The 141,751-nt window shown below is 45.4% G+C and overlaps 7 protein-coding genes across 10 annotated transcripts; 4 read left to right on the top strand and 3 right to left on the bottom strand.

Annotated features, from left to right (window-relative positions):
- The first annotated feature begins 27,657 nt into the window (after positions 1-27,657).
- Positions 27,658-44,046, top strand: arl11 (ADP-ribosylation factor-like 11). 2 transcript variants are annotated; one of them, XM_030750171.1, is made up of 5 exons: positions 27,658-27,812; positions 28,604-28,669; positions 28,764-28,879; positions 39,827-40,049; positions 43,747-44,046. In XM_030750171.1, exons 1-5 carry the CDS (start codon positions 27,780-27,782, stop codon positions 43,879-43,881), a joined length of 573 nt encoding a protein of 190 aa, XP_030606031.1. In that variant the 5' UTR covers positions 27,658-27,779; the 3' UTR covers positions 43,882-44,046. The 2 variants fall into 2 exon arrangements, with proteins under 2 accessions (XP_030606031.1, XP_030606038.1); XM_030750178.1 differs by having other exon boundaries at positions 27,659-27,812; positions 39,872-40,049; positions 43,747-44,020.
- Positions 44,047-49,643: 5,597 nt separating this feature from the next.
- ebpl (EBP like) lies at positions 49,644-56,742 on the bottom strand. The gene is made up of 4 exons (XM_030754225.1): positions 56,384-56,742; positions 50,467-50,536; positions 50,026-50,164; positions 49,644-49,952 (listed from the first exon to the last, which is right to left on the bottom strand). Exons 1-4 carry the CDS (start codon positions 56,558-56,560, stop codon positions 49,706-49,708), a joined length of 633 nt encoding a protein of 210 aa, XP_030610085.1. The 5' UTR covers positions 56,561-56,742; the 3' UTR covers positions 49,644-49,705.
- Positions 56,743-57,172: 430 nt separating this feature from the next.
- Positions 57,173-63,856, bottom strand: cavin2b (caveolae associated protein 2b). Its single transcript, XM_030749360.1, has 6 exons — positions 63,486-63,856; positions 62,633-62,773; positions 62,429-62,530; positions 61,139-61,396; positions 60,921-61,073; positions 57,173-59,368 (listed from the first exon to the last, which is right to left on the bottom strand). Exons 1-6 carry the CDS (start codon positions 63,720-63,722, stop codon positions 59,030-59,032), a joined length of 1,230 nt encoding a protein of 409 aa, XP_030605220.1. The 5' UTR covers positions 63,723-63,856; the 3' UTR covers positions 57,173-59,029.
- Positions 63,857-67,730: 3,874 nt separating this feature from the next.
- On the top strand, positions 67,731-82,974 carry vps16 (VPS16 core subunit of CORVET and HOPS complexes). The gene is made up of 24 exons (XM_030754813.1): positions 67,731-67,919; positions 68,522-68,610; positions 68,696-68,787; positions 75,013-75,141; positions 75,277-75,421; positions 75,531-75,646; positions 75,865-75,987; positions 76,070-76,125; positions 76,221-76,310; positions 76,472-76,643; positions 76,752-76,883; positions 76,976-77,103; positions 77,295-77,330; positions 77,400-77,508; positions 77,591-77,725; positions 77,844-77,952; positions 78,357-78,454; positions 78,527-78,631; positions 81,388-81,465; positions 81,563-81,649; positions 82,029-82,111; positions 82,190-82,286; positions 82,365-82,468; positions 82,540-82,974. Exons 1-24 carry the CDS (start codon positions 67,870-67,872, stop codon positions 82,679-82,681), a joined length of 2,505 nt encoding a protein of 834 aa, XP_030610673.1. The 5' UTR covers positions 67,731-67,869; the 3' UTR covers positions 82,682-82,974.
- A 143-nt stretch (positions 82,975-83,117) lies between these two features.
- rgn (regucalcin) lies at positions 83,118-91,342 on the top strand. 2 transcript variants are annotated; one of them, XM_030754825.1, is made up of 8 exons: positions 83,118-83,341; positions 88,123-88,294; positions 88,376-88,558; positions 88,635-88,729; positions 88,917-89,031; positions 89,116-89,247; positions 89,339-89,493; positions 91,099-91,342. In XM_030754825.1, exons 2-8 carry the CDS (start codon positions 88,132-88,134, stop codon positions 91,147-91,149), a joined length of 894 nt encoding a protein of 297 aa, XP_030610685.1. In that variant the 5' UTR covers positions 83,118-83,341; positions 88,123-88,131; the 3' UTR covers positions 91,150-91,342. The 2 variants fall into 2 exon arrangements, with proteins under 2 accessions (XP_030610685.1, XP_030610693.1); XM_030754833.1 differs by lacking the exon at positions 83,118-83,341 and adding an exon at positions 84,680-84,734.
- A 1,251-nt stretch (positions 91,343-92,593) lies between these two features.
- fmnl2b (formin-like 2b) lies at positions 92,594-119,403 on the bottom strand. Its single transcript, XM_030754800.1, has 28 exons — positions 118,847-119,403; positions 116,885-116,968; positions 116,334-116,414; positions 114,896-114,972; positions 114,730-114,813; positions 114,388-114,531; positions 114,184-114,310; positions 113,943-114,019; positions 112,304-112,397; positions 105,403-105,477; positions 105,167-105,277; positions 104,857-105,006; positions 104,637-104,738; positions 104,215-104,435; positions 104,018-104,121; positions 103,762-103,938; positions 97,665-97,685; positions 97,031-97,155; positions 96,748-96,950; positions 95,742-95,976; positions 95,596-95,664; positions 95,433-95,513; positions 94,781-94,910; positions 94,540-94,700; positions 94,231-94,332; positions 93,967-94,065; positions 92,834-92,957; positions 92,594-92,747 (listed from the first exon to the last, which is right to left on the bottom strand). The coding sequence occupies exons 1-28, from the start codon at positions 118,961-118,963 to the stop codon at positions 92,659-92,661; spliced, it is 3,264 nt and encodes a 1,087-aa protein (XP_030610660.1). The 5' UTR covers positions 118,964-119,403; the 3' UTR covers positions 92,594-92,658.
- A 2,447-nt stretch (positions 119,404-121,850) lies between these two features.
- On the top strand, positions 121,851-137,492 carry LOC115795683 (cyclin-dependent kinase 5 activator 1-like). 2 transcript variants are annotated; one of them, XM_030751713.1, is made up of 3 exons: positions 121,851-122,261; positions 132,071-132,208; positions 135,971-137,492. In XM_030751713.1, the coding sequence occupies exons 1-3, from the start codon at positions 121,863-121,865 to the stop codon at positions 136,433-136,435; spliced, it is 1,002 nt and encodes a 333-aa protein (XP_030607573.1). In that variant the 5' UTR covers positions 121,851-121,862; the 3' UTR covers positions 136,436-137,492. The 2 variants fall into 2 exon arrangements, with proteins under 2 accessions (XP_030607573.1, XP_030607563.1); XM_030751703.1 differs by lacking the exon at positions 132,071-132,208 and having other exon boundaries at positions 121,863-122,243.
- Positions 137,493-141,751: the final 4,259 nt, after the last annotated feature.

The following is a 141,751-nucleotide window of genomic DNA, read 5'->3' as shown; positions in this document are numbered from 1 at the left end:
GGCCGAGGCTCCCATCCGGAGTGACGACAGCCGGGGATTCTGCCTCTTTGCCCTGAAAGTGTGGGCTCTGGAAGGAATGTTGGAGCAGCTCGGGAGAGAGGGAAGAGCAGAGCTGGAGTGTGGGTTGCATGTCACTAGGCTGCTGTCCAAGCTGCCACACAGTCTCAGAGCACAGTTTAGGCCAGGGGTGCCCGATACATCGATCGCGATCTACTGGTTGATCACGATCTACTGGTCAATCACAAGAGGCATGCAGGTAGATCGCATGGCACCCCCAGTGGAGTTGGGGGGGAAATGCAGATTGCACGGCATTAAACGAAGTAGAAGATGATTGATGAACTGTCATCCATCCATTTCGTTACCACCCTACTAATGCGCATTTAACCATGCTAGCTTTGCGTGTAGCTTGCGAGCTGAAAAAGTGTGGGCATCCCTGGTTTAGGCGGTTCATCAATCCACTTCAAACACCTATCCCAACCTTGCCAGATTTTGCAGGGTGGCTCAAATATGAAGTCCGCATTCAAGATGATGATGTGTATTCTCGGGCTCCTCAGCAACCTCGAGAGCCATGGGTTGATCGAGAGAAAGTTGCCAGAGCCAAGCAGAGATCAGCAGTGGGAAGCACCACAGTCTTGCTGGGCTATGACCCTCCTGCCAAAGAGTCAGGACCTTTTAAGCAGACACAGCTTCACATGTCCAAACCAGGGAAGCCAAAGAAATTCTGCCCCTTCTGTGACAGTGTCCAGCATTATTTCAACCAGTGTTCCAATTTCAAGAAACTCAGTAAAGAACAGAAGGTGGCCTGGATTGAGAGAGGCAAGCGGTGCTGGAAGTGTGGAAGAGACCACCCGACAGAGCAATGTTACCTGAAGGCCAGATGCCAGCAGTGCAACCAGGTGCACTTGGAAGTACTCCATGGGGTCATTGCCATCCGCCAACCTAGAGAGCCCGGCAGTGGAATCCATTCAGCCCGTGACCTACTACCTGGACCCCACCAGGGGGAGTAGCTGTGTGCTACTGAAGATGGTCAGGGTGCGCCTTTACAAAAGCAAATGGAAGATGGAGATGTACGCTATCCTGGATGATGGGTCTGAGCATACAATCCTCCTGCACAGGGCCGCCCAAGAACTGGGACTTCAGGGACCCAGTGAGGAGTTGGCACTGCGAACTATCGGACAAGATGCTCAAACGGTGGTGGGGCGGTCAGTTTCATTCCTGATATCCTCCGCTGCTGACCCTCAGAAACGGTTCCGGATCCGGAGAGCGTTCACCGCTATCGAACTTGGACTCCTTTGCCTTACAAAGGACCTATCGCTACCTGCAAGGGCTCCCTCTCCATTCGTTCCGTCAAGCACAGCCGCTGTTGTTGATTGGATCAGACTACCCACACCTCCTGACTCCAGTGGAGCCCATGCACCTGGGTCCAAGAGGGGGACCAGCTGCACTCAAGACGCGACTAGGGTGGACACTTCAGGGCCCGGCCAAGGTCCTCTTTCACCAGGCCTCCACTCCTCAGTGCCTGATCACGAACACCCAGACTCCCTGCGCTGAAGTCATGTAACCAAACTTTGGCAGATGGATGTTCTCCTGTATCGAAGTGAGAATCCCGCTGCATTCCACCAAGGACTCAGTACTGGGTCATTTGTGAGCCACAGAGAAACGCCTCAGAAAGGAGCCCACCAGAGCAGAGGCATATCAGAAACTGGCAGATGCAGGCTACATTAGCAAGCAGACTGATGGAGCTGTACCAGTTGGTGTCCACACCTGGTATATACCGCACCATATGGTTTGCCACAATGGAAAAAACCGCATCGTCTTCAACTGCTCATTCAAACACAATGGTACCAGTCTAAATGAGCATCTCCTTCCCGGACCTACCTTGAGCTCTACACTCCTGGGGGTGCTACTCCGTTTTAGGGAGTACCCCATTGCACTGAGTAAAAGGATGTTCCATCAGGTTCGTCTTTTGACGTGGGACAAGCCCTATCTCCTATTCCTCTGGAGGGGCATGGATTGTGATCGACCCCCCGACATCTACGAATGGCAGGTTTTGCCCTTTGGGACAACATGCAGCCCCTGTTGTGCCACCTATGCTCTTCAGTGGCACGTTCTCAATCATAGCAGTCCAGGGGAAGACGTCCAATACACAGTGAAGAGTTGCTTCTACGTTGACAACCTCCTACAAAGCTTCGCATCACTGCCTGAAGCCCAGCAATTGGTCAACAAGATTCAGCAATTGCTCTTCACAGGTGGCTTTGAACTATGGCAGTGGGCTTCCAACTACCCAGAACTCATCAGCCATATGTCGCCAGAATCCATCGCCGAGAGCAGCGAACTGTGGCTATCCCCTGATGTGACTGGTGTACCTGAGCATACTCTGGGCCTGCAGTGGCATTGCCAGTCTGATGTCCTCAGCTATCAAACTCGCCACACTGATCATTCTGAGCCTACAATGCGCAGCATCTATCGCGTGCTAACCATGCAGTACGACCCGCTTGGACTGCTCATTCAGCGTCTCTGGAGGAAGCAGCGTCTCTGGAGGAAGAAGAGAGACTGGGATGACCCGAACCTGCCAGGTGAACTTCTACAGCTTATGCATGCATGGGAGAGTGAATTAATTCAGCTCCCAGAGATCTCCATGCCCGTGATGTTATGTGCATCCAGAAATAGACCTCACCAATTGCACACAGAGCATCCACATTTTCTGTGATGCTTCAGAGAAAGCATATGGTGCAGTGGCCTATCTCCGGACAAGCAATCCTACCGGCAAGATCTAGGTAGCCTTCCTAGCAGCACGATCTCGAGTTGCTCCCGTCCATCAACAGACAATTCCAAGATTGGAGCTTTTTTGTTGGATCTAGTGTCGCAGATATCCAGGAACTTACAAATGGTGGACGTGGCGATACATTAGCTACGGTGACAATCCCATGGATGACATCACTCGAGGACTGAAACTCTCACAGTTCAACCCGCATCACCGATGGAGCCAAGGACCTCCATTCTTATGGCAGCTTGAGCCATACTGGCCAGAGCCTCCAGATCACTTTCCTATTGATGACAAGGCAGAACTGCGTAAAGAGAGTTTCTGTGGACTCGTCATGGTACCCTCAGGCCCACAGTTACCTGATGCCAATGTTTCAGTGATTTCTGGAGCCTACTCGAAGCTTCAGCTCGAGCCATGCATAAGGCAGTAGATGACTTGACCCCCATGGCGGACGACTATAGGAAAGCAGAGGTAGCTCTTCTTCAGAAGGTGCAGGAAGACTGCTTCACCGAAGAGATTGCCCGCCTATCATTGCACAAATCAGTAGCTCCTAACAGCCAGCTACTAGAATTGGCACCCGAGTATGACCTAGATACACAACTGATCCGAGTAGGTGGGTGGCTCCGCAGATGCGAAACCCTTAGCCCAGACACCTTACAGCCTATCGTTCTCAACCCTCAGCATCCTATCACCAAGCTCACTATCCAGGACTACGACCATCAGCTCGCTCACCCTGGCCCAGAAAGGGTCTTTGCCGAACTCCATCATCGGTTCTGGATACTTAGAGGGAGGGAAGCAATCCGGAAGCATCAGCATAACTGCCCTGAATGCAGGAGGTGGTGCATTTATCCAGTTATTCCTAGAATGGCTGACCTTCCTCCTTCCAGTTTGAGACTTCATCATCCAGCTTTCTATTCCACTGGAGTGGACTGTTTCGGGCCATATCTCGTTAAAGTGGGGCAACGGACTGAGAAATGATGGGGGATCATCTTTAAATGCCTGATGATGCATGCAGTCTACCTAGATCTGCTCACCAGCATGGATATGGATTTATTGTTGATGGGACTGTGGCACTTCATTGCAAGGCGAGGGAAACCCCATGAGCTGATGTTGGCTCAAGGTACCAACTTCAAAGGCAGAAGCTCCGAACTGCAAGAAGCCTTCGACAGTCTCACCCCTGCTCTGAGAGCTCAGTTGGCCAGCCAGCAGATCCACTTCCGTGTCAATCCACCATATACTCTACACTTTGGTGGTTCATGGGAATAGGAGATCCGTTCCATCAAGTCTGCTCTCCATACCTCCTTGGGTTCACAGTCTGTCACTGAGGAAGTGCTTAGGACCCTACTCAGTGAGGTGGAAGGCATCATCAATTCCAAGCCCCTGGGTTACATCTCCTCCGACGTGGCTGATGCCGACCCAATTACCCCCAACATGTTGCTAATGGGGCGGCTTGATCCTGCCATGCCACCGGAAATCTACCCGGCAACAGAGCTCCTGAGCAGGCGCAGATGGAGGCAATGTCAAGCTTTAGCTGATCAATTTTGGATCCACTTTATCCAGAACTATCTGCCTTCTCTACAGACACGCAACAAATGGCATCAGGAAACAGATGAGCCGACTACTGGCACCATCGTACTGATTGTGGACCAACAACTTCCTCGTGCCCTGTGGCTGATGGGGAGAGTCACCAAGGTTATGCCGGGAGCGGATGGGAAAGTTCGAACTGCTCAGGTACAGGTGGGGGATAAGACATACACGTGACCAGTTGCCCATCTCATCAGGCTTCCAGCACTACCAGAAGACCCTACTGGCTGACCTTTACTGGTTCAACAGCACCTTTGCTACGCAAAGTTGGGGGCGGGTGTACAAAAGGCCATCCAGTCGGCCATTACCTTACATGCTGCAGAAAAAAGAGCGTCAGTACTACCCCCAACCAATGTCAAATCGACCCATCCCCCTGCACCAATCAGAAGACTCAGAATCTGGCTTCTCATCGGGCGGATGTGAGAGGAGCAGAAGTCAGTCAGTGCTGTATGCGGGGACGATCAGCAGATGTTTTATTTTCTGTTTGGACTTTCTTTTCCCCTTTTCATGCGGGGTTAGTGGTGTGCATCCATGAGACTGTAAGTGCTGTTTATTTACCCTGTTGGTTCCTTTATTGTTGATATTATTTCATATGCATTAGTTAGCCCCTGGCACACTGTTAAAAGAGTGACTTTACAGTACATTACTAGCAGCAGGGTTGCCAGCCAGTTACTGTAATTTTTACAGTAACCTTACTGTAATTTAATTACCATTTTACTGTAATTCTCTTACAGTTTTACTGTAATTTTTTTTTACAATTTTACTGTGTTTTTATTACAATGTTACTGTAATTCTATTAGTTTTACTCTAATTTTTTTTTACAATTTTACCGTAATTTCATTACAATTTTTCTATGATTTTATCACAATTTTACTGTAATTATATTACATGGTTACTGTTATTTCATTTTTTTTCCTGTGATAGAATTACAGTAAAAGTTATTTCATTTTGCAGTAGTTTAAGAGGCACCCTAAATTGTAATTTCAACAGTAATTGAACTCTGCATACTTTGGCTATTGCTAGTTGTTAAAAGTTAAAATGTCAACTTGCAAATTAATTTACCAAATTCTCAATAAATGTTAGCAATTTTTCTAATTTCAAGCAAATAAAAAACAATATATTTTAAAATTACTTTATTTCATTGTCAATTTAAAACCAACAAACTGAAACATAACAAAACATGACATGTTTTGCAAAGGCAACATTTGCTTTTTACATACAAGTCAAAAAGTATAGAAATCAAAGTGTAAAAATACACTGACATGAATTGACCAAAAACATTATGAACTGATACATTTTTAAATGCATAAACCCCATGGTAATATTACATGATATACAACATGTTAAATAACCTTTAACATAAAAGTTACAAAGGGTCAAAATTTCTTAAAAACTGCCTGTCAAACAAAGGCATAAGAATGTTTTACAAGTTTTTCATGTAAAACCTCCAGAGTCAAAACTCTAAATGTCTTTGTCCTTTTCCCCTTTTGAAGGAAGGAATCCAGCACTGTCAAATATTGAAGTTACTGGCGATGTACGTTAATGAGAGATGGTGTAACCCAGGACACATCACTGTGAAGGAGCAGCGCTGTACCAAAGACATTGAACTGTTAGCGGTTAGTGTTCGGCCATACCACCTGGCCCGGGAGTTTTCACATGTTATTGTGTTAATTGTTTACATCCCGCCGTCGGCCGACGCTACAGCAGCCTGTGAGGACATCCACACCACCGTCTCTCAGTTACAGACGGCACATCCGCAGTCCCTGATTATCATCTCTGGGGACTTCAACCATGCTTCACCTTCTTCCACTCTCCCTAACTTCACCCAATATGTTGACTGCCACACAAGGGACAATAAAACTCTAGACCTGCTGTTTGCCAACACAAAGGAGGCTTACAGCTCATCACCTCTACCCCCGCTTGGCCACTCAGACCACAACCTGGTCATTCTTCACCCCACCTACACCCCCATTGTGAAGAGGAAACCCCCCACCAAGAAGACAATAAGACTGTGGTCTGAGGACTGCAGTGAGGCCCTGAGAGACTGTTTTGAATGTACAGACTGGCAGGAACTCTGCAGGCCTCACGGTGAGGACATCGACGCCCTCACCCACTGCATCACAGACTACATGAACTTCTGTGTGGAGAACACTGTGCCAACCAAGAAGGTACGGTGCTTCTCCAACAATAAACCGTGGGTGACCCCAGAGCTGAAGGCCCTGCTGAACGAGAAGAAGAGGGCCTTCAGATCTGGAGACAAGGAGGAACTGAGGAGAGTGCAAAAGGATGTAAAATACAAGATCCGGAGAGGCAAAGAGAGCTTCAGGAGGAAGATGGAGGAACAGCTCCAACATAACAAAGTCCGAGAAGTCTGGAGAAACATGAAAAAAATCTCTGGCCACTTTGAGGACAATGGAGGAGCCACAGTGTCTGCTGACCGGGGGTGGGCTAACAACTTGAATCTGTTTTTCAATAGATTTGACTCTGGGTCGTTGACCACCTCCCCCACCCCTCAGCTCCCATCTGCCCCCTTCCCTATGCTGACCCCCCTCTCTCCTGGTGCAATGCCATCATTGCCTGCACTCTCCTCACCCTCACCCACAGCAGAGCCAGCCCCATCAACCACCCAAACCCAGCCTCACATCCACCTCACATCTGATCAGGTGAGAAGTCAGCTCAGGAAGACGAAGATCAGGAAGGCAGCGGGTCCAGATGGAATCAGCTCCAGGCTGCTCAGGGATTGTGCAGACCAGCTCTGTCAGGTGGTCCTGCACATCTTCAACCTGAGCCTGAATCTGGAGAGGGTTCCTGAACTGTGGAAGACTTCCTGCATAGTTCCAGTGCCAAAGATCGCACATCCCAGGGAGTCCAACCACTACAGACCTGTGGCCCTGACTTCTCACCTGATGAAGACCATGGAGAGGCTCATCCTGCACCACCTCCACCCACTGGTGAGCTCAGCGCTGGACCCCCTGCCAGCCTGGCATCGGGGTGGACGATGCCGTCATCTACCTGCTGCACAGATCCCTCTCTCACCTAGAGCAGGCAGGGAACACTGTGAGGGTCATGTTCTTTGACTTCTCCAGTGCTTTCAACACCATCCAGCCTGCACTGTTGAGAGGGAAGATGGCGGGAGCCGGAGTGGACAGGCAGCTGACGGCATGGATCATCGACTACCTCACCAACAGACCACAGTATGTGAGGTGCCATGACTGTGTGTCTGATGTAGTAGTCTGCAGCACGGGGGCGCCACAGGGCACTGTCCTCTCAACCTTCCTGTTCAGTCTGTACACCTCAGATTTCAGGTACAATTCAGACCACTGCCACCTACAGAAGTTCTCAGATGATACGGCCATCATCGGATGCGTATCAGATGGGAACGACCAGGAATACAGGGGGGTCATCAGTGGCTTTGTCGGCTGGTGTGAGAACAACGCACTCCAAATCAACGCCAGCAAGACGAAGGAGATGATCATAGACTTCAGGAGGAAGCCACCCCCTACAGCACTGGTGAACATCCAGGGAAAGGACATTGAGACAGTGGTCTCCTACAAGTACCTGGGTGTTCATCTCAATAACAAGCTGGACTGGAGTAGAAACACAGACGTCCTGTATAAGAAGGGCCAGAGTCGACTACACCTGCTGAGAAGACTGAGGTCCTTTGGTGTCTGCAGGACTCTGTTAAAGACTTTTTATGACTCAGTGGTAGCATCTGCCCTTTTCTGGAGCTTGAAAAAGGCGACTGGACTTCTTTTTGTTTCTTGAAGACGTTTCACCTCTCATCCGAAAGGCTTCTTCAGTTCTCAACCAAATGGTGGAGAGACCCAGGTATTTAAACCCCTGTGGGCGTAGTCCCCTGGAGGTGGTTATGACCCTCTATTGATCATGTGCTTGAACACATGTGCCCAGGTGTGAAGGGGGCGTGGGTCATATTTAATCAGTGGTTTCAGTTGAAACCAATTTAGGACTCCGCTCCATTGTTTCCTGTGGCCTATTGAGGTCACTGGAACAAAGGTGTGAATGGGGGTTGAGACGTCTGGGAAGGGAGCTCAGGACAGCACTGTAAGCGGGGGAAAGTTGGTGACGTAATCCACCTCCTCTGTTCAATGATGGTTGTTCACAGTGGACATAGATGGCTTCTTTCACTCCTCTTTCAAACCATCTGTTTTCCCTGTCCAAAATGTGGACATTGGCATCCTCAAAAGAGTGCCCTTTTTCCTTCAGATGCAGATGTACTGCTGAATCTTGTCCTGTCGAGGTGGCTCTTCTATGTTGTGCCATTCGTTTGTGAAGAGGCTGTTTGGTTTCACCAATGTAGAGGTCCGAGCACTCTTCACTGCACTGAACAGCATACACTACATCGCTGATCTTGTGTTTGGCGGGTTTGTCCTTGGGATGAACCAGTTTTTGTCTTAGGGTGTGACTTGGTTTGAAGTATACTGAGATGTCATGCTTGGAGAAAATTCTTCTGAGTTTCTCTGACAAGCCTGACACATATGGGATGACAATGTTGTTCCTCTTGTCCTTCCCATTCTCTGTAGTTTGTGTTTGGCCTTCATTCCTGTGCATCTTAGCTGATTTGATGAAGGCCCAGTTGGGGTAACCGCATGTTTTGAGGGCTTTCTTAATGTGTGTGTGTTCCTTATGCTTCCCTTCTGCCTTAGAGGGAATACTTTCCGCACGGTGTTGTAGGGTCCTGATCACCCCAAGTTTGTGTTCCAGAGGGTGGTGGGAGTCAAAGAGGAGATACTGGTCTGTGTGTGTGGGCTTCCGGTAAACTTCAATGTTGAGGCTTCCATCTTCCTCGATAAGCACCGCACAGTCCAGGAATGGTAACTTGTTATCTCTGGTGTCCTCCCTGGTAAAACGTATGTATTTATCCACTGAGTTAATGTGACGAGTGAAGGCTTCTACTTCTTGGGTTTTGATTTTGACCCAGGTGTCATCTCCACTGCCTCAGTTGTAGGTATGCAAGTGAAAAGTGAAACCACATCAAAGGACACCATGGTTTCATCTGGATCCAGTACAAGATTCTGGACCTTGTTAGTAAAATCTGTAGAGTTTTCAATGTGGTGGGGTGTGATGCCAACAAGCGGTGATAAGATGGTGGCGAGGTGTTTGGAAATGTTGTAGGTGACCGAGTTTATACTGCTGATATTGTGTGGCACCTAGCCACTGGTACAGATATGTAGATGACACCTGGGTCAAAATCAAAACCTTACAGTGCTGTCCTGAGCTCCCTTCCCAGACGTCTCAACCCCCATTCACACCTTTGTTCCAGTGACCTCAATAGGCCACAGGAAACAATGGAGCGGAGTCCTAAATTGGTTTCAACTGAAACCACTGATTAAATATGACCCACGCCCCCTTCACACCTGGGCACATGTGTTCAAGCACATGATCAATAGAGGGTCATAACCACCTCCAGGGGACTACGCCCACAGGGGTTTAAATACCTGGGTCTCTCCACCATTTGGTTGAGAACTGAAGAAGCCTTTCGGATGAGAGGTGAAACGTCTTCAAGAAACAAAAAGAAGTCCAGTCGCCTTTTTCAAGCTCCAGAGACTACTATGACCTGGATAACTGAGAATCTACACAGACATCTGCCCTTTTTTACGCAGTGGCGTGCTGGGGGGGTGGATGCACCGAAAGGGACAGGAGCAGGATCGACAAACTGGTGCGGAGGTCTAGCTCTGTGTTGGGATGTCCTCTGGAGTCTGTGATGGTGGTGGGTGAGAGGAGGATGTTAGCAAAGCTGACATCCATCATGGACAACCCCCATCACCCTCTGCATGAGACCGTGGGTGAGCTGAGCAGCTCCTTCAGTCAGAGACTGAAACATCCTCGCTGCAGGAAGGAGCGCTTTCGCAGGTCATTCATCCCAACAGTAGTTAGACTGTATAACACATCATAATGTCTTGAGTCACTTGGACACTTTACCTCCACTGCCATCACTTTATCCATACAGTCAGATACATTTTATTTATTACACTCACCCATATAATGCATACCGTGTATGCTGTGTACCTTACCGGCTACAAATGTATATAATATTTTGATATCTTTAAATAGTGTTTTGACGTGTGTGTATATGTGTGTATATGTAAATGTGGGTATTGACACTGATATATATATTTATGTATATAGTGCTTATGTATATGTGTATAGTTTTTTGCTATTTTATTTTATTCTATTGAATTTTAGTTTTTAGTTTAGTTATTTGTTCTTACTCATCCTTTTCATTTTTTCTCTGTATTGAGCTGCTGTAATGCACAAATTTCCCCGTCGTGGGATTATTAAAGTTTTATCTTATCTTATCTTATCTCTTACTTATTTTTGTACATTTAGGAACCCTAACAGTACATCTTTAACATTTGAGCTAGTTTAAAACTTAGTGAACAGCCAAACCAAACCATCATAAATGAGTGCTGAGTAGTGCTTAGTCCTGAACACCTCCTGAAATCATCAAAGGGTGGCTGGAAGATAAAGAAAGGGAAAATGTTTCATTTAACACATGAAATATACACATTTCACATTAAACTACATTTATGTCAGTTAAATACAGACAGGAAGAGGAGGACAGATTTGGTGGACAGACACTCTTTCTCTGACCTTCCCTCATTGTAGCTGTCCTCCTGTCTGTTAGAAATGGACAGGACAGATACAGAGGCAGAGAAAAAGACAGAAAGGGAGAGAGAGAGAAAGAGAGGGAGACACAGACACGTCCATGGACAGGAGGACAGATAGAGAAAAAAAGCAAAGAGCACATACAGAGAACAGTACATGTGTCATCTTACCATTTTAGAAGTTCCTCTGGTAATCCATGAACTTGCAGAGGAGAGTGGAGACATGTTTGTTCACTGCTGTCTTTTTCTTTTGCGCGAGTCATCCTGTCGTTTGTGAAGTTATTTTTCCTTTTGCAGCTTTTGTTCCCCTTTCAGGGTTGAGGCCTGCGAATCACCTAAAACAGATGGGAGACATATAGCTCAGTGTTCAAAACTACCCTTTTCTTTACTGTAAGTTACATATTGACCTTTTAAATTAGATGCTTGTGAACTACCAAATATGTTTAACAAAGGCATTACTGAATTATAGCTCACCTTTGAAAAAACTCCAGTGTGCATGCTGCCTCCTCTGGATACTCAAGGTTAAAAACGTAGAAGGTGGCAAAAAGTGCTGCAAGACCAGCCTGGAACGTAGGTTGAATACCCTCACAAACAATTTCACCCTCGATGCTTATCATCCACTGATGAAGGGTAATGTTGTCTCCTGAAAAAATAACAAAATTAACTGATATTAGTTTTCATTTTAATTTAAGATAAGATAAGATAAGATAGTGTTTATTTGTCACATGCACAGTTATACACAGTACAATGCACAGTGAAATGTATTTTGTACCTGCAACCATATATACACACACATATAAATAAGAAGAATAAAAATAAAAAAAAGTAATTCACACTATACACTATACTCTATATACTATACACTATACACACTTTTATAAATTATAATATTTACATTGTGCAATAATGGTCCAGTTAGGGCTCAGAGTTGAGCAGACGGATGGCTTGTGGGTAAAAACTCTTCTTCAACCTTTCAGTCTTAGCCCTCAGGCAGCGGTAACGCTGGCCTGATGGGAGCAGGGAGAAGAGAGAGTGTCCGGGGTGGCTGGGCTGTTTTAGGATCTTCATGGCCCTCAGCCTGCACTGCTTGGTGTAAATGTCCTGCAGGTTGGGGAGGGTGGTTCTGATGGTCCGTTCAGCTGAACGAACCACCCTTTTTAGGGCCATGAAGTCCTGCTTGGTGCAGTTTCCCATCCAGGTGGTGATGCTCCCACGCATGATGCTCTCGATGGTGCAGGTGTAAAAGTTCCTGAGCACCTTGAGTGGGAGCTTGAAGTCTCTCAGCCGCCTGAGGAGGTAGAGACGCTGTCTGACCTTCTTCACAGTGATGTTTATGTGATGAGTCCAGGACAGGTCCTGTGAGATGGTCACTCCCAGGTATTTGAAAGTGTCCACTCTTTCCACCTCAGCACCACTGATGACAAGTGGATGGTAGTCCCTCTGCTGCTTCCTGCTGAAGTCCACGATCAGTTCCTTTGTTTTGCTGACGTTGAGCAGGAGGTGGTTCTCCTGGCACCAGTTCTCCAGGCGGGAGACCTCTCTCCTGTAGGCTGTCTCCTCATTGTGAGAGATTAGTCCCACAACAGCAGTGTCGTCAGCAAACTTGATGATGACGTTGGACTCTGACGTGGCCTCGCAGTCATGGGTGTACAGTGAGTACAGCAGAGGGCTGAGCACACAGCCTTGGGGGGATCCAGTGTTGAGGGTGAGGGAGGATGAGGTGAGGTGACCCACTCGTACCACCTGTGGTCTGCTGGTCAGGAAGCTGTGAACCCACCTGGACAGGGATGGGCCCAGGCCCAGGTCCAGCAGCTTAGAGACCAGCCTGGAGGGAACTATGGTGTTGAATGCTGAGCTGTAATCTACAAACAGCACTCTCACATAGTTCCCCTTACCAGTGTCTATGTGTGAAAGGGTCTTGTGGAGGAGGAAGGATATGGCGTCATCTGTGGATCTGTCTGGCCGGTATGCAAACTGTAGTGGGTCGAGGGTGGTGGGCAGTGAGGAGGTGATGAATGTCTTGATGAGTCTCTCAAAACACTTCATCACCACAGAGGTGAGCGCTATGGGCCTGAAGTCATTGGGGCTGCTGGGGTGTGGTTTCTTTGGGACAGGGACTATGATGGACTTTTTAAAGCAGGTGGGAATCACACACAGTTTCAGTGAGAGGTTGAATATCAGTGTAAACACAGGTGCCAGCTGGTCAGCGCAGGTCTTAAGGACACGTCCACTAATACCGTCTGGTCCAGCCGCTTTCCTGGTGTTTACACGTCTAAACGCCCTCCTCACGTCGCGCTCCGTCACAGTGAGTGTCTCCGCCCCTCCGGCCGGGAGCGCAGCGGGCTGTCGGCTTCCCGACTCAAAGCGCGCAAAGAAGATGTTGAGTTCATCAGCCAGAGAAGCGTCGGCACTCACCGGGTGTGTATGTGGTGCTTTGTAGTCCGTGATGGTGCGTAGTCCCTGCCACAGTCCCCTGGGGTCAGACTGTTGTAGTTGCTGTTCCAGTCTGCGGCCGTATCGCTGTTTAGCCTCTTTCAGCGCTCTGCGGACGTTGTATGATGCAACCTTGTAGTCCTCCATGTTCCCAGAGGCGAGGCCGGAGTTGTAGGCAACGGTGCGGGACCTCAGGGCGTCGCGGACAGATTTATCCACCCACGGCTTCTGGTTGGGAAAAGTCCTGATGGTCCTCCTAAGTGAAGTGTCATCAACAACTTTCCCAATAAATCCCACAACAGTTTCCGTAAACTCCTCGATGTCTCCGCCCGCGCTGCTGCGAAACATGTCCCAGTCGGTTGAATCCAACGCACCCTGCAGAGCGGCCTCTGTTTGATCAGACCACCGTGTCACTTCTCTCACAGCAGGGGGTTCCTGCCTGAGCCGTTGTTTGTATTTTGGCATGAGAAGGACAGCGGTGTGGTCAGACTTCCCAAAAGGCGGAAGAGGCTTTGCTTTGTAGCCATCTTTGAATGGAGAATAGCAGTGGTCTAGGGTCCTCTCTCCTCTGGTGGGGCAGTCGATGTGTTGAATCAATTTCGGTATCACCTTTTTCAAGTTTGCACTGTTAAAGTCCCCGGCTACGATGAGAGCCGCATCACGCTGGTTAGCCTGATAGGTGGAAATAGCCTCATGTAGCTCTGATAGTGCAGTGTTTGTGTCCGCCTGAGGTGGAATATAGACGGCGCTGAAGATGACCGAAGTGAACTCGCGGGGCAGGTAGTGGGGGCGGCATTTCAGGGTTAGGAGCTCCAGGTTAGGTGAACATGATTGTTTCAGAGGGACAACATTCCTACTGTCACACCAGTTGTTATTAATCATTAGGCACACACCTCCTCCTCTTGATTTTCCAGACTCACTCGTTCTATCCGTGCGATGAACACTGAAGAACTCCGACGGCTGTACGGCGTGGTCCGGTATGAGGGGAGTCAGCCATGTCTCCGTGAGACAGATGATGTTGCAGTCCCTTATGTCCCTCTGAAACTGTATCCTGGCCCTGAGTTCGTCCAGCTTGTTATCCAGTGACTGGACATTAGCCAACAGGATGCTCGGCAGTGGCGTTTGGTGCGCTCTGCGCCTCAGCCTCTCTCTTACGCCGGCTCTTTTCCCTCGGGGACTTGTCCGTGACCTGGTCCGTCCTTTGTTTGAGCTGGCCCACTGGAAACGCAGTATCTCCTGAGGCCAAGTCGGGTCGGGAGAAAAAGGTGTCAGAATACAGCCAGAGTGCTGATATCAGAATACAGCCAGAGTGCTGTATTCTGATATTAAAAAGAGTCTGTCTGTCATACGTGATATGACACAGAGCAGGCGGAATTATAAAGTCCAAAATTAGAGCTAAACCTAATATATACAAACAAAGCGTAGGAGCAGGTACGAGGGCTGCTGACCTCACCGGCGCCATCTTGAATGTTCAGGTACAGAGACACATTTTTATAGACAGAGGGGAGGCAGATATATCCCTGTCTCAGTGACAGAGGGATGTATCTGCCTCCCCTCTGTCTATAGACCTAGGGATGCAGATACAGTGAGATGCAATATCCCACTGTATCTTCCACCCATTTGTCTATAGACAGGGGGATGGGAGATACAGTGAGACACCCTGAAGAGTACATTGTGCATATGTTGTACTTACTGAGGGCAATCAGTTGTGGACTTGGTGGCAGGTTGTGTGTTCCTTCAAGATCTGCAGCTGTAGCACACCTCTGTAACACATCAAAACATAAGATTACCTAAGAAAAAACGTACAACAGTTGGATTTTATTTTACATTCTTCCTCATTTGGTTGATGAAGGACCTCCAGCTGTTTCCCAGTAAAGGTTACAGGTAAAAGCGCTGCTGCTTTGGACACTAGAATAATGTCTCCTTTCTCTCCACCTGAGCTCAGGTCTAAGTAACGGCTCCGCCTTTTTATGCTTACTGCGCAGTGTGCAGACAGACTGCACGTAAAACAGCTGCTGTTGTGTTTTTGTTGAAAAACTGGGGGCTGCATGAGTTTAATGCTGTAATGCTTTTTATTCACAAGCATCCTCCAAATTACGTTTCTACTGCAGCTCTATTTTTAGTCGCTAATCAGGGTTTAAAGTATAAAAACCTTTTGACGGAGCCCCTCGGTACTGGGGGGGGGGGGTGTTCGGCACCAAACGATCGCTAGTGCTGATAGCAAACTGTGGTTATAGCACCCATCCTGGTGGCTACAGCTGAAGTAAAGGAAAAATTGCTGACATTCTCTACACAGCATGCAGGCGTGCACACTAGTGGTGTGCGATACTGCAAATTTTGGTATCGATCTGATATAAGTAAATATAGGGCCAGTATTGACGAAACCAATACAGATACTTTTGACTTATAAACGCTGCTTACGTAGGGGAAAGCAGTGTGTCATAATTTGACATAAATCATCATCACTTTGCCAAATCTGACCACATTTTAATGATCACTAAATAACTCTGATTTTTACTTTCCATAATAATTAGTTAACACAATAAAGATAAAATATTAAAACAATTAAATCATAGACTTAGTGTTTTACAGAGTTGATGAGTCCGCACAAAGGATTAGTTTCAATAAAATAATTTAAGATAGTTTAATGGGCTGAATATATATTTGACTGCCTGAATATTGTCTATAGGAAATCAGTCTGCTGAAGTAACCGCTGAGATGATAAGTTACTTTTTAACATGAAGTAATCCTGAAGAACCGACATGAGTGATGACTGAAACATCGGTTTCACCACTATATGAGCTACCTGGTTATTCTTAGCCTCTCTGAAAGGACTGTGACAGTGGGCTCTGTCTCCGGGTCTGGGTCTGTCTGAGGGATACCCTTCCTCCTGCTCCTCAGGAACCAAGCTTTTTCATTTTCGTGCTCTTTCATGTCTTTAAATAAGTCCATAGTGTTGCAACAGTAGAGAATTTCCTCCCAAAATGCATCACTGTTTACACTGTTTTCATTTCCAGCTGTAAAGTACATCTGCATGACGCTCCGCTTTCTCACTCACTGCAGCCGACATGACTGCTCAGTGCCACTGAGTCACATGACCGCAGACAACTAATCACAGCTGTGCAGAGACTTGGGAGAGGAGTGGACAGAGCAAAGACTCCCTGCATGAGAGGAGCTGTGTTTGCATAGACATATCTTGCTCTCGCATGAACAGGAGCAACACACTGAATTTACAGGAGACAAATAAACTAAATTATCGATCCTATCACGCTAATATTGTTCGATACCAATACCAGCTTTGTATCGATAATATCGATATTTTGGATCGATCCGCCCAGCACTAGTGCACACACACAGCACAGAGCAGTGGGGGCGTGGAAAAACTCGTCAGCAATGATCCACTCGTGTAAAGGGTCGTTTTTTCCAAATGATGGAAATCCGCCACAGCGACAGAGTACTTTAATGTCACTAATGTGGATGAAATGCTCCGCATGGAGACACCTGAGCTGCAGAGTTAAAAACATCGAAGCAACAAATTTCTGTCGAGGATTTTTAATAATCGAACTATTTGAGTTATTCGTTGCAGCCCTAAAATTTGTATTAAATTTTCAATTTGTGTATCAAAATACATGAAGGTTTTTATCTACCTTTCATGTTGGGACTTTTTGTTCGTTAAATTAGAAGCCTGAAATTTTCATTTGAGTTTCATTTTTCCTCTTACTTCTCCTCCGTTCATGCCGGCTGTCATTTCCATTCCTGTAGCCGCGAAATCAAGAGCAGCACGACCATAGTGAGAACAAATGTGCACATTGTGAATGAAACTGCCCCTGCTCTGTGGTAGATTGCAAATTGCGGTGAAATGATAAAGGTGCAAGTGGCAATAATAGCAGCCTCAGCAAGGCGCAGTGCCCAGCGATCAACTGCTAGCTAGAAGAAGCGAGAGTAGCTCACCACATAAAATTTTTTTTTGCCCACTAACAGACACAAAACTGCAATTAAAATGTTAAATCCTAAGAAAGTACTTACCCAGTGAAAATCCTTGTTGGTCGCGCTCTCTAGCCCGCGAACATTCGCCTCCAGACGGTAAATATCCCACAATGCAACTGTACATTTAAAATTTACAGTACAGCTATGCATCAAGCGGTCCAGTTAAATGCGATATTCTTTTCAGAGGCATTTCAGTTCACAGGTGGCTGTATTTTCAAAACACAGCCACCTTACTGTATTATCATGCTGTAGTTTTTACAGCAATTTGTTACAGTGCACACACCTTGTTTGTTGCATGTTGCTGTTATTATTCACTGTGAGCTAATGTAATGGCGATAATTCACTGGCTTGTGATTTCTAGGATATTTCGCCCACACGATTATTTTTACTCACTAAGATGGTGGCACTTGAACAATGCAATGCTCAGCGTCTCTCCAGTTTTTGTAAATTAGCAGTGTTTTGCCTCGTCATTACAGCACTGTTCATTCAGAACAGCACTGTTTTAGCATCCTACAGAAGAGAGGAGCTCTTTTTTGTTGCTGTGGTGTTGGCAGTCCAGGTCATGTTGCAACTGATGTTGACCTCAAGGTACTCAGTGCTCTGAATGCCCTCCACTCTTCTGTTGCTGGTGGTGATGAGACAATGGACAAGGCACCTCAGTCCTCTGCTATCCAGGATCAGCTCCTATGTCTGTGCTGTGTTGAGCATCAGGTTGTTCTCTTGGCTCCAGTTCACAAGCTTCCAGGATTCTGCTTCCCACGATGGTATCGTCTGCAAATTTTATGATGTTGAAGAGGAATTAGCTCAACACATCTAGGACCCAGCTGCACAGGTGTGTGTTATTCTAGGATTCCACTGGGGGATTCCCATGATGCACTGAGTATTTCTTTTCATTCACCTCTTTTCACTCTGTTTATACTCCACTCTGCATTTAATCATTAGTTATTATTAACCTCTGTCTCTCTTCCACAGCACGTCTTTTGTCCTGTCTCTCTCCCCTCAGCCCCAACAGGTCACAGCAGATGACCCCCCCTCCCCGAGTTTCCTTCCCACTGTCACCAAGTGCTGCTCATAGGGGGTCGTTTTGGCTGTTGGGTTTTCTCTGTATTATTGTACCATACCATACCATACCATCTTTATTTATAAAGCACTTTAAAACAACCACAGCTGACACAAAGTGCTGTACATTAAAACACAAATAAATAACAATTTAATAACTCTTTCAGGTTAAAAAAAAAAAAAACACTTTAAAACTAGATCCCGCTGGAGTTAAAAGCCAAGGAAAAAAGATGGGTTTTAAGACGAACTTTAAAAGTGGACAGTGAAGGGGCCGCTCTAACCTGCAAAGGCAAGTCATTCCATAACTTAGGACCAACAACAGAGAAAGCCCTGTCCCCTCTGAGCTTCCTTCTTGATCTTGGTACCTCCAAGAGCAGCTGGTCTGCTGACCTGAGAGACCGGCAAGGTATGTAGGGGTGAAGAAGCTCAGAGAGGTAAGGCGGGGCAAGATTGTGCAAAGATTTAAAAACAAACATAAGAATCTTAAAATGAATCCTAAAATGTACAGGCAACCAGTGAAGTGAGGCCAGGACAGAGGTCATGTGCTCTCTCTTTTGAGTTCCCATCAAAAGTCGTGCAGCAGCATTTTGAACCAGCTGCAGACGTGAGAGTAGCGACTGACTGACTCCAAAATAAAGTGAATTACAGTAATCCAGTCGAGATAAAATAAAAGCATGGATCACTGTTTCAAAATGCTGCCTAGATAGAAATGCTTTTACTGATGCCAATTGCTTCAAATGATAAAAACTGGACTTAACCACAGCTCTCATTTGGCTGTCCAATTTAAAATCACTGTCCACCTTAAAACCAAGATCAGTAATAATGGGTTTAAAATATACCTCCAAGGGTCCCAGGTCAACAGAGGAGGACTCACAGGAGCCACTGGGTCCAAACACCATTACCTCTGTTTTCTTTTCATTAAAATTTAAAAAGTTCAAGGCCAACCAAGCTTTAATATCACCTAGACATGCCAGGAGATGTTTTATGGAATGGATATCCTTCTTCTTCAAGGGCAAATAAATTTGACAATCGTCAGCATAACAATGAAATGAGATTCCATGTTTTCTGAGGATAGAACCCAGAGGCAGTAAATACAGTGAGAAAAGCAGTGGGCCCAGAATTGAGCCCTGTGGGACACCACATGGCAGAGAAGCAGCAGATGATTCAGCATCAAGAATGCTCACAGAAAAAGTTCTCTCTGCCAGGTAAGAACTGAACCATTTAAGAACCGTGCCACCAATACCTACTAAGTGGTGTAAACGAGATATTAAAATGTTGTGATCTACTGTATCAAAGGCAGCAGTTAGGTCAAGTAAAACCAGAACAACATGGTTCCCAGAATCACATGCAAGAAGGATGTCGTTAAAAACCCTTAATAAAGCAGATTCTGTGCTATGAAGGGTTTTAAAACCTGACTGAAAAACCTCCAGGGTGCTATTCTCATCTAAAAACTGTTTCAGCTGACAGTACACAATTTTTTCTAAAACCTTAGAAAGAAAAGGCAGCTTGGAAATAGGCCGATAATTAGCCAGCACAGCAGGATCAAGACCAGGTTTCTTAAGCAGTGGCTGGACTACTGCATGTTTAAAAATAGCAGGGACCACACCTGAGGACAGACTGCTATTTATAATGGTAAGAACAGGCTGCCCTATACTAGATAAAATTTCTTTAAAAAATCGTGGAGGGACAGGATCACGGGGGGAACCTGATGGCTTAATATGGCCGACCACATCCTCTAAAAGTGAGAGAGTCACAGACTCAAACTGAGTGAAAACAGCAGAGCAAGGGACTGAAACAGAGGGGTCAGAACCAGGAGCTGTGATAAGAGCCCTGGTACTAGCAACCTTTTCAATAAAAAAACGCAGAAAATTATTGCACGTATCAGGAGAAGCTTCCAAACAGGCATTCTGTGGAGCATTAAGCACAGAGTTAATAGTGTTAAACAAAAGACGTGGGTTATGGCTGTTGGAGGAAATAATTTTTGCAAAGTATTCCCTTTTTGCCTCTTTAACCGTGCTCTGGTAGTGACGCCAGCAGTCTTTTAAAATTTGAAGAGTCACCTGCAGTTTATCTTTTTTCCACCTTCTTTCAGCTCGGCGACATTCCCTCCTCACAGCACGAGTTCTGTCATTAAACCACGGCTCAGGTTTAGTCTTTGGCTGCCTGGTTTTTAATGGAGCCACCGAGTCCAGGATGGTTTGACAGGAAGAGTAGAACCAAGAAATAAGCTCTTCTGTATCAGAGGAGAGAAAGTCAAACGAACCACAGAGGTGAAAAAAAGCAGTAGAAAACTGAGCGGCAGTGGCCGGGTTAATAACCCGACAGCGCCGAACAGGAGCGCGAGTTTTAACTGCAGTATGTGTCAAACTAACAGTGAATAACACAGGCAGATGATCCGAGAATACAGAGTCACAGATTTCCAGGTTAGTCACAGGCAGACCGCAGGAAAGAACCAGGTCCAGTGTGTGTCCGTGCTCATGTGTAGGGCCGGGTACGGCCTGTACCAGGTTAAAAGAGTCAAGAAGGCTTAAAAAGTCCTTTACCAGTGGCTTATCAGGACAACACACATGTATATTAAAATCTCCAACAATAAGAACATATTCATAATTAGGTATAATCCCTGCTAGAAAATCAGAGAAGTCATTTATGAAGTTTTTGTTGTATTTGGGGGGCCAGTAAACCACAGCGCAGAAAACCGGGTTAATGTGCCTCATCTCAAACGAGGTAAACTCAAAGCTGGAGAATGACGACTGTAGAAAGCACTGCTTACATTTGTAGTCCTGTTTGTGAACAGTCGCTGTGCCTCCGCCTCTCCCTGAAGCCCGCGGTGAGTTAAAATAACAATCCTCTGGTAAAAGCTCAGACAGAGCACTGGACTCGCCAACACTCAGCCACGTCTCAGTCACAAACAGAAGATCCAGGTTACGGGAACTAAAAAAGTCCCGAAGAATAAAAGTTTTATTCGCCAGCGACCTGGCATTTACCAGGCCAATCCTGACAGGAACTGGAGCATGGGCTCCAACAAGTCGGGAAACCCGGCACAGCGGTCTCAGGTTTCGGAGACATTGTCGGCGCATGTTGAGCCGGAGAGGGCATGGGCGGCGGGGCCGAAGGGCTTCAAAGCCGACAATGGGCACCAAACAGGCATCAACGGGATCCAGGAAACGCCGAGGCACACGAGATCCTAGAAACGATCCATGCACCGATCGGGTAGAAGCAGAAGAGTGCGTCAGGTAAAATTTCAGCTTCACCAGCCGGCCGCTTCTTCTTCCGCGACGACGATGACGTCTCCGCCGGGAAGGCAGCGCAGGAACCCGCCACAGATGACTCGGAATCTCCGACAGAAACGGGGGCAAGGATTGCTGTCCACCAACACCAAATATCACCATGTCCTGGACCGAAGGTTGGAGGTCCAGTAGTGTTCGGCAATCATACACCAGCAGAGACTCAGTTCCATAAATGACATAGGTTAAAAACAATATAAACACAAACAAACATGAGAATGACAGACGAGCAGCCACACACACCGGCGCCATCTTACATTACAGTATCCCTGCCCTACATTGTAGGGCAGGGATACTCAACTTGATCTAGCCGAGGGCCACATTTGGAAAATGAGAAGTGGCCGAGGGCCAGCCATTAAACTACATTCATATAAAATGAGCAAACTTTAAAAAAGACTGATAGCTTGTGCTCATATTTTGATGCATTTTATTAGCTCCACTGCAATTCAGCAAGATATATTTTGAGCCATCTTGAACAGCATAGCTGGAACGTTTCCTATTATGCAGGCAAATATTGGACAAATTCAAAAATGAAAATGATTATTAACAGTTCTTAGGCATAGAATGAACATATTTCAGCTCTTTTGGTGTGAAAGCTGTTTATAAAATATATTAAACACATAACTGCACAGTGCAAGCCACCAAATGTTGGAATAGTTCAGAAATACAATTTAAAAAAAAAAAACTGCTTTACTATATTTCAGTTATTTTAAAGTTTGGAACAGACAGCACAGGTATGTAATCAGATGTTTATGTTTTAACCTCTTCATGCATCACATACTATTAGTTACTGACTACATGCTTAATGTGAGGTAACACATCTCATTTCCTTTGAGAGCTTACTGAAGTTTGGTTTCTGAGAGGTCAAGGCAATATGCAAGCACTGGTTGAGATGTGAGTCGGTGAGTCTATTGCGCTTTTTGTCCTTAATTAGATTCATCACTGAAAACCCCGACTCGCATATGTAAGTGGATCCGAACATTGTCAAAATGTATATAGCGAGTCTTTTAGAGTTCGGATACTGATGAACAGAGTGTGCCCAAAATTCACACAGTCTCTCCTCTCTGAACTTGGCTTTTAGGACATCATTAGCCTGCATCTGGACCAGTTCCAGCTGGAAAGCGCCCTCACTGATAGCAGGCACAGCGTTTTTTCCTCTGCTGGGCAGCTCCCGGTGACAGCAACAGCAAACGGGTTGCGCGCAAACAGTAGCAGTTGCTGTGGGATTTTGAAGTTGTGAAACCGCGATCTGAAGTTCTCTGACAGATTTTTTAACAGTGCTACCATTCGTGACAGCACAATCCCATTTGTAGGAACATCACGCAGGGTAGGGAAGTGAAGTTTTTTCCCCTCTATGTCCGTCACGAATACGCCCAAGGTTGTCTGAAAAGCGCTCACTTTTTCAAAGAGCTCTCCCACATTCGAATCCCCACCTTGGAGCTGCAGGTTAAGATGGTTCAAGTGATTAGTGATATCACACAGAAATGCAACCAGAGCCACAGATTCCTGATCTTGCATAAACTGAGAGAACTCATCTGCTTTCTTTGTTTTTTGACCGGAAAGAAATTCTGTGATTTCTTTGCGCAGTGCAAAGAAGCGCTGTAGGACTCGCCCCCTGCTCAGCCATCTGACATCATTGTGCTGTAGTAGGTCTGAATATTGAGCTTCTTGCTCCTGTAGTAGCATTTTGAAAAGCCGGTGCTGTAAACTTGAAGTTGAGCGAATGTGATTTACAATTTTGATCACTGTGTCCATCACTCCTTTCATTTCACCAGACAGTTTGGCACACAACACCGTCTGGTGAGTGATGCAGTGTAGTGAACTAACTGTGGGGTGGTCCGCTATGAGACGTGATGCTAAGCCCCTCTCTCGTCCTATCATAGATGGCCCACCGTCAGTTACAAGGAGGTTGATTTTATCCAGCTCCAGAGAATTCTTATCAAAGAAACTTTTCATAGAATTGTACATGGCCTCACCTGTTGCATTGCTCTTGATGGGCAAAAGGCACAGCAGCTCCTCTTTGAAAAGCTCCCCGTTAAAATATCTCACAAACACGGACAGCTGTGCAGTGTCTGCTGCATCTGTAGACTCGTCCATAGCTATTGACATGTAATCCACACACTTCAGTTCAGCAAGTAAAGTAGAAAAACTGTCCTCATACAAAGTTTCTAGTCTCCGTGCCGCCGTTGAATCCGAAAGCTGAACCTGCTTCACGCGGTTAACGATGTCATCTTTGTGTTTGTCACCGGCAAACAACTCCTCCACGATTCCCAAAGTGCACACTTTCACAAGCTCAGCGTCCACAAATGGCTTGCCCTTTTTAGCCAGCTCCCAGGTTACACGCAGTGAAGCAGCGGTGGCTTTTTCAGCAGCAGTAGTGGAAGTCGTCAAGATTGTTGATGTGGTAGCATAAGACAACTTTAAGGCCTCAGTCTTGTCTTTTCGTGCAATGCTACCAACCGGGAAAGCTGCACTGAAGCTAGCATGTTTTGACTCGTAATGCCGCTTAATGTTAGCAACTTTGCATACAGCAACTGTCTTTTGGCAAATTAAACACAACGGTTTTGCGTTGGCATGAGGTGGCAAAATGAATGCAAAATCATCTGTCCATTTGTTATTAAACTGTCTGTTTTCGATGTCAACTTTTCTCCGCTTACTAACCTCACTCATTTTTTGCCAAGATATTCATTTAAGGACACGTCTTTTCCTCGCAGATCAGCAGTGATTCTTGACCTGCGCAAACTGTTCACTACCTTAAAGGCCCAAATCATTAGGACCTAAAGGGCCGTGTACAAACTAATGATTCTGTCTTACAGACAGTTCACTTTGTGAACACAAGGGGGAATTATTCAGCATTTGTTACACAATAAAAGGGAAAATTATTTTAATTTTGAGCAATTACAAGAAATGGCCGCGGGCCGGTCACCAGCCAATCACGGGCCGGATTTGGCCCGCGGGCCGTGAGATGAGTATGACTGTTGTAGGGTCTTTACCTATGATACAAAGCACCTTGAGGATTAAATTAGATAAAACTTTGTTGTTTCACACATAGACACTGGTAAGGGGAACTATGTGAGAGTGTTGTTTGTAGATTACAGCTCAGCATTCAACACCATAGTTCCCTCCAGGCTGGTCTCTAAGCTGCTGGACCTGGGCCTGGGCCCATCCCTGTGCAGGTGGGTTCACAGCTTCCTGACTAGCAGACCACAGGTGGTACGAGTGGGTCACCTCACCTCATCCTCCCTCACCCTCAACACTGGATCCCCCCAAGGCTGTGTGCTCAGCCCTCTGCTGTACTCACTGTACACCCATGACTGCGAGGCCACGTCAGAGTCCAACGTCATCATCAAGTTTGCTGACGACACTGCTGTTGTGGGACTAATCTCCCACAATGAGGAGACAGCCTACAGGAGAGAGGTCTCCCGCCTGGAGAACTGGTGCCAGGAGAACCACCTCCTGCTCAACGTCAGCAAAACGAAGGAACTGATCGTGGACTTCAGCAGGAAGCAGCAGAGGGACTACCATCCACTTGTCATCAGTGGTGCTGAGGTGGAAAGAGTGGACACTTTCAAATACCTGGGAGTGACCATCTCACAGGACCTGTCCTGGACTCATCACATAAACATCACTGTGAAGAAGGCCAGACAGCGTCTCTACCTCCTCAGGCGGCTGAGAGACTTCAAGCTCCCACTCAAGGTGCTCAGGAACTTTTACACCTGCACCATCGAGAGCATCATGCGTGGGAGCATCACCACCTGGATGGGAAACTGCACCAAGCAGGACTTCATGGCCCTAAAAAGGGTGGTTCGTTCAGCTGAACGGACCATCAGAACCACCCTCCCCAACCTGCAGGACATTTACACCAAGCAGTGCAGGCTGAGGGCCATGAAGATCCTAAAACAGCCCAGCCACCCCGGACACTCTCTCTTCTCCCTGCTCCCATCAGGCCGGCGTTACCGCTGCCTGAGGGCTAAGACTGAAAGGTTGAAGAAGAGTTTTTACCCACAAGCCATCCGTCTGCTCAACTCTGAGCCCTAACTGGACCATTATTGCACAATGTAAATATTATAATTTAAAAAGTGTGTATAGTGTATAGTGTGAATTACTTTTTTTTAATTTTTATTCTTCTTATTTATATGTGTGTGTATATATGGTTGCAGGTACAAAATACATTTCACTGTGCATTGTACTGTGTATAACTGTGCATGTGACAAATAAACACTATCTTAATCTTAATCTTAATCTTAATCTTAATCCCTTTAGAAAGATTCAATCAATCAATCAATCAATCAATCAACTTTATTTATAAAGCACTTTAAAATCAAATGCAGTTGGCCAAAGTGCTGTACAAATCTAAGCACAAACAAACAAAACACAGACATAAGATAAGGAAAGGATTAATAAATAAATAAATAAAACCACAGCTAAGAAAATAAACAAAGAAAACCAACATCTCAAACTGAGTTAAAAACCAGTAAGAAAAAATTTGTTTTAAGACAGGACTTAAAAGCATAGAGTGAGTCAGCCTGCCTAATGTGCAAAGGAAGATTGTTCCACAGTTTTGGGGCAGCAACTGAAAAAGCGCGGTCACCTCTGGACTTCCTCTTTGTCTTTGGAACAGCCAGCAGTGTCAGATCAGCTGACCTGAGTGAACGTGAAGGAACGTACAGGTGGAGCAGATCTGACAGATATGACGGGGCGAGGCCATGAAGACATTTAAAAACAAATAAAAGGATTTTAAAATCAATCCTAAAATGAACTGGGAGCCAATGAAGTGAGGCCAAGATCGGAGAAATGTGCTCACGTTTTTTGACCCCAACTAAAAGCCGTGCAGCAGCATTTTGGACTATCTGGAGCCAGGCAAGCAGTGTCTGACTGAGCCCAACATAAAGTGCATTGCAGTAGTCTAAGTGAGTCGTAATAAAAGCATGGATTAAAATCTCAAAATGATGCCGTGAAAGAAATGGTTTCACTTTGGCCAGTTGTCTTAGCTGATAAAAGTTGGACTTGACTACTGACTTAATTTGGGCATCAAGTTTGTTGCTGTCTTAGTAAGATGTTGAGTTAAGGGACCCAGGTCAATAGTCATTTTTAAGTATCACTGGGCCCAAGCAGCAACATCTCTGTCTTTTTATCATTTAGGTGCAAAAAGTTAGTGGACAGCCATGCCTTGATTTATCCAATGCACTCGAGGAGATGGTTAGCAGAATATGCATTTTGCTGCTTGAGAGGCACATAAATTTGGCAGTCATCAGCATAAAGGTGGAATGCGATGTCATGCTTTCTGAGATTCTATCAAGTTCTTACTTTTTTACTCTAATTTGTTCACTCAAGGTGCTTTATATAACATGCCTCATTCACCCATTCCCACAAATTCATAGCAGAATTGAGGTTGCGCATCTTGCCCAAGGATCCTTTGACATGCAGACTGGAGCAACCAGTCGAACCACCAACCATTCGATTAGTAGATGACCTGCTCTACCTCCTGATCCACAGCCACTCCATGATCATGTGAGTACTGGAATGTGCCCAGAGACAATAAATTTAAGGTGGAATGAGGCTGGTTTTTGTGTTGAGCTGCAGAGCGAAGGTGATCACAAGTACAGGAAATCTGTTTTGTTACATTCACACAGTGCCTCAAGGTCAGAGGTGAAGTATAGTCAGCTGTGTTTAGCTCTAGCATTGGTGTTCTCTCCTTCACAGATGTTCTGATCTGATCTGAGGTATGTAAATGAGGATGTAAATCAGCTCTATTCTCCACTGTATCATCTGTACTCTCCTTTATGTGTCAGAAGATGGGCGTGTTTGGCTTCAAAATACAGGTGAGGTGTTTCTGTAACAAAAATGCAGTCAGACCTGTATTTCTGTGAACTGCCCTTGTGACCTGCCCTCAACAGGCCCTGATTGGCCAGCTCGAGGATGAGCCTGCACACGCCTGTGAAAGATGTTATCCAGGTGAGTTTCAGGCAACCACCCCTGAGGATAAGGCATTTTTTTAATCAAAGAAGAAGAAACAGATTACTTGACGGAAGAAGAAGAGTGATGGGTCAGGGACACTCCACCAGCTATCCTCAGGTGAGTCCTCCTCACCTTTAACCTTCACCTGAGCTGGTCCTTTTACCTCCACAGGAAGGTTATCATGGTACATCAGCTCACCTGTCTCCAGGTGATCTTCTCTCTTTCTTACCTGTGGATAGCTGACTGACCAGTGTCTCTCTGTGTGACCTGTTGTATTTGGGCTGAAGTTACTTCCTGTCTCCATTTCCCTCCATTGGAACGGGGTGCCTGGCCCTCATCAGTCTCACCTGTGTGCTGTCACCTGTTTCCCATCTGTGTATTTATGTACTCCAGCTTCTCTCTGTTTGAGTTCACAGAGGAAGTCACAGGACTGGTGTTTTATTTACTTGTGTCCTGACAGGTATGGATGGTAGATCATCAGAGATCATGGTTACCAGTGTGATAGTTATTAGGTGCGCCAGGTTCTGAGCATGCTCACATTTTCATGTGTTTAACTGAGGCTAGCCTGGTCAGCAGTGGTGATGATCAATCTGATAAGTAAACACAGACATCTTCATGACTGTAACACACCTGCTGACACATTTGTCTTTTTCAGTTCAGTGTAGCACCAAATTGCAGTGAATGGTTGTCTCAAGGTACTTCATATAACAGTCTCTGAATAACCCCTCCATTCTACTTCACAGGGCTGGACTTTTAATATTTCTTGCTTGTGTCCAGGTGTCATTACTGTTTGACTTTATCCATCTGACTATTATTTTCTCACTGCTACCAGGTCATTTCTAATTTTTTCACCTGTTTCTATGTTTTTTTTTTAATTTAAATTAATTTAATTTTTTATATATGTCCAGGTGATCCTCATGGGGCTGGACTCTGCTGGAAAGTCAACCATCCTGGCCAGGTTACTGACTGGACAGGTGAGCATCCCCTCCCCCTCGTAACCCCTTCAGGTGAGTGCTGAGTGTGGGACAGGTAGCGTCCAGGTGAGACTGAGTCTCTGTGACCTTCCAGGTAATGGAGACCTCTCCAACCATCGGCTTCAACGTGGGAATGCTGGACCTGGACAAGAAAACGTCTCTGACCTTGTGGGATGTTGGAGGGCAGAAACATATGAGACCCAAGTGGAGGTAAACACTCAATCAATGTCAGGGTTGGGGCTGCTCTTGTCTGTCTGCTCCAGATGTGGCTCTGCTCTTTTTCACTGGTTTCTGTAGCATGGATTTCCCCTCTCTCTTATTCTCTGTTAAAGTAACTCATGCTGAACGTCATGCGCTGATATTTATGTTGAGTTTTCCTCAGTGTTTCAAAATAAAAGCTACATTCAGAAATGTCTATCTTTTGAAATGTTCAGGAGTTTTTAATTTGAAAGGAATACAAGAAGGGCAGCATGGTGACGTGGTGGTTAGCACTGCTGCCTCACAGCTGGACTAACATCTAGAACAGGGCTCTTCAACTTCAGGCTTCGAGAGCCCCTATCCTGCAGGTTTTATATGTGTCCCTGATCCAACACACCTGAATCAAATGGCTGAATTACCGCCTCAGTATACACTCAAGTTCTCCAGAGTCCTGCTAATGACTTCTATATTTGACTCAGGTGTATTGAATTATCTTGCTCATCAATAAATGATGCAGTATAATGTAGTTGTAATGATCCATGATGGACGTTATTGCTAAATGTGTTTCACAGTTCTCTTTAAGTTAGGTTGTTTTGGGGTTGAACCAGAAGGAGATGTTGGGCGGTCGCTCTCGGGAAGGAGGGGTCTTTTTCTTGTGAGAGTTAGAGTTGGCTGTATCCGGTGAGAGCTGTTCTGTTGTGTTCGGCCTGAATAAACAGCGTTAGTAGCGAAACCTCTGCCTGGTGCTTGGGTGACATAACGGAACGTTACACTGGTGTCAGAAGCTTAAACTACGAACTACCACGCCTGGATCTATTGCCAGCGGCTCTGCTCACGGCTCAGGGACACAACTCCCGATTATGCGGAGGAACACGGTTAAGAAGGAGGAGCAGGAGATGGATATCCGACCTGCTCGCAGCGTGAGGGAAGCGGCGCTCCAGCTGGCTGCTGAGGCTGGGTTCTCCCCAGGTTTGTCTTGGCCGGAGGGCCGTTCGCGCCATGAACGCGTCTGACTGCACTGATGTACATATTAGTGGAATATAGTCTACATTCTTTTATCTTTTAATTAGTCTCTGCACTGTATATTTTGTAATTTTGTAATATTGTGCTATAGTTATAGCTCTAATATCTCTGTATATTTGCAATTTGTATACTTGTATATTGTCTTATAGTTTTTATACTTATTTGTTTTTTTTTCTGTAAGCACGAAGTACCGCAGCAATTTCCTAATGCTGTGAACCTGTTCACCCATATGGCAATAAAACCTTCTGATTCTGATTCTGATTCTGATTCTGATTCTGATCACCATTTCGGCGTGACGGAGCTGAGGTCATGTGATGTAAACAATGATGGCAGTGCCCATGCACAGCCAGCTACGGTAAACATAAAGACACCCAGGTTCAGCGATAAGACGCCGTGGGAAGTGTTTATTGTTCAGTTTGAACTATTAGCTGCTGCAGCTGGCTGGTCTGAGGAACATAAAGCACTGCAATTAGCTCTGTGCCTGTGTGAGGATGCAGCAGCATGCCTGCTGCTGCTGAGTGAAAGAGAGAGGGGAGACTATACTGCTCTAGTTGGGGCACTCCAGAGACGGTTTGGGCAGTATAACCAGCCTGTGCTACTGAGGTCAGAGTTTCACAACAGACGGAGACTGCCTGGAGAACCGCTGCGTATCCTGGCCCATGACACTGAGTGCCTCTGCAGGCGGACCTATGACAACATGCCCCTTGCAGTGCAGACAGAGCTCGCCCATGATCAGTTCCTACAGGCCCTCAGTCCCAAAGAGCTCCGTATTCAGACACAGCTTGCTCGTCCAACCACACTCAGTGCAGCTCTGGAGTTGGCGTTGGAGAGGGAGATGCTGACAGGAACTCCTGGAGGGGCTGAGGATTCACCAGTTGTCAGAGCAACATCTGCACCTGCTGAGCGTATGGAGAGGCAGGGGGGACCACACAGCATGACCCAGACGGCTGCTCTTCAGTCACCTTCTCCCCGTGCTGGCACACGCCGCTGACCACAAAGCTGCTGGGGATGTGGACAAGCTGGACATCTCATCAGGCAGTGCCCCAGGTTTGCAGCGGCGCAGGGAAATGGTCAGGGGCCCGTGTAGCTGGGAGTACACGGGCCGTCGTGACCAACACCCCCACACCACCCACATTGTCACCTGGCATGGTCATTACTGTAGGCTGGACCCAAGTTGGTGACTTTTGCCACATTCCGGTGATGGTTGATGGGGTATCCTGCACAGCACTCTTCGACACTGGGTCCAACGCAACACTGGTCCGACCTGACATCATTCCAGGTGGGACTGCCATGCAAACAACTGATGTGCAGCTTAAGACAGTGACTGGTGACCTGGCCCCCATAAAAGGGAGGGGAATGTTTCAGTTTAAGGTTGGAGACCTAACCATGCCTTTTGCTGCCTGGGTGGCTGACGTCCAGGATGCCTGCATCCTGGGGCTGGAATTTTTACGAGCCATTGATGGTGTGCTGGACCTCGGAAAAGGCTGTCTATTACTCCCAGGAGAAGAGAGGGTGCAGCTTAAACCCCCATCTTCAAACCCATCCCCTGCTGTAATAGCGGCTTGCACCTCGGAGTCCCCTGTATTACCACTAGTTGAACAGCGAACTGATGAAGAGGAGAGGCTGTCAGCAGTGAGGAACGTCTGGTCCAGGAACTGTGAGGGCCTGACTCAGCAGCAGCAAGGAAGTCTATGGCAGGTGCTCCTGGACTTTAAAGACATTTTTGCCCTCACAGAGTGTGATGTAGGCCTGACACACTTGGTGGAACACGTTATCGACACTGGGGATGCTCGTCCTGTTAAAGTGCGCCCTCGTCGTCTTCCTCTGGCTCATCAGGAGGTGGCTGACCAAGAACTGTGTGAGATGCTAAAGATGGGCATCATAGAGCCATTTGAAAGTCCCTGGGCATCTGCTGTGGTGATGGTGCCCAAGAAGAACAGTCCATGAATGCGCTTCTGCGTGGACTACAGGCCACTTAATAAAGTTACTAAAAAGGACTCTCATCCCCTTCCCAGAATCGACGAGTCTCTCGACCTGGTGGCAGGTTCTTCTTGGTTCTCCACCCTGGACCTGCAAAGTGGTTACTGGCAGGTGCCTCTGTCCCCAGATTCCAGACCAAAGACGGCCTTTTGCATGAACAGGGGACTGTGGCAGTTCAGAGTCCTGAGCTTTGGCCTGTGCAACGCCCCAGCCACCTTTGAGAGACTTATGGACGGTGTGCTGGCTGGTGTCCCAAGACAGCAGTGTCTGGTCTACCTGGACGACCTCCTGGTGCATGGGACCTCTTTTGAAACCACCTTGGATACCCTGAGATAGGTAATGGAGAGAGTAAGGGCCACAGGCCTTAAGCTGCACCTGGACAGGTGCCACTTCATGAAGAGGGAGGTGGAGTTCCTTGGTCACAATTTGGGTCGGGAGGGCATCAGCACTTTGGAGGAAAAAGTGCAGACCATTAAGGACTGTCCCACTCCCGCAGACCAGGTGCAACTAAAAAGCTTCCTGGGACTGGCGTCATATTACAGGAAGTTCGTGAAAGGCTTCTCCTCCATAGCTGCACCACTCTTTCACCTGCTGCAGAAGGATCACGACTTCAGCTGGACCCAAGACTGTCAGCAGGCATTCGACACCCTGCGCAGATCCCTGACGGAGTCTCCAATCCTTGCCCCACCTGACCCCGCCCTACCATTTGTCCTGGACACAGATGCAAGTAGTGTGGGACTGGGAGCCGTGCTTTCGCAGGTCGGACCTGAAGGTGAGAAGGTGGTGGCATACTTCAGCCAGGTCCTGAATAAGAGTGAGCGACGCTATTGTGTCACACGGCGGGAGCTCCTGGCTGTGGTGATGGCGGTGAGACACTTTAAGTACTACCTGTGTGGGGGTGCCTGGGTGGCTTAGTGGTGAAGCCGGTGACCACATACACACGCCGTGTTGCGGTGCGGGCGGCCCGGGTTCGAGTCCTGGCCCGGTGCCGATTTGCCCGCGTGTCTTCCTTTGTATCTTTCCCCCATTTCCTGTCTCTCTCCACTGTCACGAAAAGCCGCTGTGGCCAAAAATGGAAAAAAAAAAAAAAGTACTACCTGTGTGGCACACCTTTTATCATCAGGACTGATCACGCCACCCTCCAGTGGCTTATGTCTTTCAGAGAACCAGAGGGGCAGGTGGCTCATTGGCTGGAGGAGCTCCAGGCCTTTAATTTCACTGTGGAGCACAGAGCAGGGGCACACCACTCCAATGCGGATGCACTATCCCGCCGCCCATGTGCAGCGACAGGCTGCCGTTATTGTGAGAAGCGGGAGGAGAAGGAGAGGGACCTCACAGCAACAGCTAATCCCGCACAGCTCTCCTGCAGGGCACTCCTAGTGGTGGACACGGCAGAATGGAGGGCCCAGCAGGAGCAAGACACCACCTGCTACCAGTACTACAATGGCTTGAGAACGAGCAGCGACCTAACTGGGATGAGGTTACCTGGCTCTCTATCGCCACCAAAGGGCTGTGGGCCAAGTTCAATGCTCTAAGGTTGGACAAGGGAGTGCTGCAGTGCAGCTGGAAAGATCCTGCCACAGGTGAGGAAAGGTGGCAAGTTGTGGTGCCCAAGTCGCTAAGGCCAGCGGTGCTGGAAGCGTGCCATGGGAGTAGAGGTGCTGGCCACTTTGGCGTGTCAAAGACGCTTCGCCGCCTGCGCCAGGGTTACTACTGGGTGCGTAGAGATGTGGAGGGCTTCTGCCGAAGCTGTGACTCCTGTGCCACCCACAAAGGTCCGCTGGACCAGTCCCGTGCTCAACTTCAACAGCAACCAGCAGGAGCACTGATGGAGCGAGTGGCTGTGGACATCATGGGGCCATTTCCCCGGACTGATAGGGGAAACCGCTATGTGCTTGCTGCTATGGACTATTTTACCAAGTGGCCGGAAGCATACGCCATCCCAGACCAGGAGGCGGAGACAGTGGCTGACATGAGGCGTAGAGCGCACCAAACACCACTGCCGAGCATCCTGTTGGCTAATGTCCAGTCACTGGATAACAAGCTGGACGAACTCAGGGCCAGGATACAGTTTCAGAGGGACATAAGGGACTGCAACATCATCTGTCTCACGGAGACATGGCTGACCCCCCTCATACCGGACCACGCCGTACAGCCGTCGGAGTTCTTCAGTGTTCATCGCACGGATAGAACGAGTGAGTCTGGAAAATCAAGAGGAGGAGGTGTGTGCCTAATGATTAATAACAACTGGTGTGACAGTAGGAATGTTGTCCCTCTGAAACAATCATGTTCACCTAACCTGGAGCTCCTAACCCTGAAATGCCGTCCCCACTACCTGCCCCGCGAGTTCACTTCGGTCATCTTCAGCGCCGTCTATATTCCACCTCAGGCGGACACAAACACTGCACTATCCGAGCTACATGAGGCTATTTCCACCTATCAGGCTAACCAGCGTGATGTGGCTCTCATCGTAGCCGGGGACTTTAACAGTGCAAACTTGAAAAAGGTAATACCGGAGTTTATTCAACACATCGACTGCCCCACCAGAGGAGAGAGGACCCTAGACCACTGCTACTCTCCATTCAAAGATGGCTACAAAGCAACGCCTCTTCCGCCTTTTGGGAAGTCTGACCACACCGCTGTCCTTCTCATGCCAAAATACAAACAACGGCTCAGGCAGGAACCCCCTGCTGTGAGAGAAGTGACACGGTGGTCTGATCAAACAGAGGCCGCTCTGCAGGGTGCGTTGGATTCAACCGACTGGGACATGTTTCGCAGCAGTGCGGGCGGAGACATCGAGGAGTTTACGGAAACTGTTGTGGGATTTATTGGGAAAGTTGTTGATGACACTTCACTTAGGAGGACCATCAGGACTTTTCCCAACCAGAAGCCGTGGGTGGATAAATCTGTCCGCGACGCCCTGAGGTCCCGCACCGTTGCCTACAACTCCGGCCTCGCCTCTGGGAACATGGAGGACTACAAGGTTGCATCATACAACGTCCGCAGAGCGGTGAAAGAGGCAAAACATCACTACGGCCGCAGACTGGAACAGCAACTACAACAGTCTGACTCCAGGGGACTGTGGCAGGGACTACGCACCATCACGGACTACAAAGCACCACACACACACCCGGTGAGTGCTGACGCTTCTCTGGCTGATGAACTCAACATCTTCTTTGCGCGCTTTGAGTCGGGAAGCCGACAGCCCGCTGCGCTCCCGGCCGGAGGGGCGGAGACACTCACTGTGACGGAGCGCGATGTGAGGAGGGCGTTTAGACGTGTAAACACCAGGAAAGCGGCTGGACCAGACGGTATTAGTGGACGTGTCCTTAAGACCTGCGCTGACCAGCTGGCACCTGTGTTTACACTGATATTCAACCTCTCACTGGAACTGTGTGTGATTCCCACCTGCTTTAAAAAGTCCATCATAGTCCCTGTCCCAAAGAAACCACACCCCAGCAGCCCCAATGACTTCAGGCCCATAGCACTCACCTCTGTGGTGATGAAGTGTTTTGAGAGACTCATCAAGACATTCATCACCTCCTCACTGCCCACCACCCTCGACCCACTACAGTTTGCATACCGGCCAGACAGATCCATAGATGACGCCATATCCTTCCTCCTCCACAAGACCCTTTCACACATAGACACTGGTAAGAGGAACTATGTGAGAGTGCTGTTTGTAGATTACAGCTCAGCATTCAACACCATAGTTCCCTCCAGGCTGGTCTCTAAGCTGCTGGACCTGGGCCTGGGCCCATCCCTGTGCAGGTGGGTTCACAGCTTCCTGACCAGCAGACCACAGGTGGTACGAGTGGGTCACCTCACCTCATCCTCCCTCACCCTCAACACTGGATCCCCCCAAGGCTGTGTGCTCAGCCCTCTGCTGTACTCACTGTACACCCATGACTGCGAGGCCACGTCAGAGTCCAACGTCATCATCAAGTTTGCTGACGACACTGCTGTTGTGGGACTAATCTCCCACAATGAGGAGACAGCCTACAGGAGAGAGGTCTCCCGCCTGGAGAACTGGTGCCAGGAGAACCACCTCCTGCTCAACGTCAGCAAAACAAAGGAACTGATCGTGGACTTCAGCAGGAAGCAACAGAGGGACTACCATCCACTTGTCATCAGTGGTGCTGAGGTGGAAAGAGTGGACACTTTCAAATACCTGGGAGTGACCATCTCACAGGACCTGTCCTGGACTCATCACATAAACATCACTGTGAAGAAGGCCAGACAGCGTCTCTACCTCCTCAGGCGGCTGAGAGACTTCAAGCTCCCACTCAAGGTGCTCAGGAACTTTTACACCTGCACCATCGAGAGCATCATGCGTGGGAGCATCACCACCTGGATGGGAAACTGCACCAAGCAGGACTTCATGGCCCTAAAAAGGGTGGTTCGTTCAGCTGAACGGACCATCAGAACCACCCTCCCCAACCTGCAGGACATTTACACCAAGCAGTGCAGGCTGAGGGCCATGAAGATCCTAAAACAGCCCAGCCACCCCGGACACTCTCTCTTCTCCCTGCTCCCATCAGGCCGGCGTTACCGCTGCCTGAGGACTAAGACTGAAAGGTTGAAGAAGAGTTTTTACCCACAAGCCATCCGTCTGCTCAACTCTGAGCCCTAACTGGACCATTATTGCACAATGTAAATATTATAATTTATAATTTATAATCTATAATTCCACGTAAAAGTGTGCATAGTGTATAGTATATAGAGTATAGTGTATAGTGTGAATTACTTTTTTTATTTTTATTCTTCTTATTATTATTATTTATATGTGTGTGTATATATGGTTGCAGGTACAAAATACATTTCACTGTGCATTGTACTGTGTATAACTGTGCATGTGACAAATAAACACTATCTTAATCTTAATCTTAACATTAGTGGAGGGAATGTTCAGCAGATTTGGAACGGCAGGGGTCCTTCACAGTGACCAAGGCCGTAACTTTGAGTCCAGGGCGTTTGCTGCCATGTGCGAACGCCTTGGAATTCAGAAGACCCGCACCACGCCACTCCACCCCCAGAGTGATGGCCTGGTGGAAAGGTTTAATAGGACACTGGCCCAGCAGGTAGCCATCATCACGACAGAACACCAGCGTGACTGGGACACTCACCTCCCACTCATCCAAATGGCCTATAGGTCGGCCGTCCAGGACTCCACCCAGTGTACACCTGCCCTGCTCATGTTAGGGAGAGAACTAAGGACCCCTGCTGATGGTCGCTCTCAGGAGGGGTCTTTTTCTTGTGAGAGTTAGAGTTGGCTGTATCCGGTGAGAGCTGTTCTGTTGTGCCGGCCTAAATAAACAGTGTTAGTAGCGAAACCTCTGGCTTTTGCTTGGGTGACATAACGGAACATTACAATATATTTTATAACTTAGTTCAGGTGTTAGCATATTTAGAGTTAAATCTCAAGAAATAATATAAGTAGGGGTCTTCGGCCCAGTGGCATCTCAAAATTTTCAAATCTGGCCCAGAAGAAAAAGTAATTGAATAGGCCTGGTATATAGTGTATAGTGTGAATTACTTATTTTTCTTTTTTTTCTTCTTATTTATATGTGTGTGTATATATGATTGCAGGTACAAAATACATTTCACTGTGCATTGTACTGTGTATAACTGCGCATGTGACAAATAAACACTATCTAATCTAATCTAATCATATAGCTCATTAAGAAAATCACCAACATTCTCAGAGGACAAACCAGTCTTTGCAGATAAACATGACATCAGATAAACATCCCGATCAATTGTCGATGTGTTGGTGGGCTGAGGTTTCCATTTCTGCTGCTGAGAGCCATGCTCCCTCCCCACTGAAGTGGGCTGCAGAAAAGGCTGTACAGACGTTGGGGATATCCGCGGTGTTATACCACATGGTGCCGGAGAAAACTCCCTCCGCTGCTGCTGGGTCAATTCCTCTTCCTCCATGGCTGCTCCAACTGCGAGAGGGAAGAGAGGGAAGTGAACGGAGAGGCAGGTGAGGGAGCGGCTGGCGCCAAAAACAGTCCGCCCTCTCGACAGACCTGCGGTTTAGGCGGGGGAGGTGAGCGGCATCGCTGGGGACCTTTCAAAAATGCAGATCCTCCCCAAGCCAGGCGAGAGCCGTGGTAATTTTCTATATCTGCAGGGTTCATTGTGGTCGCGTCGTTCTGTCATGGATCGGCTATGTGGCAGGCAGGAAGTGGACCCCAATGCACACAAGGTAGGATGATGATAATTTAGCCTTTATTTGGCGAGTGCAGAACAGAAAAAGAGGCAAATGCAGCTAAACAGGAAGATAACCAGACTTGAATTCCAAGAACTACAGAGAAACACAGAAGGAACACAGCAGGGGAGCAAATGACGATGACACGACAACAGGCTAAGAAAACACCGGACCTAAATACACAAGGATAACAAGGGGAGTGGGAACAGCTGGGAAACACAGGAAATACTAATCATAAAGACAAGACCAAGGGAAGCAAAACTGAACATGATAGACAGAGACCAAATGACTATCAAAATAAAACAGGAAGTCAAACGGGGGAACAAGGACGCAGACCTGACACATGGAACGCAAGGAACTAGAAATAAACTGAGGACAAATATAAAAGATAACAAAAAACACTGGGCCCAGGACCATGACATGTACAGGTGTACCCTGCCTCTTGCCTCTACCCAAACTGCCTCTATGTCAGCTGGGGTAGACTCCAGCCCCCCACAACCCTGAACAGGTGTTATGGAAATTTATTTATCAAATGAGAGAGACAAGATTCCATTACATGGTTTATTGCTCGTACGAGAAGAAGTCACATACACACCCAAAGGAATGTAAATGAGTTCTGAATCTTTCACAGAAACACAATGTACTTATGCCCTTTTACACCCCCCTATTCTCCCCCTCCTTAACCCACCAATAAAGAAGAGGGGATCCTCTCCCAGTTACATGTTCCTGCCTAATGAGAAATTAACCAGAAGGACACTAACCCTAAAGAATGTGACCCGATTAACACAGAGGGTCCTGAGAGAGGAAGGGTGTGTGGGTTACAGATAAGGGAATGGTCATCTGGACAGTTTTTACAACCTACAGGTCACTCTGTGTTCAGCCTACTCCCTAGTGGAACAACAAACAAGAGGTTAAATTAAAATTTTCCATCACAACAGGATCAGCAGAAGAAAATGGATGGGATACAGGAAGTATAGAGTTAATGTCTGTCATGATCCTGGGCCAGTGGCCCGGCATTTTGAGTTCTTTTAGTGATGTTCTGTTTTGTTGTATCTTCTGGTTGTTAGTTTTTTCTTACAGTCTAGTTTCTCAGTTGTTGTTGTTTTGTATTGTTTTGGTTTTTTGTTAATTATAGGTTATTCTGATTTTCCTGGGTTCCCATCTTCCTGTGTCTTTATCCTGTGTCTGTGCTCCTCTGTGTATCTGTCTCCCCGTGTTCTTTTGTGCTGCCCGTTTGTCTTTATTGTTTGTGTCTCAGGTGTCTGTGTCTTCCCTGTTCAGTTGTTCCCTGTCTGGTGTCAGCTTAGGTGTTACTGGATTCTGTTTAGTTGTGTTTAGATTCCCTCTGTGTGTCAGTCTCCTTATGTGTCAAGTCTGTGTGTACCATGTTGGGTTACTTCCTGTCTTATTTTGACAGTTCCTTGTCCTGTGTGCTTGTGTTTTGCGTTACCTCCCTGAGTCTCGTTAGTGTTATTCTGTTCACCTGTTACCCCAGCTGTTTCCACTCACCCCTTGTTTCCTCTGTGTATTTATTGTCTGAGTTTCCCCTGTCAGAGTCTTGTGGTCTTGTGGCTGTGTTTCCCTGTTTTCTCCAGCTCTTTAAACCTCCAGGAATCTTTTGTTATTTTTCCAGTATAGGTTTCATTTGTTTGTTTGCGGCTTTAGTTTTTTTTTTTTTTTTTTGCCATTTCCTTTGTTCTTTTGCCATAATAAAGGACAAACATCACTCTGATGCTCTCCAGAAGCAGTATTTGGTTGTTGATGATGGTGCTGCTGCTGTCTTTGAGGCTGTACCTGGATGACTGTGAGGCGCTGGTCTTTGTAGTAGACAGCAGCGATCAGAGTCGGATGGCGGAGGCTAAGGCGGCTCTGAAGAAGATTCTGGGTGAAGAGAAGCTGCAAGGAGTTCCTCTCATGGTTCTGGCCAACAAGAAGGATCTACCCAATTGCATGAACATCCGGGAGGTAGGAACCACTCCAGTTCTCCCAGTACAGGAGACTGGGGGATCAAAGTGGTCTGAAACCAGACTCTCTGGACTACAAATCAGGGTTTGCATTCACAAAGCTTCCCAGGGAAGTAAATATTCATATTCATGAGGTTTTCGAAGAATTTCCCCTTAAAGTTTAGACTAAATTCTGGTACAAATAATTTTGTCAAAAGAAGCTACTGAGGCAGAAAACTGTGGGAATGAGGGAGACAATAAGAGGCTGAAGATATTTTCAGTGAGAGGAAAAAATGAGGGAAAGATGTTGTAGAACTACAGTACAGGAGCACATCTGAACAATACTCTGCAGCATCTTGTTTATTATTCATTGTGTTCCATGCTTGGCCATTGGGACAGTATATCAGACTTTTACTGGCCCATAAAACACATGAAATTATTTTATATATTACTGCTTAATTTGTTCATAGATAAAATTTGTATTAAAAAAAAGACAAAAACAAACCGAATGGACAAAGAAGAAGTTTGATCTTCTAGTCATACCTTTTTGAAGCGCCATAAATAACATAATTATCCTTCTCACTGATGTCACAGTTTAGTTCCTGCTCAGAGCTGCCTTCATTGGTTTTCTCTCAAAGATTCTTGAAAGAGTAGTTGTAAAACAGCTAACTGATCATCTGCAGAGGAACGGTTTATTTGAAGAGTTTCAGTCAGGTTTCAGAATTCATCACAGTACAGAAACAGCATTAGTGAAGGTTACAAATGATCTTCTTACAGCCTCTGACAGTGGACTCATCTCTGTTCTTGTCCTGTTGGACCTCAGTGCAGCTTTGATACTGTTGACCATAACATTTTATTACAGAGATTAGAGCATATTATAGGTATTAAAGGTACTGTACTGCAGTGGTTTGAATCATATTTATCTCATAGACTCCAATTTGTTCATGTAAATGGGGAGTCTTCTTCACACACTAAGGTTAATTATGGAGTTCCACAGGGTTCTGTGCAGAGGCGATTGCTCTAAGACTGCAAGGGAAGCTCAGCTTCCCCTAAAATGTCAAAAAATAAGTGGTCAAATATATACTGTTGTGTGTACATGTCATTGACTAAATATGCGCTATACAACGCGCTCAACTTTTGTTCAGAATCAGCTTCTTATCACTGGTAACGACGCGGCTTTCCTCTCACTCATTCCCGCAGCTTCCCAGTGCTTTAAACAGTGTGGACGCTGAGCGTCTACAGAGTTCAATAGCGAAGCAAAGAAAGCAGCGAAACGAGACGAGTCATTGGATAAATGCTGGGCTTTGTCCCGCCCATCGGACGCTCAGCGTCTCTGGGGGTCTGTGGGGCAGTGGGCTGGCCTTGGCTGGCCCGGACGCTCAGTTTCTGCATGATGATTGGATGATCTGTCTGAGGCTGAATCCCTTTTTGATTGACAGCGAAATGAGCGAATCAGTGATCTTTTGGTGTAAACATCCGTGGGAGCATTTTAAAATTTTCATTCTGTTCTGAGTTGAATCCTCTTAGCGGCATTTTCTTTGTTAAAAACGACTAGCAGAAAAAAACAAAAAAAACAAAAAATGACAAGCGACAAATCGAGCTTCTATTTCTGGTGGGGTTTTTTTGTAGCTGCTTGTGTTTGGAGACTGACTTCTATCACTCTTTCTGACTTCTATTGCAGTTTCTGTCCAGCGGGTGCTGCTGTATAAATAAACTGACACATTTTATGATGTAGGCCGAAATTGAGCTTCCCCTCCTTGAAAGACCAGCATCCGCCACTGGTTCTGTGCTAGGACCAATTTTATTATACATGCATTATACATATTGATTATACTAGATTATAATATTTTTATTTTCATTTTAGAGAGTTTGATTTTCTGTTACATGGCACTGAACAGGAGTGGCCCTCCAATCTCATTGTACATCCTGTATAATGACAATGTCCTGGTCGTGGAACGCTGGACCAGCTCTTTATCCTCTCATATATATTTGAGTGTGCATGGAGGTTTGCCCAACCAGTCTACATGTGCTTTGAGGACTTGGAGAAGGCATTCGACCGTGTCCCTCAGGGTATCCTGTGGGAGGTCCTGTGGGAGTATGGGGTGTCTGGCCCGTTGTTGTGAGCCATTCAGTCTCTGTACAACCGCAGTGAGAGCTTGGTCCGTATAGCCGGTAATAAGTCGGATTCCTTTCCTGTGGGTGTTGGACTCCATCAGGGCTGCCCTTTGTCACCAATTCTGTTCATAATTTTTATGGACAGAATTTCTAGGCGTAGCCAGGTGGCGAAAGGCTTCTTCCTTGGTGGCCTCAGAATCTCATCTCTGCTCTTTGCAGATGATGTGGTCCTGTTGGCTTCATAAAGGGGTGGCCTCCAGCTCGCAGTGGAACGGTTCGCAGCCGAGAGTGAAGCGGCTGGCATGAGAATCAGCACCTCTAAGTCTGAGGCCATGGCCCTCAGCCGGAAAAGGGTGGAGTGCCCTCTCCAGCTCAGGGACGAGTTCTTGCCCCAAGTGGAGGAGTTCAAGTATCTCGGGGTCTTGTTCACTAATGATGGAAGAAGGGAGCGGGAGATCGACAGGAGGATCGGGGCTGCTTCTGCAGTGATGCGGACGCTGCACCGGTCTGTCGTGGTGAAGATGGAGCTTAGTGTAAAAGCGAAGCTCTCGATTTACCGGTCGATCTACGTTCCTACCCTCACCTATGGTCATGAGCTTTGGGTAGTGACCGAAAGAATAAGATCGCGAATACAAGCGGCAGAAATTAGTTTCCTTTGAAGGCTGGCTGGCCTCTCCCTTAGAGATAAGGTGAGGAGTGCGGCCATTCGCGAGGGGCTCAGAGTAGAGCTGCTGCTCCTCCTCATCGAAAGGAGCCAGTTGAGGTGGCTCAGGCATCTGATTAGGATGCCTCCTGGCCGCCTCTTAGGTGAGGTGTTCCGGGCATGTCCCATCGGGAGGAGGCCCCATGGTAGACCCAGGACACGCTGGGGAGATTATATATCTCGGCTAGCCTGAGAACGCTTTGGGGTCCCTCTGGATGAGCTGAAGGAGGTGGCTGGGGAGAGGGAAGTCTGGGCTTCTCTGCTTAGGCTCCTGCCCCCGCGGCCCGGCCCTGGATAAGCGGAAGAGGATGGATGGATGGATGGATGGATGGATGGATGGATGGATATTACTCTAATCCTTTGTTTGACTTCCATTGAGACTTGAGAATCTACATTTCATTCACATTGCGTTTCATAGTCTCAATGACAATAAAGCTGAGTCTGTGCTATAGCTTTATTATAAATCCCATCTGGTGGCCAACTCGCAGTACTTTTATAGCCCACCAGATAGCCATGGCCCACAGTTTAGGAAGTGCTGCTGTAAAATTTAAAAAGGTGAATTAGCCATGTGCAAATATTTGATTTCCTCAGCAGGACAGAGCTGACTGTCTCAGGAGCTCCTTCAGGGGGTCCATAAAAACTAACCCTCTTCATCTGAGTTTAGTCTGAAGCTTCAGGGGAAATCTGATGCATCACAATCTGAGTCACATGTACATAAAATAACTTCAGTCATATTCCTAAGTGTGTGTGACTCGTGTGCACATGAGCTCGGATGGTAAAATCTAATCCTAAAGGCTTTTTCATGAACTTCATCTAACAAAGATGTACATTATTTACTCTAATCTGATTACATATTTCCCCAGTAACTGACTACTTCTTTGCTCTGACTCCTCCCCCTCAGGTGTCCAACCAGCTGGAACTCCCCAGCTACACAGACAGACATTGGGAGATTCAGGCCTGCAGTGCCGTAAAGGGACTCGGCCTCCAGCAGGCCTTCATCTCAGTCAGCAAGATGATCAAAAAACCAATAATTTAGCACTGAAGCTGCTTGTATCAGTAATAAAACATTTATTTTTCAAATGGTTTATCATGTTGATTGACATCAAATCAATATTTTAAATGATCACATCAGGTTTTCTAGTTCTTCAGCTCTTCAGACTTGAGTATTGATACAGTGGTTTGCAAACGTATTCATACCCCTTGAACTTTTCCATATTTTGTCACATTACAACCACAAACATAAATATATTTTACTGGAATTTAATGTGAAAGACCAACACAAAGTGGTATACAATTGTGAAGTGAAAAGAAAATTATCCATGATTTAAAACATTTTTTACAAATAAAAAAACTGATAAGTGCGGTGTGCAAAAGTATTCAGCCCCCTGCGCAGTGTTGTAGTCAAGACCACCTAAACCGAGACCGAGACAAGACCAAGACCAGGGTGTATCAAGACCGAGACAACACCAAGACTTTTAGGATCCAAGACCAAGTCAAGACCAAGACTGAGGGACGGCAAGACCGAGACAAGGCCCAGACCAGTGCCTGATGTTATATGACACAATAAAATATGAAACATGATCAGAATCACTTCTCAAATTGATCTGAAAGATCCACATTCCCATAAAATCATGTAGATATTAAACACTTATTAAACAATTTAACCATCTTTATTTAATACTCCTGGGTGACCTCCATCATTTATCACAGAATGTAAAACAATTATTCAGAGTTCATCACAATAGTCTTAACTGTTCTCTACCTTTAATAAACAATATATAAAGTTATGTTGTTTTTAAAACCAACAACAATCTTTGTAAAAATGTGCGCTATTTCAAAACCACATAGCTAAATGTGAAAAATGGCAAAACAGTTATCGACAGTAAGAACTAAAGCCACAAGTTTCTCTCTTATACAGATTAAAGCTTCAGTATGTAACTTTATAAATCTGTTTTTTTACATATTTTTTTAAAACTGTCACCATGTCAGGATAGTATGAGACAGATAATCTGTGAAAAAAATCAAGCTCCTCCACCTCCTCCATGAACTGCTCATAGTCAAAAACAACCAATCAGAGCCAGGATGAGGGTCAATCACTGTCAATCACTCCTTGTGTATGCCGCTCAATGTAGTGGTGTACGATACTTCAAGATTTGGTATCGATTCGATGCCAAGTAAATAGAGGGCCAGTATCACAGATACTGATATCTGCTGTCATTGGTAGCCATGGTAACTACAGGGTTCTAGCAAGAAATATTTTTCAGCCCAGTGCTAATGCTAATACTAATTAGTAAGCTAATGCTAACCACTAAATGCTGTTCCCGCTTGTTAACTGAGTGACGGCACCTACGATGTTACTGGAAACCACCTCTGAAGCCTAGGCAGTAATCACAGTCTTTGTGGATGTATAGTTTTTTTTTGTTTTTTTTTTAATAGCCTGTCATGTCTGGTAAATCTTGCAAGCAGAACTGTGATCTGAATGCGTTGTTGTGCCAAACATATTTGCTATTTCAAGATGAGCTCTATAGGTTCTCAATAGGCTCTTCTTCTTAAATTTTTAACCCTTTATTTTATTTATCTGAGTTATTTTTAACATACAATGTAACAGCCAGAGCTGACAGGCGAAAGAAAAGGAAAATAAAGAAAAGAAAAAGGGAGAGAGAAAAAGAGCAAAAAAAAGGAGAATAGAAAAAAAAAAAAAAGGGGAAAGAGCACAAGTAAATTAATCAAATAGTTCATCACTTTAACATTAAAAAATACTATCAATACTTGCAAAAATAAATTTGTGTGTGAAAAACAAAACTAACAAAGCATGTTACGTACACCAACAATTTTGTTGAGTTGTGATTGAGTGGGTGTTTGTGTCTGTGTCATGGAACGTACTTACCAATGAGGGCAAAACGCTGCAGCTCCACCCATCAGAAGCCAGAGGCAGGCAGAGAAAGCCCCCGGAAACCCAGGCCACCAGCAGCCCACCAAGAGCCAGGAAGACCCGTGGCTACTCAATCCAAAGACAACCGCACACCTACCCCAGCAGACGGGAGAGGGTGGTCTCAGACGGAGCCCCCCCCAGTCGAGGAGCAAGGGCTCCAGGGAACCCAAGGCGATGAGAACCTAGTCCCCCCCCAGCGGCCAGCCCCCTGCACTGGCCGGCGGCAGGGCCCCAGGGCCCACGGCACCCAAGGACCGCCCGACCCTCCACAGAGCCCCCCCCATGCCGAAGAAGCCAACGCAGCCCCGCACCGCACCCCTAAGGGGGGCAGGCCAGCACCCACGCCAGAACATCCAGCCCCACCCAGGAGCCCTGAGGCACCCCCACCCCAGGGGGGCAGGGGGGAGGAGGCAACCAGCAAGGAGCGGCCAGGAGGCAAGGCACAAGGCCCAGACCCAGGTCCAGCCATACATACAAACACACCCACACACCCGTGTACACATTTGTGCACAGATACTCATACATGCCCATACATACTTACCCACATATAGATACGCCATACATACACATTCACTCACCCACCATACTCACGGAGACGGTGACAAATACACAAAGAAACACATTCATCCATAGCTACCCACCCTCTGAAGACGGGGCAAGTGGAAACCACCCCAGTGCCAACAGCGACCCCAGGACGCCACCAGCCCGGTCCCCAAGGAACCACCCGACCCCTACCCCGGGCGAGGTGTAAGAAATCGGGGTGTGAGATGACCCATCCACCCCTCCTCCTCCCCAACTTGTAAGTGTATGTGTTAATGTTTGTGAGTTAATGAGGTGTATAGGGTGCAGTTAAAATTGAGGGGACAGTTGTGCCACAAGCACCAACTGTTGGTCGCCCACACTGTCCCCCCAAAACCCTCCATGTCTAAAGTGCAAATAAAATTTGGGGACAGACAATGACGAGGATCCGAGTGGGGCCACCTCAGCGGCCCCACCTCATCAACCTCTGAGTAACATGCCTGCCCCAAAGGTCCTATGTGTATCAGGTTGTAAGTGTGTATGTGTTGTGAGTTATAATGACTAAAGTACAATTAAAACGGAGAGGCAAGTGGTGTGGATGTATAGTTATATTGCTCAAGGTGCATGTCAGGTTAGGTTCAGTGAGAATTTTCAGTTATGTACAAAGGACCAATGCAGAACACTAAATCAGGCTTTATTAGATTGATAGAACTTATGCATTTAATGTGTCCCAGAGTGCCGTTTCCTTCCACTAATGTGTTTGCATAAAAAGCATACACAACAAAAATATAATCCAGATTTTTTAACAATCAGCTGCTAAAGGCATTTCTTACATTTAAATATCAGCCACCATGTTGTGAGCATAAACTATCTCGTTTTTAATGCAACAACAGGAAGTGACATCTTGCTGGGAACTGTAGTTTTTATTCTTGAAGGTCTTTCATAGCTCCACTGGTGCTGAAAACTAATGTTTGATTATGGCTAGGGCTGCAACTATCACTTATTTTAGTAATCAAATATTCTATTTATTATTCCGCCAATAATTCAAGTAATTGGGCAAGAAATCATTTTTCATTTTAACAATTCATCAGCATATTTTAACTTCCGTACTTCCGATGTTTCTCTGTGTGAAACGAATGGCGGGGGATGGAGCAGCTACAAAGTTCTCTTTTCTTCATGTTGCTGATCAGATGGTTGACGAAGGACCTCTAGCTGTTTCACAGTAAAGGTTTTAAGGTGGTTACTGGAACAAGAGCTCCTTTCGCTCCACCTGAGCTCACCGTTTCTACTTTTCCACTGCCGAGGTGCCGGTGCTCATGCCAGTACTGGTGCTGGTTTAAATGAACCAGCGAAATGCTTAAGAATGCGCTTCGTGAACTGCTTTTTTATATATGAGTGTGGGAGAACATGCTCCCCTTTCTTGTGCTGCGAACACACTTTATGGTGCAAACCAAACTACTGCAGCATCTGTGTGCAGCACAGAGGTAAACACAGACAGATTACCAGCAAGACGACAAGTACGCACTTTGTGTCAACAAATTTCTGTCGAGGAATTTTAATAATTGAATTGAGTTACTCCAAGAATCGTTGCAGCTCTAAAATTTGCATTAAATTTTCAGTTTATCAGAATACATGAAGGTTGGTATTTACCTTTCATGCCGGGATTTTTTTTTGTTGAATAGGAAGCCTGAAATTTTCCTTTGATCTTCATTTTCATTTTCCCTCTTTAATTTCTGTAGCCCACAAAATCAAGCGCACACATGACCATAGTGAGATCAAACATGCACATTGTGTATGAAACTGTCCGTGCTCTATGGTAGATTGCAGTGAAATGATACAGGCGCAAGCAGCAATAATAGCAGCGACCTAGCCGGGGCAGAGTCTGTGAGGTGCGCTCCTTTGAGAGGCAGAGGAGCGCAATCTTTGTTGGATTTGAATCAGTACGTTTTGCATCTAATAAATGCAAGGATGTTAACAAATAAATTGGACAATATTCTGGCAATTTCCTGATATTTCCAGAGCTGTGGTCTTGACTGGTCTTGAAATAAAATCCCAAGTCCACAATGTCTGAGTCCATGACAAGACCGAGACCAAATGCGGTCGAGTCCATGACAAGACCGAGACTTAGACTTAGATTAGATGGAGGGCATTTGTGAACAGCAGTTTTCAGATCTTGCCACAAATTCTGGATTGGGTTTAGGTCTGGACTTTGACTGGGCCGTTCTAACACATGAATATGTTTGGTTTGAAACCGTTCCATTGTAGCCCTGGCTTTATGTTTAGGGTCGTTGTCCTACTGGAAGGTGAACCTCCACCCCAGTCTAAGTCTTTTGCAGACTCCAACAGGTTTTCCTCCAAGATTGTCCTGTATTTGGCTCCATCCATCTTCCCATCAACTCTGACCAACTTCTCTGTCCCTGCTGAAGAGACGCAGCCCCAGAGCATGATGATGCCACCACCATATTTGACAGTGGGGATGGTGTGTTCAGAGTGATGTGCAGTGTTAATTCTCCACCACACATGGCGTTTTGCATTTTGGCCAAAATGTTCAATTTTGGTCTCCTCTGACCAAAGCACCTTGTTCCACATGTTTGCTGTGTCTCCAACATGGCTTCTGGCAAACTGCAAACAGGACTTTTTATGGTTTTCTTTAACAATGGCTTTCTTCTTGCCACTCTTCCATAAAGACCACATTTGTGCAGTTCACGACTAATAGTTGTCCTGTGGACAGATTCCCCCACCTGAGCTGTGGATCTCTGCATTTGGTCCAGAGTCATCGTGGGCTTCTTGGCTGCATCTCTGATCAGTGCTCTCCTTGATCGGCCTGTAAGTTTAGGTGGACGGCCTTGTCTTGGTAGGTTTACAGTTGTGCCGTACTCTTTCCATTTCTGGATAATGGATTGAACAGGGCTCCGTGAGATGTTCAAATCTTGGGAAATCTTTTTATAGCCTAAGCCTGCTTTAAACTTCTCCACAACCTTATTCCTGACCTGTCTGCTGTGTTCTTTGGACTTCATGATGCTGTTTACTCCCCAATATTCTCTTAACCAACCTCTGAGGCCATCACGGAGCAGCTGTATTTGTACTGAGATTAGATTACACACAGGTGGACTCTTTGTAGTCATTAGCAGTCATCAGGCAACTTCTGAATGCAACTGGTTGCACTAAGAGAAAAGGGGGCTCAATACTTTTGCACACCCCACTTTTCAGTTTTTTATTTGTAAAAAATGTTTTGAATCATGCATAATTTTCGTTCCACTTCATAATTGTATACCACTTTGTGTTGGTCTTTCACATTAAATTCCAGTGAAATATGTTTGTGGTTGTAATGTGACAAAATGTGGAAAAGTTCAAGGGGTATGAATACTTTTGCAAGACACTGTAAGTTCATTAAATGGAATCGGTTACATTATTGTCTTTTAGCTGCATTGTTTTGGTCCACTCTAAGTGTGTGCAGACTCCTCAGGCTGAACCAGGACTGGAGCAGCAGCAGGACCGGAACCAGGACCCAGACTCCATTAAAGAAGACCAGGTAGACCCACAGGTAGAGCCAGGTGGATGTGTTCAGGTGAGGGCTGCCAAGCAGCCAATCAGGACAGAAGGTCATACAGCCACCGTACAACTCACACACGCACAGAGCGATCTGCAGGAAGTGTCTGACAGGTGGGTTAACATCAGTACAGATCAGTACCTGTGCATCAGTACCTGCAGCATAGGCTGAAGTATTACCTATAGTACTTGTCCTTCAGTATTGCATGTATCAACAACAGAGCGAGCATAGAGGCGAAGATGACTGTTAGCATCTCGATGGAGACAATTGTCGGATCAGAAACCAACCAGCGACTGTCGGCTTTCCCGTATTCCTTCCCTACAGATGAGACAGGTGACGTGCAGACAGGTGAGAGTACTGAATCTCTTCAGTAAAAGGGCATTATAACAAAAAGTACTTTCCCTCTGAAATGTACTGCACTAAGTTTAAATTAAGTATTAACATTACCAGAAATCTAAATGGAGTCTGGTTGATGAAAACAAACATCCCAAATCAAATTACCCAACAGTGTGTTTTTACAGTATTTGTGTAAAAGTACTTCAGTATTTTGATCTTTTACTGCACTTCAGATCAACATAACAGTGAACTGAAATACTTTGGTGAAGAAAAAATAAACTCACAGAGTTCAGCCAGCGGCCCTGTAGATGCCTCCACTGTCCCAACCAGAGACATGTAAACAAATGGACCCTCCTAAAAATAAACAATAAGCAACCAGAGACATGTAAACAAATGGATGTTAGGGATTATTTTTTACTCAATGAATAAAAGGACAAATGTTTAAAAGTAAACTCCAGTAAATTAATTAATAAACAGTGGCTCAACCAAATAATAAAAAAAAAAATTAAATAATACATTAGACAGAGAGTGACAGAAAGATAGTGCCAGACCAACTTCACAGCCTTTGAGTGATATGTTTATCTTATTTATGACCTTCTCGGTCTCATAGAAGAATATGTTTATCTTATCCTCAAAGGTTTTACCAAAACATGAACATCTGTGTCTAAGGAGGGAAGGGTGTGTGTAGGTCATTGTACTCTGTTGCTACGGAGAATAAAACTGCCAAGTCATGATTAGGAACATGTGAGAGGGGAAGGTGTGTGTCTTTTATGGAGCTTTTATTGCTGACTGGAGAAGCTTGTGCTATGATGCCAAAACCAACCACTGGATGAACCACTCTTAGAAGGCCAAGTCTAAACCACGGCTCTCTCCATCTGTTTTTGAATTGATAGCGCTTGTAGTAAGAAATTGTGATGTTTTGCTTAGAGCAGTGCTCTTCTGGGGAGGGAATCACAGGCAGCTGCTGAGAAGGCCTGTGTCTCTTCAATTTATTTATATAGCGCCAAATCACAACAAACTGTCGCCTCAAGGCGCTTTGTATTGTGGGTAAAGACCCTACAATAATACAGAGAAAACCCAACAGTCAAAACGATCCCCTATGAGCAAGCACTTGGCGACAGTGGAAAGGAAAAACTCCCTTTAACAGGAAGAAACCAGAACCAGGCTCAGGGAGGGGGGGTCATCTGCTGTGAGGGGAGAGAAAGACATGCTGTGGAAGAGAGCCAGAGATTAATATCAATTAATGATTAAATGCACAGTGGAGTATAAACAAAGTAAATAAGGTGAATGAGAAGAAACAGTGCATTATGTGAACCCCCCAGCAGACTAGGCCTATAGCAGCATAACTAAGGGATGGTTCAGGGTCACCTGATCCAGCCCTAACTATAAGCTTGATCAAAAAGGAAAGTTTTAAGCCTAATCTTAAAAATAGAGAGGGTGTCTGTCTCCCGAATCCAAGCTGGGAGCTGGTTCCACAGAAGAGGCGCCTGAAAGCTGAAGGCTCTGCCTCCCATTCTACTCTTAAGTATCCTAGGAACCACAAGTAAGCCAGCAGTCTGAGAGCGAAGTGTTCTATTGGGGTGATATGGTACTATGAGGTCTTTGAGATAAGATGGTGCCTGATTATTCAAGACCTCGTATGTGAGGAGAAGAATTTTAAATTCTATTCTCGATTTAACAGGGAGCCAATGAAGAGAAGCCAATATGGGAGAAATCTGCTCTCTCTTTCTAGTCCCTGTCAGTACTCTAGCTGCAGCATTTTGGATCAGCTGAAGGCTTTTCAGGGAGCTTTTAGGACAGCCTGATAATAATGAATTACAATAATCCAGTCTAGAAGTAATAAATGCATGAATTAGCTTTTCAGCATCACTCTGAGAAAGGATGTTTCTAATTTTAGAAATATTGCGCAAATGCAAAAAAGCGGTCCTACATATTTGTTTAATATGTGCATTGAAGGACATATCCTGGTCAAAAATGACTCCAAGATTTCTCACAGTGTTACTGGAGGCCAAAGTAATGCCATCCAGGGTAAGTATCTGGTTAGACACCATGTTTCTAAGATTTGTGGGGCAGAGAACAAGAATTTCAGTTTGATCTAAATATAGAAGCAGGAAATTAGAGGTCATCCAGGCCTTAATGTCTTTAAGACATTCCTGCCATTTAACTAATTGATGTGTGTCATCTGGCTTCATTGATAGGTAAAGCTGAGTATCATCTGCATAACAATGAAAATTGATGCAGTGCTTTCTAATAATACTGCCTAAGGGAAGCATGTATAATGTAAATAAAATTGGTCCTAGCACAGAACCCTGTGGAACTCCATAATTAACCTTAGTGTGTGAAGAAGACTCCCCATTTTCATGAACAAATTGGAGTCTATGAGATAAATATGATTCAAACCACTGCAGTGCAGTACCTTTAATACCTATAGCAAGCTCTAATCTCTGTAATAAAATGTTATGGTCAACAGTATCAAAACTGCACTGAGGTCCAACAGGACAAGAACAGAGATGAGTCCACTGTCAGAGGCTCTAAGAAGATCATTTTTTAACCTTCACTAATGCTGTTTCTGTACTGTGATGAATTCTGAAACCTGACTGAAACTCTTCAAATAAACCGTTCCTCTGCAGATGATCAGTTAGCTGTTTTACAACTACTCTTTCAAGAGTCTTTGAGAGAAAAGGAAGGTTGGAGATTGGCCTATAATTAGCTAAGACAGCTGGGTCAAGTGATGGCTTTTTAAGTAAAGGTTTAATTACAGCCACCTTGAAGGTCTGTGGTACATAGCCAACTAATAAAGACAGATTGATCATTTTTAAGATTGAAGCATCAATAATTGGAAAGACTTCTTTGAACAGTCTAGTAGGAATGGGATCTAATAAACATGTTGCTGGTTTGGAGGAAGTAACTATTGAAGTTAACTCTGAAAGATCAACTGGAGCAAAAGAGTCTAAACAAATACCAGCAGTGCTGAAAGCAGCCGAACATGAAGATCAATCTTTGAGATGGTTATGAATCATTTTTTCTCTAATGTATAAAATTTTATTTGTAAAGAAATCCATGAAGTCACTACTAGTCAAAGTGAAAGGAATACTCGGCTCTACAGAGCTCTGACTCTTTGTCAGCCTGGCTACAGTGCTGAAAACAAACCTGGGGTTGTTCTTATTTTCTTTAATTAATGATGAATAGTAAGATGTCCTAGCTTTACGGAGGGCTTTTTTTTATAGAGCAACAAACTCTTTTTCCAGGCTAAATGAGCATCTTCTAATTTAGTGAGACGCCATTCCCTCTCCAGCTTTCGGGTTATCTGCTTTAAGCTGTGCGTTTGTGAATTATACCACGGAGTCAGGCACTTCTGATTTGAAGCTTTCCTTTTCAGAGGAGCCACAGTATCCAAAGTTATACGCAGTGAGGATGTAAAACTATTGACGAGATAATCGACCTCACTGGGAGCAGAGTTTAGGTAGCTGCTCTGCACTATGTTGGCACTGAAGAGCATAACAATGAAGGAATTAGATCCTTAAACTTAGTTACAGCACTTTCAGAAAGACTTCTACTGTAATAAAACTTATTCCCCACTGCTGTGTAATCCATTAAAGTAAATGTAAATGTTACTAAGAAATGATCAGACAGGAGGGGGCTTTCAGGGAGTACTGTTAAGTCTTCAGTTTCTATGCCATATGTTAGGACAAGATCCAGAGTATGATTAAAGTGGTGGGTGGGCTCCTTTACATTTTGAGAGAAGCCAGTTGAATCTAACAATAGATTAAATGCAGTGTTGAGGCTGTCATTCTCAGCATCTACATGGATGTTAAAATCACCCACTATAATTATTTTATCTGAACTGAGCACTAAATCAGATAAAAAGTCTGAGAAATCAGACAGAAACTCTGAGTAAGGACCAGGTGGACGATAGATAATAACAAATAAAACAGGTTTTTGATTTTCCCAATTAGGATGGACAAGACTAAGAGTCAGGCTTTCAAAAGAATGAAAACTTTCTCTGGGTCTTTGATTAATTAATAAGCTGGAATTGAAGATCGCAGCTAATCCTCCTCCTCGACCTGTGCTTTGAGCATTCTGACAGTTACTGTGACTCGGGGGTGTTGATTCATTTAAACTAACATATTCATCCTGCTGTAACCAGGTTTCTGTAAGGCAGAATAAATCAATACATTGATCAATTATTAAATCATTTACTAATAGGGACTTGGAAGAGAGAGACCTAATGTTTAACAATCCACATTTAATTGTTTTATTTTTTGGTGCAGTTGATGAAGCTGTATTATTTATTGTTTTTGAATTTTTATGCTTAAGAAGAAGAAGAAGAAGAAGAAACAGCCTTTATTGTCCCACAGAGGGGAAATTTGGGTGTAACAGCAGCCGCAGTTACTATAAATATAAATAAAAATATAATAATTTACACTATTAAGAAAAGAATATATATGTATATAAAATCAACAAACAAGATTAACCTTAATACTACTAATAATAACACTATATACAATGTACATGATGTGCCTGTGTGTTGAACCTTAACAGGCCGGACTATTTACAGTATATTATATATTATCCTACATTGTGTAGGCTATTGTGGTTTTTGTTGGGAGCAGTGATGGTTATAAAGTCTTACAGCTGCTAAATAGCTTTTTGCTGATTTTAGCTTTGTTTTTTGGTGGTCTGGGAGCAGCACCGACTCTATGGGGATGGGGTTTTGGGGGGATGGCAGGAGGAGAGAAGCTGCAGAGAGGCGTGTAAGACTGCAACTCTGCTTCCTGGTCTCAACCCTGGGTAGTCAGTTTTTAGGAGGGTTAATAAATTTGGCCAGATTTCTAGAAATGAGAGCTGCTCCATCCAAAGTGGGATGGATGCCGTCTCTCCTAACAAGACCAGGTTTTCCCCAGAAACTTTGCCAATTATCTATGAAGCCCACGTCATTTTTTGGACACCACTCAGACAGCCAGCGATTCAAGGAGAACATGCGGCTAAACATGTGGCTCCTGGTCTGATTGGGGAGGGGCCCAGAGAAAACTACAGAGTCCGACATCGTTTTTGCAAAGTTACACACCGAGTCAATATTAATTTTAGTGACCTCCGATTGGCGTAACCGGGTGTCATTACTGCCGACGTGAATAACGATCTTACCAAATCTACGATTAGCCTTAGCCAGCATTTTCAAATTTCCATGAATGTCGCCTGCTCTGGCCCCTGGAAGACATTTGACTATGGTCGCCGGTGTCTCTAGCTTCACGTTTCTCAAAACAGAGTCACCAATAACCAGAGTTTGTTCCTCGGCGGGTGTGTCGCCGAGTGGAGAAAAACGGTTAGAGACGTGAACAGGTTGGTGGTGTACCCGGGGCTTCTGCTTAGGACTACGCTTCCTCCTCACCGTCACCCAGCCGGCCTGTTTTCCCTGCTGCTCGGGATCTGCTGGGGGGGAGCTAACGGCGGCTAAGCTACCATGGTCCGCACCCGCTACAGGGGCCTGGCTAGATGTAGGATTTTCCAGGGTGCGGAGCTGAGTCTCCAGTTCAGAAAGCCTGGCCTCCAGAGCTACAAACAGACTACATTTATTACAAGTACCGTTACTGCTAAAGGAGGCCGAGGAGTAACTAAACATGTGACACCCAGAGCAGGAAAGTGCAGGAGAGACAGGAGAAGAAGCCATGCTGGTAGTGAGTCGGCTAAGGGCTAAGCTACTAGCTGAGCTAAGCTAGCGAATTTCTAAAAACAAATAAAGTGAGTAATGTGAATACAGGTGATTCAGCAAAGAGTATGCTATTTAAAGTAGGTGAAGATTACACTAAAATATGTTATTATTCAGATAAATTGAGTTATACAGATATAACAGCTAACAGACAGCAAAACACTGTGCTCCGAAACAGGAACAGGAAGTGATACAATACCGCAGTGAGAGCCAACACCAAGTGACAGCAAGATTTGCCCACATGTACATGTGATTCCTTCTGATTCTTTAATAGATTAAATTTGATCATTTTTTAATAAAGTGTTTCAGGTGTCTTCCTTCACAAACAAATCATGAGACCTGTCAGGACCCTCCTAAAAATAAGCAATAAACAACCAGAGACATGTAAACAAATGGAGCCCTAAAAATAAACAACAAGAGACATGTAAACAAATGGACCCTCTTAAAAATAATCAGATATGTAAGAAGATGTGAATACAAAAAGCCTTGCCTACCAGTGTCAGGTGGACGATGACATCATAAAAGAGCCACAGCAAGATAAACCTGTCCTCAGTAGAGCTCCGCCCACCATACCTCTGTGTTAGCAGGACAGCTGCAAACAACTGGGCGCAGCATGCTAACAGAGACAAGACGGAGACGAGAGAGAGGCCAGGGGGTGCCGCCAAGTCCATCTGCAGCCAGAAAAGAAGAAGCGGGAGGAGGGGAATCAGGTATAAGGGTACTAAAAGTACTACAACCTGTACTCTAAAAATACCAGTGCCACAGTCACTTCAGGCTGTACTGTGAACAGCTGCTGTAGCAATGCAGTATTACTGTTGTAATAGCGCAGAACAGCTGTAGTAATATTGCAGTAATCCTGTGTAGACTCAGCAGTGCTCTGTATGAATGTGGATGTCTCAGGCTCCACCTCCTGCCCCTCCTTCCTGACCTGCTGTTTCAAAATTCCACCCCACTCTCTCCCATTGGCTGGCAGAAGAACATCCCACGCTCTGCCTCCGTCTGCACCTTCAGACAGCTAAGGTCAAAGGTCAGCAGCAGAATGACAGTTACATTTATCTGAAGCTAAATTACACATTAACATATTTCTAACCACAGAAGAAGAAAACAAGGAGCATAAAACTACTTTCACAGTACTTCTTTAGAAGTACATTCAGTTGACAGTACTTGAGCATTTCTTTTTTTCTGTGGACTGTTGACTGTTGAATTGGTTGATTGAAAATGTGGTCATGTTCAGCCGATCAGAAACTGATCATTATAATCAAAACAAAGGCAGAAGGCAGAAATGTGGTTTTAAAAGTTTTATTGATTATGTAGGGTTCAGGTGATTGATCGACAGGTGATCAATTGGAACAGGAAATGTTCTTTGGCAGCACAAAGTTTGTTCTTGCGATAAAATATAAGAAAAACTGCAATGTTAAACCTGAAGGCAACAAACTGATCAACTAATCAAAAAGTCCAATCGGGTCTGCTCAGCAGGTTAACACTGTGGTTACAAATACTTCTGTCATTAATAAGCTGGAAAAGGCAATTTATTGATAAGCACAGAGAGAATAAACAATTGAAAAGTCAAAAAATGAAAAGCAAACATCAGATACAAATTCTTGTTCAGTAAATCAACATAGCAACTGAAACAAGCAGTAATCTCAGAAGAACACTAGAGGAATGTCAGGAGAACCTCAGCAGAACATAAACATCAGGGGAATTGCAGCTGAACATTAGGAAAACACAAGTGACTCACCAGGGGAACCTTTAGGGAATGCTTAGGATATTTTTGGGAGCACTTAAGAAGGCACTAGGGAATGTTAGAGGAACATCAGGGGGACCTGATGTTAACAGCTAAGAGTCCTTGAAAAAATTTAAAGCCATTTAATAGGAAAGTTGAAGGGAATGTTTAAGTGAAACTAGTTCCAAATATGAGTCTGGAACATCGGAGCAGTCAAATAAGAATTTAGACAGTTCTAGAGGGAATCTCTTGAGAACCTTTTAGAACCTTTGGGGACAAGAAGAGTACATTAAAATCTCATCTGAACCAAACAATAATTTAAGACAAACATTGGAGGAACATTTAGGCAATGTAAGAATGGGGATTGTTACCAGAATGCTACTGGAACCCTGGAGAGCACTCGGCGGATGTAAAATCCTTCATGAGACTTTCAAGTTACACGATACTTAGGGATCTCCTGAGGAACCATAGTGGAACACTGGCATAATGTTCTAATAACCTGAAGGATCATTAGGTGACAGCTTGTAGAACATTATTGCAACCTTTTGGGAACATTTTAAGGGTCTGTTTAGCACCATGATGACTTTGTGTTCCCTGAGTTTTGGATGATTGACAGGTAGCGATTTAGAACTTAACTGGGGTCTACTGAGTAAATGGTTTATGCTGTGAAGGTTCCTGATCAGGCTGATCATCAGAGTTACATCAGTCAGCTTCTTATACAGAGTGTACTGTAGGTCAGCAACAAAAGAAGGAACATAAAGATATATTAAAACTGTAGAAACCCCTTATCTCCACGTTCTAGCTTCAGGTTTCAGCTCAGTGGAAGAATTAAAGTTCTCCAACGTCATACAGACTTTTAACCTTAAACATAAATGAACATAACAGAGCGTGAGGAACACTGGTTCCTCAATACTTTATGAGATACGTAGTTTTCAGGGTCACATGTAACACAGCAGATGTTTGTGGAGGTTTATCAATACTCTGAATTATTGATCCAGTACAGAACAAAACTGAGCTTCAAACCTTGAAGGAACATTGTAACATTTTCAGATCTGTAACTATGAAGCTACAGCAAGCAGCTGCTCAGCCTAGTTTAGCAAAATGACCAGAAACATGAAAGAAGAAAAACTTTGGAGGAACCCCAGAGAACTCTTAAAGGAACCTCATCAAGTTTTTTATTGAAGGGAACTTTGGGATTGTTGTAGGAAACCTGGGGTTCTTTAACTGGGGAAACCCAGTGGGACTTTAAGGTAACCTTTGGAGAATCTTTAAGGACCGAATTGGAGAATTTAAGGAGAGCTCAAGAGGAACTTCAGTGAAAGGAAATTGAAATGTTTCTTTTAGAAGATCTGGACTCTGATTGATTATAGCTCAGATTTGTTTAGTCACTGATGAACCTCCAATACCAGAGAAGTGTTTAGAATTCATCCACCTTCTCCTCCTCTCCTTTCTCCTCCTGAGGGAGTGTGGAGGACAGCGCATACTCTTCTCCAACTCCCTCAGAAACCACTGACACATTAGCCTCCACCACAACAGATGTCTCCTGGTCTTTCACCACCTCCTTCTCTTCTTTCATCTCCTTTTTCACCATCTCTTCCTGTGGCTCATCTGGGGCCAGCTGGGCATGAACCTCTGTGAAGGAGACCTCCTGGTCAGTGCTTCCCAGTGGGGAGAGCTGGATGTCGGCTTCAGTAGTAAGTGACTCCTCAGTTGGAGCAGAGGCCTCTGGAGGCTGAGAATCAGAGCTACTGCGAGGCTGAAAACACAAAATACAAGCAATGAAATCCAAAGGAACACAAGGGAATCTCAGTGGAACACTGAGACGGTCTTCAGAAGACATCAATGAAGCTTTGGTGGAAATGGCAAATACTGTCAAGGGTAACTTTGTGAATGTTTGGGGAACCTTACTGGTACCTCTGGAAAAGGCAAGAGAAACTGTAGAGAACCCTAGTATTTGTTTTATGTAATAATAACAAGGGTGTAGGAATGAGTTTACTATTGAGGGGACACATATCGGAAACCTGACAGATCTGTAAATACTCTGAGCAAAGCATAAAAAAATGCTATATTGATCGTGTGTCTATTGTGATATATAGTTATTGATTTATTGCCCAGGCCTAAGATGTATACATTATATCGCATACCTTACATTAAAAGTTTTCACTCATTTATTTTAAGACCTCACCTCGACCCTATACCACCCTCTCTTTTTCCTGTCTCCTATGTGCTGCCCCTGCATTGCTGCTCCTAAACATACAAAATGGTTTCAGAGATGAGGCACAGCTCCTGAACCTAAAGGTGGCTCATTTTATACTAAATGAGGAAAAAAAAAAAATCACTTATTGGTCACTATGGAGCAGCATTTCATCAAGTCTAGTGGGGTGTTGTACTGCACCTGACAACCTAAACATAACCTAACCCATACTCTTATAAGTAATGTGGAAATAATGAAAACATTAAAAAAAAACTGACGTCAGTCCTCACCTGTTCTTTCTGGATCTATTATAATTAATATGGTTTTTAAAGCTGACCTCACGCCCTGAAGCTCCACCTGGCTCTCCTCTCTCTTCCCTGAGCCAGTTCTTTTCATTATAAAATTGTTTACTATTATACTTAAAAATGAATAACAGGCTAATACATATTTCATTAAACTGATTTAAGACCTCGTCTGAGCTTCTTCAGCCTCTCCACCTTTCATTGCTTCAATTGAGTCATTACTTTATGTACTACCATTCTCCTGATAAGATATCATTACACATATCTAATATACTGTCATACGTGTTAATAAATTATGATCAGATGTTACCCTTGGGTTGTGTGACTGTTGCTCACACAGACTCTTTTAAAAAAAAAAAAAAGTAAGTCCTGCTGCTGTTTCAGCCTTTTTTGTTGGTGGTGGCATTGTGCTGAAATGAGATAACAAAATATTTTGGCTAGTTTAGCTAACTTCTAGGCAAAGTTAGCAGTTAAATATTGGACGAGTGACCATCCCAGGATTAAGATGACTGAACCAAAAAAGATTTGGCTTCTATGTATGAAAGTAAACTGACAAGACGTTATAAAAACAAGCCATATTCATGGCTTGTTTTTATAATTCATGGCAACATCCCCCGAAAGACCGTTTTACCTCATTCAAAAGAGTTTCTGACTCTATTGCAGAGCCATTCAGAAGGGGGCGGGGGGAGCGCAGTGACATGACGCTATGTTGTGCCTTCAAAATAAAAGCACGGGAGTTAAAGATTTCAAAATCAAGTATTTTTTTTTTGCCCCCCCACTCCTATGCCTATGAATAATAATGAACTCTGTACCTTCCTGATGTGGAAGCTCAAAGGTGAAACCTTCAAGCTGGAGGTCCTCTGTTTGATCTTCTCTCTTTGTTCTGCAGAAACTATCTTTGTTCCAATCTTTGTCATCTTCTTCTCAATGTTCTGCCTGGAGAATGCCTTCTTCAGGCTGTCGACCTGCAGACAGAGAGATGATTACCTGTCTGTCTGTCTGCACACCTCAGCCTGTCTTTAGTTCTCACCTTCTTCAGACTGGAATGTTTCAGTTTCTCAGCTCTGGACTTCTCCATGTTCTCCAAATCTTGAGGCCACACCTCCTCATCCTCTATCTCTGCCTCCAGCCCCACATCTTCGTCAGATGACAGGTCAATAGTATGGAGCCCACCCTCTTGGGAACAGTTGACATCAATGCTGCCTTCCTCACCTTCCTCCAAAATCTCATCCCGAGGGTATGGAGGAGGATCCTTCACAAAAACAGTGGAGGGGATCTCGTTCTCCTCCTTGGGCAGAAAACAGGAAAACATTAGGAGGCTCTCTGGTGAGCTATAGAGGAGAGAACCGGATCTTATTGTATTATAATTGGAACTATTGTAGGAGTGCTCAGGAAACCTTCATGGACCCTACCAGGACTTCCCAGGAACCTTATGGGAGACCACAGTGGAACTCACGGCGAATTGAATTCAATTTAGGGAAACTTTATGAGAAAGTAACCCCCTTTGTGGCATCTCAATAGAACAGTAGTGGAACCAGGAAAGGAACAAGTGTAGCCTGTAAGGAGAATTCTGTTGTGTTAAAGCTCCCTGTAAGTCCCTCTGTAAGTTCACCATCAGTGGAACCACATCAACCAGAACCAACATACCCAGAACAAAATCACAAGAACCTCAGTGAAGTGTATGCGGTGTAGTCCACACAGAGGTATTCAGTGTGTAAACACAGCGGGGTCAATGTGAGATACTGTATCACATTGACTCATGCATGTTTGTAAAAACTCTGCTGAGGAATGCTGGGAATTTTAGGAGGACGGGAGTGTTTACTGTCAGTCTGGTTTAGTACTGACTGTGTTACTGCCTGTAGTATTAACCCAAGTACTACAGCAGAGTTTTACTGCATACCACATCAGCTCATATCAGCCCTGAGGACATCTATGGAAATAAAAAATGACCCCATAACTGTCACCATGACAACCATATCACATGACCGCACTCCATTTTTCCAGTTCATTTCCTTCAGGAGCCAGCGACCAAATAAGGAGATGAGCTGTGAGCCAGCAGGAAACTAACAGACCTCCTTTCATCATACCTACATCTCCCAGCATGCCTCAGAGCTCCTGATCCAAGTGTTAGGCTCACACCTCTGTAGATGAAGGTGGGAGGAGCTTTTTAGCTCTCAGGTTGAACCTGGCTATTTTCAAATAAAAAAGTCACAAAAAAGAACAGGAAATCCTGAACATGGTTTCCTAGATACACCTGAATCTCTGAAGCGGCTGATGGTCTGCCTGACCTCTGACCCACCTGTACAGGTGTATCACTGACCTGGAAGATGAGGACTCTGAAGTTGTTCCTGTTGATCAGATGGGCATGGTTCGCCTGCAGCTTCTTCACCTGCATGCCCTGGCGCTCCATCTTATCACGAATCTGCAACAACACACAGGTGACAGGTGTGGCACAGGTGTGTCCACTGACACAGGTGCATTTACTGAAACAGGTGTCCTGTGTACCTGTGCTGTGTTCACTGACCTCCTTCATGGTGACAGACAGCTTGCGGCTCTTGTCCAGCAGTTTGCTGACGGTGTTCGAGGTGTGACTGTGACTCTTGGAAAGTTTGGTCATGTCAGCCTGGATCCCTCTGACCACGCCCTCCATCTCCATCTGGTGCACCTGAGAGACGACCAGCCAATAACCTCAGAGATCAATAACTTGCCTCTCAAAAACTGAAAATAATCAATAACTACATCTCAGAGCCTGCAGACATTGTGTTATGTTACACATTATAGATTATATAGAATATACATGTTAGGTTACAGATTATAAATGTAACAGTTCACATTATAGATTATATAATTAAATATCTTATAGATCATAGTTGTTATAAGTCATGAGTCTTGTATTGCAGATTCTATATTAAATAGAGGTTAGGTCACAGGTTATAGAGCTTGCAGATAACTGAAAACCGAAACCCTGCTTCAAAGCATTGTTACTTATCCGTAGTCTGTCAACATCTCTCAGTGACGAATATGAGAGGAATCCACAGTACAGCAGAGCGCCACATCTGGCAGGCAGCAGCTGCCATCATGTTGGTGTGAAAGTCAGAAAGGAGCGAACGCTAAAAGAACGTAGAAACACGGGTTTTAAAGGGAAATCTGCAGTTTTTTAGGTGGAGTTTGGTTTGGAGCTGCCTCTGATCCTGGAAACACCAACATGCCCCTCCTGTTTCTATTTAAACTGAACTAATGTTAAAGTTTGAGTTAAATCTGCAGATTTTTAGGTGGAGCTTGGCTACTCCTTCAGGCCTGATTCAGGAACCTGTCAGTACCCTGCGTACTGGCCTCTGAGAACTGGTATGCAGGTGTGGCCCCGGCGCCCCCCTCACCTCCATCTTGTGCTGGTTTTCCTGCACGGCGTCCAGCATATTGACCAGCTTATCCAGCAGGGTGAGGACTGTGATGGCGTTGACGGGGCCCTGACTCATCTTCTCTGGATCGAATCCCATGAGTTGGGAAGAGGGCGAGGCTGGGTCCTCTTCTTGCTGGTTCTCCGGGTCCTGCTGGTCCTGGTTCTGTGGGGGGACCAGAAGGTCCTGAGACTGGTGAGTCTCCGTGGTCACCATGATGACAGTATAAATACAGAAACTCCAAAATGTCCACAGACTATCGCTGCTACAGGAAAACTGTGGAGCTGCTTCCTGACTGCCTCAGTCAGGCTGTGTGTGTGTGTGTGTGTGTGTGTGTGTGTGTGTGTGTGTGTGTGTGAGAGATTGGCTGCCTCTGAAGAAAACTTTCCGTCCAGCTTTCCAAGTGTGAAAGCATCCACACCTTTAACTCCTTCACTGCCAGAGCCTGAAAACAGACTGAGGCCACTGTGACAGACTTTTATTGTGATAGAGTCACATTGGTTTATCACTTCCTGTCAGATAATCTGTCAGAGTAAAGGAAAACACAGCAGGTTTTTATTAGAGTTAAACATGAAATGAGACCTAAGTGCATGTATAATAAATAAAACAGGAGTTATAAAGAATATCTGCGGGGCAGCAGACAAACATGAGCTCATGAGGAGCTCAAGGGTTAACTCTCTCTGCAGCCTGAGGATCGACCACACCCCGGGGGAGGGGCCTGTTACCGTGACAACGGTGCAAGAGGGGCTGTTTGTTTTTGGAGACAGAGGAGAGAGAGAGAGAGAGAGAGAGAGAGAGAGAGAGAGAGAGAGAGAGGGTTGGTGTCGCTCACCCATATTTTTAAGGTGAAGTCATCTGGAAGGAAACGGTTGCTCTCTCTCTCAGTCTGTGTGAAGGTCTCTCGCCCACCGTTCATGTCAAACTGGTTCTGTTACACACCCCAGAAATTCAATCCAGTTTTATTTATAAAGCACTAAATCACAACAAACAGTCACATCATGGCGCTTTATACCTCAGGTAAAGAGCCTACACAGATACAGAGAAACAGGGAAAACTCTGCTGTGACTGGTTGGGGTGAGGGGGGAGAGAGACATAGATTAATAATAACTAATGATTAAATACAGAGTGGGGTATAACAGATTGAAGAAGAAACCCTCAGTGCATCATGGGAACCCCTCAGCAGCCTAGGTCACAGGATATGAACACCCTGTTGATGAGGGAAGTCATTCCCCGAAGCGCCACCATCTTGGTTTGCTCCCAGAGGCAGTGCTGCTCTGATCTACGGAGTATCCTGTGTTCAAATCTAAGGAAACATGGAGAAATCAAAGCCTGCCAGGATGGATAAACAGGCACTACGGCAGCAGCCGGCATGCTGGGATCTAGATCCAAGGATGGGCTGAATGTCTGTTTTCATCAGTTTCCTCACACAGAGACAGATGTGTGAGCACACACACATAATTTCCTTCTTTCCTATTACATCTGAAAACCATGCAGATAGACAGAGCATGGAAAGGATACATTTTTATACATGAGTCCACAGGTGTGAAGAACAGACAGGTGAGCTCAGACGACATCACTGGCTGCAGACGCGGTGGTTAAAGTGTACCTGAGTGATGGGTCAGCAGACTACTCTGAACAAGAGCAACATGAAAACGTAAACAGGGAGTGAGCCACCTTCAGACTGCCACAGAGCGGAGATCAGGTCAGGGCTGGACTGGTAATCTGGTGTACTGGTCATTTGGCCGGTGGGCTGACAGTCCTCAGGGCCCGAGGCTGTTGCGTTTTTTTTTCTTCCCTTTTTTTTTTCCTAAGAGACTGGCCCACATTTTCGAGAGGGCGGCCAATTGGTCCATCTTCAATATAGACAGTGGACTGAACCAATCAGGATATAGGATGAAAGCAGCCCCACCCTTTCTCTGCGCGGTCCACGCTAACTCCACTAGTTTCAGTGTGCTAAAGGAGAGGCAACGTGGAGAAACCGACAGAAAGGGGGTGCAGAGAAGTTACGTGTGGAGAAATTGAGGAGTGTCACTGTAGATGCTACAAAATGTGTAAAGATCACAGACATGTTCACTGCTGTAGCCTCCACGTCCTCTGTAACAGCAATGCTGCAGCAACAGCAGCTGTAGGTGAAGACAGCAGCCGTGGGCAGGGAGAGGAGCAACCAGAGATGCAGGCTTTGGAAAGGAAACCGAGGGACAGAGTGAGCGGGAAAGTGTAGAAGCAGGTAGTAATGTTAGAATAATACAGGGACTTTGAGGTGATGGAGGTAACATTAGCTCTATTACATGAGAATGATGAGCAATGGCAATTGATTAGTATCAATATTTATTGGTATTTGCATACAGCCACGGCACCTTTAATCTGATAAAAAATGATCAAGGCCGAGAAGTGTTGGAGGAGCAGCAAGTGTCCATTTTAGGCGACATCATAGCATTTTAGGTATTTAGGTTAAAGGTGTGTTGAATAGATTGAATTTGTAGCCTCTGGTTAAACATGTTTCAACACGGCTGACTGGGAGTGGTGGCCTAGGGGAGAGGAAGAAGGTTCATCACTGAGAGGACCCTGGTTTGAATCCTTGGGCTGACATCACTGTGGGTCCCTGAGCAAGGTCCTTACCCCTCCAGGTTGCTCCCTGGGCGTTTTCTGGCTGCCCCCTGGTCCACACTGAGCTGTGTGTGCTACATACTCAATGTGTGATGGGTTAAATGCAGAGACTGAATTTCACTGCATGTATGTGACAAATAAAGCTCTTTCTTCTTTAAAAAAAAGCACTCAAAATAGTGAAATAACAGATTTTAAAACTGCTAAAACCTTTGAAATTTAAGTATTACTAAAGTAAGTGTAAAAAAAATATAAAAGCATTATTAGCATATGTATGCCCACATTGAATAAGACTGTGTCAAATGCTTTTATGACATAGTTGCTGGCCGGTCCAAGCCAAAAATGCCAAGGCCAAGTTTTTGTCCCAGTCCAGCCCTGGATCAGGTAAGACACAAGGTGGCATGGAGGAGGCGTGTCCTCGTGAAGTCATGAATTAGAGATCCATTTGGGAACAATTTCCAAACTCATGTTCCTATCTGGGATGGAGTTCCTGGACTTCAGTTATTGAAATATTTGTGTGTGTCTTATATATCCAACAGCATCAAGACAGAAGCATCAAGATTAAAAGCATTACAAAATTATGTTCACAGTGTTTCAGCAACAGCAGCAGCTGTTTTACGTGCAGTCTGTGCACACGCAGCAAGTGCAAAAAGGTGGAGCCGTTACCGAGAGCTCGGGTGGAGCAAAAGGAAACGTTTTTCTAGTGTCCAAAGCAGCAGCGACTTTTCCTGTAACCACCATTAAACCTTTACTTTGAAACAGCTGGAGGTCCTTCATCAATCACCTGATCAGTAAGTACCAGCGAGAAGAAAAGAGAACTTTGTAGCTGCTCCATCCACCGCTGTTTGTTTCACACAGCAAAAAACTGTATGGACCTTAAAATATGCAAATGAATTGTTAACACGAAAAAAGTATTTCTAATCAGCTCACTCAATTAATCAATGGAAAAATTTATATTTGCAACCCAATTTTGCTGTACTGCTTTCACTATACTGTATGAATAATCTCCATCTCCTGTAACATTTAGTTGATGAGGACTGCCAGAGTCTGGCTGGCTCAACGGCTGCTTCTCACACACCTGCAGTTGTATTTTATGTTAAAATGTTAAAAAATTACTTAAAGTATTAATTTTTAAAGAGGAATTCTTATTTTTTTATACCAGTTTTAATTTTGTTCTACTTTACATTAAAAAGAGTTAATGCAAACCAACTAATTTGTGGTACATTTTATTCACTGACCCAATGAGAATCGAGAAGGAATCGAATCGATAAGTGATATTGATAATGGAATCGGAATTGCTAAATTCTTATCAATTCCCATCCCTACACATGATGGTTAGAGAACACGGAGAACCACAGAGGCAGAACATGGAGACCAGCTTCAGCAGAGTTCAGCTCACAAAGAGAGGAAACAGGAAGAGATGCTGTGTGTGAAGGAATTTATACCATAGCTGGTGTGTGTGTGTGTGTGTGTGTGTGTGTGTGTGTGTGTATACGTGCCATCACAGCATCAGCTCAGGATGCCACATGGTCTCAGTGAGGAAGAGGAAGCAGCCGGCAGTTTCCTCTGGGCTGAGGCGCAAACGCAGACATGCACCATTAGAGGGCAGCAGAGCGTCCCGCGGCGTCAGTCTGAAAAACAATCGAAGAAGAAGAAGAAGCCGTCTGCAGTCAGCTGACCGCGCAGACTTAAAGCTAACAGTACCCGTGGCCGGTTCACCGGGACTTTCTCCGGTGTTCCCTCTCTGGAGCAGCGGAACATGGCGTTCATCACGGCCAGCTGGAACCCCCTGGGAGAAGCATTTTACCGGTTAGTGCGAGCCCGCCGTGCTGGTCCATCAGCTGCTAGCAGCGAAGCTAACGTTAGTTGACAGTCAGCTGACCGAGGGTTCACTAGTGTTACAGACACCCGTGTTTTCTGCACGCGCGTTAATACACTTGTGTGATGGAGCCGATTAAACAGGGAAGCCAGTCTGTTACCTGCGTCTCTGCTGGTCATGTGACCCGGCTAACGTTAGCTTCAGAGTCTCGGGTGTTTCGCTTTATTGACGTTTACTGAACACGCGTGAGGTCAGGTGACAGTTGCCCCTGACGAAGTGAGCAGGAGGCTGCAGCCAATCAGAGTCGGAGTTTATTTTGGTCAGCAGGTGAGGTTTGTGTGAGAGAAGGACAGGTGAGCTTAAAGTGAGAGGGAAGTAGACGGAGGCTGGAACAGGGAGGCGGAGAGGGGGAGGAGCCCGCGGGATGTTAGTACTTGCGTTTATGAGCATTCCCGTGTAATAGTGTGTATTTACTACTGTTACTGCAGGGACAGCAAGCATGGATATGTAACTCTTTGTATTGTGTATTTTCCGATGTACTGAAGTGCATTTTTCTGTGTACTGATGCGTATTTTCTGGTGTATTACTGCAGTAAGACAGAGCTGTATGAGATGAGCTGGACCCTGCGTGATGGACTCAGAGACAGTCTGGTGGCTGCGGCGCCATATGGAGGACCCATTGGTACAGGCTAAACAAAATAAAACTTTATTTATACGCTGCAGTGAAACAGAGCTTTATGACCTCTGACCTCTCTGTGACCCCCCAGCCCTCCTCAGAGAACCCCACCGACGTTCTCCGAGTTCTCGTCCTCAACTGGAGATCTACTCTGCATCTGGAGTCGCCATCGCCAGCTTCCCTGTGAGTACACCAGGGGTCTGTTCCAGGAAGCAGGTTTAGCTACAACTCTGAGTTTGTTGATTGAGGAAACTTTCAGTTCCAGAAAGAGCTAACTCCAACTCTGACCCTAACCTGCTCGCTGGGAGGTTTTATCCAACAAACTCTGAGTATCTCTCTGACTCCGCCCCTCCTGCTGCACCTGAACCACCTGTCTGACACTCCTATTCATTTCCTCCTTCATAAAGTGGCTGTCAGAGTGTCAGAGGAGCGAATTCATCTGCAGATGTTTTTGTTTCTACATGCTCTGAAATCCCAGTTAGACGTTAGTTTGTTATTTTTGTAACATGAAGCTTTTACAGTCATTCACTCGTCAGGCTGTAATGACGGAGACAGTGATGATGTCACGCATTTATAATGAGGCAGCTGCAGCTGTCAGACTGTCAGTCAGTTCCTCTGAAACATTTACTGTAGTTACTGCAGCATCACTGTTACATCACACTGATCTGGATGAAGCTGCTGACACAGAACACACTGTGGATGGAAACATGTCCAGATCAGAAGATGTGAATGTTTTAGTGAATTCAGGGTATGAATCTCGACATATTTTCCATTGAAAATCACCTAAATCGGTGATCATCGGCTGTATAACGGATCAGCAAACCGTGTCCGAGTAGACATGAATTCTGCATTAAAAGAATGAATAAAGTGAGGGTGCTATTCCATCAATAGATTCCATTTTTACTGTATGATTATTTAAACAATTAAATGGCCATAAACTGAACTGTCATAAACTGCAGCAGAAACAGTTTTTATTAAATAAACTGACCTGAGGTCAGCTCCCCCGGGGTCTGCTGCTGTCTCAGTCTCTAACACAGGTCGGTCAGTAAACTCAGTCTGAGCTGTTTCTCCACATTTTTATCTTCACTTTCTGTCTCCTGCAGTTTGTCCGTCAGGCTGAATAATTAGATTTTATAAACTAAATGTAAAATTAGGATTTAGCTTCATCTGATGGAGATTCAAGTTGTGTAAATGATGACAGCAGATATTATAAAGAAATGATATATTTTATAACAAACTTTTATTCTGTCTATGATGATGTCAGAGTGGGTCAGGCTGATTAAAGTGACTCGTCATGCTCCACACTGCAATCCTCCATCCGTGGGATTACAGTGGAGGCTCCGCCCTTTATTTACCCATTGCCATGGTGATTCCTGGTTCCGGCACTCCATTGATGATGGCTTTCTTTCCTTACTCACACACTCAGGGTGTTCATACAGGTGCTGGTCATAAAATTAGAATATCATGAAAAAGTTGATTTATTTCAGTAATTCCATTCAAAACGTGAAGCTTGTATATTATATTCATTCATTACACACAGACTGATATATTTGATGTTTGTTTCCTTTCATTTTGATTATAACTGACAACTAATGAAAACCCCAAATTCAGTATCTCAGAAAATTAGAATATTACTTAAGACCAATACAAAAAAAGGATTTTTAGAAATGTTGGCCAACTGAAAAGTATGAACATGAAAAGTATGAACATGTTCAGCACTCAGTACTTAGTTGGGGCTCCTTTTGCCTGGATTACTGCAGCAATGCAGCGTGGCATGGAGTCCATCAGTCTGTGGTGCTGCTCAGGTGTTATGAGAGCCCAGGTTGCTCTGATAGTGACCTTCAGCTCTTCTGAATTGTTGGGTCTGGTGTATCACATCTTCCTCTTCACAATAGCCCATAGATTTTCTATGGGGTTAAAGGTCAGGCCAGTTTTCTGGCCAATGAAGAACAGGGATACCATGGTCCTTAAAGCAGGTATCAGAATCAGAATCAGAATACTTTATTGATCCCAGAGGGAAATTTCTGTTGTTACAGCTGCAACTGTTTCATTTAGACGAGTAAACCAAAAACACAATAACATACACTAAGGCATAAAAATATAAAGACTAAAGAGATAATTTGACTATAAACACATCTAAATCTATACACATATGAAACTTGTGAGTGCAAAAAAAAAAAAATTTTTTTAAATAGGTGTCATTATACATATATATATATATATATATATGCACAGTCCTTTATGTACAATGTATATAGTGTATGTACAATGTATGTGGAAATTTAAACAATTTTATGTACAATTGAATACTGATAAGTGAATGACACTGATGAACCACAATGTCACCTATAAGGGAGGAGTTATAGAGTCTGATGGCCACAGGTAGAAATGACCTCCTGTGGCGCTCTGTGGTGCATTTTGGTGGGATGAGTCTTGCACTGAATGTGCTCCTGTGTCCCATCACTGTGTTGTAGAGTGGGTGGGAGCCATTGTTCATAATGGCCTGCAGCTTAGACAGCATCCTCCTCTCCAACACTGCCATAAGCGAATCCAGCTCCACTCCCACCACATCACTGGCTTTGTGGATCAGTTTATTGAGTCTGTTGGCGTCTGCCGCCCTCAGTCTGCTGCCCCAGCATGCAACAGCATAGAGGATGGCACTCGCCACCACAGACTCATAGAAGATCCTTAAAATAGTCCGGCAGATATTGAAGGACCTCAGGCGTCTCAGAAAATAGAGACGACTTTGGCCCTTCCTGTATAGGGCATCAGTGTTCTTAGCCCAGTCCAGTTTGTTGTCAATGTGTACTCCCAGATATTTGTAGTCCTCAACGGTGTCCACACTGACCCCTCCGATGGACATAGGGGCCACCGGTGCCTTGTTTTTCCTCAAGTCCACCACCAGTTCCTTTGTCTTTGTCACGTTGAGCTCTAGATGGTTCCGCTTGCACCATGTGACAAAGTCCTTCACTGTCCTCCTGTACTCATCCTCATCACCCCTGCTGATACATCCAACTATTGCAGAGTCATCAGAAAACTTCTGAAGATGGCAGGTCTCTGAGCAGTAGCTGAAGTCTGTGGTGTAGAGGGTAAAGAGGAAGGGGGAGAGGACAGTCCCTTGTGGGGCTCCAGTGTTGCTAACTACTCTGTCAGACACACAGTGCTGCAGGCGTACATACTGTGGTCTGCCAGTCAGGTAGTCAACAATCCAGGACACAAGGGGGACATCTACCTGCATCGTTGTCAACTTATCACCCAGAAGAGCAGGCTGAATGGTGTTGAATGCACTTGAGAAGTCAAAGAACATGACCCTCACAGTGCTGGCCGGCTTATCTAGGTGAGCATAGACTCGGTTTATCAGGTAGAAAATGGCGTCCTCAACTCCCAGGCGGGGCTGGTAGGCGAACTGGAGGGGGTCCAGAAATGACTGGACCATGGGCCGGAGCTGATCCAGGACGAGCCTCTCCATGGTCTTCATTATGTGGGAAGTCAGTGCCACTGGCCTGTAATCCTTGACGTCACTGGGTTGCGTCATCTTCGGGACCGGAACGATGCAAGATGTCTTCCACATCACAGGGACCCTCTGAAGATCCAGGCTCATAGTGAAGACATGGTGCAGTACTCCACAAAGCTGGGTGGCACAGGCTTTAAGCACCCTGGGGGAGACCCCGTCAGGGCCTGCAGCCTTGTTTGTGTGGAGTCTCTTAAATTGTCTTCTCACTTGGTCAGCAGTGAGACTAACTGTAGAGGTGGTGGGTGGGGGAGGGGTGGAGGCGTCAAGAGGGCCATCACAGGAAGGAAGCAGGCTATTGTGAAGTGTGGGGGTGGGTGGGGGTGGAGTGGACTTCTGGAGACCGGCAGCAGAGCTGTCTGGACGAGGGATGACAGAGCCTGCAGTGTCAAACCTGTTAAAGAACAGATTTAGCTCATTGGCCCTGTCCACACTGCCCTCCATTCCCCTGTTGTTGCTGGTCCTGAAGCCAGTGATGGTTCTTAATCCACTCCATACCTCCGTCATGTTGTTCTGCTGGAGTTTCAGCTCCAGCTTCCTCCTATAATTGTTTTTAGCCTCCCTAATTGTTGTTTTAAGTTCCCTCTGGATCGTTCTCACCTCCTCCCTGTTGCCAGCCCTGAAGGCCTTCTTCTTATTGTTGAGAAGTGCTTTAATGTCCTTTGTTACCCACGGCTTGTTGTTTGGGTAGCATTTTACAATCCTGGTAGGAACAATGGTGTCCTCACAGAAGTTAATGTAGTCTGTGATGCATTCTGTGAGCCTGTCGATGTCCTGTCCATGAGGCTCACAGAGTGCCGGCCAGTCTGTCACCTCAAAGCAGTCCTGCAGTGCTTCATAAGTGTCGTCAGACCATCCCTTAATTGACCGTGTGGTCACAGGCTGACTTTTCACCAGTGGCACATAGCGGGAGCTGAGCTTCACCAAGTTGTGGTCTGACCTTCCTAAAGGGGGGAGGGGGGAGCAGCTGTATGCATCCTTAACATTAGCATACAGCAGGTCCAGTGTTCTCTCCTCTCTGGTGGGACAGTTCACATACTGGGTGAAGTTTGAGAGTGTCTTTTCCATGGTGACATGATTGAAGTCACCTGACATTGCAATAAGGGCAGTTGGGTGTTGAGTTTGTAAACACGCTAATGTTGAGTGAATGACGTCACACGCCGACGTCGGGTTGGCAGAGGGGGGGGGACGTAAACAGCCACAATAATAACATGGGAGAACTCCCTTGGTAAATAATATGGCCTCAGTCCAACAGCCAACAGCTCGATATCCGGGCAACCCACACGTTCCTTGATGGTAATGTGGCCAGGGTTACACCAGCGGTTATTAACTAGAACAGCTAGCTCTCCTCCTCTGCGCTTACCGCTCTCAGTGTAGCTCCAGTCAGCTCGAATAGTTTGAAAACCATCAATGGAAACGTTGTCATCTGGAATATCCTGGTGTAGCCATGTCTCTGAAAAGCACATTAGGCTGCATTCCCGATACTCTCTCTGACTCCTGACTAACGCTGTAAGCTCGTCCATCTTGTTAGCCAGCGATCTTACGTTGCCCATGATGAGAGAGGGGAGACGCGGCTTATATCCCGTCTTCTCCATAAGTCTCCGACGCTTGGCCCTTGCTTTTCCTGTGCGCTGTTTTGTTCCTTCTCTGCATCCTCGGTGTGTCCGTCTCCAAAGTTCTTCAGGAGTGTTAGTTGTTCTGGTTGTTATGCCGGCCGGCTTTAGCGCGATCAGCTGATCCCGGTTGTAAACAAAGCGGACATGTTGCTGAGCAACAGCGGACCAGCAAAGTGAAAGAAGCACTTTCACGACGAAAAAACAGACCAAAACCCTCTCTGCTCTCATGTTTCGAGAGGGCATGGGTTAACTAAGTTACCCTATCTATATAAATAAATATTACAATATTAAAGAAAAGAAAAGAAAAGAAGCAAAACGATAAACACAAACGGAGCGCTGTAACGGGCAGCATGCACATTTCCGCGCATGCGCACCAAGGAGTACTGGTAGCTTTGGCACTGTGTGCAGGTGCCAAGTCCTGTTGGAAAATGAAATCTGCATCTCCATAAAGTTGGTCAGCAGCAGGAAGCAGGAAGTGCTCTAAAACTTCCTGGTAGACGGCCGCGTTGACCTTTGACCTCAGAAAACACAGCGGACCAACACCAGCAGATGACGCGGCACCCCAAACCATCACTGACTGTGGAAACTTTCCACTGGACCTCAGCCAGCGTGGATTCTGTGCCTCTCCTCTCTTCCTCCAGACTCTGGGACCTTGATTTCCAAAGGAAATGCAACATTGACTTTGATCAGAGGACATAACTTTGGAGCACTCAGCAGCAGTCCAGTCCTGTTTGTCTTTAGTCCAGGAGAGACGCTTCTGACGCCGTCTCTGTTCAAGAGCGGCTCAACACGAGGACTGCAACAGCTGAAACCATGTCTGCATACGTCTGTGTGTGGTGGCTCTCTCTCTGACCCGTCTCTCTCTCTCTCTCTCTCTCTCTCTCTCTCTCTCTCTCTCTCTCTCTCTCTCTCTCTCTCTCTCTCTCTCTCTCTCTCTCTCTCTCTGACCGACCCGTCTCTCTCTCTCTCTCTCTCACGACCCGTCTCTCTCTCTCTCTCTCTCTGACCGACCCGTCTCTCTCTCTCTCTCTCTCTGACCGACCCGTCTCTCTCTCTCTCTCTCTCTCTGACCGACCCGTCTCTCTCTCTCTCTCTCTCTGACCCGTCTCTCTCTCTCTCTCTCTCTCTGACCCGTCTCTCTCTCTCTCTCTCTCTCTCTCTCTCTCTCTCTCTCTCTCTCTCTCTCTCTCTCTCTCTCTCTCTCTGACCCGTCTCTCTCTCTCTCTCTCTCTGACCCGTCTCTCTCTCTCTCTCTCTCTGACCCGTCTCTCTCTCTCTCAGTGGAAGAGCGGTCCGGTGGTCCACCTTGGGTGGACGGTCTGTGATGAGCTGCTGTGTATTCAGGAGGATGGCACGGTTCTGATCTACGATCTGTTTGGATCCTTTAAGAGACACTTCAGTATGGGACAGGTTGGTACACCTGAGGGACTCACCTGAGTTTGCTGACCTTCACTGGGTCAATTCTCTCAGATGCTTATCCTGCGCATCTGAATAATTAAAGCTGTTACAAACATCACTGATCACGTGACCTCTCACTTTGAACAGGAAGTGGTCCAGAGTCAGGTGTTAGAGGCCAAGGTGTTCCACTCCCCTTATGGAACAGGCATTGCCATAGTAACAGGCTCATTCCGCTTTACTTTGGCCACCAACATCGATGACCTGAAACTCCGGCGGTTACCTGAAGTACCAGGTACCAGCTGACTCACCTGTGATAAAGTTTTCACTGTGGCGATTTAGTCTTTGCCCTCTGACCTGTCTGTCGCTCCACCGGTCTTACTTTCCACCTGTCTGTCCCTCAGGTCTGCAGGGAAAGCCGTCCTGCTGGGTGGTCCTCACTCAGGACAGACAGACTAAAGTCCTGCTGTCCAACGGGCCAGAACTCTTCATCCTGGACAACACATCCTGCACTGCTGTGGTGAGACAGTAACACAGACAGGTACAGCCAGGGCAGGTACAGACAGGTACAGGCAGGTGAGACAAGCTGGTAGAGGCAGGTAAGAAAGGCAGGTATAGACAGAGATTATTTGACAGAAATAAAAATAAAAGCAGTGTTCATTTTCAGTATTTATCTGGGTTTGAAATCATTGTTACCTACTTACCTGTCTCAACACCTACCTGTGTGCCTGTCATTAGTGTCCTCCAGGTCTCAGTCCTCAGGCCGGCAGTATCGTCCACATGTCCATGTCTTTCACCTATAAGTACCTGGCTCTCTTCACTGACACCGGACACCTGTGGATGGGCTTCTCCAACCTGCAGGTGAGCAGCTGTTCTGGCTAATCCGCTTTCAGATGTCTTACCTGGGGATGGGACAATTCACGGGTGATTCTTTTGTCTGCAGGAGAAACTGAGTGAAGTCCACACCAAGAAGACGACGATACCCAAACAGATGGTGTGGTACGTCTACCTGTGTAACCTCTCATTTACTTGTCTTACCTGTTTATTAATGGTTTAGCTGTCTAATCCCTCCTTTTATGTTTAACCTGTTTAAGGTGTCGCAGACCAAAGAGTCAGCAGCCATCTGTGGTGCTGATGTGGGACAGACTGCTCCTGGTGGTTGGGGTGTGTAATGACACCATCCAGTATCCTTCAAATCAGTTCACATCAGAACCACTTCAGGTACATTAGAGTTCTCCTGGAGCTCGTTAAAGTCATACTCGTTTATAAATGAAGAACTGTGTTCAGGGGTGTCTTCCTTTTGAGTTGTTCACTGGTGGGGTTTGACCCTTGACCCAGTCTCTAGGTATCCTATTGAGGATCCGTGTGTTTTGGTGGGAGAAATGGATGGGGTTCGAATCATCAGCTCAGCCAATCAGGAGCTGCTGGAGGAAGTTCCTCTGGTCTGTCAGGACATCTTCAAGATCGCCTCCATGGCTCCTGGAGCTCTGCTGCTGGAGGCCCATCGGGAGTATGAGGTACTTCCATCAGTACAACATTAGTACTGTAATACTATCCCATTAATACTGTAATACTACCTCAGTACCACTTGTAGACCAGGTACAGGTGTATTTTTCTCTGTGCAGAAGTCGAGTCAGAAGGCGGACGAGTACCTGCGGGAGATCAAGGAGCAAAGCATGCTGGGAGAAGCAGTTAGACAGTGTGTGGAGGCAGCAGGTCACGAGTACGACACCAACACTCAGAAATCCCTGATGAGGGTGAGAACGCAGCACACTTGCCCAGACTGTCTGTGTGATCTGTGTCAACATGTTGCCCATATAAGGCTGTAATGTGGCATCTCGTCCTCCAGGCAGCGTCCTTTGGGAAGTGCTTCCTCACAGACTTCAGTCCGGATCACTTTGTGACGACCTGCAGGGAGCTGCGAGTGCTGAACGCCGTCAGAGACAGCGCCGTGGGGCTGCCGCTCACGCACACTCAATATCCTATCGGTGTGCACCGGTGCACCGTGGGTGCCTGATGAGTCATCGCTGTGTGTGGCAGGTGTCACAGTTTTTAAGCCTTTATTTTACCAGGTAAAAGGTTTGAGAACAGTTCTTACTTACAAACAGCTTTAGGACTGAAGGTGACACAACCACTGTAGAAACACATTCCTTGACCTCTGACCTCAGATTCAAACAGCTGACTCTACAGGTGCTGATTGACAGGTGAGTGAACTTACCAACTTGTCTCTGAGCCGTCTCACCTGCTCCTCACCTGTGTCTCTCTTCTCCCAGGTTGGTGTATCGACAGTTTTACCCGTTAGCAATTGAAATCTGCCGTTACCTGAAGATTCCCGATTATCAGGGAGTGAGCCGAGTCCTTAAACACTGGGCATCATGCAAGGTAATTAGTTTCAGCTGTCTCACACCTCGCTCACCCGTGTTCACATAACTGACTGACGTGATGTGTTTGTGGGCGTGTCCAGGTGCAGCAGAGGGACCTAGCAGATGAGGCCATAGCTCGAGCGGTGTGTGTGAAGGTGGGAGACTCACCAGGGGTTTCGTACTCTGACATCGCAGCTAAAGCTTACGAATGTGGACGGACCGAGCTCGCCATCAAGGTAAACACTGCAGGCTGTGATGGATTTGTTGTGGTCGGTGGTTCCTGGGTGGATTTGAAGCTTGGGTGGGTGGTTCACTGTGAAATGTTTTCCGGGATTAAACCTGTGCGTCCTGCAGCTCCTTGACTTTGAGGCTCGGTCTGGAGAGCAGGTCCCTCTGCTGCTGAAGATGAAGAGGAGTCAGCTGGCTCTCAGTAAAGCTGTGGAGAGCGGAGACACTGACCTGGGTGAGTGTTTTAAGATAAGATAAGATAAAACTTTAATGATCCCACGACGGGGAAATTTGCGCATTACAGCAGCTCAGTACAGAAAACTAAAAATAGAATAGAATAAAATAGAGAAACACTATACACATATACATAAGCACTATATACAGAAAATATATAGTCAATACACACATGTACATATACACACACATCAAAACACTATATACAGATATCAAAATATTATATACATTTGTAGCCGGTAAGGTGCACAGCATACACGGTATGCATTATATGGGTGAGTGTAATAAATAAAATGTATCTGGACTGTAAGGATAAAGTGATGGCAGAGGAGGTTAGCCCCGCCCCTTACCTGTTTGCCGGGTCGATGACGTCACACTGACAGATGTGGCTGTGTGTATTGTCAGTGTACACAGTGGTGACTTACCTGAAGAACGAGATGAACAGAGGAGACTTCTTCATGACTCTGAGGAACCAGCCGGTCGCTCTGAGCCTCTACAGACAGGTACGCCCGCCTTCATCCCCGCCCTCCTCTTCCTGGTTATGTTTGTTAATCTGTGTCTTTGTGTGCCATCAGTTCTGTAAGTTGCAGGAACAGGAAACTCTGAAGGATCTGTACAACCAGGATGACGATCATCAGGAACTCGCCAACTATTACGTCACTGCGAGCTACAGAGAAAAGGTAAATGGTCCACAGCTGTGGAGTGCCAAGAACTAATCCCAAAATAAACGCGATCTGGATCCGATCAGATTCTGGATTTGCAGCCTGCTTGAATTAAACTCCATTTAAGGCATATTTCTGTCTTAGCTGACATGTCATCCTCATGGCTACAGTAAGAAGCATCTCACTGTTGTCCATGGACACGGAGCATTTGATCTGGATACTTGAATATCACTCAGTTCCCCCGTGATTCCCCCCCGACACTGCATGTTCTCAGCATCAGAGATGACGCTTCTACAAACATGAAAACATAAAATCAAAGTTACTTCAGTTCAGCTGTTCTTGGAAAATGGTGGACCCGTGTTACCTCTGCAAACATGCAAAGTTCAAATCAGGGGCGGGGCTTGCTGTGCACGGCAGCTCTTTTTGATGAACATCGCCCTGCAGCTTTAACAGCTGTCTCACAGCAGCATCAGTACAGATGTTTGTAAGGTGGCATTCTCCTTCTCTTTCTGATGATTGATGGTGTAAGTGTACTCCAAGAGTTTAAACTAAGGCTGCAATGATTCATCGAGAAACTCATAAAAATTCCTCGATGCAGATGTTTTCCTTCAGTGCTTCCTTTAAACTCTGCAGTGCTCAGGTGTGAGCACGAGCATTTCAGCCACCTTTGTGACTAATAATAGACCTGTGATAGAAAGTATGACAACAAAAGACTGAAAACACAGCAGCAGCAGTGACAATGATGCTGCCACAGTTAAACATGGAGTCTGTCTACAATCACATGGCGAGGAGCAAAGAGGAGGAGCCATCACAGAGCTCAGGTGGAGCATCTAAAACAGCAGCACCTGTTCCTGTAACCACATTACACCTTCACTGGAAACAGCTGGAACTCCATCATCAGATTTGTAGCTGCTCCATCCACCGCTGTCCGTTTCACACTGTATGCAGAAATGCAGTATTTATTTCAAGGCTTCAGTAACGTTATTTTACAGATTTAGATGAATAAAAATGTAAATAAATACACATGGGCCAGTCAAGCTGTGAGCCACTGACCTGGAGCTTGTTAGGCTGCAGCAGGAAGCCCCAGATCTCAGGACAAACCTTAGCTCTGACACAGCTTCATGCTCCTTTACAGGCAAACACACTCATTCACAAGCACGCTTAAACACATGAACACCCACCAAATGTACCCGATGCAGGAGATGCAGCGCTGTCACAGCTCTGCTGCTGTCAGAAAGGACAGAGTAAAGCATGTGTTATCTTTCAAATGGATGGAATAATCAAGAGAATAATTGATTAGTAAAATAATGGATGGCTGCAGCTGGAGTGTGATGTCTGAGATGTGATGCGTGTGCATCGTTAGGACATGGAGGAAGCGGGAGGAAAGAGAGACTGAAGTTTCCTCAGCAGCGTCTGAGAAAATGATTCTGAACAACCTGATTCATGACTCTTTGCGCAGGTTTGATGTGTTTCCTGTAGGCGTGCACGGAAACACGGGGACAGCTGATTTCCTCTGTCAGTCAAAGTTTAAAATCTGAGGTCAGAGGTGGAGCAGCTTATGCTGCTAATCATGATCTCAAATGATATAGAACCAAAGACAGAACCCTGAGGAGTGGATTATTAATTTATAATCCACACTGATGCTCTCACTTCATGCTTTGTTAGGTCAGTAAATCCATCAGCACTCGGATTAAAGTCAGGACCATCTTTACAGGTATAATGGTATTATTGATCAGTTTAGTGATTAATTAGAGTCCAGGTAAGTAAGTAAGTAAATTTTATTTATTTAGCGCTTTTCACAGACACTAGTCACAAAGCGCTGTACATGCAGAAAACACACAAAAACAGACAGTAAATAAACACCATAATATCTAAAAACCAATAATGTAAAGCTAAAAATAAACACCATAATAGCTAAAACTAAAATTCATTAAAATTTCTCAATAGACGGCTTTTTTAAAAAGGAAAGTTTTTAACAGCTGAGCATAGATGTAGAGGCAGACTGTTCCACAGCCTTGGTGCCACTGATTGAAAGGCTCTGCCCCCCCCAGTCTTTAGTCGTGTGCGTGGAACAACTAACAAATTCTGAGCCTGCGAACGAAGACAGCGAGAAGCAATATATTTCATGAGAAGCTCGGAAATATAATCTGGAGCCTGGCCATTTAATGCTCTGTATGTGAAAACGAGAATTTTAAATTGAATCCTAAAATCGATTGGGAGCCAATGTAAGGAACGTAAAATCGGAGTAATGTGAGCTTGCTTGCTAGAATTTGTTAATAATCTGGCTGCAGCGTTTTGTATTGCTTGGAGACGTGAAAGAGATGGTTTGTTCAAGCCAGTAAACAGGGCATTGGAATAATCTAAATGCGAAGACACAAATACATGAATAATTTTTTCCAGATCAGCCTTGGAGACCATATGTCGTAACTTAGAGATGTTTCTTAAATGAAAGAAGCAGGAACAAGACAGAGCTCTTACGTGTGAGTCAAAGCTCAAAGAGGAATCAAATATTACTCCAAGATTACGGATGCTGGATTTAGCAGTGAGTGTGAACTTTCCTCGGTGACAGACTGTGAAAGAACATCACATGTTCAGCTGGTCATTGCATATTAGTTTGAATTAATACCTGAAACTGTGATGTGGTGACAGGTAAACAGGAGACTAAGGAGCTTACAGCTAACCTCAGCCAGCAGAGTGTCTGCTCGTCTGTCATTTTGTAACATCAGTCACGTAATGCAGGTTATCACTTGTCTCTCTCACCTGTCTGCCTGTAGAGGTTGGAGGGCCGGCTGGCTCTCCTGCAGAGTGCTGTCGATGAGTACAACAAGGCCAAGAATGAGTTTGCTGTAAAGGTAACAAGCACATAAACAAGCCCTGTTTACATGAATGTACCTGGCACACAGGTGTGTTTGTCCATTTCTATCTTTGAGCTGATTGTTTTGTCTTCAGGCCACAGAGGACGAGATGCGTCTGCTCCGTTTTCAGCGCAAACTGGATGATGAGAAAGGGGCGGGTCTTCTGGGACTGTCGCTACAGGTAGATATAAGAGGCGGGGCTTTTGGGACTCCTGGTTAATACAGGTGTGTTTTCAGGTGCTCCTAGCAGCATCTAATTTTTTGATATCAGGTTTTTTCTGAGTTGAATCTGGTTTCCATGATGGATCTCCTGGGAGCAGTTTGTCACACTTCTTCCAGTCAGCTGTCATTAGCCCTCGTAAATTCATTAAAGATGTTCTACCTGTCCTCTCCACCTGGCTCCTCTCGGCTCACCTTCACTTGGTCCAGCTGAACTGTTTCCAGTGAAATTCAGAATTGATTTTAATTGTTTTAAAAATTATTGTACAAATAAAGTTATTGAAAACTTTCTTTGAAGATGAATTGGTTACCTGCCCTGTGATGTCACTTCCCGTTTGCAGGTGACCATGGAGACTTTGCTGTCATTAGGACTCCACAAACAGGCAGAGCAGCTTTACAAAGACTTCAGAGTACCTGATAAAAGGTCTGTCACTGAGGCTGTGCTGTGATTGGCTCACAGCCTTGCAATACAGTCTGTCTCACCTGTGTCTCACCTGTGCAGGTATTGGTGGTTGAAACTGAAGTCTCTGGCGGAGAAGGAGGAGTGGGAGGAGTTAGAGAAGTTCTCAAAGAGTAAGAAGTCTCCTATTGGCTACCTGGTAAGCAGAAGCCCAGCATATGCTCTTATCTTAAATAAACTATATTTCCCATGAGTCTTAGTGGCATCTCTTCTTCAGGCATTTGTAGAAGTTTGCATCAAGTGTAACAACAAGTACGAGGCCAAGAAGTATGTTTCTAAGGTTACTCCTGAGCAGAAGATGAAGGCTCACCTTGCCATTGGGTAAGACATCTCTGTGACATCATCAGACAGCACAGGTGAGATCACTCAGGTAAATCCTCTCTTCCCGGCAGTGACCTGGAGGGGGCGGCGGATGCCGCCATCGAGCGCAGGAATGATTCGGAGATGGGGGCGGTCCTCTTCAGATGCTCCGCCTCTGACCGCCTGCTGATAGACCGGCTGAACCGAGCCCGGGCCACCGCCACCAAAAAGTGAGGCATTACCACGGCAACAAACCTGTTTTCTGTGTGAGCAGGAAGTTGGAGCGGACCCAGCTACTGTTACTGATTACTGATCAACTGATGCTTCTTTCTGCATACAAAGCTATGAATTTTATTCATACTCTAGCGCCCTTCCTGCCCCTGTTCTTTCACAATAAAAGCTTCGGTGTCTGTGCCTAGCAGGTGTTTGTTGTGAGAGAGGACAGGAAGTATCTGAGGTGACTGCATGTTTGTATGTTTGTATGTTTAAATGGTTCATGTCTGATCAATAAACATGAAAAACACCGAGTGCAGTTCTCAGTTTGACCACAGGGAAGTGACAAAATCAAGAAAAAACGTTACGGAAAGTTTGAAATCCCTGACGTCACAGTTTTTAATGTTTTTTTTAGTGAAGCCACAAACCAGGACCAATCACATCAAGATCAATGAAAGTGATCGTCAGCCCCGCCTCTCACAGGTGAGGTTTGGGTCTAAGGACAACAGCTCACCGTCACTAAGGCTTCGACCATAAATGACGTCTCTCCATTGATTACGTGAACTGACTTTCTCCGGGAGCGCTTAGTGGGAGTAGGCCGCTGGGAGGGGCGGAGCTGTTACTCGGAGCTGGAGATTCACGAAGGAATACTTAAACATACTGCGTTAGTTACTGCGGGAGGTAAGTGTTTTCGTCTTAGGTGAGTTTTTGTACACTAAGTACACGGTAGCACGTGACCTGACGACAGTCGAGCAACTGAAAGACGGAAGTTCAAAAGAAGCACATTACGTTTAAAAACGAGCGGATTTATTGTCACTGCTGCTCCGGGGGTCAAAGTTCAGGAACTTTGGTGTTTCCGGATCAAAGTGACGCAAGTTTTCATCCGGCTGTAATATGCGGGAAAATGACTGCGGTCAGAGTGCCGGGCTTGGTTCCGCGGAGGAAGCAGCTCACTCTCTCAGTAAAGCCGACTGTAGATTGATTCCAGCAGAACCACAGAGCAAGGCAGCAGCAGAGATCCGCAGAGGTGTCCCAGCAATCTCTGTGCACTGACTGGCTGTGATGAAGTTTTATTCTGGACTTCTGACTCTGTGTCTGTAGTGTTTATTGTTTCTTTGTTACTGTTTGATGATTCCTGCTGATATTCAGCTAAATGAGGTTAAGATAAATATGTGACTGAGCCTAAAGCGGAGGATCAGCTGGTTTAATGATTGAACGGTTAGTTAATAATCAGCCAGCAGATCAATACTACCAGAAACTGCAGTGTCATGTAGACTGTAGCTTATATAATACTGCATGGTATAGTACTACTTCATATGAGCTTGTGTGATTTATTTCCCACTGAGAAACCTCTTTTTCAGGCCAGGATGGCAGCACAGATGTAGAGGCAGAACACAAAATACAAATGGTTACATTTGACCAGAGGTGGGAAGTAACGAAGTACAAATACTTCGTTACTGTACTTAAGTAGATGTTTTAGGTATCTGTACTTTACTTGAGTATTTATTTTTCTGAGTACATTTTACTTTTACTCCCTACATTTTTACACAAGTATCGGTACTTTCTACTTCTTACATTTTCAAACAGACTCGTTACTTTTTAACACGTCAGGGAGAAGTTTGCGTTTTCGGTCAGTGCGCCGTCAGTCATCAAGCCGGAGGAATATTAACATATAAGTGACAATCGTGCTGGCGTATCCTCCATCACTGGGACTTATCGGGTACAAAGGGATTAAATACGCAAACCCATATAATTAATGTATCATTTATAGCGCTATAATCAGGGGTCACAGCGGGCCGGACCGAGTCCGTAAGTTGTGCTCGCGGGACATAAACAGCTTAGCTAGCGCTACTGAAGAGGAGCGAGCATGAAGGGAGTCACGTGTGGCAGGTAAATGCAACCTTTCTAAATGCTCAACAAATATCAGCAAACACACAAAGTGTGTGCAGTTTGTCACACAGTGTGTCTGCTAGCTAAAAGAAGAGCTGCTGTATTTCAGGGAGAGCAAAGAGAGAGAGGTTCACTCAGAGATGGAGAAAGGACAGGAGAGGAAGAAGAGAGGCTAGAATTAAAGGTAAGGACTGGAAAATAAACTGAAGTATGCTGACTTTGTGTTATTCAAAGATTGTATGAAAATACTGCAGTTTAGTACGTAATAAACAGGTTATCTTGTACTGTATTTACAGTAAAGCTCTGTGTTGGTGCACTTTGTGTTCATGGTCACAGTTACAGGTTACATCAGTGCAGCAGAGATGAGTTTGAATCAAAGCTGCTGATGCTGAGATTCATTCACTGTATGCTGTCAGTGTAGGGGATGGAGATCAGCTCAGATAGCTGTGAAATACTGGGTTACATCTTTGTGAGTTCAGTTCATCCACACAGAGCAGTAAACCTCAGAGCAGCAGCAGCAGGTCAGCTGATCACAGCCTGCACACCAACATCATTTACTGCAGCTACAATAGAAAGTTGTGATTCTTCTCCCCATGCAGAGCCACTACAGCTGATCTTAGGGTTCCTCCACCTTCTGAATCCCACTGTAACCCCTGAGTATCCTCATGTTGGTGTTTAGGTGGAGGCACAGTCACCCTCTACTGCATACACAGAGAATAGAGCTGTGTTTAAATTCCCTTTCACAGTTTGTGATTCAAGCTGAGTACATTCATTAGAATTAAAATTTAGATGGAATAACGTTTGTGTTCTCATGTACTATTTTATATTATTACAATAATATATAATAAGGTTCAGTTAGTTTTACACAAAAATAGCAGGTAGAAACGTCCTCCAAAGAGCTACATTTACTTTCTTACTTTGAGTAAATTTCAGAGCCTGTACTTTTTTACTTTTACTTAAGTAAAGAAGTTGAACCAGTACTTCAACTTTTACCAGAGTATTTTTTAACACAAGTACTTGTACTTCTACTTAAGTACAGAATGTCAGTACTTTTGCCACCTCTGCATTTGACTGATAAGATCAGGTTTATTTGTTACATGCACAGTTACAGTGAACGGTGAAATGTATTCTGTACCTACAGCTGGTAGTAAGTAATAAAAATATATAAATAAGAATAAATGATGTACACAGCATGCAAGATAAAAATCTATAAATATGTAGGGTAAAAATATAAACTTCTAGTCATTGGTATTTGCTTGAGGGTGAGGCTGAGTCAGTCCCAGTCACACAGAATCATTTACACTGTCCATCAGAGTCCAGTTCAGGGCTCAGAGTTGAGCAGATGGATGCTTGTGGATAAAAACTCTTCAACCTTTCAGTCTTAGTCCTCAGGCAGCGGAAATGCTGGCCTGATAGGAGCAGGGAGAAGAGAGAGTGTCCGGGGTGACTGGGCTGTTTTAGGATATTCATAGCAGAGCCGGCCCAAGCCTTGAAGGGACCCTAAGCAAAATTATTAAATCATTTACTAATAGGGACTTGGAAGAGAGAGACCTAATCTTTAATAATCCACATTTAATTGTTTTATTCTTTGGTGCAGTTGATGAAGCTGTATTATTTACTGTTTTTGAATTTTTATGCTTAAATAGCTTTTTGCTGATTTTAGCTTTGGTTTTTGGTGGTCTGGGAGCAGGCACCGACTCTGTGGGGATGGGGTTTTGGGGGGATGGCAGGAGGAGAGAAGCTGCAGAGAGGCGTGTAAGACTGCAACTCTGCTTCCTGGTCTCAACCCTGGGTAGTCAGGTTTTAGGAGGGTTAATAAATTTGGCCATATTTCTAGAAATGAGAGCTGCTCCATCCAAAGTGGGATGGATGCCGTCTCTCCTAACAAGACCAGGTTTTCCCCAGAAACTTTGCCAATTATCTATGAAGCCCACGTCATTTTTTGGACACCACTCAGACAGCCAGCGATTCAAGGAGAACATGCGGCTAAACATGTGGCTCCTGGTCTGATTGGGGAGGGGCCCAGAGAAAACTACAGAGTCCGACATCGTTTTTGCAAAATTACACACCGAGTCAATATTAATTTTAGTGACCTCTGATTGGCGTAACCGGGTGTCATTACTGCCGACGTGAATAACGATCTTACCAAATCTACGATTAGCCTTAGCCAGCAGTTTCAAATTTCCATGAATGTCGCCTGCTCTGGCCCCTGGAAGACATTTGACTATGGTCGCCGGTGTCTCTAGCTTCACGTTTCTCAAAACAGAGTCACCATAACCAGAGTTTGTTCCTCGGCGGGTGTGTCGCCGAGTGGAGAAAAACGGTTAGAGACGTGAACAGGTTGGTGGTGTACCCGGGGCTTCTGCTTAGGACTACGCTTCCTCCTCACCGTCACCCAGCCGGCCTGTTTTCCCTGCTGCTCGGGATCTGCTGGGGGGGAGCTAACGGCGGCTAAGCTACCATGGTCCGCACCCGCTACAGGGGCCTGGCTAGATGTAGGATTTTCCAGGGTGCGGAGCCGAGTCTCCTTTTTACCCAGTTTGGTATGTGTACAATGCAGTCCAGTCATGCATAGTAATGCAGTCTTGTAGAAAGGAGTACTGCATCATAGAGTAAGATGCAGTACTGCCTGACATACAGTGACTTGCAAAAGTATTCATACCCCTTGAACTTTTCCATATTTTGTCACATTACACCCACAAACATAAATATATTTCACTGGAATTTAATGTGAAAGACCAACACAAAGTGGTTACAATTGTAAAGTGGAAAGACAATTATACATGATTCAAAACATTTTTTACAAATAAAAAACTGAAAAGTGATGTGTGTAAAAGTATGTGTGTACAAAATATGGAAAAGTTCAAGGGGTATGAATACTTTTGCAAGCCACTGTAAGCCAGCAGAATGTGTGAGTATGGAGCAGTTTTAGCTCTGTGGACAGTCACAGATCACTTCATGGGCTTTCAGCAGCACTCAGCTCAGGGTAAAGGTCAGTGTTAGTGTTCCATGGGTGCGTTTCCATTTTCACAGTATCAGTCTGGACTGTGATACTCAGTGTTTGTGTGCCCACGTTCCCCTGAGCAGAGCACGCCGTGTCCCGTCAGACCAGCTGCACAAGGAGACACCCTTGATGAGGTGTAGCGCACCTGAAGACCTGCTCACCTGCACACTCATACAGGAGACACTGCCACTCCAACTGGCTGCTCATTACCAAGTGTCTTCTGCTCACTCACTTACTGATTAGTGGATTGGCTGCTTCACCTAACAGCTAATTGGTTAACAGCAAAGTGGTTAACGGAGTGTCTCCATTGAGATGGTTTTACCTGAACAAACAGGTAAAGAAACATCAGGAAACACCAAATGATCCAATTATGAATAAGAATTACATTAATATCAGTTTACCAAGTACTGCAGTACTGCGTGCGGTGTAAGTACTGCCACAGTTCACAGTTTTGAGACTATAAGATACTATTAAAACAGGTAGTACACACTGTAATACTGCAACATTTCCAGCCCGCTGTCACAGTGTCTATTATGTAGTACACAGTACAGGTATTTGTGGTACACAGGTGGTGAAGATGTCATCAGTTAAGGTGGACTCCGTGGTGAAGACGAGCGCTCTGATTGGTGAAGGACCAGTGTGGGAGGAGTCAGACCAGACCCTGCTGTTTGTTGACATTGCCGGGCAGAAAATCCACCGCTGGAGTCCGACAACCAATCAGATCCAGTCTATGGAGACAGGTGGGGGGATTAGCATTCTCACCTATCTGAAGCTTACTTGAATGTCACCTGAGGGTGTCTCACCTTTCCTTCTTGCCTCAGCTGACACAGTGGGCTTCGCGGTTCCTCGCAGGTCAGGTGGGTATGTTGCAGGAGTGGGGCGGAGCATTGTGGCTGTTGATTGGTCAGCACAGAAGGTGAATTCACTGGTGGAGGTCGAGAAAGACAAACCAAACAACCGCCTGAACGACGGGAAGGCTGATCCGAGCGGACGACTGTTGACGGGTCAGTCTGCGCACCTGGTTATTGTCTCATCTGTCTGCCCTCTCTGTTGCTATGGTAACAGTGTAACGTGTCTCAGGTACAATGCTGAAGAATGAGCAGCCTGGGCAGCAGAAACAAGGAGCTCTGTTCTCTGTGGCCTCTGACCTCACTGTGATCAAACACCTGAGCAAGGTAACTTCACCTGCCTGTGAGATTGAGGCTATTGGTTAAGATAATCCTGCTTTTGTCTCTAATTGATCAGATCAGTTAACAAGGGGATTGATTGGCTCAGTGGATCAAAGTTCAGCTGTATCTGGTCCAAGATAACATCTGTCCATTTACCATCACGTTCTACCTGTCTGTCTCACCTGTCTCTCAGGTGGACATCTCTAATGGGATGGACTGGTCTCAGGATCAGAAGACGTTTTTCTACATCGACAGTTTGTCTCTGACCGTCGATGCTTTTGACTACGACCCCAACACCGGGCACATCGGTACTTCTGTACTTGTACTGCATTTAGTGTGTACTGTATACGCCAGATCATGTCTGCTTATGATGTTGTATATATGTTTCTCAGGTAACCGCCGTGTGGTGTACCACATGGAAGAAGGGGAGGGGCTTCCTGATGGTATGACTCTTGATGCTGAAGGTCACTTGTGGGTGGCCTGTTACAACGGGGGGCGAGTCATCAGCATTGACCTTGCTACTGGTTAGTTGTGGTTTTACTGGTTAGTTCTGGTTCTGGGTGGTTACTGGATGCGCAGTCATGATGATGAAGAATAACTGTCATACCCTCTCAGGTGTGCGGCTGCAGACGATCTCTTTGCCAGCAACGAAGACCACCTCGTGTTGTTTTGGAGGTCCAGACTACTCCGAGCTCTACGTGACCTCAGCCAGTCTGGGCCTCAACCAATCAGAGCTCAGACAGCAGCCTCTGGCTGGTAATACCTTCAGGGTGAGTTGAGTATTTCTATGTTCCCGTCTTATCCACGGGTTTCTGTAAGAGCGTACGTAGGCTCCATGACAGACTGCTATTTCCGCTGTACGGTTTTATACTTCCGGTTACCCAAAGTCAGAGCCAGCGTTAATGACAAAATTCGGTTACTTTGTGCTGTAACAGGCGGCTTTATTAGTTGGAATATGAGCTCGGATTCAACTTGTGCTGTTGTCGGTTGTCACTACATCAGTTTGTACATTTTTTTCAAATTATTTTATTCTGTAAATTTGTTCTTTTTCCCCCAAATTATTCTACCCAGTTGCACATCCTATTACTGTATGTTTTCCTTAGGTTTTAAGTTTTCCTTTAATGTACAGCCTCTTATTTTTTTACATTATTTTATTTATAGTGTGACACTACAGCATACAGCCTACACAAAGCTTAAACAATGCCTGCCTTCATGTAAACACGTAGCAGTTAGCAGGATGACAGCTGCGTGTCTCCTCCATCAGCCTTCAGCCAGTCCAGTGTTTCTGTTTCAGTGATCTGAACACTCTGATATCCAGATCAGTGACTTACCTTCCACAGAACAGCTGCAGCATCACTGCATGATTTCCCTAATCAGCGATACAGGAACAGCTGACTGTCTCCACCGCTCCACTTTCCCTTAGCATGACCCATGCTAAGCGATTAGCTTGGCCGATGCTCTGGCTCGGCTCTACAGCTGCTTTAAGGAAAATAATGGAAAAAACAAGGTAACTGATAATGTGGATGTAGCGACTTCGGGCCATAATTTTATGTCATTTACACAAGTGACGGGTGAGGCTCTGTTACCTCGCTGCTTTTTAAAACATCCTTGCAATGTCTCCACCTCCGATGTGGTACCATTTAGGCCACGTAAAAGAAACTGCAGTGTCAAAATGTTTAAATAAACGGCAAGTGTGTAAGTGCGCAACCGTGAACAGCGCAAACGGAAGGAAAATACCGGCTTCCACTATGAATTGTGGGTAATGGCGCGAAGTCAGGAATACTGGATAAAACGTTTTCAACAATAAAGAAATGATGGAAAACAAAGAATACTCGGACTCTTTATGAAATGTGGACATAGGCACCATTTATTTGGACTTCTGAAGCCTCACCTTTAGTGTCACTCAGCCCAACTGGAGCTCCGCCTTCTTGGACAGTTGTTAGTCCAATGCAGTCACTTAAGGTGGAAGAGCTCCGCCTTAAGTTCCATCCAAATATAAAGTTATCCACTCATTTTGCTTCCCTTCGTAGCTGCTGGTTCATTTCCGGTGGTCTTTCCAGACTCTGGTTGTCAAGGTAACCTCTGAATGGACTTCCTGCCCTGCATATGCCAGTCAGTGGTATTCTTCATTCCCAATGAGTGCCTCAAAGTCTAGAAAAGTTTAGCTGAGGCTGTATCAGCTCTGCACCAGCAGAGGGGTCAGGTAACCATGGCGAGTTCATCGTGACCGTTTTTATGCAGATCGAGGTGGAATTTCAGTTTTTAGGTTGTTAGGAGGTGAAGAAGAATTCATTAGTTTGTCATCACATCAGGTAACCTTCACCTGTCCTGACTCACCTGTGTGTGTGTGTGTGTGTGTGTGTGTGTGTGTGTAGGTCACAGGACTCGGGGTTAAAGGTCGACCTTCACACGCTTTCTCTGGATGATCTTCAAGAGGAGATGTGATCCATCACTGAACTCCAACAGCCAATCACAGCACAGATTAACAACAGGAACTAATCACCATGTTTAATGATTACCTGTCAATCATCCAATCTGTGTGCTGATACCTGATTGAATGTGATCAATCATCAGCCCCACAGGATACTTTGTGTTGGAAATAAAGCCTGAGAGACCTGAGTGATTATGGGTAATGTAGTGTTAAACAGAGAACAGACAGCATGTTGACAGGGTGCGCTTTATTTACACACCACAGGCATACAGGGTGCGCTTCATTTACACACCGAGTGCAGAATCACCACCAACCACAAACACAGACGAGTACGAGCATTGCTACACGGCATTCTAGAAAATGTCTGTACATGTAGAAAACTTTGTGCTGCCGATTTTTTTTTTTGTTTTTTGTCTTCTTTGACTCTAAATAATGAGGGAGGGGGGCATGGCTTCAGCCTTCAGTCTGAGACTGGACCTTCAAAAGGAAAGAGGGACTGCAGAGAAACTATAGGTACATCAGTGTGAGTCCAGGTGAGTCCTACGCAGAGCCTCACCAGCAGACTGACATGTCATCCTTTACTTTCATCATGAATCAGCTCTGGGGGACGTCAGGTGAGAGCGCCTCCTGTTTTCAGCTTCCAGCTGTGCAGGTGTGTGTGCAGAAAACAGCTGGAATCAGGTTTAAGTTCTTGCTGGTGAGGTTCTGAAGGCTAACAGGCTAACTGACAGGTGTGGGCTCAGGACAGGGGAGAAGAGGCGGAGTCACAGGTAAACAGAGTGATACTTTAGTGGGGCTCCATGTACCTGCAGTAAGGCCAGTAGATACAGTAGAATAAAGTGAGAGTAGAACCCTGTACAGTTAAAGAAACAGACCGGAGGAGCCCATACACTCTGAGCCCGCTGACCTTTGACCCCTCAGGTGGTTGTTAGCCCTCGTGTGGTTTGAAAAGGCGCGTGCGTGTCTTTGTTCTGGTCCAAACCAAGGTGCTGCTCTATAGCGCCACCCGTGGTGAGGCACAGCTTCATTTTTAGCACTGCGGGTTGTTCGGAGTCAACGGTGTTTGGAGCCACATGGTCCGGTTCCAGTAAGTGAAACTTCACAAATCACATGACTGTCCTCAGGAGAGGTCACGGTTCAGATTCAGGAGTCAACTTTCAGTCTGTAAAGTGCTCTGAAAAACATCTGGAGCATCTGCTGGAGAAAGTCATGTGATCTGATCAGGTGTGACATGATAGGCCCATTTGAGGTGAGGAGGAATGAACTGCTGGAGGGAGTCTCAAATCTTTAAAACACCTGCTGAAACAACCAATCACAGCTGAAAGAGCATCCCTCCGGCCTATCCAGCCTCTCCGAGTTCAGGTGTATGGGCGCCCAGTCTGTGCACAGAGACCAATAAAATAACATAGAAAACATGATGTCATCAATTTGAGCAATCAGAAAAGTTCAAAGTGCTAATTGGTCCCATCGATGAAAAGGGCACGCGACCGCTCTCAGTGACCTCTCAGTAGTGCTCCTCGGAGTGGGCGGGGTCACAGAAGAAGCGAGAGCTGCGTTTGGCTGATCGAGCCGTGAAGGGGACGGTCTTCAGAGCTGCAGGTGAGAGAATAAAAAGCCAATCAGAGGACAGAGCTGACACACCTGGTGTGGTCATAGTTGCACTGTGGCGGTATGTTTACCTGTGATAATGTCCTCGATAGCGCCATCCTTTCCTTCGTAAACATGGCGGCTGTCTTTTCCCTGGCGCCGTCTGAGCTCCGTGATCAGCTCCTGCTGCTGCCGCTTCCCCCTGTGGGATGGAGACTGAGAGGGGGAGGGGCTTATGTTCAGACCGGCATTGAAACAGCACATCAGCAAATCTGATCTCTCAGGCCTGCTGGCCAATCAGAGACTGTTGGGATAATGATGTCAGTGATGATGGAGAACTGCTGAACTTGGAAATAAAGATTTTCAAAGTTGCTGAGAAAGTTTCAGAGAGAAATATTCAACTTCATGCTAAACTGAATCTCTCTGTGGAGCCTCAACATTTTACCTTTAAACAGCAGGTGAAGCAGGTGGGTGGGTTTACCTTTACTGTGAAAGTTTGAATCCAGCAGGTATGAAATGAATGCACTGAAGCTGCTGGTCGACAGGAAGGCTGATTACAGCTTTGACCGGCAGGTAGAAACATCTACAGCTGTACTTGTACTCAGATCAGCAGTTATGATCTAAAGCAGGTACAGGTAGACACACCTGCTCACATCTCTTTTCCTAGTGGAAAAGAGATGGTGGTCAGGACGACTGTGGGCTGAGACAAACTTGTCTCAATGTGTTCATGGCAGGGCAACAAAACTAAACGGGAACCAAAGAGAACCATCGAGGTACTGCTCCACAATGCACCATTCTGATTGGTGGATTCAGGGTCGCTTTGTGCATCAGCTTAATTCTGACTGTGTTTACTTTGTCTTGTTTCTCCTTTAACTTTGACAGTCTTAGTTTGGTTTATATTTCATGTCTGGTCAACCCCGATACCATCTGTGGTGTTTGTATAATTAATATGTTTGCCTTGCTCTCTGATTGGCTCTCAGGTTCAGGTAAATTTCTCCAGGCTCACCTTTCTTTTACTGGTTTTACCACCAAGATTTAAAATGTGAAACCATGAGGGGTTCACAGCTCACTGTAGATGATTATTTCTTCAAACTTTCACCATGGGGGAGCAACTGTAAGCTCCTCCTCCATCAGGAGATGAACGCGTGGCTGGAGGGATGTAGTACACGATGGATGTTGATGATGACGAGCATGTAAAACTAATAATTTGTAAATGATGTATCACCTTGGTCTCCTCCTCCTCCTCCTGCTGCTCTTCCTGCTCCAGTTTCTCCAGCAGCATCTGCTCCTGGCGCCTCCTCTGCTCATTCTCCTCCTCAGCCAGCTGCACACAAACATGTTCACTCACAATTTACTTAAATGTTTTCTACTGTTTTTCCGCTGAAGCAGATCTGAGCGCTGACTAAAGACAAACTTTGAAAATGTGGGAGGGGCTTTAGGTCATCAGTCCAAGCCCATCAGAGAGATGGCTTGGACTGATGCTACTCACCCTGTAGGCTTTGATGAAACGAACAAAAATAGGGAAGAAGACAGATGGCGGCATCGTCTTTGAGCTCTCTCCAAAAAACTTCACTGCATCTTCAAAGGCATCCTAAACACACACACACATACAAACACAGTTAACTGACGTCAGTTAACATGTTACCTGTGAATTCAAGTTTTTAGAAACTACTGAAGTTGTTTTTAAAGTCTAACATTAAATATCATAAAACATGTTTGAGGAGAAGTCTGCAGGATAGAACCTGAACTCGAACTTAAACATCAAACCTGAACTCCTAACCATCATTATGCTTCTCACCTGAGCGATGCGTGCATCCTCCTGCAGTTTGCCGAGCCGTGATTCGTTCCTGCTGATGAAGTCTTTGAGTGTGGCATTGTGCGACACACTGAACTCTCTCCAGGTGAGCTCCATGCCACGCTGCAGCTCCTTCACGTCGCTCAGCACGTTCTCCAAACTCACTGCACGGCACAGGAAAATATGCTTGAGAAAATCAGCAACCTTCTGCGACTGCAGCATCCTGATTGGCTGACAGACTCACCAGCAGCGGCCTTGTCCACATAGTGAAGTTCGTTGTAAAACAGAGAGACAATGGGATATTTCTCTCTCACCACGCTGGCGATATAATGAAGCAGTGTTTGCGTCCTGTCAGTTGACTTTGTCTCCAGTAACTATGCAGAAATACACAAAAAAAATCCACAACCGTGGTAACCACAACACACACAGAGCGAACAAACACACATACAGCGGGCTCAGATCTGTGCCTCTGAGCCTTCATAAGGTGCTGCAAAATTTTTCAGAGGATTTTATTGTGAAGGGATTCACGGAGCACATCCAGACTGTAAATAAAGATGGACTCTCTTTTGAAACTTGCCAGCAGGGGGGACTCCTCTGAAGTCTGATTGTATAGAGGTCTATGAGAACACGAGTGTCCTGCTCAGCTTAGCTGATTTCAGGTCTGAATGAAGAAAACATGAAGTTCATTTTGGAAACTGTGGTCACACTAGAGTCACAAAAGAGTAGGAAGTGGGGAGGACTTAGGCTGGGGCTACCTGTGATTGACAGGTCCCTCAGATTCTCATCATGTCAACATTCAGCTGGAGGCTTCAATAACCAATGTTAGCTGTCAGCTGATTGATCGGATCAGAGGTTCAGTGTGTGTGTGTGTGTGTGTCTGTGTGTGTGTGTGTTACCAGGTCTAAGCTCTGCAGCTTGAATCCGTACACCGCCCCTCTTTTACTGCTATTCATGTAGTTTCCCAGAGCCAAGATGATCTATGAGAGCAATGGCACACAGCAGCTGATTATTGATACGGAATCACAGCATATCCACGTATAACCATAACCTCAGACTGACCTCAAGGATCTTCTTAAGCTTCTGAGATGATTTTATAGAAACTGAAGCTGCGATCATGGCGTGGAGTTGCTGAAAGGAAAGGAGATGGTGAGATTGGTCACACCTGTCTGTTTCTTCTCTGTCTCTCCTCTGTCTGTCTGTCTTACCGGCGTTAACATCTGGACATTGTCAGTGAAGTTGCCCATGAAGGTCATGATCGTCATGCGCTGGCTGAGCCTCTCGATGCGACTGAACTGCATCATGAAGCGATCTTCATCACTCAGAGCCTCCGGAGGTTTCCTGTCCCTCTCATATTGGCGCAGGAGCTTCACCTCCGCCTCTGTCGGCAGGAAACGCATCAGACACTCCACAAAGTCCACCCGAACTGTCCGGAGGTCGAACCTGAAGAGACGATGGGCTGGTTTCAGTCTGATACCATGACTCCACGTGTACATGTTAATCAGCTGCATATAGACAGAAAGTCACCTAATGAACGTCTGACACGCTGCCCGTCCTGCGCCTCAGTGAGGTTAGGAAGCATGAAATGGCTGAATGTTGTATGAAGTTAAAATGTGTTTGGTGTAATGTTCTAAAATATTTTTTACCTTTACCATACATATATCCTCTAAGGAACCAAATATAGTCATTTAATTTGCTTTGACTTTTTACATGATAATGAAAGATTTTGAAAAATATCGCTAAAGCAATGACATCTTTAAACCTCCAATGACCAAGTGCCCTATGGAGGGTTAAAATCTAAAGTACCCTGAGACAGAGGAGGCTCCAGGATGTTCTCTCTGGTTGGGCTTGAAGATGAAAAAATAAGTGTTTGTCTGATGAAGGATGGCAGCTCGGTGGAAGCCAGTGTGAGAATAAATTCAGAGCTTACAGAACAAACTCCAGACATTAGAATGAACCGTTATAAAGAGCAGAGAGAGGAAACTCAAGGATCAAAGGTATGATGAGATTAGATGGACAGACTCATCTGCCCATCTGAACCCACCTGTAAACTCTCTCTGACCTTCAGAGGACTATTGTTGTGTATCAATGTTATACAAATAAAGTTAAATTAAATTGAATGGCCCCACATTTTGCCTGTTTCTGACTGACGCTAAAAAATGTGAGCTGGCCTTGCTGGAGCTGGTAAAGGTCAACTGGTGCAGTTCCACCTACGTTTGGATGGCACGGCAGATGACCTCTGACCCCTGTCCAGCCTTCCTCAGGGTGATGGCCAGGTTTTTGGCTCTGTTGGCCTCCAGCAGGGAAACTTTGGATGGAGCTTTTTGGGGAAGTTTTTGCCTGGACAGAGTCAGATCCACGGCCGGACCCTGAGCCTTGGTCTTAAACAGCTCCTCGAACTCCTCCACGTTCAGGTCCTGAGACACAGATGTTCAAACAGGTGAGGAGGTGAAAGCCTTTTTCAACACTGAGCAGTGCCTCGTGCTGCGGTCGTTACCTGCAGGATGGACTCATCGTCGATGTCATTGAAGATGGTTCCATTGATCTGACTCGGCTTCAGAGCAACCCAGTTCAGCACAGGCATTCTGAACTTGGTCTGGATTGGCTTTTTTATCTTCACCGCTGTGTGAGGAGAGGGTGAGATAGACCTCAGATTCGTAATGTGAGCAACTGAAGTCCAGCTGTGTGTTCAGACCGATGGGTTGGTTTGTGCAAAATGGCCGACTCCTGACAGAACATCGCTGTACTTGTTAGTACAGGAACGGGTATGACAGGTGTGTATGTCAGACTAAAAGAATGTCAGCATGGCTTCGGGTCTCATCAGAGCCCGTCTTTAATCCTTTGATTGTATTTTCTTTATTGCTCATGTATTTTCTTTGACTTTATTTTTCCTCTGATCTTCTCAGATTGTCTGTCGTCTGCTGCTTGTGTCTAGTAATGTTTGTGCTATGAATCTGAACCCTTTCCCTTCAGTCTGAACACACAACAGAGATGTGGGCTCAAACATGCGACCTCGATAACCGACAAACCAGCCACCGACTGGCAGTGGCTGGTTTCCAGGTGATGGAGGGATGGCAGAAGGTGGTGGATGGGGAAGAGTAGTTGTTGTGTGAAGTGGAAAGTAAACGTACAGAATAGCTTGAGAGGACCCTCTGGCAGCAAAACAGGAGAAAAGAAACAAGACATTAGTATCACACTAATTAATTTACACATTTACCATGTTGACTGAGAATTCTGGACTCTCATTGGCTGAAGGTGAAGATGGTATAAGCAGGATAACAGCCTGAGGTTCTTCATCAGCATTACAAATAATATGCAACAATATGCAAGGAAATCTGAAAAAGTTAAATTCTGTATATCAAAGCATCCTTGTACCAAAAGAGAATGATCCAAATATTTTCTATTTTAGGAGAAATTAACTTTCCAAAAGTAAACATTATCCAACAGAGAACTTCTCAATTACTGAAGTACAGGGGTTGGACAATGAAACAAACACCTGGTTTTAGACCACAATAATTTATTAGTACGTTGTTGGGCCTCCTTTTGTGGCCAATACAGCATCAATTCGTCTTGGGAATGACATATACAAGTCTTGCACAGTGGTCAGAGGAATTTTAAGCCATTCTTCTTGCAGAATAGTGGCCCGGTCACGACGTGATGCTGGTGGAGGAAAACGTTTCCTGACTCGCTCCTCCAAAACACCCCAAAGTGGCTCAGTAATATTTAGATCTGGTGACTGTGCAGGCCATGGGAGATGTTCAACTTCACTTTTATGTTCATCAAACCAATCTTTCACCAGTCTTGCTGTGTGTATTGGTGCATTGTCATCCTGATACACGGCACCGCCTTCAGGATGCAATGTTTGAACCATTGGATGCACATGGTCCTCCAGAATGGTTCGGTAGTCCTTGGCAGTGACGCGCCGATCTAGCACAAGTATTGGGCCAAGGGAATGCCATGATATGGCAGCCCAAACCATCACTGATCCACCCCCATGCTTCACTCTGGGCATGCAACAGTCTGGGTGGTACGCTTCTTTGGGGCTTCTCCACACCGTAACTCTCCCAGATGTGGGGAAAACAGTAAAGGTGGACTCATCAGAGAACAATGCATGTTTCACATTGTCCACAGCCCAAGATTTGCGCTCCTTGCACCATTGAAACTGACGTTTGGCATTGGCACGAGTGACCAAAGGTTTGGCTATAGCAGCCTGGCCGTGTATATTGACCCTGTAGAGCTCCGGACGGACAGTCTCTGGAGCTTGAAAAAGGCGACTGAACTTCTTTTTGTTTCTTGAAGACGTTTCACCTCTCATCCGAAAGGCTTCTTCAGTTCTCAACCAAATGGTGGAGAGACCCAGGTATTTAAACCCCTGTGGGCGTAGTCCCCTGGAGGTGGTTATGACCCTCTATTGATCATGTGCGTGAACACATGTGCCCAGGTGTGAAGGGGGCGTGGGTCATATTTAATCAGTGGTTTCAGTTGAAACCAATTTAGGACTCCGCTCCATTGTTTCCTGTGGCCTATTGAGGTCACTGGAACAAAGGTGTGAATGGGGGTTGAGACGTCTGGGAAGGGAGCTCAGGACAGCACTGTAAGCGGGGGAAAGTTGGTGACGTAATCCACCTCCTCTGTTCAATGATGGTTGTTCACAGTGGACATAGATGGCTTCTTTCACTCCTCTTTCAAACCATCTGTTTTCCCTGTCCAAAATGTGAACATTGGCATCCTCAAAAGAGTGCCCTTTTTCCTTCAGATGCAGATGTACTGCTGAATCTTGTCCTGTCGAGGTGGCTCTTCTATGTTGTGCCATTCGTTTGTGAAGAGGCTGTTTGGTTTCACAATGTAGAGGTCCGAGCACTCTTCGCTGCACTGAACAGCATACACTACATCGCTGATCTTGTGTTTGGCGGGTTTGTCCTTGGGATGAACCAGTTTTTGTCTTAGGGTGTGACTTGGTTTGAAGTATACTGAGATGTCATGCTTGGAGAAAATTCTTCTGAGTTTCTCTGACAAGCCTGACACATATGGGATGACAATGTCGTTCCTCTTGTCCTTCCTATTCTCTGTAGTTTGTGTTTGGCCTTCATTCCTGTGCATCTTAGCTGATTTGATGAAGGCCCAGTTGGGGTAACCGCATGTTTTGAGGGCTTTCTTAATGTGTGTGTGTTCCTTATGCTTCCCTTCTGCCTTAGAGGGAACACTTTCCGCACGGTGTTGTAGGGTCCTGATCACCCCAAGTTTGTGTTCCAGAGGGTGGTGGGAGTCAAAGAGGAGATACTGGTCTGTGTGTGTGGGCTTCCGGTAAACTTCAATGTTGAGGCTTCCATCTTCCTCGATAAGCACCGCACAGTCCAGGAATGGTAACTTGTTATCTCTGGTGTCCTCCCTGGTAAAACGTATGTATTTATCCACTGAGTTGATGTGACGAGTGAAGGCTTCTACTTCTTGGGTTTTGATTTTGACCCAGGTGTCATCTACATATCTGTACCAGTGGCTAGGTGCCATCCCTTTGAAAGAACCAAGAGCTTTACTTTCCACTTCCTCCATGTAAAGGTTGGCTACAATGGGAGACACTGGGGAGCCCATGGCACATCCATGCTTCTGTCTGTAGAATCCATCATTGTATTTAAAATATGTTGTGGTAAGGCAGAGATCTAAAAGTGCACAAATCTGATCTGGGGTGAAGCTGGTTCTGTTCAGTAAGGAATCGTCTTCCTGTAGTCGTCTTCTGACGGTCTCCACTGCCTCAGTTGTGGGTATGCAAGTGAAAAGTGAAACCACATCAAAGGACACCATGGTTTCATCTGGATCCAGTACAAGATTCTGGACCTTGTTAGTAAAATCTGTAGAGTTTTCAATGTGGTGGGGTGTGATGCCAACAAGCGGTGATAAGATGGTGGCGAGGTGTTTGGAAATGTTGTAGGTGACCGAGTGTATACTGCTGATAATGGGTCGAAGTTTTGGTGGAAACAGGAGAGTTGAGGTGCACATTTAATTCTGCCATGATTTGGGCAGCCGTGGTTTTATGTTTTTTGGATACAATCCGGGTTAGCACCCGAACATCCCTTTCAGACAGCTTCCTCTTGCGTCCACAGTTAATCCTGTTGGATGTGGTTCGTCCTTCTTGGTGGTATGCTGACATTACCCTGGATACCGTGGCTCTTGATACATCACAAAGACTTGCTGTCTTGGTCACAGATGCGCCATCAAGACGTGCACCAACAATTTGTCCTCTTTTGAACTCTGGTATGTCATCCATAATGTTGTGTGCATTGCAATATTCTAAGCAAAACTGTGCTCTTACCCTGCTAGTTGAACCTTCACACTCTGCTCTTACTGGTGCAGTGTGCAATTAATGAAGATTGGCCACCAGGCTGGTCCAATTTAGCCTTGAAACCTCCCACACTAAAATGACAGGTGTTTCAGTTTCATTGTCCAACCCCTGTATGTAGTCAAGGACTCTGTGAAGTATTGGACTTGGACAAGAACATGTGATTACTTTGCTCTGACTAACAGCAACCTGGAAATTCAAACAACCTAAACTCCAAAACATGGTTTAACATTGCTGTGGACATAAAACATGAATCCTGTAGCACTGAAACACCAATAAACATGAGTATTTCAGCAAAAAACTGTAATTACTCATGAAGAGGTCCCCAATTTCATTGTACATCCTGTATAATGACAATAAAGGCATTCTATTCTATCATCAGGTGGGAGGACAGCATCACCAACTGTGGTCACCATCACCAGTCATTACCATCATCAAACAAGTGCTCAGACAGTGTTGCCAACTTAACAACCAATCTAGCAACTTTTTTTGGAAAAGGCGAGTAGTGACAAATTTAGTGACTTTTTTAGTGTCTTTTGTAGAGAACCTGGAAAGCTGAAATTCTGTTTTGTGTATATACTACATCTCGCTTCAGCATTATTAGCAAATTCTAGCAACTTTTGAAACAGCCAGCAGCGCATTTTCTTACACAAAAGTTGGCAAGAGTGGGCTCAGATGGCTAGACTACCTGCTCCACACGAGTACCATCAGATCATTTACTGTCTGACATATTTCCTTTGCAGCATTTCACAGATAAACTCCTCTGGCTCTCTGGACTCTTGCCCTTTGGCCGTGGGGGCTCCGTCTGTGGTCTCCCTCCTGCTCTCTGACGGGGATGGTCGCATTCTGTCTCTCTCCCTGCCCTCCCCATCTCTCCTGCTTGCTTCTTGCTGTGAGAGCGTCTCTTACACACTGTAATAAGAATAAGATTAAGAGCAACATGGATCTGGCAAACTGGGCCCTAAACACCACTGATTGAATTTTCTCCACTATGAGATCGGGGAAAGGAGAGCCTGCGTGTCTGAGTGGAACAGACCCCATTGGACACGTCATATATTCTTGGGGCTCATGGAGACCTGTGTGCTTCGCAGCCCTGGAGGTAGAGGACGTGAAAGACGTCTATATATTTGGCTATTTGGTAGCAGTATCTCTTCTGTTTGGGCTCAGAGGATACCTGATTTACTGGGAAATTAAGCGAATCTGGGCAGCAGTTCGACATTTGCCGAGGCTGCAGACCCAGGTGGATGGGCTGTGCAGAGCTGTACAGACTCAGATTCAAAGCCTGGTGGACCTGAGCTGCAAGTGGACAGGTAGTCCAGCTGAGAACGTGCTCGCAGGCGAGAGGGGTTAGATCTGGAGATAAGGTTCGGTTCTGCACAGCGAGGACGGTAACTAATGAATTTGGAATATTGGATTTACTGAATGGGTTCCCCAGTGAAACTGAAGGCTGTTGGAAAACAACAAGCAGCCTGTTCCAAAACAACATCTGCATTATCAGGAATTCGGCTCCCTAGCCGGCCTTGGGCTGGTAATCTTATCTTTCCGGGACAATGTGTGATGGACGCTCTTCCTCTCAGCCCTCTCTGTGATTTGTGTGAGCTGGATCTGGTGTACCACGGCTGCTGATGAACTTCCATCATTATCAGCGAACTGTTTTGGCTAGGAGCTGGCATCTGGCTCCACAATGCCCCTACCCTCTCATTTCCATCTGCATCCCCCTCCTGCCCCTCCCTTACCCACCATATTGCTATCCTGGCTATAAATGTGCAAATATGCTTTGCTAAGGTGTTTTTTTGGACCCTGGTACCAGATACCAGATGACTTTTTTTAACCTAACTACCCCATGATGTGTATTTGTTTTCCTTTTCCGGGGACTGAGCAAAGTTCTATTCTATTCCTCCTCTGGGGTGTGCACACAATTGCCATCAGGATGTGTGACCTCAGGTCTTCTGAGCTCCTAGTGGGCTGTGGATGGCCTGGGTCCCCTGGGTCCTTCCCTATTTGCCTCTGGATCGTGGGGGCATGGTTGCAATTTTTTGCCCTCATTATTGAGTACATTGCATGACAGAGGCGCATACACACACATTACTGCAAACAACAAAATTGTGTGTATGTGTGTGTATATATATATATATATATATATATATATATATATATATATATATATATATATATATATATATATATATATGTGTATGGATGTGTGAGTGTCTGTGTATATCTACTTTTCTTCGATTATTTTTTTCCTTTCTTCACTTTGCCCCCCCCCCCCCCCCCCCCCCTTGTTCTTGCCCCTTCCTTGTTGCCTGTCAGACCTGGCACAAATAACTAAATAAAAAATAAATGAATAAAAATACAAACATTAACAAGAATAGCCTATAGAAAACTTATAGAGCTGTTCTTGTAAAAGCAAATATGTTTGGTACATCAGTGCATTCGGATCATCATTCTGATTGCGAAAAATTCCAGACATGACAGGCTTAAAAAAAAAAACAAAAAACACCAACTTACAAGGAAGGACAATTAAAGGTTGCAAACTTTGGCATCAAACCATACCACCTGCTGCAGAAATGTTTGAATGAAGGTGGCCAATGACAAAGAGCCCCCTTATTCTGTCCTGTGCAACCTGTGCAGAAATCCCAGAATCATCAGAAACCACTCTTTTAAATGACAGCTGTAAACAGAACTACCAAACAGCCGGTGAGTCAGCAGAGATGCTTATAGTCTTTATTATTTTCATGGTAGTGATGTAAAACCCATGTTTATAGTTCATGTTCTGATTACAGAGTAACTGAGTTTACTCCTCATCTAGCCGCAGTGAGGTACAGGTGTATTGTTGGTGTGGTCCCTTATTTTGCACACGGCCTGTGAATGTACCATTTATACAGTCTCACCTGCAAGTCCCGAGTTAAAGATGACAGTAGGTGACCCCCCTGTCCCTGGGAGAGGTGGGGCCACAGGGGGAGGAGGCGGAGGCATGGGGACAGAGGAGAGCTCACTGGTACGACAAGGTGGAGGAGGGGGAGGAGGAGGAGCAGGTGGAGGTGGTGCTGGGTAAGGCCCATTGGACACTGAAGAAAAGAAAATGAAGATGAAGTTACTACTCATTAATCAGCTGATATTCAGCAGTGCCTGCAGGGTTTAACTCACCTGTGCCTGGCATTGGTGGAGGAGGAGGTGGAGGGGGTGGGGCTGGCATTCCCGGGGCTCCACTCATCCCTGGCCCCATGCTGTGATAGGCTACAGTCTCAGGGCTGCAGGAATCAATCATAGGTAATCAACAACAAAATACTCAGCCAACAGTTTCCAGCTCTGAGCTACTATAAGTAGCAGGTTCTTTGTTTCACCTGGGGGACAGGTTAGAACACGGTGGAGGTGAAGGAGAGGCTGAGTCAGCCACCCCTCCATCCCCCTCTCCCCTCTGTGGCTGAGGAGCTCCAGGTCCTCCGGCCTGCTGTGCCTCCTGAGCCTGACGCTCCAGGCGACTTTGACGCCGGATCGTCTGGTCCTTCTCCCGGACCATCCGTCGCAAGGTATGCACCTGAGAGTTAGCGCTGGCATACACCTCCTGCACAGGTAACAGGGAGGGAGTGGCACTATGGAACAGTCTAACATTTTAATAAACTCATGTTTAATTAACTCCACATTTTTCCTCTGCAGGTGTCTTTTGAGCGTCATCATCATCTGACCTACTTTTATGCTTTTATATGCATCACTTCTGTCTCCATGGGGACAGCGTGCATGTGGTTTCCACAGAAACAGTACTGACCCGGAGTTGGTCTAACTCTTTGTTCGTCTGCATCAGCTGTTTCTCCAGTTCTACGATCTTCAACATCGCTTCGTTCTCCACATCCAGCAGACGTTCCGACATCTGAAGGCAGAGAGGAAAGAAGGGCAGAGGTCAGCACAACACCTTAGAGGAGAAAGAGGGAACTATAAGACTTCACCTATCTTTATCCACCTGTCTTCTCTCCACCTGCAGCACTTACCGTGGACAGATTCTCCTCCAGTTCCTCGACTCTCTCCAAAGCAGCAGTTTTGGTCTCAGCATCCTCCAGCAGTGTCCCAACATCAAAGACATTGTCCAGATATGCCTGAATCTGAACCTGCAGCCTGTCGCTCTCTGTGTGCTTTAGTTGCTGAGGTGAGACGGGGTGAGCACAGGTGAGGATTATCTTTTGATCAACATTAGCAGGAAATCAAAGCGTATGTTTTAGATGTGACATAATTAGCTGAGAGTGAACATGATGTTCTGACTATAGTGGGCATTTTGTCTGCTGTGATTGGCTGCCGTGCTACCTCCAGGTGTTCTTCCAGGTTGAGTTTGGTGAAATCATACTGCAGATGGACTCTGAAGTTCATGTCCTCCACAGAGTGAACCACAATGTTGATGAACTGCATGCAGGCCACCTGGAAATATGTTCAACTGCTGGTTATTAACCTGATGATGACACACCAGGTGAGTTTAATAAGCTGATTGGACCTAAACATTCATAAAAAGAAGCTCAAATATAAGATCTCATTGAAACAGTTACCAAGAAGTCAATGTTGTCGTCTTCATTCTTAAAATGTTCCATCAACTTTTCAAAACGCATCGTCTCGGAGCATACCTGCAACACATGAATGAGTTAATCAGTCAATCACTCCATCAATCAGTGTGTGTTGTTTATTCTCTTCTCATTTTACCAGTTTGTACCACCTCTTCTTTCAAAAAGGTTCCTCTCACTTGAGATTTGAGAGGAGGGAATACGAAGAGTCAGATCAACTTAACAAAATGAGTCCATTTCATAGTGTAGTATACAGATACTTACTCTGGGCCTTCAGTAACACTGTTGCTACTTTCCCACCGCCGAGGAACCGGTTCGCGTGCCAGTGCCCCTGCTGTTCCCAATGAACCAGCGAAACGATTAAGAACGGGCCCGCATTCCCACCGCATTTCTGTGAACTGCTCCTTTATGTATGAGTGTGGGCGGCTCCTTGTCTGGACACGGAAGCCGAAGCAGCAAAATGTGGGAGAACACGCTCCCCTTTCTGTGCTGCTAATATGTTTTAGGGTCCAAACCAAACTACTGCAGCATCTGTGTGCAGCACAGAGGTAAACACAGACAGCGATCAGAGCAAGACGACAAGTACGCACTTTGTGTCCTTTTATCTGTGATATGAACTGATACAAAGCAGCAAGTAAAGCCTTAGAGCCCAACCTAATTCACAGCCGTCAAAATTGCTTCGCTTTTCTCATGTAATACACATGTAATATGGTAGAAAAGCTTATGCTGAGACGGCAGAGTCACGCCCTTCTGCCGCTTTCGTCACGTGTTCGTGGTTCGAGACCAGCTAGCTTGCGGAGCCTGGAATTGAACACGTTTTTCGGCCGAGCACCGAGTGTTTTGGCGGTGGAAAACCCGCCTAATGGTTCAAATTACAGCACGGGCTCCAGAACCCTGTTGGTGGGAAAGAGGCCTGTGAGGAATCTTGGAGTGATTTTTGACCAGGATATGTGCTTCAATGCACATATTAAACAAATATGTAGGACTGCTTTTTTGCATTTGCTCAATATTTCTAAAATTAGAAACATCCTTTCTTAGACTGATGCTGAAAAGCTAATTCATGCATTTATTACTTCTAGGCTGGACTATTGTAATTCATTATTATCAGGCTGTCCTAAAAGCTCCCTGAAAAGCCTTCAGCTGATCCAAAATGCTGCAGCTAGAGTACTGACAGGGACTAGAAAGAGAGAGCATATTTCTCCCATATTGGCTTCTCTTCATTGGCTCCCTGTTAAATCTAGAATATAATTTAATATCCTTCTCCTCACCTGCAAGGTCTTGAATAATCAGGTATAACATTTTGACCACTGACCGGTGAAGTAAATAACTAATTATTTCTTCATTATGGCACCTGTCAGTTGGTGGGATATATCAGGGAGCAAGTGAACATTTTGTCCTCAAAGTTAATGTGTTAGAAGCAGGAAAAATATGCAGCGTAAGGATTTTACAGATTTTGACAAGGGCCAAACTGTGATGGCTAGACAACTGGGTCAGAGCATCTCAAGAACTGCAGCTCCTGTGGGGTGTTCCTGGTCTGCAGTGGTCAGTATATATCATAAGCGGTCCAAGGAAGGAGCAGTAGAAAACCAGTGACAGGGTCATGGGTGGCCAAGTCTCATTGATGCACATGGGAGCGAAAGCTGGCCCATGTGGTCCGATCCAACAGATGAGCTACTGTAGCTCAAACTGCTGGAAATTTTCATGCTGGTTCTGATAGAAAGGTGTCAGAATACACAGTTTGCTGTATGTGGGAGTGCATAGCTGCACACCAGTCAGGGTGCCCATGCATGACCCCGTCCACCACTGAAAGCTCCAACAATGGACATGTGAGCATTAGAATTGGACGACAGAGCAATGGAAGAAGATGGCCTGGTGGGATCAATCACATTCTTTTACATCATGTAGATGGCCAGGTATGTGCGCATCACCTACCTGGGGAACACCTGGTACCTGCATGCACTATAGGAAGAAGGCAAGCTAGCAGAGGCAGTGTGATGCTTTGGCAATGTTCTACCGGGAAATCTTGGGTCCTGCCATCCATGTGGATGCTACCTTGAAACATACTATTGCTGCAGACCATCTACACCCTTTCATGAAATGGTATTCCATGATGGCTGTGGCCTCTTTCAGCAGGATAATGCTCTCTGCCACAAAGCAAACATAGTTTTTTCAAGATGGCGCCGGTGAGGTCAGCAGCCGTCGTACCTGCTCCTACGCTTTGTTTGTATATATTAGGTTTAGCTCTAATTTTGGACTTTATAATTCCGCCTGCTCTGTGTCATATCACGTATGACAGACAGACTCTTTTTAATATCAGAATACAGCACTCTGGCTGTATTCTGACACCTTTTTCTCCCGACCCGACTTGGCCTCAGGAGATACTGCGTTTCCAGTGGGCCAGCTCAAACAAAGGACGGACCAGGTCACGGACAAGTCCCCGAGGGAAAAGAGCCGGCGTAAGAGAGAGGCTGAGGCGCAGAGCGCACCAAACGCCACTGCCGAGCATCCTGTTGGCTAATGTCCAGTCACTGGATAACAAGCTGGACGAACTCAGGGCCAGGATACAGTTTCAGAGGGACATAAGGGACTGCAACATCATCTGTCTCACGGAGACATGGCTGACTCCCCTCATACCGGACCACGCCGTACAGCCGTCGGAGTTCTTCAGTGTTCATCGCACGGATAGAACGAGTGAGTCTGGAAAATCAAGAGGAGGAGGTGTGTGCCTAATGATTAATAACAACTGGTGTGACAGTAGGAATGTTGTCCCTCTGAAACAATCATGTTCACCTAACCTGGAGCTCCTAACCCTGAAATGCCGTCCCCACTACCTGCCCCGCGAGTTCACTTCGGTCATCTTCAGCGCCGTCTATATTCCACCTCAGGCGGACACAAACACTGCACTATCCGAGCTACATGAGGCTATTTCCACCTATCAGGCTAACCAGCGTGATGCGGCTCTCATCGTAGCCGGGGACTTTAACAGTGCAAACTTGAAAAAGCTGATACCGGAGTTTATTCAACACATCGACTGCCCCACCAGAGGAGAGAGGACCCTAGACCACTGCTATTCTCCATTCAAAGATGGCTACAAAGCAAAGCCTCTTCCGCCTTTTGGGAAGTCTGACCACACCTCTGTCCTTCTCATGCCGAAATACAAACAACGGCTCAGGCAGGAACCCCCTGCTGTGAGAGAAGTGACACGGTGGTCTGATCAAACAGAGGCCGCTCCGCAGGGTGCGTTGGATTCAACCGACTGGGACATGTTTCGCAGCAGCGCGGGCGGAGACATCGAGGAGCTTACGGAAACTGTTGTGGGATTTATTGGGAAAGTTGTTGAAGACACTTCACTTAGGAGGACCATCAGGACTTTTCCCAACCAGAAGCCGTGGGTGGATAAATCTGTCCGCGACGCCCTGAGGTCCCGCACCGTTGCCTACAACTCCGGCCTCGCCTCTGGGAACATGGAGGACTACAAGGTTGCATCATACAACGTCCGCAGAGCGGTGAAAGAGGCTAAACATCGCTACGGCCGCAGACTGGAACAGCAATTACAACAGTCTGACCCCAGGGGACTGTGGCAGGGACTACGCACCATCACGGGCTACAAAGCACCACACACACACCCGGTGAGTGCCGACGCTTCTCTGGCTGATGAACTCAACATCTTCTTTGCGCGCTTTGAGTCGGGAAGCCGACAGCCCGCTGCGCTCCCGGCCGGAGGGGCGGAGACACTCACTGTGACGGAGCGCGACGTGAGGAGGGCGTTTAGACGTGTAAACACCAGGAAAGCGGCTGGACCAGACGGTATTAGTGGACGTGTCCTTAAGACCTGCGCTGACCTGATATTCAACCTCTCACTGAAACTGTGTGTGATTCCCACCTGCTTTAAAAAGTCCATCATAGTCCCTGTCCCAAAGAAACCACACCCCAGCAGCCCCAATGACTTCAGGCCCATAGCGCTCACCTCTGTGGTGATGAAGTGTTTTGAAAGACTCATCAAGACATTCATCACCTCCTCACTGCCCACCACCCTCGACCCACTACAGTTTGCATACCGGCCAGACAGATCCACAGATGACGCCATATCCTTCCTCCTCCACAAGACCCTTTCACACATAGACACTGGTAAGGGGAACTATGTGAGAGTGCTGTTTGTAGATTACAGCTCAGCATTCAACACCATAGTTCCCTCCAGGCTGGTCTCTAAGCTGCTGGACCTGGGCCTGGGCCCATCCCTGTGCAGGTGGGTTCACAGCTTCCTGACCAGCAGACCACAGGTGGTACGAGTGGGTCACCTCACCTCATCCTCCCTCACCCTCAACACTGGATCCCCCCAAGGCTGTGTGCTCAGCCCTCTGCTGTACTCACTGTACACCCATGACTGCGAGGCCACGTCAGAGTCCAACATCATCATCAAGTTTGCTGACGACACTGCTGTTGTGGGACTAATCTCTCACAATGAGGAGACAGCCTACAGGAGAGAGGTCTCCCGCCTGGAGAACTGGTGCCAGGAGAACCACCTCCTGCTCAACGTCAGCAAAACAAAGGAACTGATCGTGGACTTCAGCAGGAAGCAGCAGAGGGACTACCATCCACTTGTCATCAGTGGTGCTGAGGTGGAAAGAGTGGACACTTTCAAATACCTGGGAGTGACCATCTCACAGGACCTGTCCTGGACTCATCACATAAACATCACTGTGAAGAAGGCCAGACAGCGTCTCTACCTCCTCAGGCGGCTGAGAGACTTCAAGCTCCCACTCAAGGTGCTCAGGAACTTTTACACCTGCACCATTGAGAGCATCATGCGTGGGAGCATCACCACCTGGATGGGAAACTGCACCAAGCAGGACTTCATGGCCCTAAAAAGGGTGGTTCGTTCAGCTGAACGGACCATCAGAACCACCCTCCCCAACCTGCAGGACATTTACACCAAGCAGTGCAGGCTGAGGGCCATGAAGATCCTAAAACAGCCCAGCCACCCCGGACACTCTCTCTTCTCCCTGCTCCCATCAGGCCGGCGTTACCGCTGCCTGAGGACTAAGACTGAAAGGTTGAAGAAGAGTTTTTACCCACAAGCCATCCGTCTGCTCAACTCTGAGCCCTAACTGGACCATTATTGCACAATGTAAATATTATAATTTAAAAAGTGTGTATAGTGTATAGTATATAGAGTATAGTGTATAGTGTGAATTACTTTTTTTTTAATTTTTATTCTTCTTATTTATATGTGTGTGTATATATGGTTGCAGGTACAAAATACATTTCACTGTGCATTGTACTGTGTATAATTGTGCATGTGACAAATAAACACTATCTTATCTTATCTTATCTTATCTTAGTTCAGAAATGCTTTGAGAAGCACAGCAATGAGTTTGAGGTGTTGACTTGACCTCCAAATTCCCAGATCTCAACCTGGCCGGGCATCTGTGGGATATGCTGGACCAATAAGTCTGATCCATGGAGGCTCCACCTCACAGCTTACAGGACTTAAAGGACCTGTTGCTAACATCTTGGTGCAGATACCACATCGCACCTTCAGGGATCTAGTGGAGTCCGTGCCTTGATGGGTCAGGGCTTCTTTGGCAGTAAAAGGGGGACCAATGCTATATTTGGCAGGTGGTCATAATGTTATGCCTGACTGGTATACAAAGTCTTCAATAATCAGGCCCCATCTTATCTTAAAGACCTCATAGTACCGTATCACCCCAGTACAGGGTGGCTGTGGCTCAGAAGGTAGGGCAGATCACATACTAATCTGAAGGTTGGCAGTTCGATTCCTGGCTGTGTGGCAAGATATTGAACCCCAAGTTGCTCTTTGATGCAAGCGTTGGAGTGTGAAAGTTAGACAATAAGCACTTCATACAGATACATGTGGAAGTGCTTGAATGAATGGGCGTGAATGCAGACGTGTTGCATAAAGTGCTTTGAGTGCTAAGTAAGAGCAGAAAAGCGTTATAGAAGAAGAAGAAGAAGAAGAAGAAGAAACAGCCTTTATTGTCCCACAGAGGGGAAATTTGGGTGTAACAGCAGCCGCAGTTATTATAAATATAAATAAAGATATAATAATTCACACTATTAAGAAAAGAATATATATAAAATCAACAAACAATATTAACCTTAAGAAGGTTAAGAAGAACTAGTCCATTTATAGCACTTTGCTCTCAGCCTGCTGGCTTACTTGTGGTTCCTCGAATACTTCAGAGTAGAATGAGAGGCAGAGCCTTCAGCTTTCAGGCCCCTCTTCTGTGGAGCTCCTGGTTTGGATTTGGTAGACAGACACTCTCTATTTTTAAGATTAGGCTTAAAACTTTCCTTTTTGATCAAGCTTATAGTTAGGGCTGGATCAGGTGACCTTGAACCCTCCCGTAGTCCCACTGCAAGTAAAGGATGGTTTCCCTGTGCTCCCCTCTCTAACCAGTAGGGGCAGATAGCTGCCCCTCCCTGAACCTGGTTCTATTGTAGGTTTATTCCTTTTAAAATGGAGTTTGTCCCCCATCACCTAGTGTTGCTTATAGAGGATCATCTGATTGTTGAAGTTTCCTCTCTAATATTGTATGGGGAATTTAACTTGTAGTATAAAGCACCTTTGGGTGGTTGTTGTTGTGATTTGATGCTATATAAACAAAACTGAATGTATTGATCAAGATGAAGTTTGATTGGGCAGTTAGTACCATCTTTAATAGGCAGTATAACTCATGAACACAAACAGGTCCTCTTCCGTCCATGGTTTGTTTAGCACACCTGTGTAGCACACCTGGCCTCATTTCTTCTCATCTATGCCAGCGTAGACCAGAGGAGATCAGGAGGCACAAAGTGGGGAAATGATAAGAGTGTGATTTGTTGTTGGATGTTTAGAGTGTGTTGCTGCTGGTGTTGTTTTAGTTACAGTTTTAAAGTTGTCGAAGGCTGACAGGATGATCTCATGCCCTCCTCTGACCAAACACACTGCCGCCAACAACTCCAAGACCAGTGCCTTTGTCCTGATGATGATAAAGAAAAAGTGTGCAATAAAGAAAACAAAGGTCTTTAGAGAGAGAAAAACAAACTTCAGTCACTGACAACCACTGAAAACATACAACATCTAAATCTGCAGTTCAATTAACTTTGTGGCCTAATCTTTCTTTTCAGTAGTTTGAATTTATTAAAAGTAGGTACCAGCAGCCACTTTTTCAAAATCATTGTAGAGTCAAGGTTAGGGGTTATTTTGTTTCATCTTGATGTCAAAAGAACCATATAAAATTTCAGGCCAATATCTCTAATGGTTATTGTGATATGGCTCCTGGAGTACCCCCCTTGATTTCACCCTATGCAGATTTATTTCCATTTTCTGATCATTTGTTCCCAATGGATCACATATTTACAAATTAAAGTTCATGACAGTTCAAAATTTTAATTACAGAAGTTTAAAAATATCAGCAGGTGGCTGGGGAGAGGGAAGTCTGCAACCCAGCCCTGGATAAGTTGAAGAAATTAATGGATGGATGGATGGAATTTTCAGCACTGTCAAAAGATCCAGGTGACATTTTTGCAACCCTCTTATTTCAAGAAAGGACTCAGAAGAGGCAAGAAAAGGATATATTTCTAATGTGTAGTTTTAGGTAGCCTAATTCTTTTTTCAGGCCCGCAGGAAGTCCAAAATTTAAGCTATAAAAGGTCCAAAAATGCTTTCAAGCTACTTTTTTAAGGAGGAAAAAAATGGCTGAAAATAGCCTAAAATATATGTTTCCTAAAAAAAAACCCTAAATGCTGGACATGGCTTTGTTTATACCAGCAACCAACCAGAAGACTGCATCACGGTCATAAGACTGACTACAAATCGATCATGCAACGTTCACAAAATGGCAGTCACCAGGATGGATCTTAGCTGGCGTGAGTTTCAGTGGTCTGGGTGGTGTGGAGAGAACAGTGGGGTTTTGGGACCTGCTTGATTTTAAAGAAAACTTCAAAAGCTTTATTTTGGTACAGAGATATTGAAAATATTCCAACCTGAAGGGTTTCAAAGTTTCATTTGAAAGGGGTCAAATGATGTATAACTGGAATTTTGGGTAGAAAAAAATCTTTGAATTCATGAATTTTACAATGACAGAAAGGTTGTAGAATGCTTGGAAATAAGGTTAAAATAAGGTAAAGATGGTTTATTTTTAGTTCCACTCACAACTCTGCACCAGGAATGTAGCGGTGCGGGTCACTGTAGGTAAAAAGCCAGGTGGGCATGAACTGACCAAACCTGGCAATTTTCTAAGTGGATTTATGAACATTAAGATTTTTGAATACTTTTTTGAGAAATTAATAAACTTTTTTAACAAGCAGACCTGAACCGTGACAAGTAGAATTTGAATCACTTATCACTGTTTGAGTGGCCACACGACCAATTCTATAGCTATTAACTATTAGCTATGTGATGGTGGTACCTATCAAAAGTTTGTATTTTATACCATTCAGGTGTAGTTTTTTCTCTGCAGGAGAGATAGACACAGGAGCAGTGGTATTTGTACAATCTGCAATAGTTTTATCTGGATAAGTACCTTGGATTCCTGTTGTTGAGGCTGAGAGCAATTTCATTGACGGCATGAGGGTGTGACATCACCATGTTGAAACCATACTGATGAAGATGAGGACACACATGAAGGTCAGTCATTTTTCCTGCTCTAAAATCTTTTAACTTTAAAGTTTTGGTACATGTTCGACTGCATGTGGAAAGTTCATGAACTATCGAGGTGAGGTTTGTGTGTGTTGAGTTTCTGCTAAGGGGCATATTAATGTTACCTGGTAGTTCATGATGGCTCTCAGACACATGATACAAACGTGAACATCATCTTTCTTGCAGACGAGTCGTGAGTTCTTGAGAGTTCGACGACTTGGCAGCGTGTTGGAGCGAGTCACCAGAGTTGAACTACAAAGACAAGAAACGTCTTGTCATCTCCACCGGGTGAGTTTTTCTGGTTTTATTCATACATTATTTTCTGCTACCTGATGGAGTGTCGAGCTGTTCGAGGTACAGAGGAAGATGGCGAGGGGAGGCTGCAGTCGCCATGGAGATCTTCTATTGAACGACTCCAGGGAGAGTCGATGGACGACACCTCACCTCCGGCCTCTGATTGTTCTCCATCAAATCTGAGCACAAAAAGTTTGTAAAGATGTTTTTGAAGTCCTGAACCTGCTGTTAACAAAACACCTCAACACTGCAGTCAGGCTGTCACTATGATTGTACCATAAAAATGTCTTCCATGTGATTCACATTGAAGTTCTAATGGTGAGAATTCAGACACAGTGAAGCTCAGAAAGCAAACACAAAGACTTGTTTTTACTCACGTGACGGCGTACTGAGCAAACGACAGATATTCAACAAGAACATCGAGACCCCGATTCTCCTCATTCAGAAACTCTCTGACCCACCTGCAGACAGACATGAGACAGGTGTTAGGCATTAGATGGAGACAGGCAGGTTAGAGAGACAGATAGGCAGTCTGGCAGATACCCGATGTGGTTTGTACGGAGAGAAATCTCGAGCTCTCTGAGTGTCTGAGTTGACTCCTGAACTCTTCTCCTGAACTTCTGCAGACAAACAGATAAACTGGTAAAAATTAAAAAATATTAACACAGACTAGGGCTGGGTGATATATCGAGTTTTTAAAAAATACTGATATATTTTCATACGTAATAGAAGATGAGGCTATATCATTTATATCGATATAGTCTAGTTCGCGTTACAATCATACTTGTAGCTCCACAGTTCACCTTTCTCTTCTCCCAGTTTGTCTCTGCATAGTTTCACACTGCCCCCGCCTCTCTCCGCTTCACCCTTTAATCATGCAGGAAGCGACCGCATGGCAGTGTTCCCAACTTAGTGACCTTGTTGCTAGAATTAAGGGCTTTTCAGAACCCACTGGCCACTTTTTTCCCAAAAAGCGACTAGTGACAAATTTAACGACTTTTCCCGGTGAGGGCGGAGAGGTTTGTAAACCTGCAATCCTCCACTGTCGCCATGTTTTGTGTACATACAGCCATTGTTCGTATGCTTTGGCATCGCCCAGACCCCCAAGAGTCCCTGTCTTAAGGTAAGAGAGCGCTGCCATACGCAGCAGAAATTGGTTTGTACATTAAGTCACGTGACCTTAATAACGGAAGTGGATCTTTTTTGTGTGCTTGCAGACGCTGCAATAAGTGAGTGGGCCTGTTGCTGTGATACGTCAGTGCATATGTCTTCGGATTTACTGAACTGGCTAAAATCCTGCAGATAGAATTTTGTTCATTCAGTCTGTCACAGTACTGGATGTACAGGAGTACACACAGGAGGAAGTACTTTCCAATGAAGTAGACTTCAACAGACTGGCTTTTTAAACAATAAGTCAGCCTTTTGCTGTTTTTGCTCTGTATCTTTTACATTTACATTTTAATAGCACAGCTGTGAGTATTTTTATAGAGGAAAAAAGCATTAATTTATTTAAGGTATGAATGTAAGTGTGAGTGGTTGTCTGTCTCTCTGTGTTAGTCCTGCAACAGGCTGGTGACCTGTACAGGGTGTACCCTGCCTCTCACCCTATGATAGCTGGGATAAGCTCCAGCCCCCCCCACTGCGACCCTGAACAGGATAAGCAGAAGAGAATGGATGGATGGATTGGTGGATATTATTTAAATATGCCAATAGTTGATTTTTGAGCAATTTCTCATGTATCTCTACAGCTGAATGCTAATAAAAATGTCTGTGTGACATTTGGGACATGTGGCGTTGACTCAGAAGTGCCTTTTTTATACCATTTGGGACAAAAAAATATTGACATATATATAGTATATCGCCATTCAGCTAAAAAATATCAAGATATTACTTTTGGTCCATATCGCCCAGCCCTAACACAGACCATAATTGAAGCACCACTGGAGGTCAGTTCAACAAACTTTAAACTTTCCCATCTCACCTTGCGTGTGACGGCTGGGTCAAGGAAGCCTCTCAACTTCTGGATGTAGGTGTGGGGAGGATTCTTCACCTGAAATCTTTCCTACATCAAGCACACAAACACTGTGACTGGATGGCATTGGATATGAATCCCCGCCCATCACAACACCTGATTTTCAACATTTGCAGGATTGAATTAAATCTAAAATCAGACTAAAAATTCAGAAGTTGGCTAGATTAGAGACTGGACTTACAGGTTCAGGATCTCAGAGAGAGTCCTGATCTAAACCCTGAAACATGACTTATAACCCAACCCCCCCCCCCCCCCAAAACAACCAAAGTGAGACCTTAAATTACCACAAAAGACCAAATACCAACAAATAGCTGCAGAAAGATAAAAATAAAAATGCAACAGGTTACAAAGACCACAACCACAAACCACAATGTAACAAAAATTACCCAAGGTAACAAAATATCTGCAGGATACACATAACACAAACAAATCATATCTGGATGGTTTATGATTGTTGGGTTACACATTTGCTCTTCTTGTCTCATCAAATCCTCACCTACCTGATCACAGATCAGCTCCCACTTTTTCTCGTTATCATATGAACGCAGCAGACGTACTTTGTCAGGTGGCAGGTTCATAGAGTTCTGAAACACAGATTTTTTTTATAGCTCAAACACATCTGGAACCCAAAAAAGACACAAACTCAAAACCCAGTGCACAAATACCGACACAAACCCTTAGAGAAAATAAACCTAACCTGTATATCTAAACCCCCAAACCCTAAATACAGACACTGAGCATAACTCTAACCCCACAACCCATGATTTTATTTACTAAAAAGCAGCCAACAAAACCTAGAACAGTGGAAAGCACCCATGTCCCGAATCAAACTGTAGAAGGACTGACAGCAGCTGCAAATCTGGCCTTTCCAAAACACATCTGTACTTAAATCCACAAATAAATAACAAAACCTATAAATGGTTAATGTGGTGAAAGAGAGATCCCAAAAACCATTCCAAAGCCTGTTCTGCCCTTTCTATGGATCAGGTTGTTGAAGATCAGGACTGATTCTGGATCTTTTGGTACTTCGAAGCATATGTTCAATTGATTGTCACAACAAATTATCCACAGCATGAATTTTTTTGGAGCAGATTTCTTCAGTGTAAACACAGTTAAACAATGGATAATGATCAAACCATTCCTGCAGGAGGACCTGACTGTGGTTGAAGCACTGATGACGAGCATGTGATTCATGACTCATGACTTTTACAGCCAGAGTGTCCGTCCCTTGTACACCTTCTAAAATCAGCTGTTTCGTATTTTGACTGGATTGCTAAAGTTTCCCAGAGCCCTCAGCCTGAAACTCATCTCAGGGTGAAACTTTGAGCCCTCTTGTTGGTTCTTCTCCAGTAAGAGAGCCACTGATCATGGTTTCCAATACTGACATGTTTGTGAGAGTGAGTACCTGAGTGCAGCTTGGCTAAGAAGAGCAAACCAGATCCTGGATCACCCAGTAAATGTTAGATCTCTTAAATATACAGATAATGGGCCCCAGGTGAGGACAGGTGAGTCCAAACCTCTAACAAACTGTTTTCTGTTATGTCAAGTCTATTCTGTTTTTTATGAACACAGCCTGTCCCAACAACCATCAGATTTTCTAACATATTCTCCCAGTTTTCCCTGTCTAAACATTTTCAAAGAGGGACCATCGCCATCACCAACATGTTTTATGACTTTGGCCTCATCAGGTTTCTTTCTGAGCGAACTATCTTCTGTGTGAGGATATGAGAATACCTCACAGACCGGAGCCCTCAGATCTTCATCTGATCTTCATCTAACACAGGTCAGCTACAGATTGGAGCTGAGCAAACATTCAGCATCTTTCCCGATTCAGATACATCAGAGCTTAAACTGTGTTTTCACCATCAGCAGCAGCTGAAGTTCATCCAACATGTCAAAGATATCATCATCATCATCACTGAGAAGATCCTGAAATCTGTGTGAGAATTTGCTACCATTAAATGAGAAATTTAACTCTGCGCAACTGATGACTTCATGCATCCAGTCAGATGGACCAGAACATTCTGCATATATGCAGTTTTCATGTTTGAAGTCGAAGGTAGAAAATAGCTGCCCACAGGGGTTAAAGGTGGATGCTGAGTGGTAGGCTTGCTTGAGCATGAATCAAAGTGTGAGCAGACTGCAGGACTGTTTTGGTAGACTGGAACAGACCTGGTTTGTTCTAATGTGGTTCCCTTTAGATCCCAAATGGGTTCAGACAGAGATCTGTGTCTGCTCAGGCAGTCTTCTTCACACAGTTTAGAGGATATAAAACAGCTTGAGGCCCTGCAGGTCCAGAGACCTGCAGAACAATCACAGAACCCATCCTGCAGGATCTCATGCTCTCACCATCTGGTTCTGTGGAGTCCATCAAAGTGTAGTTCACACCAGATCTGCAGAGTGTTACTGCACATTTTCACTTTGTGTATCTGTGTGTCTGTGTGTGTGTGCGCATATCCTACCAGTGCAATGGAGAACCTTTCCTCCAGCTCAGCCGGGTCTGGCATCGGGAGTCGAACCGGGGCAGCTCTGGACCGGATCACGGCCAGCTGGCTCTCCATGCTCTCTGTGTTACCCATTGCAAGAGCCGTGAACACACACCAAACAGGAACGCGGCGAACACACCCACCCACAGCAGCACACACACTCAGCACACACACAGGAACATGTGGTCGGCCATCACTGTGAACGCAGATGGGCGGTCGAGATGCTGAAGGCCTGTCTGTCTGCACGTCCTCCTGTCTGCGTCCTCAGACGGTGAAGACCGTCTTCCTCCTCCTCTCTGCCCGTCTCGCTCTCTCTCTGTTTGTCTCTTTGTCTCTCACCCTCACTGCCACCGCTGATGATGATGCTGCTGCTGCTGATCCAGATGAAGTCTCACTCTGCTGCCGTGTTGTTTTGTGTGTGTTTGTGTGTGGTGTGTGTGTTGTGAGTGAGCGTGTGTGGCAGATCAGCCGGTTAATCCTCCCCCTCTCCTCCCCCACACGAAGAAAGAAAGAGAGAGTCGGCCTCCCCCCCTTTGTCTCTCTCTCTCCCGGCTGCAGTCTCTGTGCAGCTCGCTCCACCTTCTCTCTCTGCCTCCTCAGACAATGAACCTTCTGCTGCCACAGGCTCCGCCCACCGGTGCGCGCGCGCGCGCACACACACACACACACACACACACACACAAATACACACACACAAATATACACACACAGAGCGCTGTGTGTAATCTGATTCTGGATCAGCTGCATCGGTTTTCACTCGTCTGAAATAAAAAAAATCACTCTTGTTAAACATGAAATTTGCATGTTTGATTACACACACACACACACACACAAACACACACACACCAGTCTCTCAGACATTATTCGTGTTTGTAACTGTTTGATTTCAGCGCCACAAACTCTCCACAGTATCATACAAGAAGTTTAGGATGAACTGGACTCAGCTGTGGCTGTGCTGGTTTCCACGCCTTCAACAAATAATTTTACAAATTAATGGTAACAAATCTGCCACACCTGAATAACCACACAGCCTCACTGAGCTGTTTCGGGTGTGTGTGTGTGTTGGGGTGGGGTGGGGTGGAATAATATTTCTTCAACCTTTTTATGTCAGAGGAATCAGATATTTCTAAATTAACCAATTAAATCAAATTAAATATGTACACCAACAAAAGCTGCAGACTAAGTGATGCTGCCCCATCTGACTCTGACTCTGCCTGAGGGGAAAGGGAGTTTGCTTCACAGCACTGGAGCCAAAACAGGAAAAACTTTGTTCCCCTTTTTTAAAACCTGAACTCTGAAACATTTACCACCCTGAAAAGGAAAGCCTCAAATCAGAAGTGCCTGACTCTGTGGTGTAATTCACAAATGCACAGCTTAAAGCTGGAGAGGGAATGGCGTCTCGCTAACTTATAAGATGCTCATTTAGCCTAGAAAAGAGTTTGTTGCTGAAAAAAAAGCCCTCCTTAAAGCTAGGATATCTTACTATTTATCATTAATTGAAGAAAATAAGAACAACCCCAGGTTTGTTTTCAGCACCGTAGTCAGGCTGACAAAGAGTCAGAGCTCTGTAGAGCCGAGTATTTCTTTCACTTTAACTAGTAATGACTTCATGGATTTCTTTACAAATAAAATTTTAGACATTAGAGAAAAATTATTCATAACCATCTCTCCTACTAGGCTGCTCAAAGAAGTCTTTCCAGTTATTGATGCTTCAATCTAAAATATGATCAATCTGTCTTTATGAGTGGGCTCCATGTTAGTTTCTGAGATATTCATGTGAAGCTATATGAAGCTAACATTTCATAACAGTCATGATATGTTCCACACTTTGGTTCAGATGATTTTCATTCAAATGTGAAATATTCTAAAAAAAAAATATATAGCTGATTTGAGATGGAATGACCTGTGTCTTTAAAATGAAAAACATGCACATTTAACAAAATTATCTATCTTAGACTAACATCTGGAAACTGCAGAATTTTGTCCTGTTTGGCTACTGATGCTTTTGTTTTTGCAGTACAACGTGTCATATTTACTCAGTCCAGCATGGATTTGAGTGAAAATAAGTACTACTATTGCTCTCCCTGTAGTATTAGAATAGAATAGAATAGAATAGAACTCTTTTGCCATTATACAGTGTGTACAAAGAGATTGGAAGGCCACTCTTATTTCAGTACCACACTGTAGAAAGTCACACATAAATATATAAATTAAAATAGAATGTATAACAAAATAAAATAAATTCATACATACATATACTTTGGTGGATGAATATTAGTTATATAATATTAGTATAGGAGTGATAGATACTGCACTGTTCATGAGTAGAGAATCATCACTGAATGATATAAATATTGCACAGAGGTGCAGGGACCACAAAAACAACCAACAGAACCAACTGAATCATCACAGAGGAAACATCAAATGTTCTGGTTAGATATTTTATTATAATAGGTTCCTCCTTCTGTTTTCTGTGATTCTGCACAATAAAAGCCTTTCAGCTGGTCCCTTCAGAAATGCTTTTATTCTGAAACATCCACAGGAAGTGGCGTTTGACCTGCAGATTACTTATCAGGAAAACATTTGGATCAGTACTTCGGTCTGTGTACTTCATTGTGTATTTTGTAAATAGTGAGCATGTTTGGAGAAGTCTAGCTTTATCCACCTCTCCGGGTGTGTCCAGGTGTTTCCCAGTTGGTCCGCAGGCGCATCCTCACTTCCTGCATCAGTTTGTCTTTTTTTTTTTTTTTTTTTTTTTTTAGAAACAACTGCAATAGTCCTTTAATTTTTAATTAACCATCAGCGTCTAAAACATAAGCTCTACCTCCCTGCATCACATACACGCGGACAGGTGAGACAGACAAGTTCTCTTCCTCTTGTTTTCCTCCCTCTCTCTCCTCCTCCTTCCTCTCTCCTCCTCCTCCTCCACCCTCCCTCCTTCCCTCCTCCTCCGTTGCTGCAGAGCCTCTCACCGCTCCATCCGGCTGTCGTCATGGGAACGGTACTGTCTCTGTCTCCGGGCTCGCGGAAAGCTGCTCGGGGCGCAGAGGAGCTCGCGGTGAAGAAGCCGCTGGAGTCCGGTGAGAAGGAGGAGGAGAAAGACGGGAGAAGGAAGAAGAAGGGACACCCGGTGCTGCTGCACGCGCTCAGCTGGAAGAAACGGCTCGTGGCCGCTCGAGCGAAGAGGAAGGGGGGGACGAAGGTGAAGCCCGCAGTGTCCGAGCCCGGGCACGTGCAGCGGGAACACCGCGAACTCAGAGCACCGAAATCCGGACACAAACACAGACCCATCCCGGTCCCCGTGCCCACGGTCCCGGACCAGAACCAGAGGCAGGGTCGGCCCGAGCTGTCCCCGCGGAGGGTGGTGGTTCAGGTGGGTGCTACATGTGGGGTGAGTCAGTGAGAAGCAGGTGCTTTTGTAACCAATGAATAGAATTTACTTGGGTTCAGATAGCAGTTTACTATCAACCAGTTCTGTTTATTATAATTCACTGGACTGAAACACATCCAATCTCATCTCAACTCAGCATAAGGTTTCCAACAAAAAAATAGAACAGCAGAACAGTACAGTCAATACAGTCAACCAACTTATTTCACTTGAACACGCTTCAGAACTATGTGGGACAAATTATATTTGTCTCCTTGACACATATCAAGTCCTTCTCTCTATATGAGAGTAAAATAAAGAAAATAAAATCACCAAATATTCCTTTTGGAGTCCTTAGCAAAAAACTAAAGTGCTGGCCAGCCAACGAGCAAATGTTTATATAGAGCTCTATATTTATGTGTGTGTGTGGTGCATACGGACGAATAAGTTGAGCGGGGTGTCCTGACTGGGAATGGCAACCCAGAAAGATGATGGTGGCTGTTGTCTGAAGATGCCGGAAGATCAGCAGCCTCTTGGTCTTCCTCCACAAGGCACAGGTAAACTTCAGCGATGTCGCTCTCGCTATTGTTGTCCACAATAATGCACTAGCAGGAAAACATCACATTATCAGGCATAAAGCAGTCAGCAGATATGCAGCAGGTAGACGGAGACTGGCAAGTCTTTGCTCTGCAGCCGCGCTCGCTCTCTAAAGCCCGGGAGTTCCGTTCCCCTAGTAACTGCAGTGGTCTCCATTTTGAAACAGAGTATAATATTATATATCACAAAAATATAACTAAATAAAATAATCAACACTGTTAAGTTGACATAAATTGCATTTCCTCCAAAACAACACCTCTTGGACATTGATAAAAGTTAAATGTTTCACTTAACATGGCTAACATGGTCAACACGACTAACAGGAGTAGCAAACAGTCATCTTAACTCACAATACCCACGGTAAGACAAGCGTTGGGTCTCTTAACTTATGTTGAATTACCGACGACCTGGTACAATCGTGAAACGTAAAATCATAACACAGACAACATAGCACGTTACCAATAATGCTCACCTAGCAGGAAAACATCACATTATCAGGCATAAAGCAGTCAGCAGATATGCAGCAGGTAGACGGAGACTGGCAAGTCTTTGCTCTGCAACCGCGCTCGCGCTCTAAAGCCCGGGAGTTCCCCTAATAACTGCAGTCGTAACGCTGCCGTAAAGTGATGTCGTGCTTAGCTCTTAAAGCGACAGTACCAATGAAACCAAAATGATATAGAAATGCAAACGAAACAGAACAAACAAAATACAGCTGGGTTACATCCTCCCCCACTTAAAATGTGACGTCCTCGTCACTACCAGTAGCCAGGGACTGCACTAGCCCTGTAAGTTGCTGTTGTAAGGACACCAAAAAACTACACAGCAGTGTATGCTGTGTGGGTGAAGATAAACTGTGAGGTTGGTAATGAACTTTAGAGCCGACCTGATAGTCACTGAGGTAGGCTGGTTGGACTCGCCTTCTTTGAGGTCTTGTTCTTGGCAAAACTGAACTGGCCTCAGTCACTGACCCTGCCAAATCTGTCTGTTCTGAAATGAACTCAGAAGCATTAGGATTCAGGGTATTTTGAGATGATGGTATGCTCTGCATAGCAGTTCCTGAGGCCTCACACTGTGGTTCCTGCTCAGTATATTCTTCCACAGCAGATGTGTTTGTCACAATGTCCTCCTCGTCAGTTGTCACTGAAGACTGTAGCGGGGAAATCTGGGCAACACTGTCTCCAGCATCAGATCTCCAGGTTACGGGTAGGAATCTGCAGGGAAGAAGCATGTCTCGATGCAGAACCCTCTCTGTGCCCCCTCCATCCTCTGGTGTGACAACATAGACTGGGATACTTTCATCAGGCTGTTTGACAACAATATGAACAACAGGTTCCCACTTATCGGAGATCTTGTGTTTCTTTCTTAGGCTCAGATTCCTTATAAGGACTCTGTCACCTACTCCTAAAGGCAGGGCAGTCACTTTGGCATCCCAACGCCTTTTGTTTAACAACAGTCTCTTCTCTGCATTTTTAGATGCCAACTCATATGCATGTCTAAGTCTTTTCTTTAGGTCTCTCACATATTGTGAGTGTGTTCTGTGGTTGTAACCTCGAGGGCTGATGCCAAAACAGAGATCAATGGGGAGACGCGGTCCTCTGCCAAACATTAAAAGAAAAGGAGCTTCCCCAGTCACATCATTTCTGGTACAATTATAGGCGTGCACCAGAGGCCTAACATATTTTCTCCATTCCTCTTTCTTTTTGTCCTCCAGCGTTCCCAAGAGATCAAGCAGAGTTCTGTTGAATCTTTCTACTGGGTTCCCTCTTGGGTGGTAGGGTGTAGTTCGAGATTTAGAAATTCCTGCATGCTTACAAAGTTCTGCCACCACTTCTGACTCAAAACAGGCCCCCTGATCACTATGCAGCCGGCGGGGAAAACCATAGTGACTTATAAAGTTCTCCCACAACACCGCTGCAACAGTTTTTGCAGTCTGATCTCTGGTTGGATATGCCTGCGCATATTTAGTATAGTGATCTGTTATCACCAAAATGTTTCGAGTGTCCTTGGAGTCAGGTTCCAAAGATAAAAAATCCATGCAAACCAACTCAAGAGGACCGCTGACTTTGATGTTTACTAATTTAGATGCTCTTTGTACCCTTGCCTTTCTTCTCACACACCTCTCACAAGTCTTACACCTCGCCTCAATATCCTTAGCCATTTTTGGCCAGAAAAACCTTGCTCTAGCAAGCTCCAGAGTTCTTTCTATGCCCATATGCCCCGTCTCAATATGGACACCTTCAAATGCTCTCTCTCTGTGGCTGCTAGGAAGAACCAGCTGATTAAAAGCTTCACTTCTTTGGTTGAAAACTTTACGGTATAGCACTCCTCCAATCAGAACTAGTTTCGACTTCTCTCTTAAAAGTAAAGTCACCTCTGGCCCATCAACCATTTTAACCCCTTAACTGGCAAGGGCCCGGTGACGGGCCGTTTGTAGTCCCTTTTATATGGCAGGCTAGACCCTCCCATTTTTATTGACACGTCATTCGGCCAATCATGTAACTGGCTGCACCAAATCACCTGACAAAGCTACGTGACGCCCTCTGAGTATTATTGGCTCTGGGAAACCCATTTCTTAACATTATTGGCCGAATGAGGTGTCAGTCAAAATGGGCGGGTCTAGCCTGCCATATAAATGCACTTCATTCGGCCCGCGGACCAGACGCAGCCGATTAATAGGCTATGAAATGGGTTTTTCAGAGCCAATAATAACCAGAAGGCGTTATGTAGTTTTTGTCAGGTGATTTTTTTGCTGCCAGTTAAGGGGTTAAATGTCTTAGTACAGGGCTCATTCTCTGACTCTCGCCAGAGAAGCATCTTCTCTCTGTAAATGATACCAGTCCTCCCCTGACATTTCAGGTAATGCAGAGAGACCTAGCTCTAGAACTGGGTCTTCCAGGTCCTCTGGGACAGCATCTTCATCACACAAGAGTGTCTCAACCGCAGGTATCTCCCTATCCATTTCCTGTCTGTCATTTGAGTCTGTAACATTGGTCACACCGAAGCACACATACAAGCTCTTTACTGCTTCTTCATCCAAAACCTTAAACTCATCAGAGAATGGTCTGGCACGATCCAGAAGGGTAGTGATTCTCCTGTCTATGTCTTGGGACTCGTCATCGTCTTGAGGTGGCTCATGGGGTCTCCTGGAGAGCCCATCAGCATCAACATTATGTTGACCAGACTTGTAATGAATGTCAAAGTTGTACAATGACAGCGCCGCCAGCCACCTGTGACTCGTGGCATCAAGCTTAATGCTGGTCAACACATATGTTAGCGGATTATTATCTGTCAGTACTTTGAAACTAGCCCCATACAAATAGTCATGGAACTTCTCACTGACCGCCCATTTAAGAGCGAGAAACTCTAACTTATGCACCGGATAATTCCTTTCACTTTTAGAAAGACCACGACTTGCATAAGCTATCACTCTGGTCTGACCATCCTGAACCTGATAAAGGGCTGCACCTAAACCTGTCATGCTAGCATCTGTATGGAGCAAATAGGGGAGCTGCCAGTTAGAGAAAGCAAGCACAGGAGCTGATGTTAGTTTTTCAGTGATAAGCTCAAATGCAACTTGACATGCAAGAGTCCATCTGTCTCCAAGCAGATGTGACTGTTTACGAGGCCAATGACTGGAATTTTTATGCCTGGGGCTCCAGTCTCCTTTCAACAAATCATTCAGGGGTCTCACCACCTTGGCATAATCCCTCACAAAACGTCTATAATAACCAGTGAAACCTAAGAATGACCGCAGCTCCTTAGTTGTTTGAGGGCGGGGCCATTCTTTTACAGCTGCCACCTTTTCTGGATCAGGTTCTATTCCCTGTGCAGATCTCACATGCCCTAAATACTTCACAGAAGTCTGAAAAAATTTGCATTTGGCAGGGGACAGTTTGAGGCCAAAATCTGCGATACGTCTGAGGACCTTCATTAACCTCTCCTCATGCTCCTCAAGTGAGCTGGAGAATATGATAAGATCATCGAGGAAAGCAACAACCTCTTGGAGGTTAATTCCTTCCATCACTTTCTCCATAGTTCGCTGGAAGGTGGCTGGAGAGTTAGTCAGACCTTGTGGCATTCTGCGGAACTGCCAGGTACCAAAAGGCGTGGTAAACGCTGTTTTTGGCCGATCTGCGGGTTCAACATCCAGCTGGTAATACCCACTTTTAAGATCCAGCACAGTGAACCACTTTGAACCTGACAACAAGGAGAATGTCTCCTCTATCCGAGGTAATGGGTAAGCATCTTTCTTAGTTAAGTTGTTCAGTCTGCGGTAATTCACCACCATTCGCAGCTCTCCATTCTTTTTCCGGACTAGAACAACTGGAGAGGCGTAGGGGCTGTGAGATTCTTCAATAACACCTGCAGCCAGAAGATCTTGAAGATGCCGTTTCAAGTCATTGAAGTCTGCAGGTGAAACACGTCTTGTCCGCTCTTTGAATGGCACATGAGGCTCTAATTCAATGCAATGAGAGACACCTGTAACCCTACCAACATCCAAATCATGCCTGGAAAACGCATTAGCAACTTCAGCATTGATTCTATGTCGTATTTGTTCTTTTAATTGGGACGATACAGGACTGTCACCAAAATCAAGATTAAGAGTGTCGGTTGTTGGTGTGACCTTTACATCATTAGCCACCAACAAGGAATGCGCCTGGGCAGCCTCAGCGTCTGACAGATTGTCTGGGTTGCTGGGCGTGACAGGCACAACCCAGTCAATGGGAGAGCACTCCGCAATGGGAGTTCTTGGATACAGAGTTATGTCGCGCTCTGAAATGTTTTTGACAGCTATGTGAAACTTATTGTGGGATTCAGATTTTACCTCCACAATCTGGTCATAAACTATTAAGCCTCCTGGTGTGGGAGTTTCCTCTGCACCACCTATAAGAGCTTGAAACTCGCCATTTCTCTGCTTAGAATGGCAGATACCCTTTAAGGTGTATGTCTCACCACTCTTTAGGCGTACAGGCACTTTGCTGCTGAGTGTGACACGCAAAACTTTAGCATTCTTTGCTTGAGAATCGGTCAACCTACAACACTCAGCATAAGCCATTTCCCAAATGGCCTGGATAGACAAAGTTTCTAAGAATTTTGTCCCACCCATCTTCACGCAATCTCGTGTCATCAGAGGCAGGACATTTGTGCCAACAAGAAGAGGGTACTCGCTGTTGTACGACTGGTCTGGACTGACTAAAGCTAAGACGTGATAGCCTTGGCCTGTCCCACATGCATCTTTTGGGAACCGAACCTGTACCTCTACATATCCCACATACGGGACCTTCTGCCCAGCTGCACCTTCAATGTCAAGTGCCCTTTGTATTGAGAATAACTGTCTGTGTGAAAGGTAACGGGAGTAAAATGACTGAGATATTATGGTCACCTGTGACCCTGTATCAATGATGCATTTACACTGAGCTCCATCCAACCATGCTTTACTATCACAGGGCCCCCCCACCAGTCCAACAGGGATTGGAGAGATTTCTGCTGCATTAGATGGCTCAGTGATACACTGATTCAAAGCAAGGGAACTAGTCTGACTTCGGGCCCCCACCTGTTCCATAGCAGGAGCCCTTAGCTGTTTAAAGCCAAGCCTGGCTGAGAGGTTTTGCGTTGTGTGTTAAGTGTGAGTTGGCTCTGCCTAGTTTGATGTCTCTCACACAGCTTCTTCTGCACAAGTACAGCATTGGTTGGATTAGTGCAATTTGGCAGCAAATGGGTGTCGTCTCCACAGTTGTAGCAAAACTTTCCAACTTTTGAGAGATTTGCTGATGAGGTGGCTGGGGCTACTGAAGTTGCAAGATTGCCTTAAGTTCTTTGGTGTGGCTTCCGTATTGGTTTCTCCTCTTTGGAGGGGTGAGGGTGTTTAACAGGCACATTTCTCTGAAGTTCAGCCTCTAACTGCCTGATCCTCTCTTCCAGTTGCTCCCTGGTATGAAAATCCTGTCCTATTGGGACATTGTTGCCAGGTGGCTCTAGGGCTTCAGTACTGAAGTGAGTCCTGGTATGGACTTTGGTTGAGCTCGCCCCCATATGGCGCTTCCTCCTAATTTCCTTTAACTGGCTCTCTTTTTCATATGTCCTTATTTTGAGCAATAATTCTGAAAAGGTCAAAATGGTATGATGTGGGTCATGAATTGACTCTTTTAGGCGCAGTGTAGTTATTAAGGAATCATCCCAGCAGCCTCGGAGGGACTGCTTTAATAACTGAGAGTCAAACTCCTGTTTAGCCATGCCACCGCTTTCTACAACTTCCTGTAGCAGAGTTTGAAGTCGACGGAGGTAGTCAGATGCCTTCTCCCCACTGTTCTGATGTGTCTCTAAAAACTGAATAAACAGCTCTTCCCCTCCTGTAACATTGCCATATGCTTTATCTAATTCACAGAGATAAGCACTTGGTATGGCTTGGGTTCCAATGAAAAGAGCCACATTTAAGGCAGGGGTAAGTAAGCTGTCAAGTATCATACGGCGCTGCTGCCCCTCCGACAGACTAAGGTCACTTAATACCTGCTTGGCTCTAAGCCGCCATACTTTATAATCTACTTCCGTAGGAGGTTTTGGAGTGTTGCCAGAGAAAAGGCGTAGCTCCTTTGGAGGAGGCTGGTGCACTGATGAGTCATGTTTTACAATATGCTCTACTATGACTTTTTGGACATCAGCAGGCAGAGGGTTGATTACTAAAGTCTCGGTTGATGCCTGCGCACAAGTTGATGCAAGGTTCACATCACTGGAAACCGCTGGACTTGCGTGAGGGACAGGTTGTGTTTTGAGTGCAGATGCTGGAGTTGATGAAATGGGGCTCCTTTCATCGCTTTTCCCACAAATGCGACTTGCAGCTGCCTGGCTTAAGGTAGCAGGGTCCACTTTGTATGTTAAGGCCAACTCGTGCACTTGTTCCTGAAAACTCATTGTTATGTTTCCAATCGCACGAGCAAGGGGTACAACTTTCTGAGTGAATGACTCATTTTCACAGGTAGGGGAGCAGTAATCATCGATCTGTATAACCTCCCAAAATGAACCAGCAACTGAGTACTCAGAGTCCAACAACATGGGAGTAATACCCTCGCCAAACTGGCACAGCATGGTATCAGGGAGACTATCAATGAATTGCACTTTGTTAACATCATCAAGCACTGAAAAGACCCTTTTTACATCATCCAGTCTACTTGTACGTGGGACACCCTTAAACATTACCGTGCACTCTGGGTCAAAACCATATATTTCACAGAACTCCATTTTAATATATTTTTTTTCTTTTAATTTTTTTTTTTTTTTTACTCAGATATTAACCTACGAAACTTTGATTCGTTCATCAATATTAGAGACGAGCTGGATGCCTTTCAAGTCCCTGTTCGGGCGCCATTTTCTCTCTACTACTTTGGATGTAACCAATGAATAGAATTTACTTGGGTTCAGATAGCAGTTTACTATCAACCAGTTATGTTTATTATAATTCACTGGACTGAAACACATCCAATCTCATCTCAACTCAGCATAAGGTTTCCAACAAAAAAATAGAACAGCAGAACAGTACAGTCAATACAGTCAACCAACTTATTTCACTTGAACACGCTTCAGAACTATGTGGGACAAATTATATTTGTCTCCTTGACACATATCAAGTCCTTCTCTCTATATGAGAGTAAAATAAAGAAAATAAAATCACCAAATATTCCTTTTGGAGTCCTTAGCAAAAAACTAAAGTGCTGGCCAGCCAACGAGCAAATGTTTATATAGAGCTCTATATTTATGTGTGTGTGTGGTGCATACGGACGAATAAGTTGAGCGGGGTGTCCTGACTGGGAATGGCAACCCAGAAAGATGATGGTGGCTGTTGTCTGAAGATGCCGGAAGATCAGCAGCCTCTTGGTCTTCCTCCACAAGGCACAGGTAAACTTCAGCGATGTCGCTCTCGCTACTGTTGTCCACAATAATGCACTAGCAGGAAAACATCACATTATCAGGCATAAAGCAGTCAGCAGATATGCAGCAGGTAGACGGAGACTGGCAAGTCTTTGCTCTGCAGCCGCGCTCGCGCTCTAAAGCCCGGGAGTTCCGTTCCCCTAGTAACTGCAGTGGTCTCCATTTTGAAACAGAGTATAATATTATATATCACAAAAATATAACTAAATAAAATAATCAACACTGTTAAGTTGACATAAATTGCATTTCCTCCAAAACAACACCTCTTGGACATTGATAAAAGTTAAATGTTTCACTTAACATGGCTAACATGGTCAACACGACTAACAGGAGTAGCAAACAGTCATCTTAACTCACAATACCCACGGTAAGACAAGCGTTGGGTCTCTTAACTTATGTTGAATTACCGACGACCTGGTACAATCGTGAAACGTAAAATCATAACACAGACAACATAGCACGTTACCAATAATGCTCACCTAGCAGGAAAACATCACATTATCAGGCATAAAGCAGTCAGCAGATATGCAGCAGGTAGACGGAGACTGGCAAGTCTTTGCTCTGCAGCCGCGCTCGCGCTCTAAAGCCCGGGAGTTCCCCTAATAACTGCAGTCGTAACGCTGCCGTAAAGTGATGTCGTGCTTAGCTCTTAAAGTGACAGTACCAATGAAACCAAAATGATATAGAAATGCAAGCGAAACAGAACAAACAAAATACAGCTGGGTTACACTTTCAGAGAGGTCATCAGACAGCAGGTGAGTGCACACGGGCCAAATAACAGTAACTATGACGTCATAACTCTAAGACGATTGAAACAGAATAATAAAAATGAGGAACCCACAGGGGTTTAAATACCTGGGTCTCTCCACCATTTGGTTGAGAACTGAAGAAGCCTTTCGGATGAGAGGTGAAACGTCTTCAAGAAACAAAAAGAAGTCCAGTCGCCTTTTTCAAGCTCCAGAGACTACTATGACCTGGATGACTGAGAATCTACACAGACATGATTTTTGTATATTAGTATTGTTACTGAGTTATAGTAATAATAATCAGAATATCTGAGATTAAAGTATTTTAGTGAATTTTTCTAACAAAAGTCTAAACAGGAGGAAAAATAAATAAATCAGGCGTTTAAATTTAGAGTGAAGTCATCAGAAGGCATCTCAGAGGGGAACACTACCCAAAAACACCCACCCACAGGAACGGTTCCACCTACAGAACCATCAAAAGAACCCAAACACCTCCTCCTTTAACAACAGCCTCCTCTGAAGCTTCCTCCTACAAGTCCTCTCCTTGTTTCCTCGTGTCCTCTGCAGGCATCCACGGGTGAGCTCCTTCGCTGCCTCTCGGACTTTATGTGTCGTCGCTGCGTAAAACTGAAGGAGCTGTCGTCCAATCAGATTGTTCTGTGGTTCCGAAACGTGGACCGAGCGCTGCTGGTTCAGGGTTGGCAGGTGAGCGCCCGTGTGTGTGTCCCATCACCCCTAACCGGTCCCAGCAGATGACTGCCCTCCCTGAGCCTGGTTCTGCTGGAGGTTTCTTCCTGTTAAAAGGGAGTTTTTCCTTCACACTGTCACCAAGTGCTGCTCATAGGGGGTTGTTTTGACTGTTGGGTTTTCTCTGTATTATTGTAGGGTCTTAACTATAAAACACCATGAAGTGACTGTTGTTGTGGAGTTTATTTCTTACTCGCACTGTGAAGTGCGTTCTACACACACAGAGGATCTCCCAAACAGCAGCAGTCAAGGTCAGAGGTCACACGAAGCTGGTTAACCCTAACCCTAGCTTGTGATTTAACCCAGGATTTAACCTGCAGGTTCACATGAAAGGGGTGGGGTTTTTTAACATCTGACCAATCACACAGATTATTGAACCGGCAGCTGAGTTTGAGGAATAGGTTACAGCAGGAAGAGCTCTGTATGAATACTTTATTCACTGTTTCATTTACTGTGGTATCTAAGGAACTCCCCTTGTTTGGCTGGCGGCTGCTGCCTTTACAAACACCTGGTGGAGACAGAATAGAATAGAATAGAATAGAATAGAATAGAATGCCTTTATTGTCATTATACAGGATGTACAATGAGATTGGAGGGCCACTCCTGTTCAGTGCCATGTAACAGAAAATCAAACTCTCTAAAATAAAAATATTATGAAAATATTATAATCTAGTATGATCTATATAATCAAGAGATATACAGAAATAAGCAATGTGTAAAATATACAAAAAATAGAATGTATAAAAATATATACATACATTGGTGCATCTGTACATTGTAAGAAAAGTAAATATGTGTATACATATAATAATGAAGATGATGAATATTGCACTTGGTGAATGAATATTGCACTAGTGAATGAATACTGGATATTACACAATATAGGAATGTCAGATATTGTTCAGTATGAATAATATAATATTGCACAGTTACAGTGGGTGAGTGTGTGAGTTCAGGGTGGTGACTGCTCTGGCGAAGAAACTGTTCTTGAGTCTGTTTGTTCTGGCTTTGATGCACCTGTAGCGCCTGCCAGAGGGCAGCAGGTCAAACAGGTCAAAGCCAGGGTGTGAGCTGTCCTTGATGATGTTCCTGGCTCTGCTGATGCAGCGGGAGGTGTAGATGTCCATCAGGGAGGGGAGAGGGCAGCCAACGATTCTTTGTGCTGTCTTGACTACCCTCTGAAGCCTGACCCTGTCTGCCTCAGTGCAGCTGCCGTACCATACTGTGATACAGTAGGTCAGCAGGCTCTCAATGGATGAGCGGTAGAAGGTCAGCAGCAGGTTTGAGTCCAGAACAAAGGGGGATGGATGGATAATCACATGAACAGTTTTTTGAGTGTTTTTGTGTTTGTTTGTAATTGAGTTTTTCATTGTGGTAAAGGGATTAATGATGTCACAGTGATTTAAGAGCTATCAGTCAGTCAGAGTCAGTGGAAGCGGTGTGAAGCTATTGTCTGAAGTCTCTGTGTTACAAACCGAAGCAAGCCCCACTTTTTTTACTGCAGTTACACCTTTCTTTTTTTTTTTTTTTGCATTTTTGGCCACAGCTGCTTTTATTGACAGTAGAGAGAGACAGGAAATGCGGGAAAGATACAGGGGAAGACATGCAGGCAATTTGGCGATGGACCAGGACGCGAACCCACGCCACCTGCACTGCAACGCAGCATATGTATGTGGTCACCGGCTTCACCACTAAGCCACCCAGGCGTCACTGCTGTGACACCTTAAGATTCAGCCAATCACACGAGTCCACAATAACACCGAGGTAATCCTTCAGTTTCCTCACCCCACCTGCTGAACTGAGTCCAGGTCAGCCCTGGTGGTGGAGGTTGCCCTCCTCCAGTCTGTTCCTGTGTCCAAAGAAGCCCCCTCCCGCTCCCTCAGCAGTACTAGTACTCCCATCCCAGCAGTATTACATGTCCTATCTCTGCACTACTAGCACTACTCTCTGGAGTATTACCTGTCCTGTCAGTGGCTGGTGTTGCTCAGTTGGTAGAGCAGGTCATCTGCTAGTAGGAAGCTTGATGATTTGATTATTGGTGCTCCACCTGTAGAAGTGTGGTGTTGGCCTCAGAAATGCGATCAGCGTAAAGCAGCTCTGTGAGTTTGTGATATACACTGCTCAAAAAAAAAATAAATAAAGGGAACACTTAAACAACACAATATAACTCCAAGTAGATCAAACTTCTGTGAAATCAAACTGTCCACTTAGGAAGCAACACTGATTGACAATCAATTTCACATGCTGTTGTACAAATGGAATAGACAACAGGTGGAAATTATTGGCAATTAGCAAGACACACTCAATAAAGGAGTGGTTCTGCAGGTGGGGACCACAGACCACTTCTCAGTACCTATGTTTTCTGGCTGATGTTTGGGTCACTTTTGAATGTTGGTGGTGCTTTCACACTCATGGTAGCATGAGACGGACTCTACAACCCACACAAGTGGCTCAGGTAGTGCAGCTCATCCAGGATGGCACATCAATGCGAGCTGTTACAAGAAGGTTTGCTGTGTCTGTCAGCGTAGTGTCCAGAGGCTGGAGGGGCTACCAGGAGACAGGCCAGTACACCAGGAGACGTGGAGGAGGCCGTAGGAGTGCAACAACCCAGCAGCAGGACCGCTACCTCCGCCTACAGAACCATCAATAGAACCCCTCCGACGTCCACAGATGTGGTTGTGCTCACAGCCCAACACCGTGCAGGACGCTTGGCACTTGCCAGAGAACACCAGGATTGCCAAATTCACCACTGGCGCCCTGTGCTCTTCACAGATGAAAGCAGGTTCACACTGAGCACATGTGACAGACGTGACAGAGTCTGGAGACGCCGTGGAGAGTGATCTGCTGCCTGCAACATCCTTCAGCATGACCGGTTTGGCAGTGAGTCAGTAATGGTGTGGAGTGGCATTTCTTTGGAGGGCCGCACAGCCCTCCATGTGCTCGCCAGAGGTAGCATGAATGCCATTAGGTACCGAGATGAGATCCTCAGACCCCTTGTGAGACCATATGCTGGTGCGGTTGGCCCTAGTTTCCTCCTAATGCAGGACAATGCTAGACCTCATGTGGCTGGAGTGTGTCAGCAGGTCCTGCAAGATGAAGGCATTGAAGCTATGGACTGGCCCGCCCATTCCCCAGACCTGAATCCGATTGAGCACATCTGGGACATCATGTCTCGCTCCATCCACCAACGTCACGTTGCACCACAGACTGTCCAGGAGTTGGCAGATGCTTTAGTCCAGGTCTGGGAGGAGATCCCTCAGGAGACCATCCGCCACCTCAGCAGGAGCATGCCCAGGCATTGTAGGGAGGTCATACAGGGACGTGGAGGCCACACACATTACTGAGCCTCGTTTTGTCTTGTTTTTAGGACATTACATCAAAGTTGGATCAGCCTGTAGTGTGTTTTTCCACTTTAATTTTGTGTGTGACTCCAAATCCAGGCCTCCATTGGTTAATAAATTTGATTTCCATTGATGATTTTTGTGTGATTTTTGTTGTCAGCACATTCAATTTTGTACAGAACAAAATATTCAATGAGAATATTTCATTCATTCAGATCTAGGATGTTTATTTTTTTGAACAGTGTGTGAAGCTTAAATGAAATTCTGTGTGAGTGTGTGGATGGATGGATGGATGGATGGATTGATTGATCACTGGATCAGTGGATGGGTGGATGGATCGCTGTAAAGCCCTCTCACGGTTCTTCATTGTCCCCTGCAGGACCAGTGCTTCATCAGCCCGGCCAGTCTGGTCTTCGTGTACCTGCTGTGCAGGGACGCGGTGGATGAGGACACCTCTTCAGAGCACGAACTCCATGCCACCTTCCTCACCTGTCTCTACCTGGCCTACTCCTACCTGGGCAATGAGATCTCCTACCCTCTGAAGCCTTTCCTGGTGGAGTCCAGCCGTGATGCATTCTGGGATCGAGCGCTGGAGCTGATCGAGCACCTGAGCGGCGACATGCTGCGAATCAACTCTGATCCCCACTTCTTCACTGAGGTGTTTCGGGACCTCAAGAAGCAGGGAGTGGTGCGGGTGAGGGAGGTGGAGAAAGATGGGGAGCAGCAGGAGAAAGAGGAGAGGAAAGAGGGGCATGTGAAGAAGGAGCCAAAGGGAACAGAGGAATCTGAGGAGCAGCTGAAGGAAGGCGATGAGGAAGGCAAGCAGGATGATGTGGACCGCTAACACAAAGAGGAGACCGATGGTCTTTAGTAATGAGACTCGCCCGGCAACCAGTGACCTGCCAGGCTTTGAATGTAAACCGCCATTACCATGGTGGCTGACGAGCAGCGGGCTTGACGCTGACCTTTCATGGACACTAGTTCACTTTAACTGCATGCTGTCAATCAAAGCTAAAAGTATCTGACTGTACACAAGTTACCATGGCAACCTTACCATCTCCAGCCTTATTTTGTTTAGGTGCACATGTAGGAGGGGGCGGGGACAGAAAATATCAGCCATGACAGCAGCACGTTCAGGTCAGAGTGTCCTATGGTGCTGTCTGTTGGTTCCAGTTCTACATTTTGTATTTTTAACCTTTATTTAATCAGTAAGTGAACGGCTGTGAGAGTGTACCGGACTGACGGAGGCAGCATTAACCTTTCAGGGCCAGGAGAACTACCTGGGTTTGAAACCAGGACTCGGGCTCTGAGACGCAGTACTAACCACAGAGGCACTGCCATTCTGCTTCTGACCCTCTTTGAAATTCAAACCATGTAAACGTGTTTCTGGGCTCAGGAAGTCTCCCTATTTTATCTGGGTAACAGGTGACCTCACCTGTGGTTGGTGGTTACCTCCACAAACATGCAGATTAGTATGCATGTGTAGAAGGTTTTGAACATTTATTTTATGAGAATAGCGGCAGTCAAACTGTTCTTTACCAGCACAGGTGTGTGCACGAAGCACAAGAGTTTCTTCTGAAGATGACAGAAAGCTGAGCTCGAATTCTTTCTTGTCCTCTAAAGTAAAATGAGTTTGTGCATCTGGCAAATTCTAGAGGAGGAGGAAATGTCTGTGGATCACGGTCTCAGCTCTGAAACCAATCGTAGTCATAGAGATGAAACTGATAAGGGTCTCAGCTCTGAAAAGGTCCTGTGCTGCTGTAAATGGACTGATGTCCTTTCTGTACTGTCATGATGATCAGCTGGACTGAAGTCACGCTGACAGCAGATGGGGATACACGCTCATTTCCTGTGGTCGTGCATGTGTAACCATGTGACATTATATTCAGACAAAAGACAGACGTTATTAAAAACCGCTGATCTAATTCAGTTAAAGATTAATATCCAGCTCTTCTAAAAGAATTTACTTTATCAGAATGACACAAAGGAGTAATTTGGTTTCTTTATTGATCAGAATTATTGAAACTCCCCTCCTCCATATGTGTGTTTGTATGTGGGGTTCAAGATAAAAATGAAGTGAAGTCACCTGTAAATATGTTCGTGCTGCAGAACTCAGTTTTGCTCTGACAGGTCATGTGACCTGATAGTCAGCCGATATGATTTTGATGTTTTCTGTCTCTGGTCTGAAGGTTGAATGTAACTCTGCCAACACAGGTCAGCTGAGTGTGTGCGACCTCCTGATTTCCTGTCTGCGCTGTCACCTGCAGGCCTCACTCATTTACTCCATCTGCCTGTATCCATGTAATAAAAGACTGAGGGTTAACCTGTCTCCTTCTTTGTTTGGGTAACCCTCCATCTTCAGACAGGACACAACCACTGCATATTCAACCAGAGTTCAGAGTCTCATTTCATCACATTAACCCTTTAAAGCTGGGACTCATCAAATGGAATAGAATAGAATAGAATGCCTTTATTGTTATTATACAGGATGTACAATGAGATTGGAGCAAATGTGTTGCTGCATGCACACTGCTAAATCTGAAGCCACCACAGGGAGTTTGATAATGACTATAGCCATGGTTATTCCTCACTAAGGTGGGAGCCAAGAGTCTGAGAGTCAGGACCTCAAAATCTGAGAGTCAAGAACTCGAGACCTTGGACCTCAACCTTTGAGAGCCCTAATAGTCAAGATACTGAGAACTGAGACCCAGAGAGCTGAGCCTCTGTGAGTCATTCAAGTAGGAAAAAGCAGTTGGTGGAGCAAAAATGATTATAACTCACAGGAAGACTGATACATGGACAGAAGGCCAAAGAACTGGATGATGGAGCGGAGAGACGTGCAGGTTGAGTGCTGGAATTCTAGTGATGATTGTTAACTCTGTGGAAGATTCTCCTCACGTCACACAACCATTCATAGCAAATGTGTCATGAAGTTCCGTTACTCCGCACATCTATAAGCACAGATTCAATGACCCCCAGCAACTGTGTGAACTCTGCTGCCATAAACCTGCTCTCACTTCCTTAAAGTGCAGCATTCCCAGAGGGAAGCAGCCAGCATGGCTGCATGCAGGTTTAAGGATTCCCAGGGTGAACTCGTCTCACAGGGATCAGGTCGGCCTAATCCAGCCGCAGATGTGTGTCTGCAGCTGTGTCACTGCAGAGTCGCTGCATCACTGCTCCACTTTTTGTGAGTAACCGAGGCAGAGGTCACATGATGCGGCTGTGCTCGCTGCTGATTGGTCCCTATTTGCTGCAGAGAGAGATGCAAGGATATTAAAAAAATAATTCCATGGGAGATGAGAAGGAGGTGAGTGAGGAGCTAAAGTCACTCTTCTTCCTCTCTGTGAGGATGAAGAGGACGCGTTTCATTCCCAAAACAGGAAGTCCTCCCTCCAGCAGCAGCAGCCCTCTCACAAACATGAATGTGCACAGAACTGCTTCATCATTAATGACAGTGGACACAAGGAGAAATAGGCAGTTTTAATATTTACATCCAAAATATTTAATCAGAATCAGAATCAGAATCAGAAGGTTTTTATTGCCATATGGGTGAACAGGTTCACAGCATTAGGAAATTGCTGCGGTACTTCGTGCTTACAGAAAAAACAAATAAGTATAAAAACTATAAGACAATATACAAGTATACAAATTGCAAATATACAGAGATATTAGAGCTATAACTATAACACAATGTTACAAAATTACAAAATATACAGTGCAGAGACTAATTAAAAGATAAAAGAATGTAAACTATATTCCACTAATATGTACATCAGTGCAATCAGACAGGTGCATAGACATAGGGTCATCAGCGTTTGTGGAGGGTGGTGGTAACAGTCTTAGGGTTATTGTTCATGAGTCCAACAGCAGAGGGGAAGAAACTGTTCTTATGGCGGGAGGTTCTGGTCCGTATGGACCGTAGCCTCCTGCCTGAGGGGAGAGGGTCAAAAAGTCTGTGCCCAGGGTGAGAGTGGTCGGCTAATGGAAGCTACTGTCCTAATTTAATGACTTCAGTAACTTTGAACTAATCAGAAACAAATTACGTTTATGTAAAACTACAACCTACAGTTTAAATAGTTAAACTTACAGTAATCATGGAAACAATCAGTTCAGGAGTCTTTCATCTGATCCATCAGAGGTCAGGTTCTGATGTTTGAGGATGTCCTTTGACCTCTGTCAAGCCTTTCTGCACATTTCCTGTAGGAGGGCTTTGGCTCCCTGAATGGCCTGACCCTTTAAAACTGATTGGTCATGCCAGTCAGCTCCAGAGGAGGGCAGACTTATGCCACCTGGGTCAGAATATTTCTGGGAAGCTCTCCTGACAGCAAACTGCTTCATGTGCTTCAACTCTGCAGGAGTGTGGAGTTAGAGTCTGCATGGGACTCCAGAAAACTCCTTCATTGCTTTGTTTCACTGAGGCCTGCATTCATTCATTAAACACCTCCTGCTCTCAGCCCAGCATCCTTAAAGTCAAACATCTGGTGGCAGCTGAATAATGGGAGAGCCTGTGAGGAAAGAAAAAGATTGAGTGAAGACGATGACTTAAGTTGGAGTAACAGAGGAGACAGTGCTGCAGGGGGAGATCACTTCATTGAAGAAGAACATGGCAGAACACCTGCAGCCACACGGCCGAGGCAGCAGACTCGACACTGCACCACCCATCCAGTGAAGACGCTTCTAAAGGATCAGACACCTGATGATCCATCCAGACTGGATGATCCCATGTCTCACAGCAGTCCCTGAGTTCACAAAGTGACCAAGGCATCCAAGTAATCTTCTTGAGGTAACAGACTGTGACTGTGCTCAGTGTTTAGAATAGAATAGAATGCCTTTATTGTCATTATACAGGATGTACAATGAGATTGGAGTATGTACTTTTTTGTTTGTGTATGTACTTGTTTTCTTTCACATAGATCAGACAAAAACAAAGCAGCGAGCATCAGAGGCATGAAATTCATGGTGTGAGCGTGACAGTATTGCCTTCTCTTAATGAGCCGGCCATTCTTAGCCTTTCACAGTGGTGAGAGTGAGTGTATATAAATAACGCCTCTACCTGTCCCCTCCTCGCTCCCAGCTGATTGTCATTTTTGGGCTTCCGGTCTCAGTCTCCAGCAGAATAGCAGAGCAGTATGCTCTTGGCATACGTATAGGCTGTGTTAAGCAGATGTCCTGCTGCGGTGAACGCCAATTATCTGTTTGTATCAAGTTCTTCTCATTGGATGTGTGAGCCTGTTTGGAAGTAGATGCAGCATCCTCCGACTGTCTTACCTAGTGCGACAACACTCTCTGCTCCCAGCTGACTGGAACTGCTGCTGTCCTGTCCAGTCTTGCACTGTGCTGTTCTGTGTTCGTCATTGCCCTGTGTTTGGTCTTTTAGTTTTCAGTCCTTAATGGTATTCTTTATACAAAATTCTACTGTTTGGGCGTAAAATTACAAGAATTGATTAATTAAGCAATGAATTGATGAATAAATGAATTGGATGATTAGATTAATAATAACTAAATTAACTTAATAATTTGCAGTTGACTTAGGCAGCACGGTGGCGTGGTGGTTAGCACTGCTACCTCACAGTTAGAACAACATCTAGAAGGCCTGGGTTTGATTCCACCTTGGCTCCACTCTCTCTCTCTGTGTGGAGTTTGCATGTTCTCCCCATGTCTGTGTGGGTTTCCTCCCACAATCCAAAGACATGCAATTACTGGGGTTAGGTTAACTGGTCACTCTAAATTGCCCATAGGTATGAATGTGAGTGTGAAAGGTTGTTTGTCTCTCTGTGTTGGCCCTGTGACAGGCTGGTGACCTGTCCAGGGTGTACCCTGCCTTTCACCCTATGCCAGGTGGGATAGGCTCCAGCCCCCCCCCACGACCCTGAACAGCATAAATGGAAGAGAATGGATGGATAGCAGTTGACTCAAAGTTCTAAATAGTAGTTAATTAATTGATAAATTGATGGTTGGATTAAATAATGAAAATCAAATAATTAATCAGTAGTTGAATGGTCAAATGATGATTGGATTCAAATAACTAAATAGTGGTTGAAGCAGTAGATTGAATAGTTAAATTAGATAGAGGAGCAGAGGACAGACAAATGGGAGACTAGTAGTCCCCAGAATAGTTTTCACAGTCTTTTAGAGATATATTGGTCTTGTTATTCAGCCC

This window comes from Archocentrus centrarchus, chromosome 2 (assembly GCF_007364275.1).
Source record: "Archocentrus centrarchus isolate MPI-CPG fArcCen1 chromosome 2, fArcCen1, whole genome shotgun sequence".
NCBI classification, from domain to species: Eukaryota; Metazoa; Chordata; class Actinopteri; order Cichliformes; family Cichlidae; genus Archocentrus; species Archocentrus centrarchus.
Note: the sequence above shows the minus strand (reverse complement) of the source record. Positions and strands in the feature narration are given on the sequence as shown.

What these genes read in the sequence shown, in the direction of transcription:
- arl11 (XM_030750171.1), top strand. Translation starts at nt 27,780, where the DNA reads ATGGGTCAGGGACACTCCACCAGCTATCCTCAG. An exon ending in ACTCCACCAGCTATCCTCAG is followed by an intron (nt 27,813 to 28,603) that starts GTGAGTCCTCCT and finishes ATATATGTCCAG; the next exon opens with GTGATCCTCATGGGGCTGGA. An exon ending in ATTGCATGAACATCCGGGAG is followed by an intron (nt 40,050 to 43,746) that starts GTAGGAACCACT and finishes CCTCCCCCTCAG; the next exon opens with GTGTCCAACCAGCTGGAACT.
- ebpl (XM_030754225.1), bottom strand. Translation starts at nt 56,560, where the DNA reads ATGGACTTGGCGGCACCCCCTGGCCTCTCTCTCGTCTCCGTCTTGTCT. An exon ending in TCATCGTCCACCTGACACTG is followed by an intron (nt 50,537 to 56,383) that starts GTAGGCAAGGCT and finishes GTTTATTTTTAG; the next exon opens with GAGGGTCCATTTGTTTACAT. An exon ending in CTGAAGGACAAGTACTATAG is followed by an intron (nt 49,953 to 50,025) that starts GTAATACTTCAG and finishes CCCACCTGTCAG; the next exon opens with ACACTTCCTGCAGATCGCTC.
- cavin2b (XM_030749360.1), bottom strand. Translation starts at nt 63,722, where the DNA reads ATGGTGACCACGGAGACTCACCAGTCTCAGGACCTTCTGGTCCCCCCA. An exon ending in TCAGAGTCCTCATCTTCCAG is followed by an intron (nt 61,397 to 62,428) that starts GTCAGTGATACA and finishes TTTCTGCCCAAG; the next exon opens with GAGGAGAACGAGATCCCCTC. An exon ending in TGAGCTTCCACATCAGGAAG is followed by an intron (nt 59,369 to 60,920) that starts GTACAGAGTTCA and finishes TTGTGTTTTCAG; the next exon opens with CCTCGCAGTAGCTCTGATTC.
- vps16 (XM_030754813.1), top strand. Translation starts at nt 67,870, where the DNA reads ATGGCGTTCATCACGGCCAGCTGGAACCCCCTGGGAGAAGCATTTTAC. An exon ending in GGACCGAGCTCGCCATCAAG is followed by an intron (nt 77,726 to 77,843) that starts GTAAACACTGCA and finishes TGCGTCCTGCAG; the next exon opens with CTCCTTGACTTTGAGGCTCG. An exon ending in AGAATGAGTTTGCTGTAAAG is followed by an intron (nt 81,466 to 81,562) that starts GTAACAAGCACA and finishes TTTTGTCTTCAG; the next exon opens with GCCACAGAGGACGAGATGCG.
- rgn (XM_030754825.1), top strand. Translation starts at nt 88,132, where the DNA reads ATGTCATCAGTTAAGGTGGACTCCGTGGTGAAGACGAGCGCTCTGATT. An exon ending in TGATCAAACACCTGAGCAAG is followed by an intron (nt 88,730 to 88,916) that starts GTAACTTCACCT and finishes CCTGTCTCTCAG; the next exon opens with GTGGACATCTCTAATGGGAT. An exon ending in CCCCAACACCGGGCACATCG is followed by an intron (nt 89,032 to 89,115) that starts GTACTTCTGTAC and finishes TATGTTTCTCAG; the next exon opens with GTAACCGCCGTGTGGTGTAC.
- fmnl2b (XM_030754800.1), bottom strand. Translation starts at nt 118,963, where the DNA reads ATGGGTAACACAGAGAGCATGGAGAGCCAGCTGGCCGTGATCCGGTCC. An exon ending in TGTTCTAACCTGTCCCCCAG is followed by an intron (nt 104,122 to 104,214) that starts GTGAAACAAAGA and finishes TGATTCCTGCAG; the next exon opens with CCCTGAGACTGTAGCCTATC. An exon ending in GTTTCATCAAAGCCTACAGG is followed by an intron (nt 94,066 to 94,230) that starts GTGAGTAGCATC and finishes GTTTGTGTGCAG; the next exon opens with CTGGCTGAGGAGGAGAATGA.
- LOC115795683 (XM_030751713.1), top strand. Translation starts at nt 121,863, where the DNA reads ATGGGAACGGTACTGTCTCTGTCTCCGGGCTCGCGGAAAGCTGCTCGG. An exon ending in AGGTGGGTGCTACATGTGGG is followed by an intron (nt 122,262 to 132,070) that starts GTGAGTCAGTGA and finishes TGTCCTCTGCAG; the next exon opens with GCATCCACGGGTGAGCTCCT. An exon ending in TGCTGGTTCAGGGTTGGCAG is followed by an intron (nt 132,209 to 135,970) that starts GTGAGCGCCCGT and finishes TGTCCCCTGCAG; the next exon opens with GACCAGTGCTTCATCAGCCC.